The sequence below is a fragment of the Centroberyx gerrardi genome, chromosome 9 (assembly GCF_048128805.1).
Source record: "Centroberyx gerrardi isolate f3 chromosome 9, fCenGer3.hap1.cur.20231027, whole genome shotgun sequence".
NCBI lineage: Eukaryota > Metazoa > Chordata > Actinopteri > Beryciformes > Berycidae > Centroberyx > Centroberyx gerrardi.
Window position 1 is genome coordinate 25854010 of NC_136005.1, and position 111546 is coordinate 25965555.

The following is a 111546-nucleotide window of genomic DNA, read 5'->3' on the forward strand; positions in this document are numbered from 1 at the left end:
AAAAGGAAACTGCAGGTAGCAGAGCTTTTTCTTACCGTGGAACAGTGTGTTTTCCCGGTCTGTGGGCACCTGACTGAGTTTGTCTCTTGTGTGTATTGATGCGTCTCCCATTTTGCAGTATGGTGTCCCTTTTGTGGTCCCTGACTCTTTCACCACCGATGGTAGTTGTTGTCCATGGTGACCGAGACAGCGATGACGCTCCTGGCCTTGACAACAACAATGACGATGCTGACTGAGTTGATCCAGATGATTCACCCAAGCGTTCTTATTGTGTTTATTCTGCGTGTTTTGTTTATGTTCCATTTTGTCATCATCCTTTAAACTTTGTTTGCCCACTCTCTGCACCCATTGCACACTTTACCGTCCTGGTATGGGCTCCCTTTCTGTGAGGCACTTCCCAAGGTTTCTTCCATTTTATTTTTCCCTAAAGAGGTTTTTCATGGGACTTTTTCCTTGCTTTCACTGAGGGTCTAAGGTTGTTTGGTGTCATTTTCAGTTATTGTTCTCATTTATTGTTTCATAATGTGGGTGTTGTGAAGCAGTTCGAGACTGTAACTGTGATTAAGGGCTATACAAATATACCTGACTTGAATAGTCTGGGCAAACACATTGGAGTGTTTGAGTTCTTTTCTGAGTTAAGTGGCAATCTAATATCCAGGTAATGAAATGACCTTTCAGACATGATGAAAAGACCTGCAATCTCTGAAATGGATGGGAGTAAACAACCAAATGATGTTCACATGAATGTGGATCAGGTGTTGTCATGACAGCAGGCGCCAGCTTTCAGCCATGCATTGATTTATTCCTCCTAATTAGGCTGCTGGTTGGATCTTAAGATAGTCTAACTAGTTGTTACATACACAACACTTTTCATCTGGGCAAAGAAAGTAGTTTGGTGTAAAATACATGGAGCTTCTATAGAACATGATTAAATATTAGGGATGTGCATCTCCATCACTGAGGCCGATGCGATACGCATCTCGATGCATTGCCAACGATCCGATACATTAAAGATACATATGAAGCAACTACCAATGCGATACGATACGATTCACCCCTATTGCGATCCAGTGCGATTCAACACGATTTGATTCAACACAATGCGATTCAGCACGATACGATGCGATTCAACGCGATGCAAAAGAATGATGCTATGCAATTCAATATGGTACAGAGAGTTTGATTTTATTTCTTAAGCAGCAAATCATAAATTAACTAAAAAAGTGCCATTTTTACTTTACATATTTGTTTCTCTAGTACTGCAACTCAGTAAGCATCTCATTTATGCTGTTTCTTTTTGACCTCTAAAAAAACACTTGGACCTTTCACAAACAGGCCTTTTCACAAGTCCTTTGTAGTGTAGTGTTCTCTGTCTCCAGTTTACAGTACACTTTTATAACACCTCACACAATTAACAGTTAAACAATTTAAGGATGCTCAGGATTAACAATGTGCAAATAACAATTAACATAGTGCAATGTGCCGTAACTACTGCCAGCAGACGGATGTGCTTAACACTCTTTCAGCAGGTAGGCTCTCAGCAGTGAGCAGAAAGCAGTGGTGCGGTTTCTATATGAACAATAAAAAATAAAAATAACCTTTCACAAACAGATCTTTCATAACTTCTTACAAATGTGAAAAAAAAAAAAAAAGGTAAACTATTATTGGCAGTCACAGGCTGCTGTAAACACCAGCCAGATTTAGTGTGTGTGCTATGCATCGCACATGTGGGTCCATCTCTGCACCAACTCCAGCCAGTATCATGTTTTTTGCGTTATCCGTGACCAACGCTGGGTTCTTGTCTTCGATGTTCCACTCGCGGCAAACGTCCTGCAGTAAAACTGCTAGATTATTCCCTGTGTGAGCCTCGTTGAACACACTGGTCTGTAGAACGTGGTTTTGCAAAACCCACTCGTCATCAATGTAGTGTGCCGTGACCGTGACATACGAGTCAGTGGCGCAAGACGTCCAGCCATCAACTGTTATTGCAACTCTTTGGGCATTGCTCAGCGACTCAGCCATCTCTCGTCTCACTCTGTCATACAGAACAGGGATTTGTTTCTCGGTGAATAGCTTCCTATTTGGTATGTGGTACCTCGGCTCCAAAATGTGGAGGAGGTATTGGAAGCCCTCGTTCTCTGTAACACTGTAAGGCTGGATATCTTTACAAATAAAGAAGGCGATGGCGTCGGTTATTGAACGGGTAGAGCTGTTAGCCAGCGGGGCGTGAAAAAAAGTTGCGATACTTTGCTCACCAGTCTTGCTAACGGTACCACTGGGGCTAGCTAGAGCTGAATCCGAGGGGGAGGGGGAGGCAGACGTGTCCACATGTCGCCTCTTCAGGTGAGTATTTAAGGTCGTCGTGCTGCCTGTGTATTTTACAGCGGAACGGCATATTTTGCAAATTGCATGCGTCTTGTCAAGTTGTCCGTCTCTCTTGAAAAATCTGTGTCGCCAAACATTTGATTTGTAGGAATTCTTCGGTGGAATGTGTAGCTCTTCCTCCTCCATGTTGATCTCTAATGTGACATGCCTCAGCCTCCGTAGTAGCCTTTAACATCTGACGTCGGCCACTGACAGCAGTGGAGATGAGAGAGCGCGCTTGAGAAACAGTTTAGAGAGGAGGAATCAATCTAAATATCAAATTATTGGTCACAAATTATTGGTCACATTTCTAAATAATAAAGGCATAGGGCCTCTACTAATAATTATATATAAATAAATCGGATTTTACCGATGCAAAGATGTTAGAAACGATGCATCGCAAGTTCATCCCAAATTGTATCCGGTGCACTCTCGGCCACCTGAACTTTCTACAAACCCACCAACCCTCTTTCCTCTTTTGTTCATACCAAGCGGCCCTTATAGCTATGGAAGCCCTGAGGAGCACTGAACTGTGCCAACTCAGGTTAAAACCCCGGAGACTGGAGCTGAAAACAACAAATCTAAACCACAGCAAGGCCACGAACCGCAGGGGGAGACGGCGGAGGCTGAGGTAACGAGCTCCTTTATTGTGTGCGTGCATTTAGCTGAACCGTGACAGAACAAAAAGCCCATAGCAAAAACAACTTGTAGTTTTCCTTTCTACTTCAAGGTGGATCCCGAGAGATCTCCACCAGCATTCTGAGAGTCTTTTCACACAAAATGAGGCTGAATGGTTGATTATTTAGTTGGGAGTAAAGAGCAGTACAAACAAGAATCAATCGGGATTTTGCGATGACACGCTGAATGGTTAATTATTTAGCTGTAAATGAAGGGAAGGACAAAGTAGTATCACTCTGGGTGAGTTGCATCATTGTTTCAAAGCCTTCAGTAACCAAAACAAGGCTGAAACGTGAAAGAAATGGGATTACTAGTTTTACAAAATGTAGTCTTTCTCGTAACACCTGTTAAGACGCTCATTTCAGTATAGTTGCCTGGATTCTGATTCCTGAAAAAATGCAAAAAAACTGAATTGGATATGTTCACACCTTAGACATTATCCCACCTTGGACATTATCTTTTTAACATGAAGGATATAGCTGGTTCCTCATTGCGAGACAGGGCCAGTCCATTGCATTTACAGGTTGGTGAGAGTCCACATCACATTCAGAAAAACACTGAGGCTATATTTTCACCCTGCTCCCAAGTGTCAGAGCAAAGGAATCCAGAAAAAAAGGGGGCCTTTCTTGATTTGCTGAAATGTGTCACTGTCTCATGGAGTTCAAAGCCCTGGAAACTATTAATCCATCACAGGCTTGGCTCTCTGGCCCCTTCGCTCTGACCTTGGGCCATAAACAGCATTACTGATGTATTACAGGAGCAGAGACTGAATAATTACACGGAGGAGTAGAGGGAATTTAACACACAGCCTGACTGGCTGGCTGTTGCCAGTATGGATGGGTATAAATATGTATGCAGACGAGTTATTTGAATATGGATACGCCTACAAATCAGATTGTGTGTGGAGTAAAAACACAGTGTGGGTGGCGGCTATGATGAGTCTGGAGCACACAACCAAATTAGATGGCTTCCATTACTGATCCATAGATATATCTCTGCTGGTAGTGCAAAAGAAAGCACATCAATGCGTGGTGTCTAAAGTTGTTTTGTTGAAATATTAATCATAAAACAGCCCTATGTACCTTTCTCTCTTTGTGTAACTTTTTTAACTGGCACATACTGCTGCTATTCCATTTATGTTGAAGCAATAACAAGTCTTGCAAAAGTTTAAATTGTATTGAAATAAGTGTTGCTTGGTGGACTGGAGGTATGCCGAAACAAGGAGTGGACCGTAACAGAAAAAAACCCTCTTAAAATTGGTTTAAATTATAAAAAAGCTGTGGAGGAGGGTGTTGTATTTCATATGCTACTGACAACAGATCTGTAAAGATGCAAGATGTGCCTGCACTGCATTTTGGTTTATTGAAGCTACTGTCAGTGGAGAAATTCATATCTGTCTCTTCTGCGATGGATTTCTCCCTGTATGATTGTTGAACATCGGTGCAAACTGGTGAGTCTGGAAAGAAGCTCTCGCTCTTTGATTCTGAGAGACTGAAACCAAAACCTGACATTTACCATTAATGTTTTAAATGGCTGAAAAAAATTCTGCTATCAAACACCATTGTAGCTGCACTGGAAATATCTTGACATGATATCACTTTGTCTATGTTTGGTCTTAAGGAATAAGAAAAATAAAAAACCACCAAACAACAAAACGGGCCCAGGATTGCGAGGTGCATTCCAGAAGTCTTCAGACAGGTTGTACAAGATGTGTTTCTGCTGGTGAGCAAGGAAACGTTAAACTGCAAAATTTCAGCATACATTCTGACGTGACCCTCTATCCCATATGCAGAGAGAGAGAGAGAACAGCGTGTATTGGGGCCACAGAAATTAAACTGTATTTATCAACCCCACCTGGTTCCAGGCTGCTGCCTGCTTCTACAGCTGTGTCCTCCGTGTCTGTGCAAATGAACCGAACAAACTCATCTTGACTTATATATTTATTTATACTTATCTGTGTCCAGTTCACTGCCATCTGCTCTGATGATTCCACTGGTTTAGAGGAATCAGAAGGGGCAGCAATGGACCAAACAATGAAAACTCATACTGTAAAGAAAATGTGTTTTTGTACATAAATCTGTGCACAAACACGTGTTTCTTTAGGCGATATGTGAAGTGATATGATTCCTTTGCAAGTGGACAATAAACTCAAGAATGGGAGATAGAGGAATTCAGCTGATGCAGCAGGAGAATTGCAGAGTTCATTTCCAAAAGGCTATATATCCATTTTGGAGAAAGAAAAAACATTATCTGTAATTAATCTCTCATTTTCATTCCTAAAATATAGGGGATCCAGTCTGTAAAAGTGTTAGAATTTTTGTCAGCCAAAGACACACAGTAAGTTACCTCTTAGAAAAAGTTTCATTATTGGATTTAATTTTGTGCTATGCAGTCATATTTGGCAGAATAGGCGTCACTTTTTCTCAAATAGTGGATATCTAATTTGAAATGAAAATGAGGTCTTTGTGGAGAGTCAGTGTCCAGCCTCATATCTCTGAGTCCACTTTGAAGACTAAAACTTTCAGCCAGGGAAACTTTCTAGAAACCCACCAACCCTCTTCCCTCTGATTGTTCATACCAAGCGGCCCTTATAGCTATGGAAGCCCTGAGGAGCACTGAACTGTGCCAACTCAGGTTAAAACCCCGGAGACTGGAGCTGAAAACAACAAATCTAAACCTCAGCAAGGCCACGAACCGCAGGGGGAGACGGCGGAGGCTGAGGTAACGAGCTCCTTTATCATATATACGTGCGGTTAACTGTATATATACTGTATATATTTATCTGGCTCAATGTTTAATTCATTAGCTGGAGATGTTTCTCTTGCCCACTGGGTGACTGCAGTCCATTGTGTCAGCTCATGCTGTGGGACAATGTTAGCACCAATGATTCCTCCAGCACTTCATCACAACCTTGCTTAAATATGTATCAGTGCTTTACCACATTTGGAAGAAAAGCAGCTGTTACGAGCATCTGTTGCTCTAAAGTGAAATCCACTTTTTTGCCGACAGACAAAAAAACAGCTTTTCAGAAAAAAATCGGGTTCAAAGTGTCAGGTTGTTGAGTGCGTTAATATCTCCTCCCTGCGCTTCTCAAGATATTACCCATACAATAGCACCTCTGGTCCTACGCTGAGCAGGAGAGACTGAAGAGTGGAGCGCTGGATCAATCACCGCAGAGGAGTGTGTGTATTAAAGAGGACTACATCCTCAGGCATATTTACAGAACAGCCTTCCCGGGCTGCTTTCAGGATGTGATAGCGAGCTCCGGGACACAGATCACAGGACAGATGTCATGCTTATGCAGTCGAACCACGTGCTACAGTAGTAAAGCCACCCAGTGTTGCAGCGTCGCACTGTTTGTTCAGTAATCCAAGGCTGGAGCAGCAATCCCAGACACTCTACCTGTCAGCCGGCTCAAACAGAGGAGGGAAACAGCCAGCGTTGCCGCTGGGGCGATTGCCATTTCACATCTGCTTGGTGAGCACCACTTTAAAGTAATGAAATCATCAGGTTGGCAGGCAAGGAAAATAGAAAATTGAAAAAGATGGGAAGGAGGGAGAGAAAAATGCAGACAAAGAGAGAGACAGAGACAGTGATTTGAGAGGGAATGAGAAAGATGTCCCGTCTGACCAGAATGTGGCTCGCTATCAATGTGGACAAGATAGCAACAAATAGGAGGCTATTGTCTGTGCCAAGATGCAGGTTTATCTGGTGGGATTCATGCCATGGACTAAATGAGAGATTGTAGCAGAGAAGGCCCAGTGATATTGACTATAACAGGCCGGCTGAGAGGAAACCTGTTGCTCCCAGAAAATCATCAGAGCTTGTAAAGGACGAGCGGACTTTCTAAATGAGCTAACTGTGAGAAAGTTTCTGAGGAGGAGCCGAGTTACTTGGAGGAGAGAAGAGCTTTTAAGAGAGGAGCTGAGGTTCCACAGCAGGAGGTATTACTCCTGTAGTGAGCTTGTTACCTGTCAGCTCTCATCCAGTCCTTTCATAACTTACAATTTCTGTATCAATTCCACTGTGCCACTAAAATGCCATTTAAACTGTAATACCAAAGTAAGCTCACAGTAAAAGCAAACTTACTGTACAATGCTACTTTTCAGTAAACTCTCTGTGGAAAAAAGTAATTAAACCGATTCTTTTCCATATATATATGTAGTTGAAAAGACAACCTATTGCATATATTTATTAGGTACAGGATACATATTTCCTGTTTCAAAACATTATTTAAGTGGACCTGAATGCAAATCTACAAAAAAATGGCCATTTGTTGGGGCTGAAAAATAACTTTGTTATTGTATAAGTCAGAATCACTGGCACAAGTTTAATATGTTTTAATATGTTTTGATTAATAAAGTCCTTAAAAAGTTGTTTGAATGACCTTATGCAGTTGAAAGTATTGTATACTAGTAGGATTTCCTGAGGAGTATCAATGCTTTTAAAAAGCCAATGACTACACTCATGCAATTTTGCCCCTTTTTATGGAAACCTGGGGTAGTATTACAGTGTTTTCTCCAAAAGACTACACTGAAATTGAAGTAGTTCACCGTAACACTCTTCCCAAGCCTTGGACACATGGAACACGGGAAACAGGATTCAACAACAACAAAAGCAACAGTCTTATTTTTCCCCTTTCAGGAAGAACTGCCAATTCACATGAAACACAAAAGAAGCAAAGTGACACACACATACACACTTCATATCCCAGTCTCCATACTGACAAAACAAAGGGGTAAATGTAGCGGAGCGTTGCAAGTCTTCATGTGCTGCTTGTTGTCTCATCAGGCTCACCTGCCACATTTCAACGTTTTATGAGGAGCAGCAGGAATACAAAATGTTAATATAATTTCTATCGCCTAACAAACACCAGGGTGAGTCCTTTTGACGCCTCTTACGCATCACAGAGCTAACAACAAGTGAGTGTCTTTCAAATAAACCATAATTTACCACGACACATCCGGCTGCCATCATCTGTCAAGACACCTGGAGGTTGAGGAGGCCGGCGTGACGGCCGGCTGCCACGGCCTGAGAAATGAACCCCAGGCTGTGAGCAGTCGGAGGGACGAACTCCCAACTGCTCGGGCCGCAGAACATCAATAAAACATGAAGGTGTTTAGAGACTTTGTGTCCACCGGAGCGCTATTATTTATGGAGCTTCTTCTGCATAATGCTGCTGAAGATGTAATCAGTGGCGCGAGCAACGCCCAGTGATCTATGTCTTCACTCTTATCAGATGGGTGGAGGTGTGAACACTGGCCAGCGCCGGGACGAGACAAGAGCGCCATTCCTAATTAATAGTCTGCATTGTCTGCAACCACGCTACTAACCTCAACCCCACACGCCTTCTCCCTCACAGATATCTGCCATCGCGATAAGAGGAGGAGGTGATATTGAAAAATGTAAGAAATTAATTTACTATTCAATGGTGAGGCCCCAAGGTGGCTTGGTGGTGATAATTGATATGTATCGGGGGGGAATATTAAATCGGCGCAGAGGAGACTGTGGAGACGCTGTAGAGAGAGGGGGAAACGGGTACAGATATCTCCAGAGAGCCCTCCAGATGTTCCTCACAACCGTTATTTCTCCATCACAAATTAGCCCGGTGTTATCTCCCATGAAGAGATAAAGGCAAGCGAGGCTGTTCTGGCTAAGCCGACTGTAACCTCATCAGCAGTCCCAGCAGACCCAGTCAAGCTCTGCTCTAGTTAAACATGTTTCTCCTCACTTCTTTCTTTCTCTTCTTTCTGTTTAACCTGTAATTCTCCCGGGAAGGTTGACTGAGCATTCACTTTCCCCTCCCACACATTCCCACGCAGTCTTGGGATTCGAATCGGCGACCTTCCGGTCACGAACCCGCTTTTCTACCCTCTAGGCTTCTTTCTCTCCCTCCTTTCCGCTCTCTCTCTCTCTGTCTCTGTCCACCTTTCATCTCGCTGCCGTTTGATATTTTTCCTCCTGACAGTCAAGGAGAGACGAGTGACAGTCATCGGTCATTCAAGCGTAAGAGCCTACTGAGGAGCGACCTGCCTTTGAGTTTGACAAACAAGTCGATGCAGTTCCTTTCAACTTAGAATCATTTCCAAAACCTTCATCTCGTTCAAAGATTTGGACGCCTTCATCTCCTCCTGCTTAGATTATTGCAATTCCCTGTATACTGGTGCCAGTCATCCTTGTCCCGTCTGCAGCTGATCCAGATAGCTGCAGCTAGGCTTCTTATACAACCACTATACAATCAGATGTCCCGGGTCTTACATTGCATGATGGGAAAAATTAAAAACCTATTGGTGGAGTAACAGATGAACATCAGACTGCAGGTGACAGCACCTTTAAAAATGCAGTCCTCCCCAGTATTTTTCACATTACTGAGCTGAAACAAGATTCAGAGGGCCAACTAACAGGTAGACTCTGTGTGAAGTGACATATCAGCCGGTGCACTGCGATGTGTAAACATCATAAACTCAGTCCCAGACTCCATATCTGCAACTATGTGGGTTTGTTTTTTGTTTGCACACTCCATCTTTGCTCAAACAACCTATAAAAACAAAGTGTCCTGGGCTGCCACATGAACCGAGGGTCACTGTTCCTCTGACTGCACAACCCGGTCTCACGGCAGTTCGTGAAATAGTCACGAAATTTAATCTATTGATTCGTGTACATGGACACGATTTTCCCATTTTTTTCATGACACTCAGAACGACTTTCAAACGAATGTATTTCAATTGGAAATATCTTTCATGCCTGCAGCACGTTTTTTTTTTTTGTCAGTCGGGACTCAGGAAGTAGTGTGACATTGAAATAAAACGGTGGCCAGTAAGGGTGTTATGGTCGAGGTGGCGGATGGGCGTATACGTTTGCCTTCGATGCCGACGACCGGGGTTCGATTCCCAGTGTGTTCAAAGGGAAGCGTGTCTATGTTCCCTCAGCCCTGTTTCCCTCAACCCTATCCCAACTTACCTTCTGACAGCCTTGACTGCAAGCTTGCTCTAACCGTGACGTCATGCCTCAACCCAACCGCCCCTAACCGTAACACAAGTTGTTTTATTTGCCTAAACTTACGTTTTCAAATTCGTGTTGGAGGAACGTATTTCAGGTCGTGGTGGAGGCACGTTTTTTAGGTCGTGTTCATTTCACGAAAAAAAGGTCGTTTTTAAATTGTTCTGAGTTGTATGGGAATATCGTGTCCATGTACATGAATCAATAGATTACATTTTCGTGACTATTTCACAAACTGCTGTGAGACCGTGTTGGACAGCAGCATCAGTCTCTCCCTCACTGTGTCTGTCTCTCCTTACAATTACAGACAAACAGCAAGCAACAACTATTTTAAGAATATCAAGTTCTAGTAAATTTCTATGCATTTATATAAAATGCAGTTAAAAAAAAAACACTTTTTTTTCTTGCAATCCAAAAGCGGTACAGCTTTGTTGCCTCAAGGTAACATTGCGCACTATTAAGTGCTTCATTAAGTTTGACGTGTTGCCAGACTTGGCAGTTATTTTCTCGTCACAAATATGGCAGCTATTTGTTTCTCCTGCCTGTGGCAAGTAGTTACGATGTAAGATTAACCATTAAAGGAGAATATAGTCATTTAGAGTTATACCCCGTTTACTTCTGTCTACGTCTAGTTTACATTCCCCCAATCATTTTCGAATGCATGCCGTATGTTTTTCATCGTTTCTAAGATTCAAACTTTACAGCATCAATCCTAGCTTGAAATGAACTGCTGTTTCGGTTAACAAACACACCCTGAATAAGAAGACATGGACGACAGACAACATGTTTTTGAGGGATTATTTCCTGGGAGAGACTTCCAGTAGGTGTCAGGTGATTGACAGGAGGCAGAAGGAAACGTAATGTGTGCACTGATATGAAAACACTCAACTCAGGCACAAAGAAATAAGGATAAAACAGAAATGTTGATAAAAACCAAATTAAAGCTTCTTCGTTTACTGTGATGGATTATCTAGCTCTGTAGAAGTTGTTTTTCTGAAGGAGGGAAACAAGCGCTGATATCTCCAACTATGCTGACAGTGTGCAGACACTGTAAAGGAGAGGTCAACCTGGACGATTTTAACATTAACAGTAGTACCTGCTTGATTTAGTCAGTGCCAAAAAAAGCACTGACTGTCTGTTTCCAGCTCTTGTCATGAACTAAAATAAACTCTCCCAGGGTTCTACCTGAGCGGTCCGACCTCTGACCCTGTGACGGTGACCCCTGACGACCCCGCCGCACTCTGTCACCGTGGCAACAGCCGGAGGAGGCGCGGGAGCTTGACTGCGACATACATCGCCCCGTCTTTCGCATCGATAAAGGCCGCATTGCTATTCCGGTTACATTTTGCAGAATGATTATGATGGATACAAACTGACAACAGAGGTCTGTGATGTCGTTTATAATCAGGTGGGTTGTGAAGCCATTGCTGTTTGCCGCGCTGTAGTCTCATCAGATCACTAATCAGAGAGCAGGCCGCCGGTAATTATCCAGCCCACCTACAGCATGCAGTGGGAAACAGCAGCGCAGAATCAGCCCACTCTCTCCCCTCCGCCCCTCTCTCCCTCTGATTGCTCCTGTTTTATCTATCTGGAGATGCATTAATCAACTCACTTCATTCAGGTGAGGGCCCATTTATTCATAACACTTGACACCAACCTTGACTGAGCAGCATATTAAATTCAATTATCATTCCAGTGGGCCGTGGAATGCTTATGCCCACATGTATATTAGAGATGAGCACAAATTTTAATGGTATTTCGGTCATGCTGATTTATGTAAACTCAGCAATAAAGCTGATACTCGAAAAAACAACAGTGGTTGTAAAGGAAGCTATGAGAGACAGGAGATAGTGGAATAATGTGTGATGGGCATGTAGATTAAAATGGCGCATTCAGCGAAGCCGGACCCTCGGGAGTTCCATTATGCCTCACGATGTCCTGTTAGAGTGATCAAATGGAAAATAACGGAGCGCTAAAGTGACTGAATCGGAGGAACAATGGCGAGTGATGGCATGCGCGGAATACACAGAGGTCCGTTTTTCAGACTTCAAAGAACTAATCCGAAAACCTCTCTCCATGCAGAGCAGGCAGGCGGGCTTTAATTTGCAGCTGGATTATCAGATAATATCGCCCCAGAGAGTGGAGCAGCGGCAGGCCTATCCTCCGTTATTAACATTCAACCCATTTTTGATTTCAGTGCCGCACTTACGTTAGTTTCCTCAGTGAAGATAACATAAATCAGCGATATATTGCTTCTCTTAAAAAGGAAATTTATGATGTTTATCATCACGTTATTATCCATATTGTTAACACCCTAAACACCTGATTTGAAAACTTCACTGTTTATAGAATTCATAGTTTTTTTTTTGTTTTTCTTCCAAGACACTGAATGGTAAAAAATAAAAAAAATAAAAAAATGACAACTTCTATGAATTTAACTACACTTATCTGTATAACGGCAGAGGGAGTATGTGCCAATCTGCTGGAATTGTCCTGTAGGTTTCTGGCTTTCCTATTCTCTCCCCAGGGAGCTGCTGATTAGAGGTTTGGATTACTCCTACTGGGTAAATAGTATACCTGAGGACCGTCCAATCACAGCTATCTGCATCATCTGGTGGAGTGCAGTGGGAGAGCTGCCGCTGTGCATGCCAAGCACAAAGGAGAGGAGGGAGGTGACAAACAGAGAGAGCGAGTGAGAGGGATACTAGTGCAGGTCAAGGCTCCATTTCCCCACCTGAGGCTCAGCGGTGTCGCCCAGCATCACACATGCATATATGAATGCATGCGGCGTTCAACTAAAAGCCACAGCTGGTTGCACCTCGCATTTAAATTCTGGTTCCGCTCCATCGCAGGTTATAGCACAGAGAGCTGTTAGGCAACCTTTGTCTTCTCAGTTTCAAAGGAGTTCTAAGAAAATGATTAACATCTCCTGCATTCTCATGCTATTCATATCATGAGACATTAGCAGAGATCATAGGGAATAATAGTTGCATATGAATATTCCCTTAGAGTAAGTGTGTGAGGAATGTAAGGATAGAGATGAAGAAAACAAGTGTGAAGTTCAGGCTACATTATATGCATTAACAGATCCAGAAACACACACCGTGTACACATCATTTAATTCTAATTATACCATAAGTTCAAATGGGCCATTGAATAGGATTTTAAGCACCTGTGGGACATATGGATAATAATGTATCCTAAGTACTAATGAATCTTGTCCTTATTTCTCCTATAATGGTCGCTCCATCAGACCTGTACTCCCCATGGTTCCATTACAGGATAATTAGATGTCGTCTTGCTCTGTTCAACATCTTTACTTCCATTCAGCCTCTTGCTAAGCGGGAAGCTCTTTAAGCCTCCGTTGGATTATAAGCAAAGATGGTTTTACGAAGTTTACCCTCTTTCAGAGTGAAGGAGCTTACATATAACTTTTATAAGGCATTTCTTCCTTATTAAAGCTGCACTTATCAGCCTAAATAAACAGAGAACAGCATCTCATCCCCCTAATTGAGACCCTGCAGAGTCGCTCTATTTGCCCAAATGGAATTTTGGTGTTGGGTTTGGTTATTCTGAGGGATGAATTGAAACTCAAGAGCAAAATACAAACTGTCTCCTAAACAGCAGTGAGCAGCGCTCCATCCAGAGAAAACTGGACTCACCAACATTAGATCTTTTCCTCTCTCGTCTCTTTGGTTTCCTTTGGTATAAAGCATCGCAGACCGGCTGGATTGGTAAACATGAGCGAGCTGTGTGCAGTTTACTGACATTACATCACATAATTTCTGGGTGTTGAAGACATACACCTCTCACTGCCATTTGGAGCCACCAACATGCAAAGTTGCCTAGTGCAGCTTTAAATAGTACACAGTGAAGAGTGTGAGGAAAGATGGGAGAGAGAGGGAGAGAGAGGGGATGACATGAGAAAAGATGATGAGCTGGACTCATAGCTCATCATCTCATCATCACTCACAGCGTCTTGGATACATGACATGCACGCTCGCTACTGCTGCAAGAAACCTCCCTTAAAATACACACTGTGTGTTAGGAGGTTGGCTGTTGGGGACATTTTCTTCATGTCAGCTCCCAGTCTGAAAGCCTGGTCCAGTGTTCCTCTCCTGACTAAGAAGGGGTGCAGGCTTCCAGCTCTTACTCACTTATGTTGCTGAGCAATAGCATATAGAACATGACTGAAGGGGCTGAAATTAACCATGCATGAGGAGTCAGGATAAATAATACAGCTGTTGGATCATATCTGTACAACTGACAGCTACAGTATGTGGTAATGCAATAGACTCTATTTGACAATCTTAATCCAGAGTTATATACATTTTGGCGCTGGACCCCCTCAGAGACTACATTTGATCCTCAACTAAGTGGAAATGACAGCACAGAAATGTGCTGATCTTGATGTTGTAGTCAAATTATTTTTCTTTGACCTCAGTGATGTTGAAGTTGTGTAGTCATCAGCGTCTGACTTCACCTCTGATCAAATCCAATCAGGGGCGTCAATCCACTAAACCCTAAGGTTTAGCAAAGTCCCTGCCCCTAATATAATTTGCTAACACTTCTACTTCCAAACCTCCAAAATATATTACATTTCTGGAGACCAAGTAGAGCAAGACCGATGTGATTTTTACATGCTGATGTGGCTAAGAGACTGTAGAGACTGTCATTAGGTCCTTGCCGAACTCTGTATCTGAAATGTCTGTGGTAGTAACCTTTCTAGACCAGCTGATGGACCCTAAGTTACTTCTCCTGCTGCTGCTACTTTTCAAGTGCAGTCACACTGGAAGATTGCTTTTTCCATTTCAAACTTGTCTACAATTCAAATTGCTTACAGCAGAGTCATTTTAAGTTCCCTTGTTTCCTGAAAAAGTACTGTAAATTGTGTCAATTGTTTCATTTTGTATTTTCATTGTATTTTTGGACTTCTTCATTCTAAATTGCTTAATCCCTTGTTGAAGATGTGACATTACTGTAGAAAGCCTTGCTAAGTGTATGTTTAGCAGTAACTGTAGTTTTTAAGTTGCAGTACTAAACTATTATTGCTGATTTGATACTTTGAACTAAACTAGTTTTCACTTGTTCTATTTTAGATGTGGCCTCCGAATAACTTTCTGGCCATTTTTTGCTTGACCTTTCCTCTCCATTATAGTGATAAAAACTACAAGATCAAATCTGGACTCATTTCGGCCTTTCCATAATCAATTGAGACCCATGCATCTAATGAAAGGGGTGTTATTGAATCAGTCTCTAACCTCTTGCTGTAACCTCCAACTTTTGAAACTGGGAGAGAACTTGGTCTTCAAAAAAAAAAAAAATTCGTTTGACATTTCCATCTCCCGGATGTTTCAGCTTTAGTCATTTAGTCAGCCTTCTTTATCTCTGCTCTGCAGACAGACGCATATTAATACCCATCAGTAATGTCATGTAGTGCATAAAAAGAACCCTCCCATGAAAAGTTTAGGAGGAACAACAATCTGTGATGTAAATTTATGTTAATTTAATTTGCTGTAGAGAGGAAAAGCCTTGCTGTGTTTCAGCTTCATTTAACAGAGAAACAAAAGAGCTCAGCTGTCTCTAAACACTATTTCTCCTCTGCTTTTTTCTGCTACATTAATGATTCCTTTTTTTCCCGCACCAAGATGTGAATGTGTACACAAGCCTTGAAAGTTTTCTTCAAGCCTATCAGCTATGAATATTAGTGAAGCCACCATATGGACAGGTCAGTAGTAAACACAAGTAGGACTACAACAGTGCTGGCTAGATACCATCATGTTCTACATCTGAACACCACACACACCTACGCACGTAACACCACATACACCATATCAGCCTGAACACGTTAAACTGTATGCATAGTGCATCAACAGTATGATATAAATAAGCATATATAACTTGCCTGTGTAATTACTGCATCAGATGTGGCCATGCTGCTGTTTACAATGTGGAAGTTTACAAAGTGTATATGTAATAATCATACATTTATAAACTTTATTCATATAGCATTTCTTATTACAGAGTGCTGCACAGATTAAAAGCCACGTAGATAAACAATAAATATGTCTTTATGACATTTAACCAAATTCAGCATGAATAAAGCAGAAAGGCAAAAAGAAATGATCTAAAATGTGAAAGTCCTGTGTAATGGCTGACTGGTGCTGATGGCTTGCTGTGTTAATAGTGAGCAGAACCCCATCAGTCATAATGATGTGTGGCTTCACCAGCGTCCTGCTCAGGCTGATCCAGCTGAAACGCTGCTCATCGCCCCGGTCTGATCACAGGCTGAGGCTCCACACAGAAACTAATCAACTCAGAGAGAGAGAGAGAGAGAGAGAGAGGGAGAGAGAGAGGGAGGGAGAGAGAGAGAGAGAGAGAGAGAGAGAGAGAAGTTAAGTAGTTATCATGTCAGTTAGAAGGAGTTTTGGACGGCTCATACCATTTCCCCAGTTGGACCCAGGAGAAAGTGTATTACTCCCAAACCACTTTAACCACCAGAGAGACCGGCCTCAGCAGACTCTCCTCTTCCTCTTCTCCTCTTCTCCTCTTCTCCTCTTCTCCTCTTCTCCTCTTCACTCGCTGAGACGTCTGAGTCATTTGAGCCGCTTCCAAACCCTGGACCCAGTCTAAAGACCCGTGTGACAGGCAGCGGTTATATAACATGCATAACATTAACAAGCAATTAGCACCTATTCTATGTGTGTGTCCATATGGTTGTTAGTCTGTGTGTGTGTGTGCGTGTGTGTGTGTGTGTGTGTGTGTGTGTGTGTATGTGTGTGTGTGTGTGTGTGTTGGGGGGGGAGGGGGGCATGTGTCTCCAATCTGTCTCCAACCTGTTTCCAATCAGTTCATTTCAGCCTGTGTGAGGATGAAGGGGCTTGATAACAGATGCCTCTTGTTTGAATCACTGAATTATTCAGAGACACACACACACACACACACACACACACACACGTGTTCCCCCTCAAAAATCCATAAAGATCCTTTTGAGAGCAATGAAAAAAGAAAATAATTTACAACTTTGCCAACTCCATTAAAAAATTGAGATTGAAGAGGTAATTTGAAGAATCTCACTCATCAGATACAAAATGTTTGGGTGTTGATGATATGATAATGACGACTATAATTCTTTTCACTTTCAAATTACAATCTTTTTTTTATCCTCTCTGCAGCTATAACAACATGCTAGGAATAGACTGGTAAGCAGTTAAGTAGGGGAGAGCGGGGAATGTTGTCACACTTTTTACTCATTGGTGTATTTCTCAGTAGTGCCTTACTACTGAGATACGATATATATATATTTTTCTAGCTAGATTAAGGTCTTCTCTAAAAAATGGCATTTTTACATTTTGAATAATTTACTGGAAGAAAAAGTTATTACTGATGAAATACCACTTGACAACTTGTGACAACCCCATGTCAGGGCATGTTGTCACACATGACAGGGCATGTTTTCACATAGAATGTGTTGTGTTTGTGCACACAATTCCATTTCCTTGGAAGTATATAAACTATAATAACATGAAAAACACACTCTTGTATTGAAAACAACATACTTCATCTCAGAAATCGACACCCACCACACCTCAGGTAAAATAACCCCTCCCTCACCTATCCTGGGATGCTCAGACAAACATAAGTTCTGACACAATTTCTGACAGTATGATATATTAATGTACATGTAATTTATACACATATAATTTGATGTTTTATTATGTAAAATGGTTCTTAGTCACTTAAAGAAAACAGTAATAATAGTAATCTGCCTCTGTGACTGTATGTGAGGCTCGACCAGCAGTGAGATCACTTCACAAGCCAAAGGTTTGTGGGTGTACCAAGCACCAAAATCATATTTATTCAGAAAAAAATGAATGTAAATATATTTCTAATCATAAAAAGTATTTGGATAGTTATGACAACGTGCCCCAAAATCAATGTGACAACATGCCCCACCCAGGCATTCCTGACAAAAGTCCCTTCCCTGAGCACAGAGCTTCACTAAACCATTCAAATGTATTATCAGGTTACAGCTGATCCTTGTTTTTATGTGTCACAAATGTATAATTATTTTGATTCCTTTATAAGAACAAAATGAGAAGAAAAACACTGAGATTTTCATTATTTACTTTCAGGTATACAAATTGCTTGATTGAGTGTTTGAGTTGAGTGGTTTGACTTAGACTGTTGTATTCAATTAGGTAACCTCTTATTAAGAAAGTAAACATTTTTGTAATTGGACTTTTGGCTCTAAAATATTTAGTTTCAGAAATAAAGCCACTGAGACAACTTACCCATGTGACAACTTGCCCCGCTCTCCTCTATAATGTCAGTCACCAGTTTTTGCATTAAAATATGCCCATTTAATACATACTGATGTCATTATTTGCATGGAATATGTGTGATATTGTGTCCTATCCACATTAATTCTTTCATACATTCACTTATGAAGTATGTGTGTTATGTATGTGTATTAAGTCAAACACATCTCAGTATTTGAGAAAGCATCGTTTTATTATCATGGAGCAGGATTTTGCAGTTAACCAAACAATCGTAACAGAGTAAAATTTGTTGATTTTTTTTTAAAGAAAGTCACTCAAACTCACTGATAATACAATTATTCACCAATACAGCATCATTACGTTATTATAGTTACACTGATAACTGTTCAGTTCAACTCTAAACTGCCGCTTGTCAGCAAAGAAAGCAAACCGCCGTTAGCCAAAAAATGGAACATGACCCCTTCAACCAATTTAATATGATATTCGGAAAACGATGGCTCACAAGCCGGTCCAGATATAAAACTGATCTCAGATCCTTGTCCTGGCTGTTGACAATGGTTTGACAGATAACAAGGCTACGATTACATGCACACTGATACTGCAGTTGTAATGCGATTAATGGGGACTCTGTGATTGAGACATGACTCGTGTAAACACCTTGGTCTATTTATTACTTTGATCCAGCTCAGATTCGCAGTATTAATACTGCAAATAAGACATGCGGAGTACTGAGATATTGGTCACATTGTGGGAGGATAGTTGAAATGTAAACACTATACTCTGAGCCTGTCACTTGCCCAACATACTTCCAGCTGTTCATTTTTAGCTACATCCAGTGTGTCTTGAGTCTCAGCCCTACATTGTGGAACAGTTACATGTGAGCTACAGAAACAAAGGGAGCAATACAACTGCTGTTTAAACAGGAGGGAATGATTCACATTGCTTGTAGTCTATAGGAGGAGAGCAGGCACACTGACTAAGAACTGCAGTTTGCACGATTGCACAAACATGGGAATATTAACAGAATCTAGACAGATTATTTGAATAAATCTCCACAATCAAAGTAAAGTGAATAAAGAGATTAGTGCGTGCATGTAAACATAGTCACTGTAACACAGGTGTGCAGGTGAAGGCTCATCATACAATAGCTAATGCACTATGTATCTAGTGGTTCCTCATCTGCTGATGCAGTAAAACATTAACTGCTGCACTACATGCAGCAGTTAATTGCTACTGTGCCATTAGTCCGTCCACAGGAGGAATTGTTGACTGAGAAGCAATATTGACACTCAGGAACACTGAAGGAGCGAACGGCTGCTGCATAACTACTGCAGAACAGGTGTAAGAGATATGTATGCGTGATCTGACCTTTATGATAGCTCTCTCTGTTTAACTGGTAATCTGCCAGGTCCGTGTTTTGTTTTTTAATTTTTGTCTCCATCTTTGTTGCTCAGCGCTCACTGCTGTGGTGTTTCTGCACTGCTCTTCCCATAGATCACCTGTCAGTCAAACAGTTTGGGTGAGACTGTGACATCTTTTCCTTGGATTTTCTGTTGATGCAGTTTGAGTTTTTGTAGGTGTCGCTCTTTTCTTTGTCTGTTCAGCCATGGTGGCTATCACCGCTCATGATAACTACCTAGTTCTTCTTCTGTTTGTTCCAAACAAACAACTGAAATGTGCAACACTGAAACTCCTGTGCACCAGAGCATTCCAGGAAAGATCGGGTGTTTAGATCGGTAAATGTAGAAGCGTTCATGAACTGGATATAGGTTGAATGAATATTGTGCTACATCAATCCATGATAGAGAGCAAAACAGACATTTATTTATCTGAAAATGTTGCCGATTATTACTAAAACCATGAAAAACAACTCTTTGAAGACGGAGCTGTGTGAGAAACAAAGAACAAACATCTGGCCTCGACTGTGCTGAGGCAAAGCAGTAAAAGCAAGCATATAAAGACATGAAAAATGCATTTTCAACATTTTTTTTTCTTTTTTTTTTTACAGCTGCTGCCATTAAAATCCCATCCACGATCTGCAGATACTGTGAACGTATAAATATCCAGTATTAATGTTTGGATGGCTGGCTTTCATTGTATCATTTATATCTCTTTGTCAGCCTCTTTTAGATTATATCTCTCTCTCCCATCCTGATGATCTCTTAGTCTACCTGTCAGACAAACACAGGTTAGCGCTTCGACAAAAACACATTAAATGTCTCGGTGTAGAGTGAGGGAGGTGACAGCCAGCCACGGTGTTTCATAGTCTGTGCTGCTGTCTGTGCTTAAAGCTTTACTGTTGAAAGCTATTTAAAGAGTTCTGGTGACGGCTGCTCACGGCAGGTGGTAGGCAGGGAAAAAAAAAAATCTCTGTATCATAGTAAAACTTTTATTTTGCTCCTGATATAAAGAAAAAGCATAGTGAGTAACATAAAAGCTTTTTGAGGGAACTTAAAAGACATCAAGTATAGAGGGAAACTGTATTTTTAAGCCAACTTTTCTTTTGTAGTCGTGTATAGATGTTGGAAGTTGTGCTCAATCGCAATGGGCGGATTCTAGCGGGTTCTGGCGCTGTGCTTCGGCTGAGCTTTTATATGTAGATGTGGAGCAGCAGCATGTCAATCCGCCAGTCACTTAAATGCCTTTTTTCATGTTCTGACACATATGGCTCAGATTTCACCGAAGAGTCGTCATCCTCATAGAAAAATGCTTAGAAATCAGAGTCCAAACGTCTACTTTCACTGCAACAAAGTTCTGTCTGAATCGTCATCGCCGGACTGCAGGACTCCTTTAATAATCATTTATAACATATAGTAAGATTGTTATAAGGACACAAATCACCGTTTACATTTTGTTAAATATTTACATCTTTGTAAACAACGGCATCGACACCTTCAAGTCCGACACGTTCGTTTGTGCCAGTGTGCACTATTTACAAAACAGAAAGAAAGCAAAAAGAAGTATGAATCGTTCTGTCGTTTGTCTTCGCGTCTTGTCGAGCCACTGGTACCGGTGGCTGAGGGACTGTGCGTGTGTCTTGTAAAGCACTGACGCTTGGCAAGTCATCCCAGTCTGTCCCGTCTGTCTCCGACGCCGCCGGGTCAGCGGGGGGTCGGTGGTCCGACTAAATGAAGTACTCCTTTTGGTTCGGGCTGGGAACGCTCTGGGGGTCCGGCTGGCTGCTGAAGGGGAACTCCGGGCCGTCGTCGGGCTGCACGCGCTTCACTTCCTGGTTCCGGTACGTCTCTTTCCTCCGGTAGATCAGTCTGGCCATTATCGCCAGCGCAGACACGGTGACAAAGATCGCCACTGCTATCACACCTGGAAACCACAGTGAGATAAGAGACACTTTGGAAGACTATCTGGTTTCAGAACAAAACTCTTCATTTGTTCTAAAATGGGATAGTTTCACCATATACCTATAAAATGAGATAAATATCCACCATACACCTACAAAATGAGATAAATATCCACCATACACCTACAAAATTAGATAAATATCCACCATACGCCAATAAAATGAGATAAATATCTACCATACACCTACAAAATGCAATAAATATCCACCATGCGCCTATAAAATTAGATATCTACCACACACCTATAAAATGAAATAAATATCCACTATACGCTTAAAAAATTAGATAAATGTCCACCATATGCCAATAAAATGAGATAAATATCCACCAAACTCCTATAAAATGAGATAAATATCCACCAAGCATCTACACCTATGCTTATAAAATGATACACAAATGACATACATACAACATAACTTGTGCATTTTAAAGGATAGTAGGTAACTTAAGTCCTTGGTTGATAAACCTGTAGCACCTTTACAGATTGGACCTGGTACTTCAGAATACAGAGGCAAATCTGTTTTTTCAAAAATGGATATTCGGTGTTTTAGAAGAAAATCATTCCAATCAAGAAGACAACAGACAATGACAGAAGATTAAAACAGACTATTCCTGTCCTCTAAAGCTTGCGCTAATTAATGCATCCGGTCGTAATGCTGTCTGCATATTGTAGCTCGGCGGTGATATTTTAATGCGCGTATTGTTTTGGAACAATGGAGGCTCTTGACTTCACTCTCTTCACTCCCTGCCACTCTGATTTTCTCATCTCTAAATCTAGCGCACTAGAATTTGTCAAAGGACTGTGCGAACGCTGTGAAGTCACAATGTGATTTCTGACTGTATTTCTCCCCCGTGTCTGTGATTTCCTCTTCCTAGCGGTGGTCTGATTGTGTTGCAGAGCCTTGTTGTAGCTGTACAGGAGCATAAAGAGATCCAGTTAAAGTGTTTCTGGTTCCATTTGGTAGAGCAAACTATCTTGAAATTGGACAGCCAAAATACTGCCTGACTCATTTTAATGCTGCATTAAAGTTGTTTTAAAATGGCCACGCATATAAAAATAACAGTATAAAGTTCCTACATCAGCAAACCATTTGTTTAAATATTTAGCTGTGCATTTTTTTTGCGCATTCAGACCCAAAATCTTCTCATTAATCAGCCGACACACACCTTCTTCTCACTGCCTCTGACTTTCTCCACAACCTCCAAGATCAAAACTCCTAATTCCTCACTTGGATCCATCTCAACTGGCAGACGTTCAAAAGTTAAACGGAATGGTATTCTGCCAACCCGTCACATCTTCTTCCCTTGTTTTGAGTACAGTCTTATCTCTTGATGATATTCGGCTGCATCATCCATAATACGGGAGCTATGAGTCACCTGCGGTTATGATCTGATAATGAAATGTTTCCAACCCGGGAGAAATGGATTCCTGTTACCTCCAATTAGAGCTGAGTCACTCCTGATGGCATTGACTAGAGGTTGACCTGGATCCACCGAGCCAGACTGGTCTGCAGAGAGAGAGAGAGAGAGAGAGAAAAGAATAGAGTAAACAGAATGACAAGCATTGGAGAAGACAAAGAGAGATACAGAGGAGAGAGACAGGAGAGGAGAAATGATTTAGAAAGGGGAACAAAGAGAAAGAGAACAAAGACAGGAGGGAGGCAAGAGGGAAATTAGAGAAAGCATGAAATAGAATAAGGGAAAGAGAAAGATGAAGGTAAAGGAGTAGAGAGACATAGAGAGGAGAAAGGTAGAGTCGGGATGAGAACCATCAGTCAGTGCAGACAGGACCCATTGAATGCCTCAGCACATCTTGAAAGGACTCTACTACAGATATCTGACCAATCTCATCTCTGTCTCTGTCTAATATTAGACAATTCATATTGTCTGATAGCTGTCTTTTACCTGATAAGGAGTGCGTGGTTTCTGCTGCGTAGGGATTGGCTGGAGAGGAGGAGCCACAGCTGGACTGGACCAGCGGGCCGGTGACGATCACGGGGCTGTCAGGGTGGAGCAGAGCGGCTTTCAGGGGGCTGATGGAGTTAAAGTGGACCGCTGACAGGCAGCCTGTGAAGCCCAGAGAGGCCAGCCTGTCCACATCCGCATCCAGCTCATCTGACTCTGCATGCAGAGAGAGGAAGACAGAGAGACAGACAGAAGAAGAGGCAGACAGACAGGAAGACAGATAAACTTGGGGTCAGTGATTTGCAAGTGCACATCTAACTGTACAGCCTGTGATGAGTATTAAAGGTGCGATGTGCAGCATTTTGAGACCATGGTTGAGATGACTGGTAGCCTCTATCTCACGTTAGTGGTATTGTTAGTGCTTATTCCTCAAATTTAAGGCCACATTTCCCATAAATCCCATTCCTTCCTGTCCTAAAAAAGGATCTTTACATCTTGGATCTTTCTTTCTTCAGTCAAATGTTTTCTTTTTGGCTTTACTGAAGAGGATAAACATGTTGGAAGTGGTTTTTCCATCAGTTTGTCACTTTTTTGTGCTGTAAAGCAATCCAGCAGATTTCCCGCCAAATCCGACCTGGTGGCTCACAATGTAAAATGCAGTGTAGAGGCCGGTAGAGGCTTCCAATCTTCTTGCCGATGGTCTCGTTTGTTTACAGTAATTATTCTAATGCCTCAAAATTAAAATGAGAATGATTTTTTTTATGTTAAAATGCTACAATTATCACCTTTAATGACTAATAATTAAGCAAAAATTTACAAGAGGGAATGTTATGCCGATATTTCGCAGTATTGCATGACCTTAAGTGTAATACTGCTGCTATCCAACAGCTTTTATATATAGAGATACTTACAAAACACAAAAAAAGATTTCAACTATTCCTACAGTATTACTCTGCCACCAGATGTACTGTAGTTCCCCTAGTATGAGGAGCAGGTTTTTGATATCTCTGTCACAGAGATGACAGAATATAATGCATGACAGAATGTAAACGACGTCTTGCCATTTTACGAGTGCAACTGTTGTGAGCTTTTGGCACTTAATGGAATGCCTCCCGGCTGATCGTTTGCTGTCAGAACTAAATGGTGTATAATAAACATTAATACACATTACATAACCGTCCTTAAGGGAAAATACCAGCGGTGCTCTCTTTTGGCTAATTTTCTCACAACACTTTTTTTGGGGGGGATAATGTGTGCAAAATAAAATCGTCTAGAGCTATAAACATCAATGTGAACTACAATTATTCCCGCGGTGCCATTTGATAGTATGGGAAATCATTGCCGGTTATCTAAGTTATTACCTGAATGAAACAACTCTTCCCTACATAAGAGGGACGCCGCTGAGTGCTTTGGCTTCAGAGGGCCGTCTATCAGCTGTATATTTGATCAAGCTTTGATGGGATTTTAAATTGAATGCGATCCTCAGAGCCGTGGAAAATAATTTGACTTTGAATTATATATCTCATGACACGGTATATCTATTGACCAACGCTCAAAATGGAGCTGAAGTAGCGGGCAAAATGATGGAGATGAGAGGAAAAAACTCAGTAATGCCACAGTGTTGCAGATTTAAGTGACAGTGGTGGCGGTGGATTGTCTGAGTGAGTTAGTCTCTTTTCTCCACTGGTTAAGAAGACACACACACACACACACACACACACACTTCTACCTCTATCTCTACCCTTTGCCCCTTTTTCCATTTGTAACAATTCAGAATATAAGCAGGTAGAGTTGGTTTCTGAGTCATTTTAGGGAAGATCTGGTTGGCTTTTACCCAGTATGCATGTACACACAATTATGTACAGGAGCTTCATCTACACACACACACACACACACACACACACACACAAAAACAAATATCCAGCAGATATGTGAGCCCGAAAGAAAAGAGTATGATTACAGGTTGAAGTGGTGAAATGTCAAAGATTGTTACGACCTCTTACAAATGCACAGCTGTAAAATCCAACTTTAATCACCAGCTTTAATGGCTGTTCAAAGTGCTGAAAAGTGGTTTTACCGAGAAATATATGGATGTTTGTGCAAGCAGCGGAACCACTGGCCTTGGATCCTGCTGCTAGACCCCGAATATTACTGTCCACCTCCTCTCAGCCTGCTGCTGCCCATTACCTCCACCCCCCTCTCTCTCTCTCTGTATCGCTATCTCTCTCTTTCTCCATCTTTCTCTCTCTCCCCCCACCGCTCTCCGTCTCTTTCTCTCTGTGAGCGTCGGAGTCTCTCTCCATTCTCTCCTGGTCCATTAGTTAGGCTGATGGATGACAGGGCTGGCAGGGAGTGACAGTGAATCAACTATCTTGCTGCCTCTGTGATACTGATATGACTGTTTGAGTCCTCTGGCTCAGCGGAGGGAAGGCCGGGTCACATACTAACACGGCCCGTGTCAACACAGATGCCATTAGCACAAAATGCACAGGCTTTACCCTGAAAACAGTTGTGGCATCAGTTCTCATTTGCTTTCCTACAGTAAGTGCGTGTATAATGTGTGTATAACAAACTGTGTTTTTGCGTTTGCCATGGTCAAAACTGTTAAAAAGAAATGTTAAAAACTCCAGTAAGAGCTAGCATTACTTTTTACAGCAAACATAGCGTTTTCACACCAGGGAGCTGCGACTGCACTTTCAAAGCCCCTCAGCCCCTCATGTTTTTAACAGCTTACTTCTCAGCTTGTCTCAGATGGCGCTATTGAAAAAGAACACAAGCCATAGCACAGCAATGCACAATGTCACCGTGATATTACTACAAGTCCTGCCCGCTTAACAGCAGCACCCGGCAGGCAGACAGACAGGCGGGTCCTATAGAGGAGGAAAGGAAGTACAATAGTCTGTCACGCAGAAAGAGGTTGAACTGTACGGGCTGACTTCCTGGTTCATCCTGACCCTGCCCACCGCAGCTAAGGCTTATGGGTCGCTATGTTGGATTGCAGGGTGCTGACTCCAATCTTCTAAGTAATTTGTTCTTTTCAATCTCTCCTCATTACCATACAAAGTGGAGGAGCTTTTCTGAAGTTATTACCATCAAGGCTGTCTGAGGCTGCTCAGCTAGACAGGCATGAGGAATAAAGACTGTACTGCTCACCGTTTTGATAACACAGATAAGAAGGCACCAACATATCGGTTCTGAGCTGCTACTGTTTTACTGGAAAAAGAAAATAATGCCATCATTACCATTTACGCAAATATTATAACTACCCATATGGCTTTACAATGCATCCAATACCACATAATGATTACTTATGGGGGCGGTTCCACCTGTACTGTTCTAAGGTTGTTCTGAGTTTACATCTCCACTCAGAGCTAAAGTGTTCTTGTGACCATTTGAATATTGTTGCCATCTTGGCGGTGTAAGAGCAGCACAGCTGTTGTACAGACAGCAGCTTTCCCTGGGGTCCAGCCAGCATGATGAATATAAAACAGTGGAACGCTCCAGAATAGCTGATTGTCAGATAAGGCCAAACATCTCAGCACTGTTATTCAAATGAGTCTGTCTTAAGTGCATGAGCCCCGCGCTCAGAAGAGTGCCTCACTTACCGTGCACTCTACCCAGAACTATCGACTTGATGGCGTTGAATTCCACATCAGCCGTCAGGTTGAAGTCCTCTCTGGCGTTCTGGTCAATCTGAAAGTAAATGCACAGTATCTCTGTAAAGGAGCAGTGGGAAAAGGCTCAGCGGGAAAGCAAAGACTCCACACTTTTGATGACAATTGCCTAGCATGGCGTTCTCCGGTATAGAGAGTTTTAATGAGCGCTGCTCTGTGAAGAGACTTCAACAAATGACTGTGGAGAAGAGAGGAGTTAAATATGAAGAGCCAGCCGGAGGCTCGCCTGATGTTTTAATCCGACCTCCATATTTAAAATGGGATTCAACACCAAAGCTGAAAACCAATAGGTCCGTGTGCTGTTGTGGTTCACAGCAACTGCAGCAGGTTCTGAGGAGCCTCAGAGGAAAACAGTATTCTCTCTAAAGCACAAAAGAGAGGACATAATGTATTGGAAGCCCACAGAGATTTGGGCCTTAGTGAATCATTTATCAATGGGACATCTGCTAATGTAGACTGACACTGAAGTTGAGCCACAGACAACAGAGGAACTGAAAGTAGCTCAAAGTCCCCATGAAATGAACACCCATTACTTTTACCGCCTGGAAAACAGAGTATCTTTAATGGTGACCTCATGCTGCACTAGTAGGCGTAAATAAAAATTCCAACCAATAAAACCATCACAGAGTTTTGAACAGTCCCGCCCCTCCCATCAAATAACACTGCCTTTTGCTGGCTGATGTTCCATTGGTTTAGACTTTTGAATGATTGCTCACTGTGTTATGTCCAACCCCAACATCCTGTTTCAACAGGGAATACATCATATCAAGGAGGTAAAGATGATGCTTCTTTAAAGACAGTTAGGGCATTGACCTTAGTGGAAATGAAAAATATATGAATTTTATTTCCACAGGTCAGTACCAGCCTCTGTAACGCTGACTGAACTATTCGTTGAGTGTGAGAGTGTTGAATGTGTGTGTGTGTGTGTGTGTGTGTGTACATGTGTGTGTGTGTGTGTGTGTTACCTGGACAGAGACAGTGTCTGTCAGTCTCCTGATGGTTACTGTGTGCAGCCGTCCGTTAGCCAGGTTCCTGACTCTGCTGCCCAGCACCTCCACATCTCTGCTGCTGTGCAACTTGTACCACACCTCCAGCTCATCTTCACAAACACAAAACAACATGCTGTCACTTTACAATGGAAGTACAGACAGAAAAACACAGACAAACCTGGTACACCTTAAGAATGCAAATATTAGATTATTATAATATATTGTGCACTTACGAAAGAGTTTGCTGAAAAGCACTTAAGCCAAAAATGATTGTTGGAGGGAAAAAGTTGCTGTCCTGAACCTTTTCCACATTACTACTTTAGTTCCCTGGACTGAACATCCCTTTTTTTACTGAATGGTTGAAGCACCATATTCTATTATATGGTATAATATAATGTATGATATACAGTGTAACCTCAGACCATAGCTATTACCCATCAAGTATAAAAAACACAGGATCATTAAAAACATTTCAACTTGCAATGCTGCCATCATTTCAAAGTCATTTTAATAATTGCCTTGGAGGAATCACAAAGTGCTCTCTAATAAAACAATAAATAACAGCCAGTGCCATAGACAATAAAAGTACCAGATATGAATCTGATCTTTACAATGTTGCTAAGTTGGTAGAAACGTGTTTGAATCAGCCTTTTAGGACTTTCTCAAGGATTAAACAAAAATTAAAGCGAACATATAGTTTCTTAGATGTTGGCTTGATGCATGGGAGTTAAACATCCAAGACACAATTAAATCAGCCTTTGTTAATTCATTAAACACGTAAATCATTTCACTTCAAATGTCCAGGTTCTCTGCTCCAGTTAGAAAGCATCTTAGAAATCATGCACCTTCAAAGAACGAACATTTAATTAAGCAATATCGGAATGTTCCAAGACAGCAGCAGCTGCATTAAGACGCTACAAACCATTTAATACTTCTAGGATTATTGCTCTATCTCTATCAATAACGCTTCACGATATAAAAAATAATTTTCCACATTTCCACAGCGCTACGCTGAGTAATTTCCAGGGCGCTGAGATGGATAATTTGAATGCCCTGTGATGTCTACAGATGAAGAGGAGAGATAGGGAATAATCTTCCTACAAAAAAAAAAAACACACCACATTTATTCTACAAAGTTTATATTTCATCACTTCACACAAACACATAATTGTTTCCATATCCAGACTTCTGCTGCATTCCTCTTTTTCTTGCGGAGGCACACACACTAATAGGGAGCAATTATTTGTCATAGGAGCTTAAGTTGATGATAAAAGCACAGAGTGTTTCAGGCTTTCAGTGATTGTCTAGGATAGCAGAGTTTGTGTGTGTGTGTGTGTGTGTGCTGCGGCTGAGGTTTGTGTTACTGCAGCAGCGAGGGAGGGAAACATGAGAGAAGCCATCTTGGGGCATCCAGGAGAAACCTCTGTCAGGGATTTAATTAGCTGCTTCAGTATGGCTGCAGTATGATGACGACTTGATCGCCACTGCCATCTGAATGCCCTGCTATCCCTAAATCATTAACACCAGGCTGTGTGCTACTTCTATTAGAGGTCAAATTTGTTGTTTTGGATTGAAATCTCTGAAAGAACACAACTCCTAATGTCTTAATAGTAATTTCAGCAAATGTTTTTATTTTTTTTAATGTGAGGCGATACATAACAATTAGTCTGGCTGCATGGACTGGGAGGCGGCAGAGGATGACAGGCTGAATCCAGAGGGAGAAAGAAACTGAATATTCCTACTGGATCTGGTGGAGATGCAGAGGAGAGGGGAGAGGAGAGGAGAGCTGGAGAGGAAGATAGGACAGTTGAACGGAAGTAACTGCAGGAAGGATGAGATGGGAGGGATAGATAAGCAAAAGTGAGGAGAGGGGGTGCGGAATAGAAAGGCAAGGAGTAGGAGAAGAGAAACGTGTGGAAGAAAATCCTTCACGAAAACACGCTAAAAAGCCATGTGCGTTCCCTCACCGTGTTTGTTGATGAGCAGGGCCAGGTACTCTCTGTAGAAGGAGCTGACGTAGAGCAGCAGGGCCGGACTCTGGCCGGTCCTGAAGCTCAGGGAGATCTTCTCTCCTCTCAGCGTCATGTCGGAGTAGATGGAGGAGGGCAAGGCGCTGCTGTTCCTGCTCGGCTCATAGGGCTCCTTGAAGGTGTAGCTGACGGACGTCGCCGACTTGAAGCTGGCTGACACCTCTGAAAGTTAGCAAGTCGTCGGTGTGGATCAGTGGCTGAGCGGACTGGTGAACTCGCCTGTATTGTTGCTGTCACATGTCCCTCTCTGCTTCATCTGCAGCGGCTGAGAAACTATTAAACACTGATGGAGGGTGACGGCCCATACAGGAGGGAGTGGACAAAAGAGATTGATTTGGCGGGCCGAGGTAAAAATGCTTTCCTTATTTGTTTTGTGTGATGAATGTCCCGACAATGTGATGAAAAGTGTTTCACATTAGAACACTATCAGCGAAGACAATGGCCTCGTTTTGTTTTATTAGGATCCCCATTAGCTGCCAAATTAATGACAGCTATAGTCTTCCTGGGGTCCTCACAATAAAGCAATACAATACAAATAATCCATGATAAGATTAGAGAATGCTTGAAATAACAATAGTAATGAGATAAAAGAATGCTTAAAATAACAATAGTAATAAAAAAAAAGAGGAAAAAAAAGGGTAAAGCACCTACTGAACCACATTCATCAATATTTCTATATGTGTACCGAATTATGGTAAAGCCTCAGTACTTTCTGAAGTGTTTTTCCATTACTTTACACCATATCAAAAATACTCTCTGTTCATATTTGTTAGTATATTGCTTGGTAAATGAAGTCTATTGAGTCTTAAATTGTTTTACAGTATCTAACCAGCTTAGCAGTGCCTTATTAGTTGGCTAGAGGAAACAAGAGCATCTCTAACAGTCACAATTGCTACTGGAATGTGAAAAAAACAGTTTGAATGTTGGCTACTAATTGTATCAGCACAGCCTCTCCCCCCACACTGTGATTGCTCAACAAAAAACCTAGCTGTCTGCATGAATTATAGAACATACTGTACATTCTGCATCACATACTTGGCCATCAAACTGACTTGAAACACGCTGTGAGTCCAGCGAGCCCTCGACGCGCCGCGCGGCAGCTGCAGTGGCGCAGCAGCTACTTCTGCTGTGTGTGAAGCGCGCTAGGAGAGTCCTCTAAAATAATCCTGATGCTTGACCTTTACACAGCAGCGGTTCATTATGCCCACACTCAAAGTGACTGTTCGGAAGCTATAGCTTTGCTGAGACTTAAACAGACAGACGGTCGGGGTCGGTCTGACGTGGACTGACTGAAGGGTCCACTTCAGAAAGCTGTCTGACCTCTGCTCTGTTCTGCTCTGAAAGGAACCGATAGACGACGAGTCATAATAAAACAGCTTGAACATAGGCAGCTCTGTCTGCTCACAAATGAATCCATTGCTGCAGTCCAGTTCTCTCTGTTATTGTGTTAGCTTGTAATCAGAGCTGTAACTGCTATTCTGATAGTGTCTATCAGTTGATGTAAGCCTTTAAATAACCGCTATTAGAAACTCTATTAGTACAGCGTATGGATCTTTTCAATTTGATGAGTGAAAAGCAAAGTCGTTACCAGTCAGTTAAACACCATGCTGTGCCGGATAGTCACATACAGTAGTATTTTTCAGCGTTTTGAAGAAGTGAGACAAGTGTCGCAGAGAGACATTAAAGTGATAATCTGTGATATCCTTTTTTAGAATTTCGGTGACGTCTTTGGTGCTCAGCGCTAATTGCCGTGGTGTTTCTGCACCGCACTTCCCAGAGATCACCTGTCAATCACACTGTCGGTGTTGCTCTTTTCTTTGTCTGTTCAGCCATGGTGGCTTCACTGCTCATGCTAACTACCCAGTTCTTCTTCTATTTATTCCAGCTACCAGACAGCGGGTGTTGAGAACAGCAAATGGAAAAGCTTTCATGAACTGGATATAGGCTGAATCACTATTGTGTTGTATCAATCAGTAATAGAGAATGTCATGGATTATTACTTCAAGGCATGAATGCACCCAATCTCTGGCTCTAGTGTGTATACTGAGAGCCCCTAATGAATGTCAGAAGTCTCCAGTGTGTATCGGCATGTGTGTACCTCTGTGGCAGAAGGCTCCGGTGTAGGCCGACAGGCTGCAGTCGCAGGAGAAGCCGCTGGCTCTCTCCACACAGCGGCCCTGGTTCCGGCAGAGCGAGCCGTAGCTGCTGCAGTGGCCGGGGCAGCCGGGTCGGACCCCGGGGGTGATCTTCGCCCTCTCCTCCAGGTCCAGGGTGACGCCGTTCAGCTGCAGCGAGCGGATGCAGCCCAGGAAGCCCTTCTGCCTGGACGCCGTGCCTCCTGCCAAAAAAATACAATACGCATAATACTTTTCTCTCTCTCACTCTCTCTCTCTCCATCTCGTACTCTCTCCCTCTCTCTGTATGACTGCAAGTCTGTGGTCTAATTTCTCTAATTTCTCATTTCTCCCCTTGTCATCTATTTCCTGCAGGATAGTGTGATTGACAGCCACAGGCCAAGTGTTGCTCCTGCACACCAAGGAGCACAACTCCTGTTCTGCAGCACTGGTCTCTATAACATGACACACCAATGAAACAGCAATAAAACAAATAGCTGTGGGAGCAGGGATCCGGGGAACAGACTTTTACCTGCTATATATCTCACTGCCTAGCACCTTGCTGGCTGTTGACTGGCTAACCGGGTGGGTGGCGAGCCATCTGGCAGGCTGTCTGCTAGACGTCCTCTCCACTAACAATCTCTTCTTCCTTTCACCTGACAATTAACATTCTGATGTGGCAACTTGAAATTGTTCACAGAGTTTAGACTTGGCAAAAAAAATCACATTGCTCTCAGAGTTCAAACCTGGCAGCCTCTTATTTTTCATTCACGCATGACAATTGTTGTTGTCCTCACAGATTGGACTTGGCAGCTTGTTGCGCTCGGAGTTTGAACCTGGAAAAGTCTCAATTGTTCAGTCACAGCAGCTTTTCACACCCCTAAATCACTAACCTCTGTACGACTCCATTCTAGTGTCTTTCTGCCACAAGAAATATAAAACACAGACCTAGCTATAGACATAACAAGAGAATACAGAGGTGGAAATTTAATAAAGAATTCTCTAAATTACATGATAAGGAATGGGTTGACTATACTGAATGAAATGTACATTCATACCAAATTGACACTTGATTATTCGTTTTATTATCCAATGCAGGAATGTGTATTTTCAGGAAAATATCCACTGGTTATGACTGCAAATCAATAATTAAATCCTTGCTGCATTGGTGCCAAAAGGCCAAAGACAAATCCCTGAGGAACTCCACCTCTGACCAAGAGAGTAACACATAGCACAGGAACAACCAGAGAGAAAAAAAGCCTAACGGGGGAGTTAAGAGAAGAAGCTTGAAGAAAAGTGAGGATTTCAACCTCTTAAGCAGCTGTAAAGCAGCCTCACCTCTTAGGCTTACATTTAGGATTACAGGCTCTCAGCATGGTATCAGAACAGTGCTTAAAACACAAAATAGATTACATTACAGGGCATAAAAAGCAATACCAAGGATTTTTGAAGTGGAGATCAAAGCAGCCATTGAAGGCAGCCTGCCTACAGTGCAGTATTGCATCAAAACGCATGGCCATATGGACCAAGCAAGAAAACCTGCTCACATTAACCAGCATAGAGAATATTACAGTACTAATGCACTGTGGCTCATCACTATGACTTATTAATATTAGACTATCATATTAACTATGGCTGATGAATTATACAAGGCAATACTATATCTTGTGTGTTATGTATGCAAAATTAATTCCTACAGATGGCAATAAAGGATCTTGAACAATGGCAATATTATGGTTTATTAATCCAAACAATGGAAAACACTGCCTTATGAATTCGTACAAGGCAATTATATATATTAAAAATAGGCTGCGCTGTTCATAACAATGTAGCTTTCTTTGCCATATTGTAGATTATGATTTCACAGAAGCCATGCAAATATTATGGCATAACATAATTTCCGAAACAGGAAGCGGGTGGAGACTCCGAATGCTTAACGCTCTGCTGTAAATCAAGTCTTTGTCCAATGCAAACAGCCTTTCTATTTCATAATACGGTCACATCTTCCATTCGAACATATGAATCCCTCTGCGTCACCGGTAAACACAACACAGCACAGTCCTGCCCATATAAAGAGAAAGGCTGATGGCCACTTCTTGCTTGCTATTCGGAGTGGATTATTAGCTTAACACACTCAGCCAATCAATGATCACCTCCATCTCCCTGCCTCCGTCCAATCTCATCATTATTTGTTGGTTGATTTTCCCTTCAAAATGTGTGTTTATGAACATTCATAATATTTGCAGAAGGATAAAGCTTCATAATACAGAATGGATTTGCAATCCCCCTCTCCCACACACATACACTCACACACCATACACACACACACCATACACACCATATCAATAGGAGAGGTTAAATACAGAATTATGGAAGTCTGTGGAATTGATGAAGTTAGGATAAGAGTTTGAATTGATGAAGTTGAGAGGAACCGAGAAGAACAGGATTGCCACTATTGATAAAGTTTATACAGGGTTTTAGACGGAAGTGTAAAGAACTTACACCTTAAAAGGTAACACTTTACAATAAGGGTACACTAAGTTAAGGGTTTGTTAATGCTTAATAAGTTAACTAATGTGTAATTTACTAATGGTGTTCATGTTAACTAAGGTATTAATTTATACATTATTTAATAGTTTATAAAGATGACTATTAAATAATGTATAAATGAATACCTTAGTTAACATGAACACCATTAGTAAATGATTACCAGACACATTAGTTAACTGTTAATTAAGGCTTAGTTAATGCTTATTAAGCATTAACTAACCCTTAATTAATGTACCCTTATTGTAAAGTGTTACCCCTTAAAAATACAGTATAGCAGCTCATATAGCGAATTTTATGCTGCATGTAAACCATACACCCTGCAGGCACGCACACACAACCACACACACACAAAAACACTGCATGAACCTTTCTATCAGCGCGCCCTAATTCATGGTTATTTATCAAGAGTAATTATTGTTCAACGTTTAGAAAGTGTCGACTCAGCATCTCCTTTTCCAATAGAGCTGAGCAGCCAAAGACCCTTTGTTTTTCCAATACAGCCAATAGCAGCCAAGCACATGTGAAGTAGCCAGAAGACTCCATTTTCTAAGCATCAGTAGAGTCATGTAAGGCTCTGGAGGAAGAGGTTTTACAGCTATTAGACCTACAGGACTGTCTGGTACTGATGTCTGAACTCTATCAGCTGTCCCAAAACTATTATACCAGACTGTACCAAACAAGACTGCACTACTGCCTGGTATTAACTTGATTGGGAAGCAGAGAAATCGAGGCATTTGTTGTCACAAGAGAGTCAGTCAGCCAAAAGTCAGCCATCTAAAAGGTTTAATTTCTGTGAATGGCTGCTTACTTCAGGAGGAGTTGGGGAGACAAAAAGACTAATCTCCTGGTTCCCCGGACTCACAGAAGATATTTTTCCTCTTTGTGTGTGTGCGTGTGTGTGTGTGCATGACTGATGTTGTTAGAGTCCCAAGTGGTCTGAGGGATAAGAAGGGATAAGGCCTAACAGCAATTATCACCAGCACTCTGCTGCTAATGAGGGGAAATATTCAGACACACACACACACACACACACACGTATTGTATTATACTTGTGAGGACCTTCATTGACTACATTCATTCCCTAACCCCTAACCCTACATAAATTCCCTATATCATCTTAATCCTCACCACTACATGCCAAAACTTAACCTTTAGCCTAACCTAAACCCAAGTCCTAACCCTAAACTAGAAGTGAGGAACGACAAAATGTCCTCACTTTCGAGGAATTAACTATTTATTCTATCACTGTGATGGACATTTGGTCCTCATACATATAGACACACACACACACACACACAGACTCCCCACCTATGAATAATTGGCTGTTGAGCTGCAGATGGATGTGTCCGTCAGCGGGAGCCTCCTGCGTGGCGGCGGGGAGCTCGTCGACACGAAGCGACGCCTCCTTCACGTTGCGCTCGGCCCGTACGCTGTGCCAGCGGTTGTCGTTCAGCGGGACGCTCGCCGCCACGCGCACCTCCAGCGGCCCGTTCCCCACATCGAAGGAGAAGAGGACCTCCGTGGAAGCTGGGAGGGGGGGGAGGGGGATGATAGATGTGATGAAGAGAGGAAGAAGAGAGGGAGTCATTTGCATTTGGATGGGTGACATCAACATCAGATGTTAGTGCTGAATACTAACTTGATGGTTAACAAACCGGCATGTTGAGATAATTGTGTCCCTAGATAAGAGAGACGCTGTAAATCCCTTGTCTCTCCTCCAAAGACTCACACTGGGAAAACCATCACCTTACTGACATCACATCTCCATATTTGCAGTCAGACAGACTCTCAACATTGTACAGTGTGTTATGGTGGTGAAATAAAATGCCATTTTATTTCAAGAAATTGAAGATTTTATCCAACCTTGACTGACATTTTGGTTCTTTTCAAAGTGTGACATATTTCAACGAAAATACTAGGGGCCTAATTTCAGTCAAATTGTTAATTGGACAAGCATTTTCTCCTGATTTGGCTCCAGACTACGCCATCCTTCAGTGAATCCATTAGTTAGCCCTGTTCCTCCATCATCAGCTGTTGGCAGAGGTCTGGGATGTGACTTCCCCCTGCCGGTCCATCTGTTGGCAGGCCAGACAGACAGCTGGACACACATCTGACATGATTCACTGACCAGCCCAGGGCAGGACAGACTGCAGCTTCAGCCTCACATCTGTGTGTGTGTGTGCGTGTGTGTGTGTGTGTGTGTGTCTATGACCAGATAATACCAACTCTCAGCACCATTCTGCGATCAGACAGTTGTGTGGCATCAAAGCCCGCTCCTCGGCTGTTACCAGTTCAGCTCTGACCTGTCATGATTTCCCCCATGCCTCACAGTGTCGACACACATGGGTGGAAGTAACCAATTAAAATTACTCTTGTTACTGTAATTGAGTAGTAAGTCATTTTACTTTTACTTAAGCATGGTTTCACTTGTATATTTGACTTCTATTGTACCTTTTTAAATCACATCCATTACAGAGTACAAATTTTGCAGGCTGTCCATCAGCATTACATGAGAAACTGGCCAGTTGTCATTCGGCCAAATATGGAGCCATTCATTCAGCGAATGGTCAGGCAGTCAAGGAGAGAAGAGTAATCTGGCTTTACTTTATTTTGTAATTTTCTTTTGCAATTAAAACAATCTAGTTTGAATTCTGTCCTCTCTGCCATTTAGAATTGCATGGAAAATTTTGTAAAAAAGTAACTCAGTAACTTTTACTGAGTACATTTTCAATAAACAACTTTTTACTTTTACTTAAGTCGATTTTTACACCAGAAATTTTAGCTTTATTTTGGTAAAACTAACAAAAGTAACAGTACGTCTACTTAATTAGGATATTTTTCCGCCCTTGCTGATACATGGACTCACACAGGAAGACAACATCTGATTTTTTTCAACTTTGCAACACTGTGACATCTGAACATTTTTCAATTTAAGCGGCCAGCAATGCTATCATTTGGTGGACACTTTCATCCAATGCACTTTACAGTCACATATACACTTTAAGTATGTTCTGCCTCAGTGGGACTCAAACCCCAAACCTTAGCAGGTTAGTACCATGCTCTACTTGTCTGCTCAGCCAGCAACATTGTCAGCATGTTCACGCTCCACATGTAGGAGAGAAGTTAGGAGAGCGTTGACATCTGTGCATAAACAAACCATCATCCCTCATGGGCGATGGCGACAGGGGAGGGACAGCTGTATTGGCATGGGAGTGTGGAACCGTATGAAACAAAAACCCAGAGGCCTAACTTAATTTAGAAACTGTTCTCTGGCCAAGCTCAGTCATATTAACAGCAGTAATAGAGACACAGACCGATCTCAACACCGGCTGTCATAATAACAGCAGTAATAGCGGTGCAGGCTGAGATCTGGGTGCTGCCGTAACAACGCTGTGATTTCCCTGAGGATCACATGGAATTTTTCCCTGGAAGGTCCTGGAACAGCAAATGTAAAAGCTTTCATGAACTGGGTATAGGTTGAGTCACTACTGTGTTCTATCAATAGGCGATAGTAGAGAAGCAAAATGAAAATCAATTCATATGAGATTGTCACGGATTATGATGTTGAGTTTTGACTTACAGCTGAGCTCAATCCGGATGAAGTCCTTGATGCCCAGGTTCTCCAGGAAGACGCCGGAGGAGGCGGTGGTTTTGAACAGGAAGGAGATGTCCGCACTCAGCTCTCCGTGGAAGGTGGGGAAGTGGAGGTAGGACGTCTCCTTGTCGAAAAACGCAGCGTTCCAGAAGTTCTCTGACAGACAAACGAAGGCTTCATTTCCCAAACACTAGATATCTTTCTTTACCTCCTTTAAACACCCTTTAAAAATACAACAATTTGTTGTACTCTGTGGCTTGCTGTTCAGTAAGAGTACGTGCAACTTTTTTTCCAAAAGGTAGATATCTCATTTTGGAACAAAGCTCTTAAAATGAAAACTCATTATGATGGCCTAACAATGAAAATCACGTAGTAAACAAATGAACCAAATGTTCAGCTAATTAGCTAACAACAAAGGCATAACTCCAGCTACACTCTCATTTATGTTAATTTATCTTGCAGCGCAATTATTTATTTATTTATCTACTCGGTAAACTAAGAGCTGCAATTATAAGCAATTAAAAGAAGAAAAATATGTCATTTAGACTTGTTTATAATATTTATTTTTATTAGAGGCTGTTATCAGAGTAAAGAGCATAAAGGGAATAATATTTTAATAATAGCTCTGCATTTGGCAATTAGCTAGTGTGTGTGACTGCTGGAGGAATGACAACATTAAAGATCTAATACTGGGATTTATTTTGTTTCAGCTAACTGTTTGAAAACTATTCCATCAAAACACTTCTATTATCATTATTATAACTGATACCAGTGTTTTGTTACCAGAGCCATGCAATTACTTAGGCAGGGGCATTATTTTGATACCATCGAAGCATCAAGTGTAACTAGGCAACCGGGACTGTGAACGGGACTTACTGTCTCCATGACAACGTAGCGGGCCCACCCTGTAGGCGGCCTCTGACCCCGGCCGCTGGACGTCACCCAGCACCAGAGACCTGACTGGGAGGGTCTCCTTGTGGGTGAGCATGCCTGAGTCATTAGCCCTGGAGGAGGAGGAGGAGGAGGAGGAGGAGAAGGAGAAGAAGAAGAAATCAACAAAAGAAAGAAGAAGACAACACAAGAAAGAAGAAGAAGAGAGAGGAGAGGGGAGGAGGAGGAGGAGGAGGGAGAAGGGAGGAGGAGGAGGGGGAAGGAGGAGGAGGAGGAGGAGGGAGGAGGGAGGGAGGGGGGGAGACGAGGGAGAGGAGGACGAGGAAGAGAAGAAGAACAAGAAGAAGACAACACAAGAAAGAAGAGGGGAGGAGGAGGGGGAGGAGGTGGAGAGGGAGGAGGAGGAGGTGGAGGGGGGTAGAGGAGGAGGAGGAAGAAGAAGAAGAAGAAATCAACACAAGAAAGAAGAAGAAGAAGACATCAACACAAGAAAGAAGAGTGATCAAGCATAGAGAGCTAGTGTAAAACTTGTGCCCACATCAACTGTAACTTTTAATTGTGTGTGACATACTTAGATTACTGTGCCACTCCATCCGCAGACTGTATTCATTTGTTTTCATAGCGTTTACAGGTAGATGTTCAAAGACAAGCATTCGAGCTGACACAACATGCCTAAGCCAATCTTTTGTGGAACGCTTTTCAAAAGGACGTAGGCTGAGTGATTCATCTGTACATTCACCACACACACTCAGCGCTGTGTTGTTTGAAAAATCTACCAGTCAGCCTCGATGCTGGAAAAATGCATCTAGGACTGCAGGTGCGTACAGCACAATCTGGAGAATCTGATGAAATATTGACGGGCCGGAGAAACCGTATAAAAATGCAGTCGGTGTTGATCAGATTTGGGCAGGGGGACGACAGAAGGAGGGAAGGGCTGGCCATGGAGACGGTGGCAGGATTGGTTACAACATGGGAAAATGGGTCTAACTACAGAATTGGTTACAAGATGGGGAAGGTGACCTAAATACAGAATTGCTTACAGCATGGATAAAGGGATTTAAATACAGGATTGGATAAAACATGGAGAGGGATGTTTAAATATCTTTGGGATTTGTCCCGGTTGTCTCTTGACTCTTTTCTGTCCAGTGTGGCAGGATGGGACGATAAACATTGAGTCATATTAATGACCTCACTCAAGATTAGAGCAATAACACCAATTTCACTGAATCATTTCACTGGATAGTCAAGGAGACAAACAAGAGACACGCATAGTAGAAAGTACTCAATAACATGTTCCTTGGTGATACTAATTATACCACATAGTGCAGAGAACTGTGTAAATGTCACTCTTTATCAAAGTCCCAAATCATGAATATGAAATGACTTTACAATGCAGGCTACACACTTTCATAACCTTCATGATTCTGCGTTGTTTATAATGAACACACCAAGAATATTACTTTTGCAAGCTGGTCCTTTTAAATCATTTTTGCAATAGACATCAAAGTTGGGTGATGGCATTTCTAATAATATCCTATGATACAAATACAGTTTCACAGATGTGTTTTAAAATAAAATCAAGCCTAATTACTTTTGCTACATTAATTGCTAAGAGATTGATATTGATGGAAGGGAAAGCACCACAGCTCCTTCTCTCAGTAGATGACTAGAGAAACTGAAATACACATTGCAAAGGAAGAAAGGATCTTTTCTATGCCACCTGCGAAGCCTTTATAAAATATCTCAAGGGACAATTTTCAAAGTGTCAAACTGATTTGTCATTTCTCATTGACTTATGAATTTTATGCATTGAAAATGGTGAGCAATGTAAACATAAACCACAAAATGTAATAGTCTACATAGGGCAGAATACTGACTATTTGAACAAATTATAGATAGACTTGAATATGGATCCTTTTCTTGTGTGTGTTTAGCTTAATGGCATTAATAATGAACAAGGTTCATTATAAAGTAGGGAAAAGTAGAGAAACAGACCTTTTAACTTCTCCAAAGATGGATGACTGGTCTAACAAACCTATACATTGCAATTTACCTATTTATAAAGTTGTTTATTCAACTACTAATAAAGAAATGCGATTATATCAATTTCCTATCAACTCCCTCATTCACCCTACTCTCTTCTCACACCCAAATGTCATCTTTCTATGGTGTGTATCATATATCTGTCTTACGTTTCAGAACTTAATACAAAAAAACCTACTATTTGTGTATTGGATGCAATGGATGGAACAGGATAATACTGTACAGTACCATTGCTCGTAGTCGGCGTCACAGTTGCAGTAGTGTTTTGGATCCAGACAGCTGTCCTGCAGGCCGCAGGCGCACTGATGGCTGCCTGGTAGCGCCCCGCCCCAGTAAGTCTGCACCTGCCCCGGACCTGGACCTGGACCCCCCACCCACCAGCTGAACGGAGAGCCCTCTGAAACACACACACACAAGATTACCACTCTGAACAGATTCCTATTCAACACATATGGCCTGTTGAAGTAGACTGAAGGTGATGAAGATGTTTCCAACTTTTTCACATATTTCACAGTTAAAGGCAACACTGAAGGACAGAGACGAGTTTCACATCAACAAGGAAGTAAGAGGTAAGAACATCGGTCATAATAAGAGCATCTGTTAAAAGAGGGTTGGCCTGTTGCTCAGCTTACTCATCTATGCTTTCATCACTTCATCACTGTTTTCATCACACAGATCTCCCTCTCTCCCTCCCTGTTTCCCTCCGTCTTCTTCCATCCATCGCCTGCCTGATGACATCCATTTCTCTCCATGCTATCTGCCAAGATTTCAGCCAACACTATTGTGTACGCCGCTGCTCTTCATTTGACCTGCTACAGCCTTGCTGGCCGGCCTTGACACCGTTTCACTGCTGTTTCCATGCTAAAATCGGACAGCTAATGGGCAGCTGCTGTCTTAAGGCGCCTCCACCTGACGAGCGTTCTGCTGTTATCATCCTACATGGTGGCAGGAAGGCAGGGTGTATAAAGATTAGGGGAAGCTAAATTGGCTCCTCACACCAATATTTTCCACCCTTAGCGATTTTGCAGAACATGACATTATTTGCCTGAGCTTTAATCTAACCAGCACAATGACGGCACACCCATTAATGTTATCTGTTCCTGTACTTGCACATTGGACAGGATCAGGTCTCATGAATGGATGCACAGTTAATTTGCTGATTAGATTAATGCTAATACAAAGATGTCATAAAATGTGTTAATAGAAGATACTGATGCAGACTGGGAGAGTTTCTTTTCAACTCTAACTGATCATATCATCATACATCGTATCATACATTTCTGGAAATTCAGACAAGTTTAAGTTAAGATCAATTTTTCCTCCATATTTGAGCATTGATGCATATGTCACACTAAGCTATAACCTTGGAACCACTCTGAATGGTCAGCTGCAAACTGGGTCAAAATTGAAATACTTTTATATTTGAGTGCAGAAGCTAAAACTTTTCAGTGGTGCATGGCGCTGCCTCTGAGATGGCCGCCATCGCTTCTTCATAGGAAGGAATGGCTCAGCCAATGCAAAGCGATTTTGCCAGTGATCATGTGTGTACCTTTTGACTGAGAAGCTGTAAGCCTTCTGCTTAACTCACAGCCCTTATGGAGTCTGTTATGTCAGTGAAGAAGTTTGTAAACACATGAAATCACCGGTCTAAACAGAGACACACTAAGACAAGACAAACAAACTCAATACTCTAAAAGGAGTAAACATCCTAAACAATTCATTTGTCAGGCACACTCGCATGACAACTAAAATTTAAACGGAGGGAAAATAGAAACATTACTAATTATTCACATAGATTTCCAAACAATAACATAAAACAAACCATAAACCATTTTGTTGGGTCCTTCATGTGCATTCAGTCATAATTCCGATATTTCTGACAGCGCTTGAAGGCAGCAAAAGGCAAACTTAGTAGGTGTCATCGACATTCCTTACCTGGTGTGTTGAGGAGGCGGGACTTCCTGCAATGGTAGGACAGTTCCTGCTCACAGTGCTCTGATTGGCTGATGATGGCTGCGAGCTGCTCCTCTTCAGAAGAGTAGTCAAAGTGGGCCGAATGCTGGTTTCCCTCAGGAGACGGTCGCACCCTGGTCAGCTCCGTGTTGTTGTGCTGGATCACCATCCATGTCCTCTCCTCTGGTGGAGAGACATGAGAGAGAGAGAGAGAGAGAATGACAGAGAGGGGTAGAGAGAGAGAGAAAAATGGGGGGAAGAAATGATAACCATTATTCCTAAGTGCGCAAATGTTAATGATGCAGTACTGAGTGAAAATAGGAAGAAGAGAGAGGGAGGGGAGGAGAGAGGATGAGATGATGCTAATAGTGAACTTTTGCAGCCCTTCAGACACAGAATCCAGCAAACGATCTGGATAAAATAAAGATAAAATAAAATAAGATTAAATTTTCATGATCCATGGGGAAATTGTGTAGTTTAAGCCTGCAGCCAGGAACTCCATCCACCAATCACAACTCTGAACCGGTTCAAGATGGGACCTTTTTGGCTCTCCGGGATCAGTGTGACAAACCACCGTGTGTGTGTGTGTTACCTGTCATGTTACAGTAGATGAGCTGGGGTTTGATCGGTCCGCTGCCGTCCACGTCGATGTAATAATGTCCCGATGCGTTGCCTTTGTGTTTGTACGCCTCGCATGACTGCTCATATATCGCTGAGGAGAAAAGCACAATAAAGGCATATCAACAATAATAATAACTCTATTAGCGGCTCAGTGGGCAGCGCTAGCCACTGGAATGGAAGGTAATTAAAAACTCTATTTCTATATCACTTCATCATCACAGCAGTGGTTTAATATCATCTGGTGGCTGCTTTTATCCAAAGTGCATTTACAATATGTTGAATGGATACATTTTGAGTATGGTTGGCCCCAGTGGGAACTGCACCCATAAGCCCAACAGTGTTTGTGCCAAACTCTAATTAGTGTTATGTGGCACTGTGCAAACAACAAAACCAATGAAATGAACAATAAAAAAAAGAGAGACATAAATCAATTAAAAACAGGGTTACGTAAGAATAAAACCGGCAACTATGAGACTAAAATAGGTGAGAACAAATTATTATTATAAAAGCCTCTAGTTATGTAATGTTGTTCTTAAAACACACACACACACATACACACACATAACACACACCCAACACACACTCTCTGCATTGCAGCGAATCAAGCCACAGAAATCAATCTATGCACAGGGGGAAAAAAGTTTCCCACATAGTTTCACATGTGCACTTTTCTTATTGGTTTCATCAGTCAAAGAGTTTCCAAAGACATTTCCTTGACATGGCCTGAGAAAGGTTTTGACACAAATATCGACACTAAAATCGAACACAGAGGTGAACAGTGTGTGTGGGAACCTCTCCTTTTTTTCGATTCGACTGACTAGACCGCCTTGGCCCCGATCCAGTCCAGAACTGATCATGCCACTCGAGCGTAGATAGATTCAATCAATACTTGGCAGTGTAATCAAAGCCACAATCTCCTTAATTTCTAATTTGACTCACCTAAAATATATTTCCTGCAATACTTTCTCTGCAAGCGGTCTCTAAGTTGAAATCCATTTATCTGGAAAGAACATTCTGCCTTAGGACTCTTTCTCCATTTCTGTCATGCTTTCTGCCTCTATCTCCTCTCCCTCTGTCTCTATCTATCTACCTCCCTCTCTCTCTCTCTCTCTCTCTCTCTCTCTCTCTGTCTCTCTATCGCTCTTAGCGCCTCGCTCCATTCCCTCTCTCTGCTTCATCTCTCTATCGCTCTACCTCTTTCTCCATTTCCACCCTGTCTCTTTCTATCTCCGTCTCTCCCTCTGATAAGTGGTGACGCAGGGGAGGGAATTGAATGATTTTGCGCTTCGTACTGAGCCTAACAAGAAGTCTTTCATTTCAGTTCAAATGTTCTGACCTATATAGGAATATTCAGAACTGCTTAGAACAAAAAAAAAAAAAAAGAAGAACATTCCCCCACTTTAAGCCATCAAATTTCACTTTCTGTGAATCTGCACATTTATAAGTGGAGTGGCTTCCAAGACGAAATAAAGCCACTCATGTCCCAGCGGTGTGGGAATTGTTTCAGCCCATCCAGTCTATGTTGCTCTTCTGGATCCTTGTCGCTTCTCTATTGCTTGTTTTTATCACAGCATCTACTAATCAAGTAGCTGTAAAGCTCGTGCTTTCACACTCAAAACATGAAGCAATCAGAAGGAAGAAAGAAGTCAGTGTCGTGATGAGATTGTTGTTGACGTGTGTGGTGTGTGTTTCCATCAACAGTTAGGACTTCATCCCTTTCTACCTTTCTCCATCTGCTTCCCACTACAGGTGAATAAGAAGAAAAAATACTTTCATCCTATCAATATGAAATATAATATACTGCATGTTGAATATGAACACAAATACAGAGTTTCAACACAACATTTAAATCAACAGTCAAGGACTTTTCAATTACTTTCAAGGTCTTGGTTGGTGTTGATCCAGACAGCTGAGGCATGCTGATGAATATGGCAGCTATATTTGAATAAAAATCAAGTACTTTCAAGGCCATCCATTCATTTCCCAACACCTTTAAGGACTTATATTATTATTTTCAAATCTCAGACTTTCAAGGATTTTCAAGGCCCCTGGCAACCCTGTACAGAAAGTCTTGTATTATGACTTTTATTTAGTTTTGTTATTAACATATTCATACTGCTGATATTTCATAAAGATGCACACATTTGCATATGAGATAGAACATTTTTTCTCACTGGAAAAAGTACATTTCTGTTTTGATATCAATGTCATTTTGAGAGAATGGCCATAAAAGCTTTTTTCATTTGCAGCTCATTTTGTGCTCGGTGTAGCTGATGCAGCTGGCAGAAAAACATATAAATTAACTATTTAAACTATTTACAGTTGTTTTGATGATTGTTCTGTATATTTTACAACTGCAAAAGTTACTAAATATTATATCTCAAAATTGACCAATCCAGACAAAATTGCCATTTTTACCTGTGGTGCCTCGCTTTAAATGGGGCAGGTGTTCCAACAAACAAAATGATACTTTTCTTTTTAGGATTTTTGGCTCCAACAGTAAGCATTATGTTAATGATTGCAAATATATTTGAGAAAAATACTGAACTCTGCACACGTTTTATGAAGGCAGGCAGGAAATGCACAAATTACCACCACGTTCCCATGGCAACGAAGTTAACAGCCCCCTTGAGTGGCTCACCCAGGCAGTCAGAGGGGCAGGCATGGGTGGAGGAGACGAATGTAAAAGAACATTGTTTACCCTCAGAAATGACAGAAACACTTTTGTTCCTTGTTGCATTTCCATTCCCCCAAAGACAGTGTTCATTTCTTTGTTGTTTTCATGCGCTGACTTCAGAAACTATCAATAGGCAGTATAAGAAAAAGGACACTAAGAAATTAACTGTTAGGGGACATGATGTCCAACTGTGGTTATTCAAGCAGATGAAAACATGTTTGGTATATTATATTAACCCTATTCTGTATTCTGTATGAGTCAAAATACATGTGGTCAACTTTTGATGAAACTACACACAATACTTTGACTTATTTAATTTGCCTTACTTTCTAATGCTGCATTGACTAGATATCACCAAATGTAAAGAATCTGACAATATATTTGCATCAGAATTAAATGGAATTAAAAATGTAATCTTAAAATTCCAGGGTGGAAAAAGAAAATGAGACCTCTAAAAAGTGTATTGAAGGCATTTCGATGCTTTGTAAGGTCTTAAATTTAGATAAGTGAATGTAAGACTCTTTCTGACTTTTTAAAAGCCCTGCAGATACCCAGCAGCCTGTTGCTTACAGCTGTGGCAGGTGGCTCCTCTGTAGCCGCTGTTGGAGCAGTTACAGTGGAAGGTGCTCCATGACTGGCTACATCTACCTCCATGTTCACAGTGACTGGGAGAACACCTGTGAGAGAGAGAGAGAGAGAGAGAGAGAGAGAGAGAGAGAGAGACTTATTTCCTTCAGAAGTCAAAAGTTCTCCACAAAGTTTCTCAAGGATGTCGGCGCAAAGAGGAACAATAGGCCTTCGGCACACCCGACTTCTCTGATGAACAGGTGTGTGGGAGGGACTTGAATGAAAGCAGACTCGAAATGAAAAGTCTACATCTTTGAAAGCCTTTATTTTACATGTCTACTGAAGTGCAGGTGTGTTCAGAGCAGTAGCTGGTTGGAAACATCCCTTTGTTGGCATCGTTACCTGACATTGCATCTTCAAGAGACAAAACTCTTGAACTCCCACCCAAACCATCTCTGAGAGAAAACAGACATATTTAACTTTTCTTTTTTTTCGTTTTTTCGCACCCCGAAAAGCAGCACTTTTTCTCATGATATGGAAACAATTCTTCCCTCCTTAGGCTCTGATCTGCTGTGTTCAAATGACAAAAGACCCATGACTCTCCTCCGCAATGCTGCCAGACAGTTTGATGAACATCTTCAGATCGTTCTCATTTCGCTGTAAAGTGGTAATCCGGAAGATCCTCGTTTTTGTGATTTTGTCTCCATCTTTGTTGCTCAGCGCTCATTTCTGCGATGTTTCTGCACTGCACTTCCCAGAGATCACCTGTCAATTAAACAGTGTCCAGTACTGTGACATCTTTTCCTTGGATTTTCTGTTGATGAAGTTTGAGTTTCTGTAGGTGGCGCTCCTTTCTTTGTCTGTTCAGCCATGGTGGCTATCGCTGCTCATGCTAACTACCCAGTTCTTCTTCTGTTTATTCCAAACAAACCAGAAATATAAAATGCATCTCTTCCAGAGGATTTTTCCCAGGAAAGACCTAGCAGACACCGGGTGTTTAGAACAACAAATGTAAGCTTTCATGAAGTGGCTATACGTTGAATCAATATTGCGTTATATTAATCGATGATGGTAGCAAAACACATTTATTTATATGAAGACGTTGCAGAGTATGACTAACTGAGGCTGCTTATGTTCTTTGTGTATGGATGAATGGCTTACAGTACTCCATTGTCAAGGGAAAGCTCTGAAACTGTCAGAAAGCTGAGCTCATCTCAGCCGGGGCTTCCCTCCTAGCTCTGCATTTCCGTGCTCTCACTGAACCATGGATCAATATGGATCACCGCAGAGAACATGGCTACACCCCGCGGCTTTGACCTCTGCACCCGTTACTATTGGCTGCTTGTAATGTTGGCGATACAGCGATTGAAGCTTATTCTATTGTTGCACTCATTGTAAGTCTCTCTGGATAAGGACGCCAGCTACATGCTCAAAATGTAAATGTGAATGTACAGTACAGCCTGTGACACATCCTCCTGCTGGCAGTGAGCTCAGTATGGCTACTGAGCAACACACACACACACATGCACATGCACGCATACACACACACACACAATCTTCCTCTGACAAAGCTAGGTATCCAGAGGGATGAAAGAAAAGAGGTAGGTCCTGAGGATTGAGGGATTAGGAAGCATGGATGAAGGAAGAGAAAGAAGCAGAGAGGGTGGGAGGGAAGAGGTGAGACGGAGGGCGGAGGGGGATGGAGGGAAGGATAGACGGAGGGAGCGGTAGCGAGATGGGGGAGGCAGTGACGGGATATCAACTGTATTTGGACGCTGAACCTGTGAAAATGAGGTCAGGGAACTGCGACTTAAGAAATAGAGACTGAGGAACAGCAACAGAGGAACAGACTGATGTGCTCTTCCATGTGGCCTAAAAAGAGTAATACCAGTCAGCATCAAGGGATGTCTGTCACTGTCTTCTCGTTGCCATGGTGATTTTGATAAACAAGAGGTTCAACTACTCCATGCCATTAAAATAGTAAAAAAACGATCCATTAGAAAGCATTGTGTCACGGCTCATTTTCACTATTTCATTTCAACATGTCTAATAGTTTTCATTTCGCATAAATTATTAAGCATGATTCCCTCTGTAAATGAATAGGGAGCCAAGCAGGGAATCGGAATAGCCTAACCAAACCTAAATTTGACAGTCCATCTTTTTCTACCGAACTCCAAAATACAACAGAAGAAGAAGGCTCTCTTGCTTTTTCACTACTTTATCTTCATAAGAAGAGCAGGTGGACAAACATATGTGCCCACATCCATTTCGCTTGACTTTTCAACATCCAGTGTGTCCACAGTAGAAGGCAAATGTTGGGAAGATTGAACTCGTAGTGGGTGGCTCTTTCCGCCAGCGTTGGTGGAGTTTACCGTCACTCTCCTATCGAAAACAATGAACATCTGGTCATCCACCGCATGCTGCCACATGCAGCCTCAAACAGACAGAGGCAGAAAAGAATGGGGAGATGTAAAACACAAGCCTTGGTCAAAGAGTGAACTGCACTGTAGCTTGTATCACTAGAGTATATCTACTATATATTTTCACGCGGCGAAAAGGACAGACTTCCTAACTTAGCCTACACTTTGTCCTCTGTAAGTCTCTGGAGGGCTTCTAGCTCGCTTTGCAATTTGCAATGCAATGTGACGGTGTGCTGTAGCGTGGCTTGGATCACAGGGCTGCTAGCTTAACTGAGAGAACAGGCTCGGTGGCTTATCTGAAAGTTTGTACTGTGGTGTGACAGTGTCCTGTACCGCAGCTTGGATCACAGGGCTTGTATCCAATCTCCCCGGTTTCTATTACTGCCTCTGGCTAAACCAACACAGCGCCGCACTGCCCCTGGTCTGCACACTATTACCGGGATAGGTAGAGTGCAATGTCCTACAAAGACTTCAAATAACTGCAGTCTGCTGAACAGCATGAGAGAGGGGAAGGGGAGGGAGGGGAGGGGGGGGGGGGTGTTGGGGGAGGCACACAGAGACAGAGAGAGGGAGAGGGAGAGAGAGAGAGAGGAGGTAGAGATAGAGGAGAGACGCAGAATGGGGGTTAGAAGGAGAGCGAAAGAGAGAGAGAGAGAGAGAGAGAGAGAGGGAGATGGTTAAGGTATGTATTTTTATCCTTTCAGTCGGCTCTACACCTGCTCCTGGACAAGTTGACACCTTCACACACACACACACACACACACACACACATAGAGGACAGGGTTTTGGAATGACAACAGCAGCGTGAAGGGCATTGTGTGTGTATGTGTGTGTATGTGCGTCTGTCCTTTTCATGCTGGGTCCGGTCACAGTGAGCAACAAACATGTTGTAAAGTCACTGGCTGACAGATAGGCAGGTAATAGACAGACAGACAGAAAGACAGCCAGACACAACATGGAGAGAGGAGCCGTTAGTGACCTGTGTTCCTCTTTATTTGTGTGTGTGTGTGTGTGTGTGTGTGTGTGTTTTGACAAGGTGTATTATTAAGTTGTCAGGAGTTTGACAGAAGCTAAGAGGTCAGAAACACTGCCGTCTGACAGCTTCATCTGTCTCTCTTCAAAACATACACAGACACACACTACACACAGACAGACAGAAACACTCATAGACACACACACACACAAGCAGGAGAGAGTTCGGGGGGTGCAAGGCTCTCCAAACGGCCGAAGGAGAGGCTTCAGAACCTTGAACAGCAACAGTTTCCTCCCAGACGGAAACTAAAGGTCTTTCTCAGTCTGCATTCTTGTCCCTTCTTGTGTCCTCCATGATGTGTTTTACGCAGAGGTGTGACCGAGTCAACTTTGCTCGAGTCCCAAGTCAGTCTTGAGGCACAAGTCTCAAGTCAAGTCTCAAGTCTCAATGTTGATTACCAAGTCATGTCCAAGTCAAGTCCATGTCATTAATGTCAAGTCTCAAGTCTAAATGTAGAACACAGAGTAAAGTCAGAACAAATCAAGAGTCCAGTATCAATTTAATATCTTAAAGAAAACTAAATATCTAGGACTTTTCAATGCAATATGGTTTTAATAGGATAAAAACTTGGTAAGAGCATCATGAGTTTGATTTCTATAATCAGTACCAACTTCAATAAATTCAGTCATTCCATACAAATTCAGAAAACAGAATTTAAATTCAGTTGTCTGCTGGAACAAATCTCATCACTTTCAATCGAAGTCATTTACACAAACACAAGATCTCAAGTCAAGACTTTAGAAACCTTTTCAAGTCATCAAAGTACAAGTCAAAGTCAAGTCCCAAGTCACCAGAACCCAAGTCAAGTCAAGTCTCAAGTCTTCTCCATGCATCAAGTCAAGTCTCAAGCAATTCAAACTGTGACTCGAGTCTGACTCAAGCACACAGCCCATCTCAAACTGTAAAGATGCACTCTCTGTTCTTGCATTCTTGATAAGTTTGTTCTCTCCAAGACGACTTGGGAAGAACGTTCACCACAAGGACACACGTATCAACTTGGCATTCCTGAATTTGATAATCACCTTAAATGAACTAGGAGATGAAACACGCCTGCCTCTCAGTACTAATTAATCCACTTAGTTGCATGTGAGCCTTTCAGTCTCTCCTTGGCAACTTTCCTCTGGAAGGCAGCTAGGCGGAGCCGGCGCGCTAAGCGGCCGCTGGCCACACAGTGAGAATAGGAATTTTGGATTAACGAATGGCTATCGGTGCTCTGTTTTCACCCTCGATTTCAAAGGGTGCCTCTTGTGCCTCGGGGGGGAGGGGGGGGGGTGCTTTTTCCACATGATTTTCCGCATTCAATACAACAAACAGTGATGTATCCGCCCCACGGAGATGGTTTAGATTTACACTGGGAACTTACATAACTGTGTGGATTATATGGAATCTGCCCTATCCTCCTCCAGAAATTTGCCATGAGAAAAAAAGCCTTACTCAGCCGGCTGTCAGGCGGTACATTTTGATATCTATCACCATTTTTCTTTGCATCCCTTTAATCTAAATGTAAGCTGGCACCCGGTGGATGCGGTACTTTGTATTCACCTCACATTCACCTCACCACCCATCTATTCCTTTAGTGGTGAATGTGTGTCAGCGAATTTTACATCTATCCACCTGTCTGTCTGAGTGCACTTTGGTATTAAGAACAGTGAATGTTTACGCTGTTCAAAGAAAAAATAATCATGCCACACATGCAGATACAAAGCAGAGGCAGAAATAAACATTAAATCACATGCATGAGTATGCACACAAAAATATGCCTGCATATGCAATAACCTTCTCTGAAATGAGAGGACAGCGATAAATGAGATTAGATTTTCCATCTAACTTTATATTGTATGGGCCGTGTTAAAACAGTTGTCTGGGAAATAGAGTTAGAATGTGATTTCCACACTTGTGCAACTGGACTGGAGTGAAACTGAAATGGAAAAAACTCACAATCTGAGTTGCTTGTTTCTATACAGTGGTCACAGATCCCAAAATGATTGTGGAAGCCACTCTGAACCATAGCAACACATACTACAGAAGAACATCACTATAACAATAAAGTTAATGAACTGAAATACCATAAGAAAATGAAAAGGGTTTGGTGTCACAGTTCACCATCCTGTGCATGTTTGCCTGGGTAGCATTAGTTTGCTTTGCTTTTAGGGACATGCAAATAAAAGGTTTGGGATCTGCAGGGACTTTGGCTCAGAACAAAATCAATCAGATGGTGCTTTTGGGGACTGACCTGTCGATGATGCCACACATATCGATCTGCAGGTGGCTGTAGTTTCCCAGCAACCTTTGCTGCACCTTGATCAGGTCAACGGGTTGGTTGTCCACAGTCAAGAGACGCATACAGCCCTGAAACACCTTAAAGGAGTTCCTACACTCCAGACTGCTCTCCTCTGCAGGACAACCTGAGGAGGGAACCACAGGACAACAATCAACTAATGGATGGTCTGCAACTTCTTTTTGTCTTGATGCTGCTTTCTTGGCTGGCTCTCTACTGAAAAGATACTCTTAATTTACATGATTAGTTTACATGATTGTTCACATCCAATTGACCAATCTCAGCCAAGACTGATGCGTGGGTATTGTTCAAATTTTTATTTATAAGAAAAAATCAGTGGTGCTGCTGGAGACAGCACAGTTCAACTGAGGAGGAGGAGGAGGATGAAAAGGCGAGTCATTGCCTATACAGCAGTCAGACCAACTTTGTGTTTGTTATGGTGGTAAGAGGTTGTGTCCTTTCCAGACAGCGTCTGTCTCACTGGATTGTAGATATTATTTCCCATGTATACAGAGCTAAGAAGCGCTTCCTGTTATCTGGGGTGAAGGGCCACTCTACCAGGAGTGTCTCCCCTTCATGGGCAGTTTTGAGATGGGTGCCCTTGGATGCTATTTGTGCCGCAGCGTCTTGGGCTTCACCATGCACATTCTCAAGATTCTACAGAGTAAATGTCACCGCTCCCCATCCATTGGGTGCGGTCATTTCGCTGAGGATCTGCTTCACCTTTGTGAGGTTTGCCCTCGCGACTCTGTTGTTATGAGTCATCCAGTGTCATGCACTGCCTCTGGCAATAAGGACGGATACAAAAGTGAACAAGAGTTATGGATGTAACTGCGGTTCTATGAATCCTGGATGACCGCCAGAGTTCTTCATTGCTTGGAATCTTATGAACTCCTTTCAATTTTGTAGGAGCTGTTTTCTGGATGAGTTATGCTCTCTGTCAGCCGATGTCATTCTGGGTCAATAGTGATTGAGTTGGTATAAATTCTTGACCTGCACATGCACGAGACGCAAGATATAGAAGTGTTATGCACTGCCTCTCGCGGCCATCCAGGATTCATAGAACCGTAGTTACATCCATAACTCTATTTACTATAGGGGTTATAACTCACTGTGATTTACTATAGGGTTTAAAACTTACTGTGATTTACTATAGAGGTTAAAACTCACTATAATTTCTATTCACCATATGGTGACTGTGTTCTAGTATTCATTCAGGTTAGGCGAATTGTGATTTGTGCTGTTAGTTGGAACAGTGCTGCTCAAGGCCAAGCTCTGAACATGTGATCAATTGATTTTTTTATTTTATTTACACACTGTGGACAAGGACATATGTAGGGTGTCTATATGTGTATATCTATGTTTGTATTTGTGTGTGAGTGTACAAGGGTGTGTGTACATGAGTTTATAATGTGTGTATTTATGAGGATACGTGTGTGTGCAGAAGGTTCCATAGCTGATCACAGAACATGCCACGACAGCAGAACAGTATTGCATAGTAGAGAAAGGAGAGGAGAAAATGAGGGAGAGGAGATGGAACTAGAGGAAAATGAAAAGGAGAGGTGATGGGAGAGAAAGGAAAACATCGAGAGAGGAAGAGCAAATGGATAAGAGGAAACAGGAGGGGAGAGAGGAGAGAGGAGAGAGGAGAGGGACAGCTTGAAGGGAGGAAAAAGTCAAAGAGAATCAAGAGAGGAGGAAGAGGGGCCAGAAGAGAGAGCAGAGAAGAGAGAGAGACAGGAGACTGAGAGACAAAGCAGCTTTATGACTTCGTCCCTCTCTGGGTGGCACTAAACCTCCAGAGGAGGTCTGCAGATGATATTATTACCTGAGCACCTCCATGAATTTTAACCCGTCCAGAACAACCATGTCAGCAATTTTCCCAAACTACCACAGTAAAAACTTCAGCTGAAATTTAAAACTTTCTAGGGGTTTTTTGTGTGTTTTTTGGAGAATAATCTAGGGTAGGACTACCTGCTTGTTTCATTTGAATCTGCAGCATCACATGGCTAATTTCTGTGCTGTTTTTGACTGGGAACTGATCATTTCACCACTGATACAACTGATCGATTTTGTGTTTTGATAATGTCAGCTTGTTAGGTATCTAGCCTAACCTCATTTATCTGGTCAGCTAATCATCTCTGCTTTATTGTTAACACATCTGATTTGTGTATTTGCTAACATATCTAGTAGAAGCTAGCATTAGTAGGCTAGTAGTTACATGTTAAAATGAACATTGGTTGCTTTGCTAAATTAGCCTGCTGGCTAGTTAGCTAGCTAACAAAGCTAAAAACCAACTGTTTTGGGTTAACTGAGCTGCTCTAACAACTTGTTAGAGCAGCTCAGTTAACCCAAAACAGTTGGTTTTTAGCAAATTTAAGTTACGTAGCCTCTACTCCAAAACACTTTTTAGTGTTTTGGAGTAGAGGCTACGTAACTTAAATTTGGAAACAAATCTACCTTATCAGACTATTCATTTTTTCATTTTCATTTTTTTTTTTTCAGGTACCTCTGGTAATATTTAAACAGATTGGATTGATCTGTACAATAATGGATGTTGTGAGGTAGCTATCACATTCCTAATGGGAAAAAATATTTTAACACAAGAATTCACAAGATTTAGGCTACATTTTAGAAACAGTAAACATAATGCAGGTGTTCCTCTCTTACCACCGAAGAAGAGGTGACTTCCTGTGGTAATAGGAAATGAGATGCTGGTGTGAGCGCTGGCTCCTTCATCTTTATCCACTGTCATGCTCAGACGATCTTGTCTGGACCTCAGCTCCACAGAATGCCACTGACCGTCATTCAGACCCGATCCTGGGAGCACATACACACACACACACAGACTTCTGGTCAGCAGATCAGGATCAAAACTTGACTACAGGATCCTGCCAGCATTGTGGATCTGTATGGGTTTAAGGTTATGGTTAGCGGTGGGTTGGGTGTTATGGGTCTGACTGACCTGCGCTGAGCTCCAGCACGGCCCTTCCAGCTTTATGGATCTGTAGGCGGAGCCTGGCCTCACTCAGATACAGACAGACCCTGCCCTCCTGCTGGGGGAGGTCAAAGGTCAACAGCAGCCCCGCCTTGTTCCACGTCCGGAACTGCAGAGCCACGGAGACGACCCCCGATGACCACGCTGTCATTCCCGGCAACTGGAGGAAGCTCTGGGAGCCAGTGAATGTCACAGCAACCGAAACTAGCTCAGCACAAGAAAAGGTCACATTACCCTGAGAAAGAGACAGAGAGAGAGAGGGAGAGAGAGAGAGAGAGACAGAGGGGAGAGATGGGAGAGAGAAATGATTATGAAAGAGATAATAAAACATGAATATTCATTAGTTGCAGAGGCTGAGTTGGTGTGACCTGATGTCAGAGAGGTCTCATCAGCAAGTCTCTGAAAAAGGACACCTGTATTACCATATTGATATTAGCTGAACAGCTAAATTAAGCTTCTGAAGAGCAAACTGGAAGCATCAGTGTCACACAGCTTGGCAACAGCTTTTGCACCCACTTCCCCTGTGTGTTTCACATCTCCTGATGCCAGCGCCGCGAGAACAAAATGGATGTAATGCACAAATAAATGAACACATCAGACTAGGATAATTATTTTGGGACAGGTTACAGTTCGGTCCAAGGTTCAGAAGCATTAGCACATGAATGAAACTTTCCAACAGCATATTACACACACAGTGACCTGTCAACCCTATCATGAACTGAACCCATAACAACAGTAGTGTACTATAGTTCTGGGAGGTGGTCATAAAACCAACATTATAACCTATTCATGAGAATATACTGTATCTGTAGGAAAATATGTTATTTTATGTAGACTACTTATTATGTAATCGGGGAGGTCACCTATACAACACATTGTGAGGCACATATTACATGGATTCACTTTGTACTGCAAACGCACACAAGGCAACCTTGACTGTGATGATTAATATGTTATCAGAAAGTGTTAGCTGTTGTTTGTTCTCTCTCTTTCTCTTCTCTCCTCTTTATCCCCCCTCCTTCTTCTCCTCCTCTTCATCCTCCTCTGCCTCCTTTCTCCCTCTTTCACTTTCCTCCTTCTCTATGCCACTTCCTAGGTTTTTTTTTTTTGCTGTGGGCTTTGTAAAGATGTGGATGTGATGGCACTGGTGATGATAATGAGGGAGATAACGCTGATGCCGCTGATGACAATGACCATGATGATGAGTACGAAGATTAAGACGATGATGATGCAGATGATGATAATGATGATGAAAATAATGATGATGACAGTGACCATTAGGAAGATAATGACAGTGATGGGGATAAGGAAGAGGAAGGAGGAGGGAGGAGGAGGAGGAAAATAAGTCTGAAGTGAACAAAATTGATCCATCACCTTGTTTTGAAGGTTCACCTCTCGGTAGAATTTTAATATGGTTGCTGATAAGCAAGGTTAACAACTGGGCAACGACAGCACAAACATAACAGCTAATCGTGTCTTTTTTAACAAACAGAAGATTTTAGACATGTCGTTCACTGCTACACTGTTTTGCACAATAGCCTGAAATAAAAGCCACCCACCCCCACATGCATGCTGACCTATGGTGTTTCATGTATGTTGAATAATTGAATGGTATGGAGGCAGAGAGTTGAACATCAAAACCTTTCATTCCCTGCTCACAATTCCAAGGTCACTATACAGCTCACTATATACACCGCAGATAGATGCACATTATCTCACTAGACAAGGTAAATACAGCTCACAATATACAGTACTGATAACACTGATAGAGGCACAATGGTGGATGCACAATATCCCACCATACACATTGTATTGTATTGTCATGTATTCCAACATACTCAGAAACACACATGGTGCACAACAACAATAATTTCATAGTCATATCTGTTGGGTTATCATAGGTAGCCTTACCATTACAGAAGCCTTGTCCTATAGCCACCACACTGTGAACTAACTTATCTCTGCAGTAACCTATTTGTCATTCTGTCAGATTACCACAGTGATAAAGCTAAAGCCACAGTAACACACTGTAAACTCACTTACCACCACAGTAACCTGGTGGTCGTTCTGTTTAGCCAGGTCAATCAGGTTGAGGCCGTTGTAGATCAGGTTTTCCAGGCAGCCGTGGAAGTTCCTCTTGGAGAGGACTGGCTTCTGAAATCCATGGCTCTGGACGGCTCCCAGACTCAGCTGCGTGTGAAAACAAAATATGCTCAGGGCCTCGGGTATAAATACCTAAATGAAAGGCAATGCTTTACAGGGATTTTTGGAGCAGCTGGAAGAAGAAGAGGTGCTGTTAGGCACAATGCAAAACCAATCATCAAGTGTAATTCCTCCACCAGGCAATGCAGTTCTAATACTGGTATGAATGAAGATTACATTTTTAATATTAATATTTGAATTAATAATTTAATTAACTGTTATGCAGTCGCAAGTGTGCCTTTATCAGGTATTTAACAATGACTTTTAATGTGACTTAGCCAATCAGAAACAGGAGCCATAATTATGTATTTTGATAAACACTATAATACAGTGTCAACAATTTTGCAGTAATCCTGAGGAGATTAGAAATAACAAACCATGCGCCTGTGTGTATGTGTGCGCCTGTGTGTATGTGTGTGTGTGTGTGTGTGTGTGTGTGTGTAGTCCCCCCCACCTGGTGAATGTCCCAGTGGCTGAACTCTGCTGGGATGTGAACCTGCTGGGTGTTTTTATCCACGGTGAGGTTGAGGTGAGCGCTGAGCCGCTCCACCTTCACATGGTGCCAGTGCTGGTCGTCCAGCAGGCTGCCCACAGAAACCAGATGCTGGCTGCCAGGGGACAAACTCATACCTGGAGCACGTGAGGAGGAGAGGAGGAAGAGGAGGAGGAGGAGGTGAAGATGAGAAGAACAATCAATGTTGTCAGTTGTACTCTCCAGATCATGTAAGAACCCTACCTTATCTAGACTACCTGCTGAGGAACTTTTCATTTTTCTAACGTCTACAAACTCTCTTCTATGTCAGAATAAAAAAAAAAAAAACTCAAGGTCAGCCTGAAAATGTTGTAAGGAGATCAGTTTATACCTCCGCTTTTCCCTTGCAAGAAAAGTTAACCAAAGTGTCTGTGTTTGATATATCAAAACACAGCGAGACATGGAAATGTAACAGCTTTAGCGCAATATTTTCATCTTTGTCTCAAACAGGGAGCAGATCACCGAGGTCACCCTGCACTCATTAGAGAGCACTGGATATCTGTATGCTTGCAGGGAGGAGGACCATGCCCAATAAATGATGATGCTGCAAAAAGATAGCAGGACATAATTAATGACAGACCAACACCAGCAGGTCCAAATTACTGGATCCATCTCTGCATCCCTAAAGTGTTGGGAGAGGGGAGAGTTTCTGCTGACAGAAGGAGCGATACAGCAGAAAAAAAGCTAGATACACTCAATCATTAAATATGAAGGAGATTCTTTTCAAAGGAAGCAACGTCATCCAGAGATAGATAGATAGATGGAGTGAGAAAGAGAGAGAGAGAGAGAGAGAGAGAGAGAGATTATGGACCTTATGTCCAGGCTTTCATTTCAGCCCATTTAGTGAGATGACATATTTGATTACAGCTTGAATGAGTGGGAAGAGGGGGGAGAGATCAATACGAGCGGTCTGAGGGCAAACAAACATAAAAACACTTTCCTGACTTTCATTCATGAAACTCTTTCTCCTTCTCTTCCTCTCTGTCAGTCTTTATTTCCCTCCCTCGTTCCCTCTCTCCTTGGCTGCGTGGCCCGCTCGAGTCCCACAGCAGATGTGAGGGAGGAGACTCCGTCTGAGAGAGACAGAACTCTGCCGTCCTTATTGTCCACCTGGAAGACGCATGGCTCTGTAACACCGCAATAACTGCCCCATTTATCCACGCTGAATGGAGTTAGATTGAATGTTCTTGTCTTAAAGGTGCAGCGTCTGTGTTGAACACTACTTTCCAGGAGTCTACCTTTCCAGACAGCTCCCCGAGGCAATATCACCTAATCATATTCTGTCTGCTATTCCATTACAGCTCTTCGCTGCGAGTCTAAATCTGTTTATGAAGGACGACAATGACAGGTCTTATCAGGAGACAGACTGTTATAATTGTTTCAGCATTTTATTCTCGCGCGACGCTAGTACTTGAAATACAGCTCGACTGTAAAAATAATGTACATTCTCTAAACTAATTCTCAGCTTGGGTCACGGGGGGGAAGTGAGGTATTACCATAAAACATCTTGAGAAAAAGGAAGAAGTACACTGATGTTCTGGCAAGAATATAACTGCTGTCTCCGGGCTTTCTCTCTCCCTCTGGTGGTCAATCATTCAGATTTGCCTTTCCTCTCTTGTATTGTTTGTAGCTCATCAACTTTGTAATATGAGTCACACACTGCCACTGTACAAAAGAAGTCAGCTGCAGGCTACCTATTGTAGAGGAAGGGAGTGCAGTACAGTATTGGTGGCTATCTCAGTTGATATGAGTGTGTGGCTTCCCTGAAAATGCCTAGGCTGCTGACTGAACTTCTTATGAGACTGTAACGGACTCTCCTGGAGGCTCACTGTAAATCACTATAGGGAGCTGCACCAAAAGTTAACCATGGGGGGAAACATCTTATAAGAACTAAACAGAGCATTATATTGTGTTGAAAATCATCCTGCAGCACCCACAGTTACATAAGCAAGAGCTGTACACATTTTGTAACTTCTGAGGGAAAAGGCTTGGGTAAAAGGCTGTGGAACTACATTCCTTCACCGCAAGGAGCGGACCAAAATGATTGCGCCTTTTTTCTGGTGCGTGACAGCACTAGCCAAAGACGTTAGCTAGTATAGGTTTACTAGTAAGCGGTTAATGCTGTTGGGGTCATCACTAAAGAAGGAGTTCAAATGAGCGACTGCCTCCGAAATGTTAGCTTTGCATGGGAAGTTCCCCACTACGTATTTCGAAGATTCCAAATTAGGAAGTTATGCCTTATTTGGAATGAACCAATACTGGGTAGTGGTAAACGTAAATACATTTAATCATACATTTTATCGACTGAATTCCACCAAAATCAGGCAGAGGAATAAATATCACTTGAGTCTATCAAGTAATCTGCCATGTACTGGAATAGACAGGAGAGAACCGGAGCCAGGCGTGCATTACATCGACTTCTGCTCCTAATAGACAAAGTGGGATAAAGTAAGTAAATGCAATAATGACCACAACTCATAGTGTTCTATTCACTATGCCAACTGACACACTTTATGACTTGGGCATGTCTTTGTAAGCTAACAGCACTCAGCAGAAGCCTGGGGGAAGCTCTGGTCGAGGCTCTTGTTGCTCTGTGAGATCACTGAAACCCTCTTTGAGCGTGCTTTTCATCATACTATAAAGCAAGGAATCTCTGTCTGTATGTGTGTCCTTCGCATATCTCAAGAACCGTTTGTCCGATCGACTTCACACTTGGCGGGTGTATTGCTGGGGACCCAAAGACGTGCAGTGTCGGATTTGGTGCAATTTGGACACGCGACACGTTCAATATTACTAAACTGTGAATAAACAAGCGAACAGCGCTCTGTGCAGCAGCGGGGCGAACGGGCACTGCACTAGTTTGCTAAAACTTGAAAAACTGTAAACCTCTAGCACCGAAAACATACCCAGCTCTCAGCACTGTTAGGAACAAGCAACGGCATGTCCTCCTTACTATTGAAAATAATAAAAAATGGAAGCCAGCCCTGTAAAGACAGGCTTCAGCTGGACATGCAGCTCGCCCTGTCTGCCTCTCTGACACCACCTTAATTTAGTCGGCTATACTTAACACCCCTTGCCCAGAATGCACTGGAGCAGGACGCACTAACCCTCGACGTATTTACTGCTGGGGTATTAGAACTTCCCAGTGACAGTTAAGAATTGAACTGAATTATGAACCAGTGGGCTACATTATAGCAAACTGACATTTTGATGAATGTAAAGCAGAGAGGAAATGAGATGGTTTTGGATAGCAGACATAAATCTTAATGAGCCAGCCAATTTATTCCTACTGGTTGGACAGCCACAGGCAGATAGAGTGGGCATAACTGTCTAGTCGTTGCATTTATTTATTTGTCTGTCTGTCTGCCTGCTTGCTGCCTGCCTATCTGTCTATCTGTCTATCTATAGATAGACAGGTCTATCCATCTATTTCCATTCATTCATTTTGTCGTCTCGCAAAGCTCGTCTCGCAAAGACAAGCATGTCCGCTCTGGGTCAGCACTTTACGTGTGTGTTTTTATAAGCTACACTTGTCCCTGATGCTCAGTGTTAGCCATCATTAGCCATCTCTAGCTCCTCTGCCTCAGCCAGCTTGTTTTCCTCATGACGGGACGGGGTTGGGATTAGGGCTGCACGATACTGGAAAAAACTGACATTGCAATATTTTTTTTTTCTGCGATATATATTGCGATGTGAAAAAATACAGGAATTTTCACCAAATGACTTGAATAGCTCTATCAAGCCTTGTCTCTTTAAGAAGGTGGCCTTGTGGGTAACCTGCACGGGTGACGTGGTAGGAAGTGAGTGTGTTTTGAGCCGCAGCCAGAGTGAGTTGCAGGATGCTAAGTGAGGTAAGTTACCATAGTTAGCAGGAAAAGAGCTTAGAATGTCACCGAGAGGCCGTGCATTATGTTCGCTGCTGTACTGAAATAAAGTGCCACTTCTCCACTGCAGAGTTGGGCCGGACTCTTAGTAAAAAGCTTGTTACCAGCTACGAGCCAGGCTAAGCTAAAATAGGCTAGCACAACACCAGAGGCTTCCCAACTATGGTTCGGAGCCGCGAAAGCTGGAAAGGTAACATGCGCTACTCTTATAACAAACCCTTAAATCGGAGTAAATTATGTTATATCAGACAGACTTCTCTTATAGATTAGTCATGGAAAATGAGAACCGTGCGAGTTTTCCTTTTGTATCAAGCAGCAAAAAAGTTGTAGCATGACGTGTTTGAGTTAATTTGCCTTACTTGACATCGCACGTCCCGCGATGTGACTATTGCGCATGCGCACATCGCGATGACAATGCTGAAACGATATATCGTGCAGCCCTAGTTGGGATGCATCACTGTTAAAGAGAGGCCAGGGACGGACGGGATCAGGTTGCCAAATGGGGGAGATAAGTATGAAAAGCCTCAGAGAATCTCTCACACTCTGCTGTGGACAGAAGATTCAACTCAATCTAAATCTTCAGGTTCTGCTCTGTTCTGTTGTGTACTGCTCTTTTCTGTTCAGCTATATTCTGTTTTGTCTTATTCTGTTCTCTTCTGTTCTGCTATATTCTGTTTTGTCTTATTCTGTTCTCTTCTGTTCTGCTATATTCTGTTTTGTCTTATTCTGTTGTCTTCTGTTCCATTATATTCTGTTCTGCTCTGTTTTCTTCTGTTCTCTTCTGCCGGACTCTCGAGCCAATAGCTGACTGTGGGAGAGCATGCTGTGGCTCAGGCTGGATGCTCCAAGCTATTGATCTAAATTACACCGTCTGCAGACTGCAAACTCCTAGGAGAGTGGGAGGGAAGGGGGGCAAGAGAGAGAGAGAGAGAGAGAGAGAGAGAGAGAGAGCGAGAGAGAGGAGAAAAACAAAGCATGCAATTGAAAAAGGCAAATAATCGCCTTTGAAAAAAATCTAGCAGGGGGAGAATTGGGGCGACATATGAGAAAGGCTGTGATAAATAACAATGGAGAAAGAGGAAAATAGAGAAGGCAGGAAAAGAAAGGGTAGGGGGCAGGGAAACGGAGAGAGCTAGAGTGAAGAAAAGAGAGTTAGGTGGCAGGATGCAGTGACAGCGGAGTGACTGAGGCGGAGCAGGGGATGTTTTTTTTTTCAGTGTCGCTCTATTGCTGGATAAGCACAGCTCCTCCTAATCTCTGCTCTATTATAACAATGGGTGGCGTTTATTTTCCCTCCTCTGAGACCCAGAGTTCCACTAGTAGTTTGTTGACTATCGACTCTGGTCTAGCAGGGAGATGTGACAGACGTCATCCAGGGAGCTGATCAGAGGGTGACAGGTTTTGCAGATGACACCGCTCTAAGGCTGACAGACAATACCTGCCATCAGGGAATGAGGAGGCTCAACTAAACTAGAGCTGTAAACTCTGGAGGGAGGGGTGGGTGGAGGTGGGGATGTAGAGAGAGACAGGGATGGAGGGAGGTTACGAGAAGGGAGGAAGGGAGGTATGGAAGGAAGTAGAGAGAGGGACGAAGGAAGGAAGGCAGGGATGAATAGGTGGTAGGTTAGCAGAGAGGTAGAGTACTTCAGCTGCCAGATGGCATGGTTGATGAGAGGTGTGCCATATGGTGATAATACGACAGCCTGGCAACCTGACAACACCTCAGGTTTAACCTCGTTTACACCTACACACACGCACACACACTTCTCCCATAGCCTCCACAATGCTGTGCTAGTAGAGGCCATGCATCATGTCTTACTGTGCTAGTCCGCTGTGCTCCGCAGAGTTCAGCCTTAACACATGTCGCTAACATCCATCATAGGTTAACAGCGAGAGAGTGAGAGAGAACATCAAGTTGAGAGAGAGGGAGAAAGAGATAGAGGGAGAGATTGACAGAGAGGGAGAAAGAAAGACAAAACAGAGAAAGAGGCAGAAAGATAAAGAACAACATGTCGGCCCCCACGAATGATGCAGTCCCCCTCACAGCCAATCAGTAACAAATATGTCATCTTGTTTTGACCTGTAACTGTAGTGCCTCCATTGGTGAGATACACAGTTTCTCCAAGCGTTGTCAAAATCCAATCAGCGGTGTTTGAGATATTGCTTGTGACATATGGACGAACAAACAACAACAAACAATGTAGCGCCCCCTCCTTGGGCTAATCAGTTTAAGCTGTGAGAAGCATCGTTCCCCCAAGTTTCCTCAAAATCCGATCAGTGGTATCTTAGAAACCACATCTGACGAACAGAGACACAAACGAACAGATGGATGGAGACCGATCCATAGCTCCTTCCAATTCATTGTGGGGATAAAAATGTGCTCACCACTAAACTTATATAGAGGAAGACGAGAGGCTCTGGAGCCTCAGGACATCATTACACTGTACGGTTTAGGCCTTTAGCTGGCACACTTATTCAGAGCGATTAACAATGAATGAGCAGATATATAGAGCTTCAGTGTTTGCTTGCAAGGCTAGTAAACCACTTCCAAACTTCCACTTCCTCAATAAAATTTAAATGTCTAAAGTTCCAACCAAACTGACTGTTTCCAGTCAGTCGCTCGATAGGGGAGTGGTTGAGACCCTCACCACTGGCGGCCTGGGATCAAATCCCACCAGAGTTCCTGCATAAAGAGCAACAAGGTGACTGCTTAAAAAAGCTTAAAAAGGTGGGCACTTTAAAAAATAAATTATATAAATAAATGTGCCTCTCAGTGGTTTTCAATCCTGCTCCTCGGGACCGGAGTACTGCCAGTTTTCGATCCCTCCAGGTAGTTAACTGCACTCACCTGGCATGCCAGGTGTAATTTAGTCCCCGATTAGACAGCTAGAATGAAAACCAGCAGGGTTCTGGGTCCTGAGGACCAGGATTGAACAGTACCTGAAGCTTAAAATCTTCAAAATAAAAGCACAAACCAAAATGTCATCCAAACACACAAAAACACCAACTAAAATGACAATTCAGAAATAGTGTCCAAAACACCATCTGACACAGTGTTAAGATGCATCATTCCCCCAAATTTCATTGAAATCTGATCAGTGGTGCCTGAGATAAAATGAGACCCATCAAGTTACGATGAAGTATTTGCGATTATTATAGATCTTGTACTATATTTTTCAGAGAGATAAGCTTTTGTCAGGGAGATTTCAACAGTATGTATTGACAGGAGAAAAGCAACAGAAGTCATCATCCTTGTGTGAGATGCAGTAGTTGGAGACATTTACATACATTTGAGACCAATATAACTGCAAACTATTCAGAAATCCACCAAGCAATATTTGAGTGGAAGATAGCACCAATATAATACTATGAGTATATGGTTGTATATATTGGGAGATCAGTGTTACCTTGTCGGAGGTAGAGCAGAAGCTTTCCTTTCTCTAACACCAGAGTGAGGCTGTGTTCTCTCTGTCCCTCTGCGTGGAGCAGCGTCCCAGAATTCCTCAGGGTTTTAAACTTCAGAGAGATGAGCTCCTTGACCGTGCGGCTCGGCCTCAGACTCAACCTGTAGTGCAGGCTGCTGCTGCCATCAAAGCTCGCCACATCAGAGGCTGCAGAACACAGAGGTATAGCAGGCAGAGATTTACTCTACAGTCAAACAACACAGATACAGTATGCAGTCACAACGTTAGAGTCAAAATAGAGCTTCACTCTTCAGGGTCTGAAGCCTCATCAATTTAAAGGTCTGGTATATATTTAAATCACACATATAAAGCTGCACTAGGCAAGATTTTTATGTAAAATGATACTTGTCTTATCAGCCTAAATCACAAAGTGGGGCTGCAACAGAGAAGAACGTCCCATCCCCACTAATTGACACCTATTAGATCCCCTCTATTACCCAAATGTAGTTCTGATGTCAGGTATGGACATTTCTCCGCCCACAGGAAGATATTTTTCCTCTCTCGTCTCTTTGGTATAAAGCATCACAGACCGGCCGGATTAATAAACATGAGTGTGATCTGTGCAGTTTACTGACTACACCTTACAGGATTTCTGGGTATTGAAGTTCAAACAGTTTCCAAACTCTTTCTGCCATTGGAGCCGCCAACGTACGAAGTTGTCTAGGGTATATCTTTAATAAGAAAAGCCTTCAGCTCTATCCTAACTACTAAACTGACAAGCACACGTCTGACAGAGGTGTGAGGTGTGTGTGAGTGAATAAACTTTATGGTAAAATACAGTATTTTGGACACAACGCGCCGCATTGCAAAACAACAAGTCTTGACATTTAGTTTAGGATGTTTATAATGCAGCAAACTGAAGCTTGTTCCCGTGAACTCAAATTCATGAATCGCTTGTATTTCATAGCTGAAGCCTTTGTCATTTCTTCTGACAGTTCATTCCATTCTTATTGAACATCGTAATGAGACAGTGTGGCCTTTGTTCCCTTCACACACAGATACAGCACTTAAATCAGACAACAGCCCATATTATCTAGTGTCTGATGTTGTTATTGTTATCGATTTTGCCTGCTAATTTTTCTCTGACTGAACGCTTTCTAATGAACCAGACCAACCTGTGCCCCCCTGATGCACACACACTTCAAACAGCACACCGAAACCACATCGTCTCATTTCTTTTGATGATTGCAGAGCAGCAACCCCAGACCTTAAAAAACACGTGTTTGTGTGAATAATTACATTTCATTGTTGTGGGTCCAACAACTCATATCGCGCATCTGTGTGATAAAAATAAATGGGTGTGACCACAACATGTCACCAGTATCATCAGCGTTTTCTCACAGCTCTAATTTCAACCTACACTCTTCAAACTGAAACCTTCAAAGTCCAGTGAGGTAAATCAGTAGTTCTCAACTCAGCGGGTCCAGACCCCTGCAAGAGTATATGTGTTCATCAAATGTGAAAAAAAAAAGAATCATGTTTTTGAAGGTGCTGCGTCTAGCATTCTGTGTTTCTCAAACTTGAGACCACATTTCCCATAAACCCTGTTGCCTCAAAGAGGATGGAAAGAGGATGTCCTCCCTCCCCCTCCCTGGTGTCGCTCCAGGTGTGTTTATTTTGAAGTGCAAGAAGAAGAAGAAGAGTCGATAACAGCATTTGATAACAGCCAATATTCATTCCAACGAAGTAAGCAAAAGTGAAGTTGAAACTATGCAATTAGAATAGATGAACTGGAGTAAAGTTGTATATTACTATAAACAGTTTCTGTTTTGTGCCATAAAGCAATTTCCCTTTGTGCCATACAGCAATCTCCCATTGTGGGAGGTGGCAATGTAAAATACAGTGTAGATGGATAGTCTTGGTGATGGTCTCATTTCTCATGTATACTAATCTCTCAAAATGAATGTTGCAATGATTTACTGATATTAAAATGTTACACGTAGCACCTTTAATCTTTGTGATAAATGCCTTTATCTTGTTAAATAATGAATATTTGCAGCTTTCAGAATTCGTTATAATCAAGTAAAGTAAAATAGCCCAAAAAGGGAAAATAAAAATCATGGTCAAGGTTCATCATTCTGCATGTATACGCCTACAATAGGGGGTCCAAGCAGGCATTGCTTTGTTGTTGAGCCACTGAAGTGAAGGAGTCAGAGTGGACTTACTGTAAGGACAGCCATAGATCTCCAGTCTGAGTCCGATCCTCCCGCTGGGGTTCCAGTCCAGAGGGACCAGGCGGAGGTAGCGAGCGATCACCGGCTGCTGAAGTTTATACTGGACCACACTGTCTGCGTTACTGTTACCTGGGAAAGCCTGGACAAACACAAAGCAACATGCTAGCTAGCTGTCTGCCCAATTATCCATCCATCTACCTATTCATCCATATTATCCTGTATTTATGGTGTACAACAGCTCTAATGGCGTACTGTTTGTAGCAATTAGTTCCTGGAGAACAGCAGAAGAACACACAGACGAGAACACAGGATCTATTTTGTATCATGATGCTTATAATCAAGCTGGCTGCTAAGTGAACATATTCTCTTTTAAATTCTCACTGAAGTTTCGCTGCTATCCTAGAGGCTAAAAACGACTGTCTTTGAACTTTCTCTTGACGAAACGCATGCTGTGCAGATAGAACCGCCTTTTTGATGAGTGGATCCTCAAACGAGAGAGATGCAGCACTAGTTCTGGTTGTAGTAAACAAAGGACGAGTGTGGAGAAAAACTCTCATTAACCTCCTCGATCCTAAAACAGTCTTTCTGCATTTTCAAACTTTGAGCTCAAAGAGGGCATTGATCCTAACTGCTGATAATGTCTCTCTGTCTCTCTCTCTCCCGCTCTCTCGCTCTCTGTGTGTCCAGTGATCAATAACCCTGGAACCAATTCTGTCTCCATCCTGAGCCTCTCTTATGAGACTAATGGCTTCTATTTCCCCAATCAGCTGCCTGTGGGAACCCAATGGGATTCTCTGGTTGAAAGACAAATACCGTGCAGAGAGCAACACTCAGAGGTCGCATTAACATCTGTAAAACAAAAAAAGAAAAGAAAAGAAGAATCAGAATTTGTGTGTGTGTGTGTGTGTGTGCATAGGCTCAAACGTGTGTGCTTAGTTGTGTCGGAGTCTTGCGTACTTGACAAGTTGACTGACATTGTGTGTGTGTGTGCGTGTGTGAGTGTGTACTGATGTGGCTATGTGAGAGAAATTGGCTTCCCTGGCGCTGCATAATTGTGATCTCAGTGCCGTCCTCAGTGCTTTGAAGGGCTGGGCAGCCGAGCGTTAAGCTCAACAAATGGCTCTGTTTCCTGCTGAGGAGAGCGGCATCTCATTTACTTGGTGAGCGTCTTTTGAAATATGACCAGCCTCTGACAAGCCCTCAGTCAAGGAGAGAGAGAGGGAGAGAGAGAAGGGTAGAGAATGAGAGAGGAGAGGCAAAAGAGAGAGGGGAATGGAAAGAGAAAAAGGGGAGAAAAAGAGAGCGGCGGCACTCCTCTAAGCCGAGAGGTCCGCAAGGAGCTGTGAGTGATACAGCTGTTCTGCAGTCAACTCTCCTCTCTAACAGACGCACTAAGCTGGCCTGACTAATATATGGAGCTTTCAAAAACACTCTGAAAGCTGATCTGGATTTATCACCCTTCATGCTGAGTGTCAAATCAACAAGTTTTTAAGCTGCGAGAAGTCATACCCCCGTTCTCCCCCAGAAAGACTTTTAGCAAATGCCTCCCAGTCCTCAGAGGGGTTGTATTCTTCGCCGGGAGAATTTTGTCTCCTGTCAGCTCGGAATCAAAAGCGGTTCTGCGCGCCGCCACTGTAACGAGAAGGATGTGCTGTCTACCAGGAGGTGAGGGGAGACGCTCGACTGCCTCTACCTCACATCGAGCTTGATGCGAGGTAGGAGCAGCATTGTTCAATCAGCAGCGGCCAGCTCGGCCTCCCGTCATTCTGACATGCAGCAGTTTGTTCAAAGGAGATCAGTCATTCTTTTGCTTTTTGGCTAAGGTGGTATGAAAAATAATGTTTCGAGCATGAAAAAGAACATGTGCAGACATGGAGCGACCACAGCACTGGAAGGAGAGAGGGTTACAGACAGAGGAAAGTGCAGCAGCTGTGAATTTCAACCCCAGTCCAGAGGGAGGAATTCATACATGGGTTTGAGTATCAGCTGCACTGCAGAATTTCGAAGTCATCACATGGTCTCAGCCAGCTTTCTTGCTCATTTCTCATTTACATTTTAGGCATTTAGCTGACACTTCTACAGAGTGGCTTACAATGAAGGAGCTGGCAAGTGTTCAACGTCTCGCTCGAAGACTGTTGATGGACACCTTGGGCTGTTGCGGGAATCAAAGCTGTGACTTTTCCAGCACGAGACGGGCTTTCCGACCAAAGCACCAACCGCCTGTCAACAGAGGTTAAACTGTTTGACAGCAGCTCCATGCAGTCGGCGGCGCCCTGCCCAGGTTCCTTTCATTGTTCCATCCATTATTAATAAAGAGTGAGAGGCTCCTGGTGAGCGGGTTTGCCCCTGCAGGCGGTACCAGTCCCCCCAGACAATGTAAATTACGTCTGCGACTTCAACGAACTTCCATTTCTTGATTTGGAGTTGAGCTCGCTCCCAAGCTGCTGTTAAAATATGAAATATTACGTGAGACCAGAATTAATATGCATTGTGTTATGCTCAGATATTAGACTTTGAGATAATGATATTGGAGATATTGGATGGTTTCAGAGTTAATGTATATTCATCCAATGTGGTACTTTTCCAGATTCTGTCAGCACTGTTTGTTGTGGTAATAAGTCTGATTTCGATTTTTCAGTAAACCCACTCTTGGTGCTGATAATGTCATTAATTGTGCTGTTTTTTATGTTGATTATTTTTTACAATAAACTTACCCCTTTGCATTCTTCCTCTTTGTAATGTAATGTTTTTGGCGCTACTGTTTTTCGGCTGACCCACACATCTTCTCAACTGACCCACACAATTTGTTTTCTACGGATGACTTGCCTCTAAACTGTTCTTGGCAATGCATTTTTCCCTCCAGTGCCTTTTGGTTACTGTTTATTCCTCATTACAGCAGACTCACCCCTATACTGTCCTCCTGCCGGTACTGTCTCCAGTTGTGTCCCGTGTCGCTGAACATCAACACGTAGGCCATCAGCCAATCAGAGCTGCCGTAGCGGCCCTGCGTGGCGACGGCGGTGATCTGGGTCCGCCTCCCCAGGTCCACCTCCAACCACTGGTATCTGTCTGAGTGCAGAGGAGACCAACCTCCAGCTCCTGGACAGCAGAGAGAGGCAGAGAGTGAGTGTCAGAGATTAAGAATCACCTTTCAGTTTGTGTGACAGTGTGTGTGTGTGTGTGTGTGTGTGTGTGGGTGGGTGGGTGGGTGGGGAACCAGGGGGTGGGGGGTGTCACTGGTGTGTGTGAGTGAGGAGATGGAAGATAAAGAGCCTGACGGAGGTGAGAGAAGAGAGAGTGAGGATGGAGAGAGAAACAGCGGCACTCAAATGTGATTCATTACATTTTAATCTACTTGGAAGGAGATGGAACAAACTTTGGAGGGGTGTGTGTGTGTGTGTGTGTGTGAAGCAAGTGTGTGTGTCGGTACACACACACACTTGCTTGACCTTCATTCGCTGACTGAAGACACTTTGTTATTATGTAGCCAGAACGAAGGATATCGAATCTGAGACATACAGAACGATTCCAATTCATTTGCATGCTATGATAGGATCCTGGGTGCTAAACAAGCAGCTGTCCATATTCATCCTGGATCCACCACAAATCTTCTCATCATGAACCACAGTCAGACTTAGGTGCTGTGCAGTGGTGCTGGAGTTACATGCAAGGAAACTGAAAAACGCGACCTTTAAGTGATAAATATGTAACTGAAGGTGTGTTCACCTTCACAACGCTATACACCGATTCTGACTCTGACTCAGGTTAAGTCTGAGTGCAATATGTCTAGCACTTCCATTGGTTTCCTGAAAAAATCTTCATAGGTCTACTAACAAACGGCAAAGATATCAAGCGGGATATGCGTAGTTGTGTCACAAAAACTTAAATAAAGTTGACTGTACCACTGCTGATTGGTCTCTGAACAGCTGGAATGGCATTTAAAGCCATTTGATGACTCTCCACAAGCTGTCAAGATGCGTCCTGCCATTTACTGTATGTGCTGGAGTTTTTATGGGATCATCAAAGGAGACGGCACTGCCAGGGCGCACGGACGCTGCCGAGAAATCATTTCAATGTGCCGAGTGTGACAGAAGCCCTGTCCGTCCAACGTCTCCGCACCGATACGGCCTTGATCATTGAGCCGTCTTTTCAATAATGATTTGCGGAGCCGGGTCGCACGGCCGACATCCCCCCCGTGTCACTTCAGGTAACATGCACCCTTTCCATCCTGCGGACAGCTGCTGCATCCAGCGGAAAGGTCTTGCCTGGATGTTTGGGAATATCTCATACTGTGTTCACATTGTGGCCTGAAAACATTGAGGGATGTCTGTCAACTGCAATGGCAAACTTGCCTTCTTATTGCCAAGGTGATTTTGATAGAAGAGGTTTGACCATCCCATACAATAACACTGATCCGTTGAATAGTATTGTGTGACTTTCAATATTTCAATTCATTTCAAACTGTTTAATCTGTATGCAGATGATACATTCATGTACTCCTGTGCCCCCACCGCAGAGATGGCCTTTACAAATCTGTAGACTGATTTCAACACCCTGCAGCACGCCCTATCAGATCTGAAATTGCTTTTAAACTCAACCAAAACTAAAACTATGATTTTTTCCCCTGGGCGAACAAATGGGCTTAAATTTTAAATACCATATTGACTATCTCGCAAAGAAATTAAAATTCACACTGGGATTTCTGTACAGGCTAAAGTGTTGTTTTTCCATGGCATCAAGAAAACGCTTAGTTGCTGGCCTTTTCTGACTCAGATCAATTTTGGTGATACTATTTACAGGTTTGCCTCATCGTCCACCTTGTCCAAACTCGACCCCCTGTATCACTCAGCCCTGAGGTATGTCACTAATTCTAGCTTCAGGACCCATCATTGTACCTTATACAGCATGGTAGGATGGTCATCCCTCACTTTGCGTAGGCTACAACACTGGTACATTTTAGTCTATAAGATTATTTCAGGCAAATTACCTTTTTACTTAAGCCAGAAGTTTTTATTTGTGCAAAGCAGTCATAATCTTAGGTCGCACAAATGGCTTCAGTTTAAAGTGCCTTCTATCAGAACAGAGGTTGGCAAAACAAGCCTGTCCTATTACGGTCCTTGGTCCTGGAACGATCTGCAGGCCACTATCAAACTCGAGACCCTTATCTCTTTAAATGATTTTAAACATAGAATAATGGAAGCGGTCACTGTTAGCTGCAGTTGCTTCAACTAACAAACACATGACTAAATATGGCTGCCTTGTTTATGCACTGTATTATGTAATGTATTTTTTGTATTTATTGTTGCTGTTGTGATTTGATGTTGTTGTCCTGTTATGTGTTTGATGCTGCTATTTGACCCTGTCTTGGCTAGGTCTTATTTGTAAAAGAGGTTTTAATCTCAATGTGACTTCCTAGTTAAATAAAGGTTATATTATGATTTGCAGAAATTATTCAATATGGTTCCTGCTGTCAGTGAGTAGGAAGCCAAGCAGAGAATTAGAATAGCTCAAACAAACCAAAATTTGGTGTTACATCTTTTCCCTGCAAAGAAGAAGAAAGCTCTTTCTTATTAACTACTGTTTCTTTGTCGGAAGGAAGAAGAGCAGGTGCTCAAGCGTATGTGGCTGTATCCATTTTGCGAAACATTTAGACATCTGGTCTGTTTTTACTGTGGCGGGAGAAAGCAAATTTGTGGAAAATTCAACTGCAGTTCCATCAGCAGGTGTGATAGACAGTACTTTATGCCAGTGTTGTCCGATTTTTCACCTGTTCTCCTATCAAAAACAACGATCATCCAATTTACCACCACAATATGAACACAGTGTCAAGCCTCTGTCTCATGCTGCCTGGCACAGTCCGTATTGGCAATGAGCAATATTATCATATTGGCCAGACATTGATGCACAAAGACACATGATCAAGGACAGATTCCAGCATGTTTTCCAAATGTCACTGGTTCCATCAAACAAGAACAAACTTATAGGAATAGGAAAAGACAACATTCTATGAACATTTGTAATGCACACATTGACATAACAAGTGTTTGCACAGTTTCAATATATACTGTATATATCCATTTTTTTATATGAAAAAAAAGGCAAAGTCTCCAACTCAATCTTTGTACACACTCATCCTATAGTAAACAGAATTAAAGATGCATGGTATCTAAAGGGAATGCCTCAGCAGAAAGAAACGAACAGGCAAAAAGTCCATGGCTCGATTTTCCAGCATACCAATGAGAAAGACAAAGGCCAGGTTTTGAATAAACCACACTGAATGGTCCAAGTCTGAATAGGAACAGCTCAAACATTCAGGTCACTTTGCACAGTCTGAATGGGGTTTTGACATTATTTTGTTTGGTGAACACTGGGTCAGTGGAGTTGGATCTGTTTCCACTCACAGTACGGGGCCTTGAGGCAGGACAGTCATACCTGTTGCAGGAGGGGGGAGGGGGGAATGACTGTGTGTGGTTTGTACTGTGCAAGGAGAAGAGAGAGAGAGAGAGCAGAGAGAGGGCGAGGGAGAGTGAGAGTGAGACACACACAGAGAGAGAGAGAGAGAGAGAGAGAGAGTTGTGCCTTAATACAGTACATAGCCTTTAGAGACGTTGCCAAAACTCATCCAGCTGCAACTTCATTTCTATTTTGGATGCTATTGGCATGCCACACTCAAAGGAGTGTGTGTGTCTGTGTGTGTCTGTGTGTGTGTGTGTGTGTGTGTGTGTGACACAGAGAGAGAGAGAGAGAGGAGGGAGGGCTATGGCAGAACCTGATTATGAAGAAACATTGGAGGTGATGGAATAGGCTGCTACAAGATAATGACACTTTGAATACTGAGAAGGGCAGGAGGTGTGTCTGTGTATGTGTGTGTGTGTGTGTGTGTGTGTGTGTGTGTGTGTGCGTGCGTGCGTGCGTTTAAGAGAAAGTGCTGAGTCAGGCCAAAGCAATGCCTGGTTGCCCAAGCACCAGATGGAGGGATTTCTCCCCTACAGAGCGCGTGCGCGCGTGCGCACACACACACACACACACACACACACACACATGCATAAGACAGCTACCGCAAACACAGAGGCAGTCAGCTTAAAGAGCACTTGAGATTGCTTGCGTTGCCTAGGTAATGTCATGCTGACACAAGGCCAATACAAATCAATACTCCAACACTTCAGACACGCGCAGCCTGAAGTGGACACACTCCCTAATCCCATCACGCCTATTATGAAGCTACTTACTACTGAATTAGCCTCTCATCACTGAAGCATTGCAACCCACCAAGCACCCCATTATGACTGTTTCACATCCTGCGCTGCTGATCAGATGATTATATTTGTTGAACTCATAAGACACACTCATTTATACAACATTAAAGTCACAAGGGAATGGCATTTGGATGGTGTCTTGCTTCCGAAATTTGATGAATTTCCTGTTGAAACGGGATGTGGGGCCGGGACTTTAATTAATTAAAATTAATAAATTAATAAATTCGAGTCACAAGGACGCAACCATGGTGAAAAGGAAACAGGGTTTGTTCACTTTGAAGTTGCAGGTTTTGTACGATGGGAGGGACGGGGGGGGGGGGGTTCAACAAACTAAAATTACACTAAAAATACACTGTTTTCCAGAAAGTAAAAGGAAAGGTAAAATGGGATTTTGATGTAAACATGAGAAAATAAAGATTTTGTAAATTCTCTGGTATTTATTGTTAAATAGGTGAAACATTACGATATAGAGAAGTAGCTAACAAGGTGAAAAAGTCATTTTTCATTTCATTGTGACTTTAATACTAAGATTAATAAGATTCACGAGGACAAACATTTTTATTACAGCCAATGTACTATCATCTCGCTAAAAACCTCTCGTATAATATTTTCTCTATTCATGAGATTTACAATACGATACAAATGAATCTCAATGAGACCACCAATAAATTTCAAGATGATTCAATATTTTATCGCCACTCCAATAAAAAGATTTACTAGGAAATTACTCAAGCCAAAACAGGGCTTCTGCTTGGATAGATCCGTAGTGCTTGTGGATTGAATTAGCTGTGTCTTTCCTCTCGCTCCATTCTCACCACACCGCTCCCGTGTTGTTTTTCCTCTCCCAGCTGTTTCAGACGCTGTGCTGCCTGCTCTTTAGGGCAGCAGCTAAAGGCCAAAGCTAATAAGTACTTCAGTTACAGACATGACCACTGACAGCGCAACGGGAGAGAGCAGACACACTGACCTTTACTCATTACGACGCCATCGGACAGGAAAGCAGAGGAGAACAGAGGGAGTGAGAGGAAAAAGAGGAAAAGAGTGAAAGGGTGAGAGACGGAGGAAGAGACAAAGAGAGAGAGAGAGGCAGATGCACTGACGCGCACTCATTAAGACTGGATTCCAGAGGAAAGCAGAGGAGGAAAGGGAAAAGAGTGAGAGACAGAGAGAAACAAAGAGAGAGAGGCAGAGACATTGACCTCAACTCATTAAGAACTGGAGAGGAAAGCAAACAAAGAATCAGAGAGAGAGAGAGAGCATACACAAGGAAATCTGCATGAAAAAAGATTTATTGGATCCACCATGTCAGACACGCATTTCCTTGTTTGATCACCAAGACAATAGTTTCTGTCACGCCTGTCACTTTAAATCCAGGAAATCTCCATGTTTTCTCTCCCTAACTGCCTGTAATGACACGAGGCTGGCTCTCCTACTGGGGAAGGTAATTGAGGTTAAAGACAGGTCAGGAGCATTACATCACTGTGCTGTTGGACATTCAAATCATCGCATTACCGCTACGGCTTAACCAATCGGGAGACAGTGGAACAATCCCCACTGACGTCCCGGGGTCACCCGCATCAGGAATCCGACCAACCGGACACCTTCGGGGGCAGCGGCGGCCTGGAAGTCGTGGCTGGAGGGTCACCGGTTCAACTCCCCAGGCCGTCTGGGAAAATCTACCATTAAAGTGTCCTTGAGTAAGACATTGAACCCCCGACTGGCCCAGTGGAGCTGTTCAGTGGCCAACGCTATAAAACAGTGGTAGTACAGGGCAGTAGATTGGCTGGCTCTGGTGCTCCATGCTAACGCTTTAGCACACACTATGTTGAGTGATAGTAGGCGACTAGCATTATCTCAAAAAAGAGAAAATGAGAACTTGTAGCAGCTCTTAAGCTAAATGGTAAGTAATCTTAAATGAATTGCGGCCTTGTCTGGACATTTTGTGTAGATTGGTAGAATTTACATGAAATATGATGCAAAAACAGCCTACTGTTTTGAACTACTTTCCCTCTCAGAAGGTCTCTCATCCCACAAGAGTGTGATTGGTTTTGTTTTCATAGGAAGTGAAGGTGATGGGTGATGGGAGACTGTGTACAGCTGAAAATCACTGAGCAGTGGATGAATACGTGGTTGCTACCCTGAAATAGTTCCAAAAATAAACCTGGCTACATCAGCTATATTGAGTTAATGTTGGTTCATTTTTAAAATTTATGAATCTACAGGCCATAAAAATCGTTTTATTACTACAAGGTCATTCTTCTTACTTTGGATAATGCTAATCTCCCACTATAACTCAGCATAGTGTATGATAAAGTGTTAGCGTGGAGCACCAGAGCCGGTGATTTACCGAGGACACATGGATTATTTTGGTGTCTATGTTCTCATCACTGAATGGCTAAACTGACCAATGGGCCAGTCTCCCACAAAAAATGTGTGTTAGTGCATCAAGTAAATAGGCATCATTGCTGCTCATCATACACTGTTGTTTGGGCAAGGCTGACTCAAAGGAAGTTTTATTTTAGAAGCATCCTGGTGGCTCAGCACTGGGATGCATGCCAAGGACTCGTATTATTATGGGTTCATGCTGGCTTATGACTTTTCATAGTGGCAGGCTGGTCTATAGAGGTCACAGAAACTAGGTCACAGGTTCAATCCCCACAGCAGTACATGTCCATCAATAGCCACATGTCCTTTCAAAGTGTCCTTGAGTTGCGGCTAAATGCCTGACATCATCTAAAATCGAAATCAAATTCTGCATTAAGGTGAATCAACTGATTCATGGGAAATCCCAGGACGCACATTTAACTTAAATGAGGAGCCGTTTTCACTTGAGAACCTCGTCGCTGCACCATAAAAGGATCAGCCGCATATTGTTATGATGTGGAATAACACACCGCTTCATGATCTATGTGAGGGGAAACAACTCCCACCAGGAGACTAAAATTAATCTTGTGAAGTGAACTGGAACTCTTCTCTCCATCCTAACCCTTCTCTAAAGTCTTCTATGCTGTAAATTACAGACAAAATGGACATATTCTATATTAGCCTTTATGCTTTGTTCTCCAATGGGGGGTGAAATATCTCCAATTTCTCAGCTGGACACGTTCAGCTACTTCGGTTAGACTGTGAGGTTGTGAAATTCTCTATTTTCTATCTGCTACTGTGAGCCAAAAAACCCTCTAAACCAGACCAGAAGCTCAGTCAAACATTGCCTAGTACTGAATAGGCCAGAAAACACTGTCTGCTCTGTAAATAGTGGAAGCTGAACCACAGAGAGAGCCTTCTAGCTGTAGTCCGCCTCTGTAATTGAAGACCAGACCCACAGCTAGACCAGTCTCTCATGGTGTTAAACACAGCCATCTCCACACAGAGAATAAACCTCGATTGCTCTTTTTCTAACATTTAATAAGACAGTAAAAGCCCATGGCATCCAACACATGATTGCAATCTGTACTGTTCTAATTGCAGTCTGCGCTGTGTTACTGTCGGAGGGGAAATAGAGGCTGACACCACGCTGGTCGGGCCGACGGCTTCACTAGAAGGAGCAGATGTGTGTGCCAAATAAACACAATGTTTGGTTAGCAGTGATGCGCTGTTATTCCACCTGATAGCCACTGAAAGACAGGTAAAGAGACTAAAAAGAGACAAACGGGTAGAGACGGGCAGAAAAAGACACAAGCCATTACAGGAAGAAAAATCACCCAGGGTCGGACAGACAGATGGAGCCACAGACAGCTGAGCAGGCAGGCAGTTAGAGAGACAGACAGTACTAGCAGTTCAAGGTAGAGTCCTACTGTAGGTGGAACAGCACAGGTTTTTAACAACTTAAAGCGTTTCTGGATGAGCTTGGGGGGCTTTGAAAGGGGTTTAAGGTGATTTTAGTTGGAGCGTCACGGATTTGAAGTGGAGTTCATGGGGTTTTAGGGTGGAGTTAAGGTGTTTTACTGGCAGCCTGGGGGAGCAGGACGGGGACAGAGCGAACAAATAAATAGGCAAAAATGAAACGATAAACAGGCAGAAGGACCAAAATAAAAAATATGAATCAAAAGAGTAATATTTTGAAAGACAGGCATACAGCGTAAGAGGATATAACTGCAAGAAGGAGACTGAGACCAGCTTCGGTCGATCAATGCCATACACAATATAGCATACTGAAAAACACCCAGCAGCAGAGCAGACAAGGAGCCATATTAAAACATTTTCAGAGATGGGGCAGCAGCGAGTCAAAACAGCAAACAAGCCATAAATGGGGCAGCTCATGGTGGGGCTGCGTACCGGGATGCGAGACTACAGCATGTGTTTGAGGTCCATTACAGAGACCTTGAAAGCAGGTACAGCGGTGAAACCGTCCAGTTTTAGGGTCCTTAGCTTGCTGCAGCAAAGTGAAATGGGGACTGGCCCCAGGAGAAGAAGGCTTTGGGGATGTTTAGCAAAACGTGGCAGGCGGAGTGTATCGTACAGGTGGAGGATGAGGTTTGTAACAGGTTCCTTAAATAGGGGGAGTCAGACAAAGAAGGGTTTTATACACAAGCATGAGCCAACGGATTTCTCATTGGTTATGTAAGGCTTGCCAGTTTACAGAGGAACCCAGAGTGTAAGAAGTATATGTGACAAAGCTGATGGCAGCATTGTCCAGAACATCATGCCACTTAATGGGACCCTTACTTGCAATCATAGTGATGTATAGTACATTACATCACTATGATCAAGCACAGATAGAATAGTAACCTAGACCTACAGTTATTCTTGTGAGTAAAGCATGGGTGTTATGGAATAAAAAGACAAGACAAGACTTGACTTTTGACTTTCTCAATGTGCTGGACAAAGGATGAAGCAATATCTAGCCATAATACCCAGGTATTTGAGAATGCGTTTTGAGGGAGTCGATCATGGATTTAACCCATCTTGGACTGGCTAGTTTAGCAAAGTGAGTGAAGGATGAGTGGTTACAGTATAGACAGCTACATGTAGCCATATAATCACATTTTTGGAGGGAGTGAGGTGCTTTGAGTGGAAGTGTTGTGGATTGCTGTGGATCAGGAGTTAAGGTGTTTGGGGAGCAATATTAACAGAGCACCTGGAGAGGCAGAGGTGGCACATAAACATCACACAAAGATCAATGGCTAATTCTATGGTTGCCTCCACACAGTTAAATTCAGCCATCGGCCTCCTCTTCATGTTAAAATCCCCTTTCAAATCTAAATTGGTCGTTACAGAAAATGATTACTCAGGATTGATGAAATGTTCCAAGCCTATTTCAACATAATTACAGTGGCTCTAATGTGCAATTATCAGTATGGCCCACTGAAAAACAGAAACCGTTTAGATGTTAAATACTGTCATTAACATTTGGCTATAAATGTTAAATACTGTCATTAACATTTGGCTATAAGATGGAATGAAGTTGTCTCAATGTTTTCTCGCCAGTCCAAATGGGCATGAGTTAAAATAATGATTACGGCAGACCACAGTCTGCAAGGAGGAGTGCCGGAGGAAGTTATGAGCAACGATACAGAAAGACAGTGATAAAAAGAGAGAGAAAAGAGGATGAGGGAGGGAGTGAGTGACAGAGGAGAAAAGAGGAAAGTGAGAAAGGGGGAAGCAAAATGGAAAAAAAAGAAAAAGTCAGGGGGATAAGAAAATAAGAGGGAGAGAATGGGAGACAGAAATAGGGAGAGTCATCCATCCAACAATAGGGGCCTTTTAAAGGAGCATTCATCCCCAGTCAATAGACTATTAGGGCTTTTCATCCTCACTTGGTGTCACACTCAGCGCTATCAAGCCTCCATTGTAATCAGCTAGATCTCCTGTATGTGAGTTGTATGAAACACGGCACTCATGTCCTCTAGTCGCACTACAGAGAGGCACCGGAGGCCAAGTATGACTTCCATATAGTGATTGGAGCTATATGTGAAAGAGCTACACTATTTCTTGGGTTTTTTCTCAAACAGAGCTGTGGGTAGTACTACAGGGCCACTAATAGTCTCTCAGTTCATTTAGCCGAGAAATGAAATCAGAACAGCGCCGCTCCTCCGAGAGCAAATACCAGATGCGGAGTGTTAACACCCGATAACAGAGTGAGGTGTTTTCGCATCTGTTCAAGTGTAACCGCAGCGACAATTTCTGACACTTGCTACCAGCCGACCAATAACAATAAACATGTCCCAGTTATCATTATGAAACCATATCCTCCTGTGGTGTCTAATGCAGATTTATACATGAGGAGTAAGGAGTATACCTGCTGACAGCTGCGATCTAGTCGATCCAGATCAAACTCAGAGAGGAAAAACAGAGAGATTTGGCCAGGTGTAGAGTAGCAGCAGAATGGGGAGTGTTTGCTTACAGCCTATACCATTAAACACACTGAGGAAACAGCCTCCTGATGGCTTATCTTCCTTTTGTCTCCCAGTTGGGCAAATCACTCTTCCACGTTGAGGAAAAAGACATCCCGGACTCCCAGCTGATTCTGCGCTTTAGTCCCACAATCAGCCACTGAGCTCTGTAAAAAATGGATAAAACAGCAAAGCCTTCCCTCCAGAAAGCTCCACAACAAGCCATGCCATGATAGCCCTGCTCAAAGCCTCACATCAGCATCCAGCAGAGAGCTCCCTCTTGAATTTTTATTGTGGAGGGTGAATCACAATTCAGATTTATACTTCTATTGAGAGGAGGTGGCCTTGCGGAGAGTCTGTGATGTACTATTCCAATATACTTCCAATACACTCCTATATACAATACAGATGGTAGGCAGTAACTGCTGTTCTTTCTCTCTCTCTCGCTCTCTCGCTCTCTCTCTCTCTCTCTCTCCTTCCTCCTATCCCTAGCCACCAGTGAGGTATTTGTTAGATTGTGTGAATCCAGTAGCCTTTGATGTTTCATGCTCTGCGTCCTGTAGAGAACCAAAGCCTCTCTCCTGCACTATAAGGGGAGAATGCACCACTGCAGCCCATAGAGCAGAACACGACTCAGTAACAAGGGGGAGATACAGTTGAAGGACATCACTTCTGCTGTGTCTCTATTCTCTGTTTCTTATTCTTTCTTCTTGTCAAAAACATCACCATCACAATGTATTTTTCTTAGCTCTTGCCGCAAAGTTTGACAGTGATTACCAATGACCGACCAAATGCATAAAGTTTAAAGCTGCACTAGGCAAGATTTTTGCACCCACCTTATCAGTGTCAATCACAAAGTAAAAGCTGGAACAGAAAGGAACGTCCCATCCCCACTGAAACGCTGTAGATTTGCCCTATTCTCCCAAATGAAATACAGGTATTGGGTATAGTCACAGGCAGGAAACCTTCTTCACACCGGAAGTGACAAACTCACCAATGATGGTTGAACCGCTTCACCACCTCCACCCCCATTAGCCATTAAGAAGAAAAAATGCAGGTCCAAGGAGTAACATTAAGACTTCTGGGTAGTGAAGTCCTTCAAACTTTCACAATTCAAAAAACACTTATCTTTCACTGCCACTTGGGGCCGCCAGAGTGCCTAGTTGCCTCTTGTCGCTTTAAATGTGGGCAATGAAAGCCGTGTCCTGTACAAAATTCAGCACAGTCATCTGGTATAGCATTGTACTGTATAGATTCCAATGCAGTCATGTATTGTTGTCATATCCAGTATAGAATTAAGCCTAGTCATGTACTGCAGTAGTGACGATTCCTCACCTTCTCTCCTGTTGACCTTAGCGAAGCCCGGCCCATGGCTGCTGGACAACTGGGAGGAGCTTCTGAAGGACGACGGCGGCAGATTGGACACCAGCGGGCTGTCACATCCCTCTGTCAACCAATCACAAAGCAAAAAAAGACAGGGATCAGGATTTAGAATCATAGATCATTTCACTGAACCTATAGACCAGTATGGTATAGAATAAACTCTTACTACAGGACTAGTGAAAAGCTGAGAGAGGAGGAAGTAAGGTGAGGGGGAGAAACTGTGGAGGCTTTCTTCTCATCTCGAGGCTTTCTCCAGCAAAACGCTGATTGGGTCCAGAGAATACCCATAAGGGATATCTTTGTAGGTCAGGACAGATAATGGGTCACACAGAGCAGGTGCATGAATAAGACAAGCCGGCTACATATGGAGTGGAAACAGTGGTGTCAGCGGAGACCCTTTCATGCTTCATACACTTTGATGTTTCTGGATGTCAGGGATGGGGACTTGAGCGTACAAATTGATTTCAGACCTGACTTGGACTTGTCCTCAAATGACTGCAGACTCGACTCAGACTCAAGATTAGCGACTCGTGAACGAGTGTCTGTAAAAGAATGGCTTTGTTGCATTGTATAAAAGTTAAAAAGATTAAAAAGTGCGCATGACTATGATGTATGTAAACGTCACTTTAATGCACAGACAAACACAACAGCAGAATGGCATCAGCTGCAGTGCCTTTTGTAATAACATTTGGCTACAAATGCACCCATTAAAAGGATTGCACATTACAAAGCCTGCGGTATCACAATTAAGGATGCTGGATTGCTGACGTCAAACTTTATCAGACACCTGAGAACACACCCGGACCTGCATTCTTGTAGGTAGTGTTTGCATGTGTCATCACTGATTGAAAGCCAGATAAGTAAGAGTTAGGACCTCAGCACTTAGCCTATAGACCAGAGAAGGGGAAAGTAGGAGGGCTGAAAGGAAAGAGTGATGTAAAACCAAAACCCAAGTCTATAGGTTCCTCTCTCGCTGATCTCAGGTATATGTTCATGTTTCAAGGCCAATTACAGTTTAAACTTTAACAAGCTGAGCTTTCATTGTGTTGTTGTTTTTTCCCTATTGCAAGGTAGTATAATGTACTAAATGATTATGTACATATGTGGCTCCTATCTATGGCTTCATTTAGGTTACACCATAATTTATGTAACCTTTAACAAAAAAAAAAACTCTCTGATTCTATTAATGCTAATTATTCCTCCTGAAGGCTTAGCTAATGAAGACTGTGATATACAATCGGTTTGACTGCTGTTGCCAAAATGTACTTATTGTTAGTCTCTTTGGTCTGTTAAATGACAAAATGTAACGTAATGTAATCAGTGCCTGTTTTACAAATACCTAAGCAAGACATGATGTAATCAGATAGCTGTGAATTTAATAGAAATAACCATGTTGTAATTTAAATAGACTATCTGAGACTTGACTCAGACGTGTGACCAAAGACTTGAGACGTCACCTGGACTTTTATTACGTGATTTGTGAGCATCTCTGATGGATATGATGACAAAACCCCGACTGGAAGGTGAAACATAAAGTGTTTCAGTATTAAGTAGTATTAATTAAGTAAATATTCAAATGTTTCCTCAGGGGCTGCAAACTGTGCAAAGTGTAATCTGATGCCTCCTACTAAGACTTCTCTCTTAATGGATGTTGCTGAGAAAAAAGCCAATTAAAACAATTCACAATCCATTCAGATCCTGCCCGGTCCTGTCTCACGACTCGCTGACAGCGAGGGTTCAGCTGAGATTACTCTGTCAACATTATTGTATTTAATTTCAGGCACAGAAGGCCTTTCACTACCTGTGTCTATAAACCACAGGCTGTTGACAGTTTTGAATAGCCTGTCAATTCCGGCTGAATCCTCCTCAGTCTGTCTCCTCCCTCCTCCTCGGGCAAAGAACATTTCATAGACTGTTTGGAGTTTCTCTGTGCATCTCCATACAGACTCTGGTTAGGTCAGCAGTCATTTACTGCACCATCACACAAAGAGGAATCTGTACGAGACTCCTTGGCTTTCTAACAGCATGAGTGAAGTATGAATAGTATGTTATAAAATGTATACTATAGTGGTACACTATATAGCTTATACATTTTTTTTTTTTTTTTTTAAACGGGGACTCACCATTGTTCCGACGGCCCATTATTCCGAAACCCCAATAGTCCGAAAAATGTCCCATTGTACCGAAAGCCCATTTGTCCGACAGCCCGTTATCCCGAAAACAAACGCCCATTGCTCCGAAGGCCCATTGCTCCAAAAATTCACACTCTCCCTGCAGTTAGAAAGATTCATGGCCTGCAATCAGTTGGCCCTGCCTCCTAATGTTTAACAACAAGTTAACAAACTAGGTTAACTATAATTTAAACAAACATTCCAAATAATAATTATAATGAAATGAATCTACTCTGAGGCAAATTTATCTTTCTTTATCTGTCCATCCATTAATCCCCTAAGAAGAACAAGCTACTCACGTTTTCTTCATGGACGCACATGGTCTGATGTCTGGAGCAGCCGAGTGGTGTAGTTGGTAAGTTACCGGACGTCAGTTCCGACAGCCATATATATACACAGATGCTCCCAATCAACCGGGGGAAAGAGGGTGTGAAACATTAGGAGGCAGGGCCGACTGATTGTAGGCCATGAATCTTTCTAACTGCAGGGAGAGTGTGTATTTTCAGAGCAATGGGCCTTCGGAGCAATGGGCGTTTGTTTTTGGGATAACGGGCTGTCGGACAAATGTGCTTTCGGTCCAATGGGACATTTTTCGGACTATTGGGGTTTCGGAATAATGGGCCGTTGGAACAATGGCATGGCACCTATAAAACCTCCTCTGCCATTCCTTTTGTTCTGAGCTGACCTGTCTAGAGTTGTTGTAATCACTAAAACCTCCTCCACTCACTCCTGATACGCCGTGTTAGTTTGGATTTACAACAGTCAAAGTTGTGAAATTGGAACATGGAGCTGTCCTCCATGTTCCCCTTGTTCCGCTCACTCCTCAGTACCCTGTCATCAATGTTTTCAGTTCATTTCACAGACAAAGGGCACATTCATACCAAGCATGTCCTTTTTGTCGAACTCTGGAGCAGTACCTCCTTTAGTTCGGTTTATTTGACCCTGGCCCTCCCTGAATAAATAAAGGTGAAATGAAATGAAATGAATTTGGTCAGGTGAGAATAATGCCATTTGAACTCGGTGGCACCACATGACAGCAGCGAGAAATGCGAGTCTCAGTCCTCTAACAAGAGAACTGTGGTGCAGTTCATTAGAAGTGAGAACATAATCTGACCCAACTAGCTAACCTGGTGGGATGACAGGTCACCAACTCCAATAAACAAGCTACATGTGAGACCATGTGACTTTTGTTCACAAACCCTGGTTCACTTGTAATTGGGTAGTGTGAATCTAAACGAACCAAATGCAAAAACGCAACAAAGTCAACTTTTCCACTATGGTTGGAACCAAAGAAAACAAACTCTTGGTGTGACTGCATCCTAACACAATGGCACTCAGCTAGTTGATGCCCGTCATAAAGCCTGCTGCTCGTCAGTCCTCTGGTGCCATCTCCATCCAACCAGGCCCGGGGCTGACAGACACACGGCGTGCCGGGGAGAGTAGGGGAGCGCTCAGAGTGAAACGCAGTTGAATTAGTTTAGAAAGGTGAAATGAGCGCTGTAAAAGCTCAGCGGATAATGTGCGGGGGGAGCGCAGCCTGACCAAGAAAAGCCGGATAAAGGAGCAGAGGTGTTTGAAAAGGCAAGGCTGATTTTCCTCGGTGGAGTTGTGACATTTAAAAGGTGACTGCGAGGAAGGTAGAGTGCTAATACAGACAGCTTAGAGGAAAATGGAGGTAAAAAGCTGCAAATCTCCCCACCGCTGAACTGAAGCACTGACCTGCATCGGACATGCCTCCATGGAATTACTAGACATTTCTCTCAGGCACAAACTAACACAGATCTGCCGGCTATGCACTGTTTCTTCCTGTGCTAAATCCTTGACAGTAGACTGTTAGCAGAGGGAAGTCAACTGCAATACCAATACCAATAATATCTTCCGCAATATAAAACTAATTGGATATGATACTGTCTCATGTAATAATTGTAAATGTTACCTAAACGTTCAACTATCAACTCTTATAATCCTTACTTTCTAACATATCTGGCTGTTTATGGATATACTCTTAGATATTCTTCAGGAATACGATGCAGTACTGAGGTTTAATTATGCATGTAAGACAGTGATGTAATGGTAAATAAATAGGTGGGTAATTCATTACCTCCAATCAGTGATCATCATAAGACATCACAATCACCAATATAAACAAAAAACTGTCTGCAAATAAAGGTGAGTAGACTGAGTTTAGGTGGGTTTACCCCCCACTACATCCTTACTAGTGTATGGGGATGGAATAATAATGGAACAGGTCATATATGGCTTTTGCTCAGCTCGCTCTCACAAAACGCCAGGCAGCTTTCTCCAGTGTTTACAAATGAAAAAAAAAAGGTGAACATGTGAATCTGCAGTGAAAAAACCCTCTCAGGACTGTCAGACGCCTCAACATCCATCAAATGTGTTTAATCGCTGTCGCTGTGGTAGACTGACACTTGGCACAGGACTACAGCGGGGAGAGAGGGAGGGAGAGAGGGAGAGAGAGAGAGAGAGGGAGACAGAGACAGAAACAGACAGAGACGGAGCAGAGACAGAAAGCCCATCCATCCATCCGCTGTATAGTGTCCAATTTACCATTTTACTGAAATAACAGCGGGCCCGCAGAGACTACAATGGAGCCTGAGATGCTGAATACTGATGAGCACCATCCATCACTTCAACAAACAGCAGCAACCAGGAGGTAAAGAAGTTCAGGGCTCCTTATGTGTCCCAGACATTCAGAGTTTACTGGTTGCTTAGTGTGAGTCTCTCTGAGTTATTTAACCATTCAGGCCTTGCAGGAGTAAGCAGGATAATGAGGCCCAACGATGCTTGTTTGTGCTCCGGAGAGAGAACATCCTCATGCAGAAAACAGTTCTTTTTACCGCTTATTTTTTATGAACTTCTGACCCAGAGAGGTCCCAGCCCAGTCCTCCCAATGCTGTGAAGCCCAGTGAGAGCGGCTTTCCACACTGTGGGAGTTGTACTGAAAGAAACAATGAGAAACTAGAAGGCACCCGGAGAGCACAGACCGCCAACGCTAAACAACTTCTCCAACTTGCTGATACTCTGAAAGACATCGGTCTTATCATTTAGATTTTATGTTAAATTGATTTCTTGACCTGCAAACGTTCCCTTAGGATTTAGAATCAAGTCTCTATCTCCATTAGTTTAGTTAATCATCTAATGGTGGAAATTTCAGATCCAGATCATGACCAAAATCAATTGTTCCTTGGCCCAAAATTGGCCCAATCTGTCCATCAAATTTAATGGAGATCTGTTCATAAGTTTTTGAGATATCCTGCTGACAGACAGACAACAAACTAACAGGTGTGAAAACATAAGCTCCTTGGCAGAGGTAAAAAAATCCACCTCCACCCAAGCACAGATTCTGTCCGGTCCCATGGGGAATGGATAGAAACAGAGGGAAAGGACGCGACCAGAAAAAAGTGGAAGGCAGACACTAAATAAGAAGACTCCCCCCATTTGCACCAATGTTAAAATTCTGAAGCTGGACACCTGGTGCCTGCAACATCTGAGTCTGGTCCTCAGGAATAAATGCATGACTATTGAAATCCACCTGTCTCAAAGAACTAAAATGCTCCTTCCCTTCCCCTTGCTTCCGGGTTGTAACTCCACTCTTGACCTTTGGCTCTTTCTGAACACCAGAGGAGGATTGTGGGAGGTGAAGATTCGCAACTAAGATATGAAGATTCATGGTTAATGTTACATTATAATGCAATAATGCAACTTTTACTTATTGTACTAATTAGGCGCTGCTCAATAAACAGACAAGATTTGTAGAGAATGATTTCCTCATGTGCTGTGCAGCGTGATGAAGTTTGATAGCATCCAGGTATAGAAGAGTGAAGTGTCTCTGCCTGACTGACTGACTGATTGACTGACTGACAGACTTGCTTCTTGCAGACCACAATGCTGTGGCAGTAGATTAAGACGTCAGGTAGAGCGACGTGTCGTCTACAGTCTACCGCATGTCTTCCACCGTCACTTTGTGTCCTGCTGTCCTTGTGTTATATCTCTGTGTGTACCGTGAAACTTCCTCACTTAACATGTCTCTGCAGCAATTTCAAGACGAATTCCTTGTCATCTATTGTTCATGACGCTAAAAAAAAAGATTCTGATTCTGACTGGTACTCTCTTGGAAGACATATCTCTAATAATAAAGCAGACCACAGGTTTCCATCCTTTAGTCCGAAAGACGTCTCAGTATCAAGTGGCTCTATCTACAAAGATTGAAGGAGAGTGAAGGAAGTTCCAGTATGGTAGAAGATGTGCGCGCGTGTTTTATTAATTCTAAATAACTGCAGAGTCATGTTCACATCTAAACACAAGCGAATTGCGGTTGGCGGCTGGTTTCCCAAAGCATTCATAAGTAATTCACCTAGGATTTTCTGACTTGGTGTCTCTCTCCTCTCTCCACGAGTTGTGAAGTGTCAACTAGACGCATTTTGTTGATTCACCCATTATCAATTCCATTTGGAGGCTGCGTTCGAGCTGTTGAAGTACTAGTTTGCCTGAGAAAGAAGTTGAGAATAGGGATGCACCGATCCGATACTGATATCGGATATCGGTCCGATACTGACTCAAATAGCTGGATCGGGTATCGGTGACAATGGGGCCGATCTATTCAATTCAATTCTATGTTTATGTCTACGTGCGCATACTACGTCATGCGTCAGCAGCGCGCCGGTAGACCCGGCCATTTGCCTTCGGTCCGTCCGGTGGCTCCTCCGGTCCAGCAGCTCCGGAGGATCCCGGAGGATCCCGCCTGCCGCGCGCAGCGTCTCCCGCACTGAATTCTCGCTCGTAGGGCGCGAGCCTCCCGCAGCTAGCATCCAGGCTAACAAGCTAACCTGGCGCCCAACCCTCATAACAGAGCCGGGGGTCGGGGTGAGCTGACCGGGGGTCGGGGTGAGCTGACCGGGGGTCGGTGCTGATGCTCGGTAGTTAAAAACACAGCTGCATGAATACTTTGTCTCGGTTATATGTTTAAACTCTCCCGGGTCACCGCGCGGCCGAGCAGGCTGCCATTTAACCTGCGAGGTAAAGTAGTTTTCCACCAATTATACAATCGGCGCGTCCAGCCAGACTCCATTCATAAATCCAAGGTTTACGGGGACTCGGCTGTAGGTCAACGTTGTTTCCTGCCACAACACGATTTCAAGTGTTTTCCGTGTTCGTCAGGTACTGCTGCTCCATTCGGCCGACACATAGTTAGACTAACATACCTTGATTTTTTTTCTGAGGGCTGTTTCATAAAGCAAGATTACCAGTTAAGCCAGAGTTATTTCAGTAATTTAGGTTTATTCTGCATATTTTGAATGTTTTGTTTTTACCAAGTTACTTGTTTATACTACTTGTGTGAATTGTGATTTAATTTATCAAGTTTGTTTGCACTAGTTTGTGACTTAATTGTGATTTAATGTTTACATTTTGTTCTCATTTGATGCAGTTGTATTGTTTTATACTGGAATTTTAATTCCTGACCAATTTGTTGCTGCATTTAAAAGGTTTACACTTGAATTGTAATTCCTGTTAATTTTGAAGATGTTTTACCAAGTTGCTGGAGCATGATTATTTATTATTTTAATAATAAATAACAATTGAGTACATTTATATCTATGTATTTATTTGTTACATTTTGTTTTACAAAGTTAGGAAAGCAATGTTAAAGTCAAGCCTGATGTTGCCTTACACATAAAAGAATGATCCCAGTCTCTTCCACACAGTGAGGCATAGCCTACAGTTTATTAATTAAACACTGGTATCGGATCGGTACTCGGTATCGGCCGATACCCAAAGCCCAGTTATCGGTATCGGTATCTGGACTGAAAAAGTCGGATCGGTGCATCCCTAGTTGAGAATATTTCAGGAATAGGCCCATGCTGCTCTGGCTGAAGACTGCAGCCTGACTGTCTGACAGCTGTGGAGGCTCAGCAGCTTCCCTGCCTTGGCTGCTAACAATGAGAGAAATATTTGTTCCTCATTTGCAGCTCTTCATCTGGCTGTTGTTAACACACCTGGCATGCTCGTGATTCTGCTGACTCCGGCCGTCCAAACCCATACCAGTTAGAAAATACCAGAAAAATAGCTCATTACATTACATTTACAATACACTGGTAGATAAAACCGCCCTCTGGCAAGATGCCTATTGTTGTCGGTGAAATGATACGAAAACAATCAATCTTTCTCCATGCTCACTGCGTCGAGTGTGGCCACATGGGAGATGGGCCTAATCAGCAGAATTAAATGATCAAAAGGAGAATGCACTGCAACAAGGCAGCAATTAAAACCTTTTATCTGGAGTCTGCAAGGTTTAACCCGCATCACATCAGAGTGCTGAAACAAGCAGCTGAAAACCAAAGTCCTTCGCTTAGCTGGAGTGCAAACCCATCCGTAATGACGGGGCAAATTCAAGATCATTCACAATGAAATATGTCAGTCTTATGCAGATTTGGGAGGGTTGCTGCAGGTTACATCACTTCTACTAATGGCCCCGGGAGGAGATGTGTGCGCTATGTGATGAGCATATCATTAATGGATCGCATTTGCATTTCAAAATAGGGACATGAAATTGAATGGCATACTTTTCTTTGCAGACGTCCTCGCCGAGAAGACATTAAAGCACTTTGTTAAAAAAAATAAAAAAAAATAAATAAAAAAAATTCTCCACAAGTTATTACGCTCTCCATCTAGTCTCTTTTGCCTCTAGCACTTAGGGCTGGCTTTCCCTGAGGGTGGAAAAGCTGTAAGATTTCTGGAAGATTTTTTGAACTAATCAAGCAAAACATTGCCGTCCTCGCTGAAAGACAAGAAAGTTGCTGAGAAAAATGTTGGTGCAGGACTTAAACCCTGAGCTACTTCAATTTTGTAGGACAGTGTAATTGGGGCTAAGTAGAGTAACTATCTTGTCTTTAGTGTTGTTGGCTCTAATTAGGCCGTTGCAGAAGAATTTTGTATCTTAGTGAATACATCCGTAGCTGCTTTCTCTGTTTTGTCTCTGTTCTGTCTAAACCTTCCCCACATCCTAGACTACACTGATCTCTGAAAAGCTTGGAAAGGCAACTTTAGCGCAAAATTAGTTGGAGAAATCTTGCAGTGTTTGGGCCATTCGAAAGCTTAGACACCTTTAGTGAACCTACTGGAAGATCCTTAGATTTTAGCTCCTAATTGCGTGAACACTGAAATCTTTTAATACGTGAAAATCCTCCAGAGTCTAAGCACAGAGACATTCATATTCTTCACACAGAGCCCACTAATCCACCCTATACCCAGTGTAAGTGGTGTGCTGGCGGGGAGGGAGGCTGGATGCTTAGAGGTTCTCTCTTCACACTAAAAGTCACATCTTTACTCGTCTGCCCTGAAAGGCCACCGGTTGCTCTAGATCCACATTCTCACGTTGCATCACTGATGCATTACTTAAGTAAGGCATTACTGATCCAATTTCTGCAATCACATTACAGTTACTGAACAGATAGGTCATTAGTTACATTCTTTAGCCTTTTTAACTCCTTTATTGGCATAGGCTAATATCTATCAAAAGATTCCCCTTGTCTTATCTTTATCAAGTCATGTTGGAGATAGCAGAATTATGAGTACAGCGCACATGAACAAGCCAAAAAAGTGGTAAATACGACTCGACTCATCTGAATTTAATGCCACAGGCTCTGTCTTTATTAAACCTTAAAAACCTTACCTAACCTAACTTTAAAAACCTTTAAACCTTAAAAGAAAGATTTTGTGTGTCATTTAGATACTTCTGCTGGTAATGTGGACTTAGGACTTAAATTGTGTTAGGGTCTAACACAAAAGTAATGTAACAAATAATGTAACTAATTACCTTTCTCGGGGAGTAATAAGTAAAGTAATTCAATAATTTTAAATGAGTAATTATTACTTTTTCCAGGAACAACCCCAACATTGTTCACATTTTGTTTTATTTATTGATTGGTGTGCAAGGCTGCCCTTGCACACCAATCAATAAATAAAACAAAATGTGAACAGAGGTTTCCGAGGGTGAGATACTGTCCGACTGTGACTGAAAACCTCCAGCAGCTCCACCCAGATCCCCCAGCCCGCCTCGCTCCACCCACTGACCTGCCGACTGACTCCTGAACCTTAAATAACGGCCCATAAACATTGATTCATGCATATGTTGTAATGGACTGCGTTAACTTCTAACTTCTTCTATTAGCTCGAGTCATAAAGTTGATGAGATCTGGTTTTGAGTGAGTAGAGAGGTCCGGTCTCCTTCTGTCAGGTTCTTCCCAGGGAGGAGGAGCGGAGAATGGAGAGAGGAATTAGGACTTCCAAGCATAGAGGTATTGCTATAATTAATCTGTTTATCTCAAAAGGCACTTGCATGGCCTGCTCCCACTAAGCTAACCAACATAATGGCTGTCATTATACTGGAATGGAGTTATTATCTGCGTTTATAACTAATCTGATGTTAATTTGTTGTTTAATTGATTGAGATGGGAGGAACAGTGAGGGAGGTGCTCATATGTATAGAAAAAGCTGATCCATTCATGCAGGTATTACCATACTGTACATGACCGGCTGAGAGCAGGTCAACGGCTATTTTAGTTTACATGCACGCCAGTACTTTTATTTTAATGTGATTATGAGAATAGTGCAGTGTAAAAAACTTAATCTGAGTATACTTCAATTAATGTATTGACACTTAAACATAGTGATATGAATCACATTATTGGAGAGTGGTTTGGACATGTAAACATGATACTCTGTGCAAGCTTGCCCATCAGTTTTCACACACTTATACCCAATACACCTTCAGTAATGAAAATATTAGAGCTACTAACTTTCTTCACATCCAGCCTTCATGCTTTTAGTCTCAAAACTGGATGAATTGTGGGAAAGTTAAATAGCAGCAACTGAACTACTGAGAGAGCAATGTGACTGCAGTTTATAACAGAGAGACATTGACAATCGGCTACATTGCTTGTAGGCGATTGGGGAGCAGCACATGACAATCTATTCCATTAGTAATCCAATACATGAGGCTCCATTAAATGTGAATAGAGCATTTTTCTGATATGTATGTGAAGAGCTTAACTGATTTTATTCTTATAATCAAAGCAAGGACAACATCATTTAACCTTGTCTTCAATGTTAAAATCCTATCTTTTGTGAAAACACCTGAAAGAAGTGTGGTGATATAAATTTAACTTTGCTTTGGAAACATATTGCAACTATTTCATCCCACTGGCAGATATTTTTCAATGAAAGTACAATTTTGAAACAGAATAGCAAGCTTATTGTTGAGACTTTTTGTTGCCGTGCTCCCAATAGGGCTGCAGCTGTGTGAGGGTGAGATGAGGTGAGTCAGGAGAATGGAGAATCTGGCATCGGGTGGCCTACACACACACACACACACACACACACACACACACACATACACACACACACTGAAAAATCACTGAGGGGTGAAATGGGAGAAGGAGCTGAGAGTGTCAGTGCATGGCTTAAAAACAGAGGGGGACCACAGCTAGTGTCCAGACAGGACACTGAACCAAACTCCTCCTCTTCCTTCACACCTCATTCCTCCCTTATCTTCACTCCCCCTCCCTCCTCCTCCTCCTCCTCCCCCTCCTTCCCTCTCCACTCCCATCTGCCCTTGTCTTTCTGATCCTCTTCCTTCACCTCCTCTCCCTCTCCCTCTCCCTCTCCTCCTCCTCCTCCTCCGCTGCCGTGTCTCCCATCCCACTAATAGAGTCCTTTAAATCCTCTTTAGATTTCTATCTCAGTTTCACCTCAAATGTTTGGATTGGGCTCAGCGTTGTCCAGTGTTTGCTACAGTCTTTAATGCCAATGGTCCCACTGCTTCACAGATCAGTGGTCACTCTACAGAATATCAGGCAGATTCAGATTTGTCTGGCGAATTTTGATCACAATGTAGTTGGTAAATTATCCTGAATAACTGCAGAAATGTATGTGACAAAGAACACTTTAGTTTGATCAGCATCCCTTTTTCCTATACTACAAGAAACATTGATGTCAGGTGGAAACCTTGTAACTCCAATTGTGATGATTTTCATGTTTGAACTTCAAGTGAAGGACTACATGCTCCTCCATGGGTTGAGAACATTCTCAAACCTTGAGTTTATGAAACTTTTTCAAAACCAAATGGATAAACTCAAAAATGCATGGTCATCAAGTTAAAAACAAGGGTGCTTTTCTTAGTTCCTGAAAGGTGACACTTTGGAGATACAAGGTTTTCACCTGGCAGCAGCGATATGTTGGACCTGAGTGGTTGGGATGTATAAAAAAATATAAATGTCTTGGTTTAATAAAGGTGATAACGGATACAGATCACATAGAGCGCAGTGAGGAAGAAGTGTGTAATTTAAATAATTAAGCTGGTACTTTGATCAGGAGACCACATGATTCGGATCCAGACCCTCCGGATGCACTTCATACAGACTGTCTAGTGAATGAAGCCATCCTCCAACTGGGACTAACTGCATCTAACTCTGGGGCAGGAGTGTGAAGGCGACTAGATGGCTGCACAGGGTGACCTGATTAGAGAGCCTATAAGTCATGTGGGAAACACTCTCTCTGGCAGGTCCTCAGAAGGTGAATTCCTGCATCTTGGGGTTCTGGGCTTGGTGAGCTTCAATCTGTCGCTCAGTGAAGACGCTGATACACATCTTCCAGGAGCACTTTCAAAGATGAGAGATCCAGGTCCTGTGGCTCGGGCTTTACAGTTGTGAGGCCACCAAATGTGGATTTCTTCAGCGCTTTCACGGTTCTCTGAATGGTAGGCCACTGATCTGGAGCACTCCGCAGAAAGGATGGCCCAGGCTTGGACAGCTCAAGGAGGATTTTACCCCATGTGATGTCATCAATAGGGTTGTGGGGGGAATCTAGGTATCTCCAAGTTGCCACAGATGTCAGTCCTTGAATTTCTGCTATTTTCGTCCCAACAACGAGTTGGATAGCGTAGAGTCTGTCCAAAAGACAGTCATGACCTGGCCATAGGTTGAATCTCTATTGCGTTATATCAATCAGTGATAGAGAGTAGCAAAATGGCCATTTATTTATATAAAAATGTCACTTTACATTAATGGATAGTATTTTTTCCCAATAATGACCAGATCCTGCTGCTTCAGAAAGTGACAGAGAATAGTGACCTTAGCAGAGTGTGACCAAGACTTGGACCGATAACAAGTCATCTGAAATAATGACAGGCCCATTTGATGAATGGGTCTGTTTTTAGGGAGGCAGACGTCTACTGGGGAGCGGCCTTGGGCAAATACAGAATCCCACAGGTCACAAAGGCAGATGGATGGACTGCAGTTCTCTGTCACTTTTATCGCTTAACTACTTGTCCCTGGATTAATAAATCTAGATTCATGACTGGCAGCTTCGGGCTCACACCACCAGCCACCGCCACCTTTATGTAACCTTGACTTAATCAGATCCCATTCATGACTCCACTTCTACTACACACATTTTCATAAATGACACTAAAGAAGAAAAGTGAGGGTGATTTATCCGCCGCTACTTTCCCCTTTCCTCGTGCTGGATCCCACCCTCTCATGAAGCATAAAGGACAGCGGGTTTTGCAGGGAAATGTCTCACACATTCACACCAAATTGATTTTATTCAGAGGTTTATGTTCTCTCAGTACAAACCAGCAGCTCATTGAAAAGTAATAAATTCTGATGAGACAGGGCTGTCCGCATATGAAATAGGCAGCCAGGCCCAAATTTAAATCAACTCCTTTCCCAGCATATTCTTTACCAGATTAATCTCTGTCTGGCTCGGGATTGGAGGAGATGAATTTCCTGCGCTCTGAGAAAAAAACAACACCCTTAAAGTTCCCCTCTAAGCCCCAGCTCGTTGAGTAATCAAATGCATCTAAAGGCGCCCCACAGTCTGGGCCATCTGAATGATGAAACGCACCTCCAAGTTACCCTGCTGCTTCCACCAGCTCAATAATCAAATCGGAGAGAAAATGGCCTTTTCTGTAATTTATTAGCAAAATGCAATTGGCTGACAAGTGGTCGCAATGTAGACCTGAAAGTGATTGCCTCAAAGCAAAAGAACTGTGACTACTTGTCCACTGTTTGTGGTAAAGTGGTAAAAATGGTAATTGCAGAGTGGGTGTGTGTGTGTGTGTGTGTATGTGTGTGTGTGTGTGTGTGTGTGTGTGTGTGTATGTGTGTGTGAGGAGGAAGGCCATGGTTGTTTGATATCAATAATATTGATGATTTGTCTTATGCTTCTCACCTGAAACTCGGCCTGTTAGTCTTCTGTTTTTATGTAATGCTATTTGTAACAAGAATAATAATAATAAATAGTATTACATAATAATAATATCTTGCTGCAAAATCAATTGCACACTGGGAGATAAAGTTGAAACTTAAACTTAAACTTGTGTGTGTGTGTGTGTGTGTGTTCGTGTGTGTTCGTGTGTGTGTGTATGTGCGCGCGCGTGTGTGTGTGTGTGTGTGTGTGTGTGTGTGTGGTGGGTGAGGCCACCTGACATGATAGTTTTAACTATAACAGCGTCCTCCCTTTGGAGACTAATCATTGAGTGTTGCATGATTCCTTACCCGAATGCACACACACACACACACACACACCTCGTGGATGTTGCTATATTATCTTTCATGAAACTAAACACACCCTGGTGGTTCTTCATCATCACAGCGAAGACAGAAAATATAACAACCCCAAAGAGGAGTGATGATGATGATGATGATGATGATGATGATGGCATGCAGAGAGAGAGAACGAGTGTGTGTGTGTGTGTGCGTGTGTGTGTGTGTGTGTGTGAGAGAGAGAGAGAGTTGGGAATGATGAGTGGGAGAGTGAGAGAAACCTTCTCTCCTCTATGTGTAGATGATGAATGAAATGATTAGTGCTTTACTAGACTGAAACCCTTTCATTGCTTTCATTGCTTAGGAGGTATAATCTGGATAGAAGACAGTTCATTAAGTGGATGATAGATGGTCTGCAGGGAGCCAAATGGCATGAAGCACTGTGGAGTGATTGGGTAAAACTGCATGTTTTGTGCTTAGTCTCATGGTCTTGGTCTTTGTACAGCAGGTACAGTGTGGTGTCTGGGGCAATGCAGCCATTTAACCTGGTTTCATTTGAATTTGGATCCCTTTCAGTCTATATTGTCAATGCTTCTCTTTCCAACAGCTGCTGTCTGTCACAGCAAATATAAAATGATCGATACAGTGGAGAAATTGCAATACCTATCCATTAATTCATCCATCCCTCCTCTCTATAATCCACCCCGCTTTCCATCATCCATCCATCCATGCACTGATTACACAGTCTGAATCTCTCCGTGCCAATTTACTATGACTATGAAAAACATTTTCCCAACTTTATAACAAGGCATCTAAAAAACCTGTTCTTATTTACAGCAACAGCCAATAGGGAGTACAGTAGTTACAGTGGGGAAGGAAGGGTCATAAGCTTTTATTGAGCCACTACTTCAACACCCAGCTACCGGAACAATTAACTAAAACCTCCCAGGAGGGAAACAGCAACTCATACGCACCTAAGGACTCACAACAGTGGAGAGTGGGAGAGCTTTACAGCCTTCTGCTCCAATTACAAACACATCTCATTACAAGGCATCCTGCTCACATGATTATTAAATAAACTCCTGACTGACTTGCATGCCAAATGATCCCTTCGGCCAAGAACCTACTTTTTAGGATCTTTTCTTAACCCTCAAGTGTGAAATAAAGTGGAGCCGAGGCGCTGCGCCAAACTCCAGCAGCAGCAGCATCCTCCTGTACAGCGCTCCCGTCTCCACGGATAGACCACAGTCTGGGCGCGCGCACGCACACACACACACACACACACACACACACACACACACACACGCTCTCTCTCTCTCTCTCTCTCTCTCTCTCTCTCTCTCTCATGAGAAAAGATCAAATGCTAGAATTGCTAAAAATAAGAACGCAGCTTATGGGATTCGCTATCTTTTAAAACTTGACACCCGTGAATCCCCGGAGGACGCGCGCTCCTTTTCAACAACAACCCCCTGCGGTGGCCGGATCAAACCCAGCCAACTGTTTTATTCACTGAATCCACCGAATAAGCTGCATGAGCTCCTTCTCCCAAACTGGAGAAGCAGGTCGCCGCTCAAATCAGATCATCCTAGGCATCCCGGCTTCCATACTGTGCTTTTTATACTCATATTGGGAATACAAGTGGAAAAAGTGACAGCTGATGAATGAATGACAGCGCAAAATTGAAACAAATAACGTACTTTTTTTGGATATGTCTATACTGGCTCCACTGTCGACAAAAGTATGACACTTTAACAGATTGATTCGATCCTCTTAATTTTAGAGATGTTGAGTGATGAACTTAAGGTATTATTTTCCCAAAAATGTTGTAGTTATTTGTTTTTTGTTTTTTTGTTTTTGGAAACTAACTCTCAATATACTATCACTAGATATATTTGGAATTTGGAATTATTATAGTTTTTCGTTTTGTTTTGTTTTAGATTAATCTATACATCATATAGGTTGACTATTAAAAGACTTATCGACAGCCATAGTACCAAAAGATTTGATCATCAGCCAATTAACCGTACATATAGCCCCCATGGCTGCCCTATATAGTAGTTGAATGATGTCTTAGTGCTATATGATAAACACTGGGGAGCGGTTTCAATAAAACATCATATAAATAAAACAGCCCGCACTTTGTCCCGGTCCGCGCTGCTCTCCCTCAGTAAAGCGCACGGTGCTGCTCACCTTCTCCACTTGTCCCGTAGGAGCCGAGCAGAAGCACGGCGATCTGTGCAATAATCCCAGCGAGTCTTTTACTCTCCAGAGGCATGGTGAAGCGACGGGATGCTGCAGACTACAATAATCCCGCTTGACGGAGAAGAGAGCCCGTCCTCCTCCTCCTCCTCCTCCTCCTCCTCCTCTCCTCTCCTCTCCTCCGGCTCCGCTCCGCTCCTGGGAAGCCGGTGCGCTGCGCTGCGCTGCGCTGCGCCGCGCCGCTGCGTCCGCCGGTGCAGGAGCCTATACAGCAGAGAGGGCCGGTACCCGGTGGAGAGGAGGATGCGCTCAGACTGGCTGCCCTCCGCCGAGTGATGGAGGGAAAGAGAAGGAGGAAGAAGGAGAGGGGGAGGGCTTCTGCTATAGAGACTGTCACAGGTCCGAGTCCAGCGCACCGCCTCCCCCCTCCCCTCCCTTCCTCCCCTCCCTCCCTCACATAGATCCTCAAGTCCCTTAGTCCCTTCCCAAACTCGGGCCAGGGACCACCTAGGGGTGCCAGGAGGGGGTCCCGGGTAGGGGAGGGGGTCCTAAGCAAAATGAGGACTAGGTTAGTTTCACTGCTATTTCATGAGCAGGATGAGATAATCCATACGGATGCAAGATGTTTCATTCCCATCACTCTCCCCAATCATTCAATTCCCTAAATCATATAAAAACAATCATTTTCTCAGATGGGGTTCTTTGCATGGGACCAGGGATGGAGCAAAACTCTGCTTAAGAGTTTTGACAGCATCCTTCAGTCCCCATGTGATGATTCCTCAGAATCGTAGTGTGAAAGAGAAACCATTCTTTCATTCATTTGCCTTGTCAATAAGAGACCAGTGAATCCCACCAGAAAGATTTTTGTCAGCCTAAAAAGATGAATAAACTGTATTCTGCAAATAAAAAGTGAGTTTAATAAAAACTGAGTTTAGGTGTGTTTATCCTCCACTGCTTCCCTGCTGCTAATGAGCCTCGGTATAAACCATGTGTCTGTTTAGTCAGAGAGGTCAGTGCCTCTGGAACTTGCTCTATTGCATAAATATTATATTTGTTGTGGACGTTTTGTGAGTTTTAAAGCCTTTTGTCACATCCATGTTTTGGGAGGTTATGGCACATTGCTACTGGTTATTAGGACAACTCAGCAAATACTAATAAACTGCAGCCTTTCACAGAACAGGTGGACTTGTTAATCATTCATTTCAATTACTGAATACAAACACTAGATATTCTGTATAAACCAGGTGACATAATCTTGAAATATTAATACTGATTGAGTGTTTACTTATCTATCACATTTTTCTACGTTTATGGAAAAGAAAGAAACTACTTTGTTAGGGTCTTATTTGATATATCAAAGTTGTTTAATTTCATATTGCACTTCATATTATACATGTTATTTTTAGATTGGATGCATATTTATCTCAGTGAGAGGTCAGAAATGCAAGTATACTGTATTTTCTCCCTTTAAAGAGTATGTACATGCCACTGCACAAATCTCACCAGAGATTAATTTTTAAAAGCACCCCGGACCCCCTCGCATTTCTGGAGAAGTGCCCCCTTTAAAGATTATTTTTCTAGCATTTCTGTTTTAGACAATTCACAGTGAAGAGAAACAAGAAAGATGGGAAAGAGAGCGACAAAGGACGCAGGCTGGATTGGACCCAGCGACCTCACAGTAACATGCCATGTGCCTTAGCCAACTGAAACACCTTGACAACCCAGAGACGCCTGTTTAGAGATTTTCAGCCCTGCTCCTGTCAGAGTCTGTGCACACCACTGAGTCTGAATATGCAAGATGTCAGACTAATGAATATTCTAGTCTGATACACCTCATCAGTCATTTTGATGTGCTGACTATAGATGAAATGCCAGTTAGGTTGTTTGGGACAAAGTACTAAAACACTTGATAATTAGCCATACATATATTCATCAACTATACATGAACAGTTTCGATTCCAAAATGAAGAATCCACCGTTTGAAAAAGTGACACCTCTGACAGAATTGATGGCATATATTAGAACAAATTATGTTTTGAAGGATAGTAGGCAACTAAAGCCATTATACAGACTGGAGCCTTAGTAAAGACTTTTCACTTTAAAGACAGTGAATGATGACCTTGTTAAAGTATCGTTTTTCAAGAGGTATATATTGTGTTTTGGAAATGAAGTCTCTGGATATCACAAAGTATTAACAGATTGAAACATCAACCAATCAATTGTACATTTATCTCTCATGGTCACACATACTGCTGCCTTAGCTCAGCACAAAGACATTATAAACTGACTGTAAGATAACATCCACAATGTTTTTCACCCACAAATACAATACATGTGACAACACAAGGCCAAATATACCATCGGCCATCTTGTTGCCCTGAGTAGGAGCAGCAGCAGATATTTTGTTGTTCCCCATGAAGGTCACAGTGGTTGTAGTAAGTCAGCCTTGACAGTGTTTACCCACGCAACCTTTGATCCTTACTTTTAATGCTGTTTCCTATGAAGGCCATGCGTTGTTGGCTGCCAACAGTCTTTGTCAGATGGTCGTCTTCTTGGAGGGCGAGGTTGTCAGTGTCATGAAGGCTCCTCCTCCTTCTTCCACTATCAGGAGAAACACAAAAGGAATGGATTTTCAACCCTGTGTGTGGTCCAGATCTGATGTGGTTTTTACAGATAGTACAGAGTTTTTTTATTCCGAAATTTACGCAAATTATGAAATTGTGGCACAAGACAAGCCCTCTAAAAGAGCACTATGGAAGCGAATAGTCTCCTTCACCACCAACTGCAAGCACAAATTGTGCACTTCAGCTGTGAGACTAATCCACCAAGGCTGGCACCCTTGCACCCTAAAGCGGCCTTTATAATTGGAGCATTCTCTGATTTGAACTACATGGTGCCAGACCCCCTCTGTGTGTTTGATGGTGATGTCTCGCCCAGGTATAGCATGTAAAACACAAGAGGACTAGTCTTGCAGCGATGATAGCAGCCTTTCTGAATGGCTAAAGTCTGTTCAAAGTCTTTACACCACCTTTCAAAAGATCTCATGCTCTACAGTCATTTAGGGGAGCTGGTGTTGCAAAGCGTTAGAGAATTGGGTGCAATCTCAGTTTGCATGGCCTCACCTACAAATAAGCATTATGTGGAAAATATAAAATAATTTATATATAATTTACATATCCATGATCATCAGCAAAGAGGCTTGATTCGTGTGTAAATCCACTCTGGATGGCTCCATCGTGGCCAGCACTTTTTCCAGGCCTGCTGTACTGTTCCTCTGGCATTAATACTAACAAGACCTTCACACTGAGCCAGAATGGCTTGCATCATGCTGGTTCATTTCCCCCACTGACACAATGTACTGCCAACGGTGATGAAGCTGCTGCATGATCGTATTCAACAAAGCATGTGCGGTAAAGAATGATCGCTGGCAACAGAAATGAAAGGAGGCACATGTTCATACGCAGTAAAGACCGTGCGATAAAGAATAATGACTCAGAACAGATACATGAGTGAAGCGCTGCAGCGAGGGACAGCGGGGGAATCAGGTAATATCAGTGAGGAGGACAGAGTCCAGGAGTGACAAGGGATCACACACACACACATACACACACACAGAGAGAGAGAGAGAGAGAGCATGACTGTTACCCCTCAGTGCCCTGCTAACAGACTGCACATAGAGAAATCACTGGACTATGTAATGGCAATATCTGCTGTCCTGCCAGGTAAAATCCCTTTAAACAATAAATTCTTGACAGACAGAAAAATTGACAGAGAGAAGAGACAGAGTTTCAAAGGGCCACAGCCATTTATGCTCCCTCTCCCTCTCTTTCTTTATCTCTCCTCACTTACCAGCTTTGTTCTCCCAAGGACACTGCTCTTTCTTTTCCCCACCAAAAAAAGAAGACTTTTGAGGTGGAGGAAACGCTTGTGAAAACTCGTGAGAAAGTCCTTCTTGACAGGACTTTGTATTTTCATAGATGGAAACATAATTCCACCATCGCCAGGCTTTTCCTCCTGTGAAAAGCGAAATGGAAAATTGGATTGATACTATTTCTCCTGTTGATTATTTGTTGCCATATCTGAAAGATCTGAAAGATCGGGGGAAATTGCCTCACAATCAGGTTGAATGGGAAACCACTCTACAATGGAAGTGTGAGGAAAGTAATTTCTCTCGCATCGTGGAGACGCATCCTCTCATCTTGGCCGGCTGAGTTGTGCGTTTGCGGGGACATCTGTTAAATATTGCATGAAAATATCCCCTTTCTGCTGTGTATACACAGAGCTTTTATTACTGTTACACTTATCACCACTAGGCCATGTGATAACGAATGTATGTCATGTCATGCATTAATTTTATTCGTAAAACACTTTTCATGAAAAGCAAACGTGCTACAGGAAAACGCTAAAGACCAGGTAAAATACCACAGAAAAGAAGAAAGAAAAGCAAAGGCAGGCTGTTGAAAATGCATCTCTGTAGAGAAAGGTTTTTCGGCCTGTTTTAAAAGAGTCCAGTGTCTGATGGTCGGCCAGTTCCCTCTCCAGTGCAGCAGAGCTTAGTGCTGCATGGTGACAGGAGGGAGCAGGCTGCTGCTTAGGCCACTGAAGTTTAACTCAACCAATGAGATTATTTCTACCTCTGAAATGTTTGAATAACTAAAACTCCAGTCTGCTACTCTGCTGTTACTATTACTACTAGTGTGTCAGGGCCTTTACAGGTAAAACTACTACAGCCTCCTACTGTATTCTACAGGCAGTATAGGCTACAGGTTCCCAGCAAATATTTTGACGGTGAATATGCTGAAATGACAGTCTGCATCAATGTTGACATCCTGTGAAAATACAGCGCCAAAATGAAAGTTTAGACAACGTCTGCAGTCGTCCATAGTTGCTACGTAAAGTTTCACAAAATAGGGACCCAAACGCTACCTCCTGCATGTTGCCATCCATTCAATGCTTGCTGGGTTATTACTATTGCTAATACTATTACTATTACTATTAAATGGCACTGTTTTTTTGCTGCTGTTCTTATGTAATGTAGAGTGCAGAACTATTTGTAATATAATGTGATTCATGATCTTGAGCCGCACCAATAAATCTTCTTTTTGCTTGTCCCCCTATAGGGGGGTCAGAGGTCAGAGGTAAGCGTCAGCTATAGAAAAGCTCCACTGGAGCTGGTAGGAGTTTAGTGACTAATATTATTTCTAACTTAATTTGTCCCAGAATATCTTCATTTGTTTAGATTATTACGTTTATTTCCAGTTTATTGAGTTTATATCCAACTTAATAAACTTAAAATTTTCCATTTGTCAGCGGAGTTTGAATAACATTTGCAGGCTATTTCTAATCTACTGTATCTCGAGTGTGAATCAAGCTGCTGTAATAGAGGTAGCATCGCTTAGTATTCAGTCTTCCCCACCTGTTGTTAGCCCTAGTTAGCATAGTGCAAATGAGTCTCAATGGAGTCTGTGAAAATAATTGGCTCATTTATCCAGACAGCCGCTTCACTTAGATATTGAAATATTTTTGTGCATTAATATGTAAACAAATGCATGCTCACATCCTTGCCCTCACTCTCTCTCCATCCATCCTTCATGCAGTCCGTGTCCCACTGTCTCTCACACACACACACGCACACTCACACACACACACACACAAACATATGCCTATAGCGGATGGTGGAATTTCTCTCTCTCTTTCGCTTGCCAAGCAGTAAGCCAGTCAAAGCTGGCATTTGATTTCAGACCCTTGAGTCCTGTAATGCCAGCTCCCAGCTGGGCGGCCAACTCTTTATTTCTGGATCACATCACTGTTGTTGATTTTTTTCTTCCTCACGGCAATTCCTATTTATTTAACTCACTTAATGTAATGTCCCTTAAATAGATGGGATGAGGAGGAGCCAGGCCTTTTTGTGGGACTAGAGGTAAAGCTAGAGTGTAATGCTGCTCAGTAAGCTCAGCTCAGCCTCTCACTGCACAATACATCATGTAGAGAGAGGAGGAGGGTCGGGGTTGGGGGGGGTTCTATGTTCAAGCCGCTTTGGGTCTGAGAATACAGAGACACAAAGAGAAATTCAGCCGTAATATCTGTGTATTTTTGCTGATGCATACAGTTTGTATCAAGGCTAATTACATATTTTATCTCCGGTTTGAGTGCTTGCTTTTAGCTGGCTCATTTCCATTTCACATAGGTTTTGAAAAGTAAACTTTGGAACACATTTGAATATGGGATTAGTAAGAATTGAATATTCATGCCCATACAGTGTGTGAACATTTGAGTGCAGTACATTTACTCAGCAATTGTCAGTAGTTCTGTGTCAGTTGATTCACTGACTAAATATTGATAGGAAATGGAGTCACCACTATGTCCTTTATGGTCGAATTTAGCTGATATCAGATGATGATATTCATACTGGAGTATATAATGGTGACCATACCTATCATCATAAGTGGAGCTGGTCAGCAGCCAACAGTAGAAGACTGTGGTTGTACTGGGAAGCTCCCAGGTGTAATTGTGTGTAACTGTTGCTGACTTTCTTTACACGGGGAAGTAACCACTCCCTGTAGAAATAAAGTTATCCAAATATGAAGATAATATCTTATAATTGACACGGTTGGACTTGCCAATCTTTTTCAGTGTGCTCATATTCCACAGCAAATCAGTTGGCAATATTAGCTGATAAGGGAATAATTTGAGGCTTTATGCTCAGTGTGCCCGATTCAGCCACTGCTGCTGATATGACGGCTTAATTTGCTGGTAAATGAAATGAATCGTTTTGCTTTGCAGCTGTTCCTGAGCCACTCCACAATCTCCTGCCATCGCTTTTCTTTTTTTTTCTCCCACCCTTATTTATTTTGCAAAGCAAATGGAGCCAGCCAAGTGATCAATGCACCCTTACTCTACTTTCTATTCACAACATCTGCTGCTGGATGCTTGGAGCCTTTGGCAGGCCATTTGGCTGGAAAAAATATTCAATGTCTCCATCGCTGCTGGCTGCTGGGAGAACCTCAACATGCCATAGATGTATTATTCATTCATTTTCCATACCCACTTATTCCTATTCAGGGTCACAGGGGGCTGGAGCGTATCCCAGCATGCACTGGGAGAGAGGCAGGGAAACACCCTGGACGGGTCGCCAGTCCATCACAGGACTAACACATGGACAGAGAGACAGACAGACACACTCGCATTCACACCTATGAACAATTAAGAGTCTCCACTTCACCTGACTTGCATGTGTTTGGACTGCGTGAGAAACCGAAGTACCCGGAGAAAACACACGGCAAGCTACTGCTCAGTACTGTAAGCGAAAGCTGGAGCTGCATAGTCATGTGAAAGTATTTTTCGCCGGGACGTTGTGAAGGCTTTGTCAGTCGGCTTAGAGCTACTTCATGTTTCTGTCCGGTCATCCTTGTAATGAAAACAAACACAGCCTCAAGGTGTTGCTTACAAGCCTGGATTTATGAAGCAAGGTCAGAGAAGAAAGCAGAAACAATCGTCTATAAAAGTGAGATCAGTATTCATGTTTCCTCCGGTTTATCCTTGAAACATTCTAATATCAAGTCTGCAAACAACACCTTCCTTAATCCTGTTTGTTATTCTTCAACACACTTTGCTTTACCTTTTCCTCAACTTCATCATTTGAGAACAAAGCTCCTGTGGCTCTCGGATACAAATACTGCTGGCTGATTCGCCGCAGCCTGCCAGCAAAACTCTGCATGCCAGAGATCAACATGCTTACCGCAAGATTACAGAGCATCAGGGCTAGACTCAGCCTCCCTGGTCTCCTAAGACTCTTTCTGCACCTCCCCACCCCCACCCCTCAAACAAACACACACACACTCTCTCTCTCTCTCTCTCTCCTCGTACACATAAAAGCCTCTTCGGTCGAAAAAGTAAAACCTACCACTTGAATGGATTCTCAATTCTAGCGAGAACAGTGTAAATCCCAGCGGCTACAAGGACAATACATAGCAACTACAACTGTTTGATTTTCTTCCAATATAAAATGAGCAGTGTTTTGTATCAGCTGGGATGTTTAATCTGAGCCTTTTACTCTGCTCCTCCAGTGACAGCTAATGGCTCCGATATGAGGGATTTGGCTCTTCAGGGATTCCTGCAGATAGCAGTTTTCCTTCCATTTTGCCGGTATTAATTACAGATTTGAGAGCCTTACCTAACCATTATGACTGTATTAACTGTATGTGAACTGTTTCTACTGAGTCTGCGAGGCGCATAACATCCACTTAGTGCAAGTAAGACAATATCCTCACAGGTGCCGCATTGATCCGGGCTCCGCAGTTACTGGAACGTTCACGGCTTTCACTCTGGCTGAAAATGCAATTTTCTCTATTTTTACACATTAATAATCTAATTGTAGAAGCAGGGGGGGGACTGTGTCTCGTTAAATCTAAAAATAGAATTTCATTTCGCCACCTTAATTAAAAGATTGTTGAAAGGAAATTAATCAGAGTCTAACCTGTGAGTTGCCGGGAAGCGGCGGCTCTACTGTAGTTAGCAGACAGAGGACGAAGAGAGGGAAGAATGAATCTTCATCCCACACATTGTACAGTAATTAACACCCAGAATAATGTCTAGTACCGTGGCATTTCCAACCAGAGATAGGGAGCAGTGTATCATTAGAGATAATGATGCAAGTTAAGCTTAACGAATGTACTACATGCATGTATTTGTGCTGTGTTTTCATTTTTATATTACTTTACTGAACATACATTGTTTTTCCTATACCAGTTATACCTGCCAATTTGTCATTAGTGTACTTGCTTATGTGTGATATGTAACATGCAGCCTGCCCCCCCGTAAAAGTGTAATATAACAATTGGCTTCAAATGATGTACTGTAGGTAAGCAGAGAAGCACAGAGGCAGGCAGACAATTAGAGAGGCAGGCAGAGACACAAACACACCCACGCAGGCAGACGGACGGACAGCGAGGCAGAAGTCAGACACGTCAAGAGGGGATAAATATAGGTCCTGTGTCCTGAGCCGCTGGGAGGCTGACAGGGCTCGACATGAACCCACACATGACACTGGCCCTGTGGGACTCTGCTCATTTGTCAGCAGCAGCCAGACCCTGGACAGCCCGGACTAACCTGGACCTGAAGGGACGGAGAGGAGAGGAGGACCCCTGCCCACTGCTGGGGGACGTCCAACCCACAGCTCCAATCTTCTCCAATCTTCTCCAAGAGTTTCAGGGAATAAGAAGTGATGGAACAGACCAGACAGATATGTGGTTAGTAACACTAAAAGCAGGACAAATAAAGGGGGAATCAATTCTTTTTTCTTTTTTTTTTTCAAGCTGCACCAGTCAGCTTTGCACAGTGGAGGCCCCAAATGGCAGCGAGAGGTAACTGTTTGAATTTTTAGTACTTCGTTACCCAGAAATCCTGTAACATGACATCCGTGAACTAAATGTCTTAGCATCTGGTGGGATGGAGGAGGTGGAGAGTCCAGCTTTTCTCTGGACAGAGCGCTCACTCACTGCTGTTTTGGTTTACATTTCACTCTTAAGTTTCAATTTGCCACTTCCTCGCTACTGAAAAGATTTCTAGCCAGTGTCCACACCTGACACCGGAGTTTCATTTGGGCAAACGGGGCAAATCAATTCTAATCTAATCTTCTCTGTTGCAGCCCCACTTTGCGGTTTAGGCTGATAAGACGTGTGTATTTTTACATCAGCTTTAAAGATTTTTTTTTTCTTTTTCGCAAAAAATCTATATTGAATTTATACAGTGTTGAGCAAAAAAAAAAAATTGAAAACAGTTTGAAATATCTGAACTTCTGGAAGGTAGGGTTTGATTTAACTTGCCAGACACTTCAGCAGCCTCAGAATTGGAAACATCACTTTTAAGATAAGGGAAGGAAGCGCTTCTTAGATTTTTTATTTTTTATTTTTTTTTAAATGTCAGCGAGATATTTCCCCGACTGTAGCTCAGATCGCACTGTGAGAAGCTATGAGAGGGCGTCTAGCATATTCCTTTTAGGTGGAACTGTTCAACCTTTTAGGTTGATTTCAGACTGAAGCTGCCTTGACACGTCGAGGCCGGCCACTAACCTATTGTACCGTCCTCCTGTCCCTCCCACGGATTCCTATTGAGTTTTATTGTAAGGTCCCATTTCTGCCCGCGAGAAAAGATGGGTGATCTCTCTATACCGAAGTGATGGATGGTTCACTGGTGTTTACTCAGACGACAGGGAGGTGATAGAGAGATAGGGGGAGAGAGAGGTCTATTGAGCATGGAGCGGTGTTTACCTGCTTTTTGAATCTGTGAGCAACGTCGGCTTTTCAGAGACAGTCAGCAGTACCGCAGGGAGGAGGAGAGGGGATCGATTGGAGGCGGGAAATGGACTGTGCTAAATTGAAACAGACTGAAAAATTCTGCTGTAATTATATCTGTGTTCAATTACCCTTAACATGATTGCTGAAGGAGCCAGGTGCTATGTGCTTCAGGCAAGGGGAAGCGTGACAGCATTTCCTACACAAAGATTACACTTAGGGCTGCACATCTAGAGATGCTTAGATCTAGGCTCAGAGTAAAACAATGTATTTCAATGGGGCATAAATGTTTAGCCTCCAGTAAATCTATCACTGGTGAAAAACGTTGGCTTCGAGAGTTCGACCGAGCATTTGACCTGCTGAATCCGAATTTCACAAGTGTTTCACTTAGCTGGCATTGATCTTTAGCGAGTGGGCAAGAGCAACGCATGTATGGTGTGTGCTGTCTGAGCACCGGGAGCCGAGGGCGAGGCTCTCGAGGAGCTGCGGGGTATTGCGAGTGTTGTGGAGCGTGATATTAGGGCCGGCGCTTCGCACCGAGAGGCCTCCGAGCCATAACGACCCGCCGGCTATGATGGACGGGGCCTCTCAGCCGGAACCAAACATCGCTAAAGGAGAGAAGGTCCGCTTCAGTCTGGGAGTTTCAGCAGTCTGACACACGGGGGGAGAGTGAGAGGAGTAAACCTGCTATCAGAAATGGGGCGGCTGTCCGCAGATCGCCAGACAGCACGGGAAAAATACTCAATGTCCAGTTTGAGGTAGAGGAGGCTAATAACCAAGGCTGCTGCTGATGAAGTCAGAAAGAGCTGGAGTCTGACGGGTCTGAGCGTTTAGCGTTGGCACTGTGGAGAACATGATTTTCTAATGTGCTGGACTGTTGCTGCAGTAGTTTCAGGGCTTAGGAAATTAATTCTGAGCATTTAGCAATTAGTCACTTCTAATAACATTCCCACCCCTTGGTAGTAACATAACTTCAGTCGCGCTTAATGCATTTAATGCTGCCTCAGGCTACATTCCCCCCAGTCAAATGAAGTTTCTCCCTCAGATATGTAATTTCCTCTCTCTCTCTCTCTC

At 42.8% G+C, this 111546-nt stretch overlaps 1 protein-coding gene across 1 annotated transcript; it reads right to left on the reverse strand.

Moving 5' to 3' along the window:
• Positions 1–21447: 21447 nt before the first annotated feature.
• Positions 21448–83302, reverse strand: LOC139925838 (contactin-associated protein-like 4). Its single transcript, XM_071917330.2, has 23 exons — positions 83200–83302; positions 71182–71375; positions 68268–68415; positions 66046–66249; positions 58677–58852; positions 58064–58210; positions 55988–56255; positions 55693–55842; positions 52978–53149; positions 47295–47401; positions 44019–44138; positions 43409–43609; positions 41702–41870; positions 39416–39543; positions 38525–38695; positions 36253–36471; positions 32379–32618; positions 30218–30442; positions 28227–28360; positions 27193–27280; positions 23588–23803; positions 23119–23190; positions 21448–21644 (listed from the first exon to the last, which is right to left on the reverse strand). The coding sequence occupies exons 2-23, from the start codon at positions 71251–71253 to the stop codon at positions 21448–21450; spliced, it is 3624 nt and encodes a 1207-aa protein (XP_071773431.2). The 5' UTR covers positions 71254–71375; positions 83200–83302.
• Positions 83303–111546: the final 28244 nt, after the last annotated feature.

Bases quoted from the DNA above. Each gene is read 5' to 3' on its own strand.
- LOC139925838 (XM_071917330.2), bottom strand. From the start codon at position 71,253: ATGGCCTACGTGTTGATGTTCAGCGACACGGGACACAACTGGAGACAG. The intron at 43,610-44,018 runs GTAACACACACA...TCTCTCCACCAG, and splicing joins CATCTACTGTAACATGACAG to AGGAGAGGACATGGATGGTG. The intron at 27,281-28,226 runs GTAACACACACA...ATTTACTTTCAG, and splicing joins CAGACACTGTCTCTGTCCAG to ATTGACCAGAACGCCAGAGA.